The 142,909-nt window shown below is 40.9% G+C and overlaps 5 protein-coding genes across 9 annotated transcripts; all 5 read right to left on the bottom strand.

Moving 5' to 3' along the window:
• Positions 1–28,553: 28,553 nt before the first annotated feature.
• On the bottom strand, positions 28,554–34,726 carry LOC106561017 (troponin I, fast skeletal muscle). The gene is made up of 7 exons (XM_014124565.3): positions 34,623–34,726; positions 33,197–33,229; positions 33,007–33,043; positions 30,284–30,409; positions 29,973–30,062; positions 29,713–29,886; positions 28,554–29,415 (listed from the first exon to the last, which is right to left on the bottom strand). Exons 2-7 carry the CDS (start codon positions 33,202–33,204, stop codon positions 29,332–29,334), a joined length of 519 nt encoding a protein of 172 aa, XP_013980040.1. The 5' UTR covers positions 33,205–33,229; positions 34,623–34,726; the 3' UTR covers positions 28,554–29,331.
• Positions 33,197–53,986, bottom strand: LOC100136569 (fast myotomal muscle troponin-I). 2 transcript variants are annotated; one of them, NM_001123659.1, is given in 9 exon segments: positions 36,078–36,275; positions 36,277–36,344; positions 36,511–36,684; positions 36,774–36,863; positions 41,177–41,302; positions 42,596–42,632; positions 43,141–43,173; positions 49,609–49,729; positions 53,978–53,986. In NM_001123659.1, coding segments are annotated over 7 exon segments (519 nt in total). In that variant the 5' UTR covers positions 43,149–43,173; positions 49,609–49,729; positions 53,978–53,986; the 3' UTR covers positions 36,078–36,259.
• Positions 53,987–56,736: 2,750 nt separating this feature from the next.
• On the bottom strand, positions 56,737–74,801 carry LOC106561014 (troponin I, fast skeletal muscle). 2 transcript variants are annotated; one of them, XM_045688117.2, is made up of 7 exons: positions 74,786–74,801; positions 62,620–62,656; positions 60,691–60,727; positions 60,400–60,528; positions 58,548–58,637; positions 58,259–58,432; positions 56,737–57,078 (listed from the first exon to the last, which is right to left on the bottom strand). In XM_045688117.2, exons 2-7 carry the CDS (start codon positions 62,625–62,627, stop codon positions 56,992–56,994), a joined length of 525 nt encoding a protein of 174 aa, XP_045544073.1. In that variant the 5' UTR covers positions 62,628–62,656; positions 74,786–74,801; the 3' UTR covers positions 56,737–56,991. The 2 variants fall into 2 exon arrangements, with proteins under 2 accessions (XP_045544073.1, XP_013980037.1); XM_014124562.3 differs by lacking the exon at positions 74,786–74,801 and adding an exon at positions 73,878–74,091.
• A 745-nt stretch (positions 74,802–75,546) lies between these two features.
• On the bottom strand, positions 75,547–89,641 carry tnni2a.2 (troponin I type 2a (skeletal, fast), tandem duplicate 2). 3 transcript variants are annotated; one of them, XM_082957189.1, is made up of 8 exons: positions 89,534–89,616; positions 86,864–86,992; positions 82,667–82,699; positions 82,162–82,204; positions 81,845–81,973; positions 81,583–81,672; positions 76,022–76,198; positions 75,547–75,888 (listed from the first exon to the last, which is right to left on the bottom strand). In XM_082957189.1, the coding sequence occupies exons 3-8, from the start codon at positions 82,672–82,674 to the stop codon at positions 75,793–75,795; spliced, it is 543 nt and encodes a 180-aa protein (XP_082813315.1). In that variant the 5' UTR covers positions 82,675–82,699; positions 86,864–86,992; positions 89,534–89,616; the 3' UTR covers positions 75,547–75,792. The 3 variants fall into 3 exon arrangements, with proteins under 3 accessions (XP_082813315.1, XP_045544074.1, XP_013980038.1); XM_045688118.2 differs by having other exon boundaries at positions 86,864–86,920; positions 89,534–89,599; XM_014124563.3 differs by lacking the exon at positions 86,864–86,992 and having other exon boundaries at positions 89,534–89,641.
• A 12,118-nt stretch (positions 89,642–101,759) lies between these two features.
• On the bottom strand, positions 101,760–117,458 carry LOC106561016 (troponin I, fast skeletal muscle). Its single transcript, XM_014124564.2, has 7 exons — positions 117,354–117,458; positions 105,323–105,355; positions 105,177–105,213; positions 103,987–104,115; positions 103,464–103,553; positions 103,184–103,360; positions 101,760–102,445 (listed from the first exon to the last, which is right to left on the bottom strand). The coding sequence occupies exons 2-7, from the start codon at positions 105,328–105,330 to the stop codon at positions 102,350–102,352; spliced, it is 537 nt and encodes a 178-aa protein (XP_013980039.1). The 5' UTR covers positions 105,331–105,355; positions 117,354–117,458; the 3' UTR covers positions 101,760–102,349.
• Between the last annotated feature and the right edge of the window lie 25,451 nt (positions 117,459–142,909).

The following is a 142,909-nucleotide window of genomic DNA, read 5'->3' as shown; positions in this document are numbered from 1 at the left end:
CAGTTCCCGCTCAGCCCAGTCAAAACTGTTCGCTGCTCTGGCACCCCAATGGTGGAACAAGCTCCCTCACGACGCCAGGACAGCGGAGTCAATCACCACCTTCCGGAGACACCTGAAACCCCACCTCTTCAAGGAATACCTGGGATAGGATAAAGTAATCCTTCTAACCCCCCCCCTTAAAAGATTTAGATGCACTATTGTAAAGTGGTTGTTCCACTGGATATTATAAGGTGAATGCACCAATTTGTAAGTCGCTCTGGATAAGAGCGTCTGCTAAATGACTAAAATGTAAATGTATGTTACCTATCAAACACTGCACCACAGATAGTCTAATTATCAATCTCATTGCTCCGGTCAGTCTGGGGGGTTCTTGTTGATAAAGTCAATTGCAGCGGTCGGGTAGCTGAACTTGTAAAGAGCTCTGCTTGGTAGTGTGATCCTAAGCTCGGCTGGGAAGAAGAGTCCAAGCTTGAAAGGTGTGCAGAAGCTGCTTTGCGCTACCCAACGCCACTCAGTGAAGTCTGGGAAAATGGACAGTATCTTGCCTCTGTACAGTAAGGATGATGCTTCTCCAGCTCTGCGCAGGATCTGGTCCCAGATGTGGTAGTAATGCGCTCTAGTGACAAAGGGCCATGGAAGGGTCACCCTCTCTGGGTCTAGCTCACAGTGACCTATGGGCACAGTCTAATAGGGGTTTTTCTTCAAGGTTAAGAATTTCCTGCAATAGTCGGAGGAAAAAGTATGTTGGGCGGAGCCCTTCCAGACCTTCAGCAATGCCCACCAGGCGTATGTTGTGGCGTCTATGACGTCCTTTAAGGTCCTCACATTTTTCTTTAAGCGATTTAACAACAGATGACAGCGAATTCACTGTGGCCTGAAAGGAGGTTAAGTCATCCCTGTAAGAAACAGAGCGCGCTAGTTCAAATAGGGTAGTGCCCTGTTTAGTCACTGTTGCCTGTAGTGCAGCTACAGATGATTTCAGTTGTTCTTTAATTAAGGACATTTCTGAGTGGAGAGTTGTGGAGAGAGTGTCAATTTTCATGTGAAGTTTATCATATATGTCTCCTTTGAGCCCATCCAATGCTTCTGTGAACTTACTCAAACTAAGGGCAGCGTCCTGGCCATCACTGTCCTCCTCCCACCCTGGCAAGTTGACTGGCGGGGTTGCTCGCCCAGGCAAGACTGGGGCTTTAGTGGGGCCTCCTATTTTTATTTTTATTAAACCTTTATTTAACAATTTAATGGGGCCTCCTTTGGGAGCGTCTCTTTTAAAGCGAGTGTCTCTTTTATCGGCAATTTCCGGGAAGAGACAGATTATGTTTCGGAAATTAAGCTCAGCAATAGAAGATAAGTTGTAGACTAGAGAAGAAGTTTAAAATTACATTAATATGGCCGTTTGCTCCATTGGCGGCTGTGCTAGCTTGCTGACGAAAATTTGGTAACTGAATGCGGGCGTCTTATGTCAAGTCATGTTTACATTGACTATATCCCTTTTTTCACTGTTAAGAAGAGAAAAGAGATGAAAAACCTTGCTTCAGGCAATTCTACCGACCAAGGAAACCGAAACTGTGTCAGGAGCAGACAAATATGCCCGCCTCTCCACTTGGTAAATCGTTCAGGAAAATCCAAGGCTTTGCTGTGGCCTACTTTAGCAATCATCCATTCAGCAATTCACTGATGTTATTACCGTTCGGAAGAGCAACGAGATATGAAACTATGTCAACAATGCTTACTAAGGCGAAATGAAATAAACAATAAATGAAACTGTGCTCTAAATTAAACAAAGTTTGTCACAACTTGGCGGAGCTCCAGGAAACGTGAGTTACGTCATTTGTGCCCCCAGAAAAAAATAAAATAAAATTGTTTAACATAATTTTTCATGACTACCTTGTCTCTGTACCCCACACATACAATTATTTGTAATGTCCCTCAGTCGAGCAGTGAATTTCAAGCACAGATTCAACGACAAAGACCAGTGAAGTTTTCCAATTTATACTGTAAAAAAAGCAGACATTGAATACCCCTTTGAGCATAGTGAAGTTATTACTTACACTTTGGATGGTGTATCAATACACTCAGTCACTACAAAGATACAGGCGTCCTTCCTAACTCAGTTGCCAGAGAGGAAGCTGACCAAATTATGCAAGATTTTACTTCTGAGTTAACTTAGAATAGACTGCTGTAAGAAGTGATGGCAATCCACACTTTGGTTTTGGTAGAAAAATCACTGCCAAGAAATGCTTAGCATTTTTGGACAAAAATGGCGCAGCATGAGTAGCGTTCCACATCTTTATTAAATAAAGTGAAACTTGCAAACTACAAAACAAACAAAAGAATGAATAAACGGACCGTGACTACAGAGATGCTACGTCCACTAACTCAAAACAATATCCCATAAACACAGGTGGGAAAAACAGCTACTTAAATATGATCCCCAGTTAGAGACAACGATTACCAGCTGCCTCTAATTGGGAATCATACAAATCACCAACATAGAAAATCAAACCTAGAACCCCATATAGAAAAAAATCAACTAGATCAACCCCCCAGTCACGCCCTGACCTACTCTACCCTAGAAAATAAGAGCTCTCTATGGTCAGGACGTGACATACTCAAAATAAAGTGTCTGAAGTTACACATCACACTATTACAACCGTGTGACTGTTTTGGAATAAAATGTTCAATATATTTTCTTAAACATCCCTCTGTATTGTGTACTTATTGATACGTTGTAGGGGGAATTTTGAGACCATAAGGAGCACCAGGTACATTTGGAATGTCTACCAATGGCATGTCCATTTTTTTATTTGAAATTACAATGGTCACCCAAAACATTTCTAAAGTATTTCTAAAGCATAAATAGCCCACACAAAAATACTTACTGATGAATAGTAAATGGTTTAAAAGGACCGATATTAAACATATTATGATCTTATGAATCATTATTAAATACTTAATTTGCTTATAAATATGTGAATAATTAAGTTATTAACATTTACAAATGTGTAAGTAATGATTAATACACGATGAATAAACTATTTACTAATCCATTATAAATGCTTTATTATGTGGAGTTATTACCATTTTTGTTTGAGACATTTGACAACCACATCCCTAACTGTACTTACTCAAACAGTGGTAGAGTAGAGGGCCAGGGGACAGGACAGTTTTGAAACACAGATAACTTACATCTCTGCTAGCTGAGCTACGTTCAAGACCCAAAACGTTAAACGTGACACAATTAACTCTCTGGCCATGGAAGCACGATTACAATATATTAGATGCAAGATGGAATTGAACGAGAAACACATTTTAGAACAATCCAGTTCTAACGTGTGTACGTGTGCGTGTGCGTGTGCATGTGCAGTGACACTGATATTCAAGCTGCAATTATCCTGCCAAGTCAAGGGGAAAGCAGAAACTACATCTCAGCTTACAATAGGTTACAATCTGCACAAAATGAAAACATATGGGGACTTAGACTCAACACGAATAGAGAGAAAAACATAATGAGATTTTGATCAGTCACTAAATCCAACAGCACTCTCTTAACTTTTACAATGACCTTAGCGGGGTGGACACATAATGACCTTAAATCACTTTACAACTGGGTCACTTATTAGGCCCTGCATTTGCTACCTTTATGAGACCAATGGGGAGCAATATTTCATGGCATTGTGACATTAGACGAACCAGGGTAAGGATGGTGTGGTTGATTATACTATTGACCATAATATTAAGACAATAGGGAAATACCATAAAACACCCGCAGTAAAAATATTGATGAAGAATTACATTTTCCCCTAGTAACTGTGAAGAACTCTTGATAAACATCTTTCAAACGATGGATTGCTCTTTGATCTGTGATACATGTTGCACCTTGTGTATTTATATAAGTCATTTGGATGAACGTACCTCTCTGAATTAAACCCTATGGTCAAGAGGCTCGATCAGCTGTTTAATAACAGTTCAATCAGATTCACCATGAGGTAGCACAGCTTCAGTCATTTGTGCCAGCTAATGTAGTAGTCAGCTACCCAAACAAGCTGACATTAAACAGAGCAAACATGCCCCCTACAGACCTTTCCCAGGACTGGTTAAGTGAGGTGAATAACTGTAGTAAAACTATGGGAAACACTGGGACACTATGGCGTGGTCGGGGGGAAATTAACCACAGCAAACAAAATGTAAATCACATATCTCTTGTTTTTAAGTTAACATGAATAATGATTGTCTGTGACTGAAACGCTGCATTTGTGGTGAAGTTAGTTAGTACAAGTACATACAGTACCAGTCAAAGTTTTGGACACACCTACACATTGAAGGGTTTTTCTTTATTTTTACTATTATCTACATTGTAGAATAATAGTGAAGACATTACAACTATGAAATAACACATGCGGAATCATGTAGTAACCATAAAGGTGTTAAACAAATCAACATATATTTATTATTTCTGATTATTCAAAGTATCCACCCTTTGCCTTGACAGCTTTGCACACTCTTGGCATTCTCTCAACCAGCTTCAGCTGGAATGCTTTTCCAACAGTCTTGAAGGAATTCCAATATATGCTGATTACTGGTTCGCTGCTTTTCTTACACTCTGCGGCCCAACTCATCCCAAACCATCTCAATTGGGTTGAGGTCGGGTGATTGTGGAGGCCAGGTCATCTGATGCAGCACTCCATCACTCTCCTTCTTGGGCAAATAGCCTTTATAGCCCAAATAGCCTGGAGGTGTGTTGGATCATTGTCCTGTAGAAAAAAAATTATAGTCCCACTAAGCGTAAACCAGATGGGATGGTTTATCGCTGCAGAATGCTGTAGTAGACATGCTGGTTAAGTGTGCCTTGAATTCTAAATAAATCACCGGCAGTGTCACCAGCAAAGCACCCCCACACATCACACCTCCTCCTCCGTACTTCACGGTGGGAACCACATATGCGGAGATCATCCATTCACCTACTCTGTGTCTCACAAAGTCACTAAGGTTGGAAGCAAAAATCTCGAATTTTGACTCATCAGACCAAAGGACAGATTTCCACCGGTCTAATGTCCATTTCTTGTGTTTCTTGGCCCAAGCATGTCTCTTCTTATTATTGGTGTCCTTTAGTAGGGTGGTGTCTTTGCAGCAATTAGACCATGAAGGCCTGATTCACAGTCTCCTGTGAATAGTTGATGTTGAGATGTGTCTGTTACTTGAACTTTGTGAAGCTTTTATTTGAGCTGCAATTTCTGTGGCTGGTAACTCTAATGAACTTATCCTCTGCAGCAGAGGTTACTCTGGGTCTTCCTTTATTTATTTGATTTATTTCACCTTTATTTAAAGGTTAGGTAAGTCAGTTAAGAACAAATTCGTATTTACAACGACGGCCTACCAAAAGGCAAAAGGCCTCCTGCGGGGATGGGTGCTGGGATTAAAAATAAATTAAATAAAAATATAGGACAAACAGACATCACGACAAGAGAGACAACACAAAACTACATAACATGACAACAACATGGTAGAACACAACATGGCAGCAGCACAACATGGTAGTGCACAAAACAGGGTACAAACATTATTGGGCACAGACAACAGCACAAAGGGCAAGAAGGTAGAGACAACAATACATCACGCAAAGCTGTCACAACTGTCAGTAAGAGTGTCCATGATTGAGTCTTTGAATGAAGAGATTGAGATAAAACTGTCCAGTTTGAGTGTTTGTTGCAGCTCGCTCCAGTCGCTAGATGTAACAAACTGAAAAGACGAGCGACCCAGGGATGTGTGTGCTTTGGGGACCTTTAACAGAATGTGACTGGCAGAATGGGTGTTGTATGTGGAGGATGAGGGCTGCAGTAGATATCTCAGATAGGGTGGAGTTAGGCCTAAGAGGGTTTTATGAATAAGCAACGGATATACAGAGATGACCAGTTTACAGAGGAGTATAGAGTGCAGTGATGTGTCCTATAAGGAGCATTGGTGGCAAATCTGATGGCCGAATAGTAAAGAACATCTGCTCAAGAGCACCCTTACCTGCTGATCTATAAATTACGTCTCCATAATCTAGCATGGGTAGGATGGTCATCTGAATCAGGGTTAGTTTGGCAGCTGGGGTGAAAGAGGAGTGATTACGATAGAGGAAACCAAGTCTAGATTTATCTTTATCCTGCAGCTTTGATATGTGATTTAATATGTGCTGAGAGCAGTACAGTGTTTCCTGTCGCAGTCCTCATGAGAGACAGTTTCATGATAGCGCTTGATGGTTTTTGCGACTGCACTTGAAGAAACTTTAAAAGTTCTTGAAAATTTCCGCATTGACTTACCTTCATGTCTTAAAGTAATGATGGACTGTTGTTTCTCTTTGCTTATTTGAGCTGTTCTTACCATAATATGGACTTGGTATTTTTGTATTTCTGTATACCACCCCTACCTTGTCACAACACAACTGATTGGCTCAAACGCATTAAGAAGGAAAGAAATTCAGCAAATTGGTTTTTAACAAGGCAAACCTGTGAATTGAAATTGAAATGAATTCCAGGTGACTACCTCATGAAGCTCCTTTGAAGAATCTGAAATATACAATTGAACACTTTTTTGGTGACTACATTTTTCCATATGTGTTTTTTAATAGATTGATGTCTTCACTATTATTCTACAATGTAGAAAATAGTAAAAACAAAGAAAAACCCTGCAATGAGTTGGTGTGTCCAAACTTTTGACTGGTACTTTATGTCCTACCGTCTCTAATTGTGCTGCTACATGTATGGCCATTGCTAATCAGGGAATATTATTATCAAAAAGATATTCACAAAATGCAAGAGGCATTTAGACTACATTCCAATTGTAATTCCTAATAATGGCATCACCGATCAACATCAGGGTCAGTATGTGTCACAATCAACCCTCCATGGGGGGCGCATTCTTCCTAGTCCAACGAAGACCTTGTCAGCTCAGGGATTTGATCCAGCAACCTTTCGGTTACTGGCCCAACACTCTAACCACTAGGCTACCTGCCACCCCTGTTTGATAACTGATGATCAATGGGCCCCATCCCGGTCAGTAATTCGACCATGCTTAGATAGTTGGCTGATATGTCCATTTGCCATAGATGATCATAGGAAGTCTGCTTCTGAACCCAAAAGTCAGTAAACCATGTCCAAATGGCATAAGAAATATCCAAATGGTATTTTTACTGACCAAATGATATATATCGCTATGTTAAGCCCTGAATCAACCTCAAAGGTCTATTTGTCATGTTTGATCATAGGAAGTCATAGGAAGTAAGAATTTGGTGCAATGAGAGAGAGGTGGGACATCCAAAATGACCAGGGGTGCCCCTTATTGGATGGGCACAGGTGGGGGGTGCTCCCTACCCAGCCATGGACCACTTGCACCCCCCTAAAGGCATTAAAAACCATTGCATGGGTGTCCATTTGCAATGTCTTACAATGGGCATTTACCATCACGAATTGGGCATGGTCTAATATAATGCATGGGGTGGCAGGTAGCCTAGTGGTAAGAGCGTTAGACCAGTAACCGAAAGGTTGCAAGGTCGAATCCTTGAACTGACTAGGTAAAAATCTATCATTCTGCTCCTGAACAAGGCAGTGTTCCTAGGCTGTCATTGAAAATAGGAAATTGTTCTTAACTGACTTGCCTAGTTAACCTCTCTAGGGTAGGGGGCAGTATTTTCACATCCGGATAAAAATATGTACCCGATTTAATCTGGTTATTACTACTGCCCAGAAACTAGAATATGCATCTAATTGTTTGATTTGGATAGAAAACACCCTAAAGTTTCTAAAACTGTTTGAATGTTGTCTGTGAGTATAACAGAACTCATATGGCAGGCAAAAACCTGAGAAGATTCTCTACAGGAAGTGCCCTCTCTGACCATTTCTTGGCCTTCTACACTCTCTTTATTGAAAACTGAGGATCTCTGCTGTAACGTGACACTTCCTACGGCTCCCATAGGCTCTCAGAGGGCGCCAGAACGTTGAATGATGACTTTGCAGCCCATGGCTGAAAAACAGTAGCGCATTTGGTAAGTGGTCGATCTGAGAACAATGAGAGGGGCGCACGCGTGCACGTGAAGGGGCCATTTTCAACTTTGAGTCTTTGAACGAAAACAGGGTTTCCCGGTCGGAATATTATCGCTTTTTTATGAGAAAAATCGCATAGAAATTGATTTTAAACAGCGTTTGACATGCTTCGAAGTACGGTAATGGAATATTTAGACATTTTTTGTCATGATAGGCGTACGCGCGTCACCCTTCGTCACCCTTCGGATAGTGTCTTGAACGCAAGAACAAAACAGAGGATATTTGAACATAACTATGGATTATTTTTAACCAAAACAACATTTGTGGATGAAGCAGAAGTCCTGGGAGTGCATTCTGACGAAGAACAGCAAAGGTAATCCAATTTTTCTTATAGTAAATCTGAGTTTGGTGAGATTGGTGGGTGTCAAAATAGCTAGCCCGTGATGGCGAGCTATCTACTTAGAATATTGCAAAATGTGCTTTTGCCGAAAAGCTATTTTAAAATCGGACACCGCGATTGCATAAAGGAGTTCTGTATCTATAATTCTTAAAATAATTGTTATGTTTTTTGTGAACGTTTATCATGAGTAATTTAGTAAATTCACCGGAAGTTTGCGGTGGGTATGCTAGTTCTGAACGTCACATGCTAATGTAAAAAGCTGGTTTTTGATATAAATATGAACTTGATTGAACAAAACATGCATGTATTGTATAACATAATGTCCTAGGATTGTCATCTGATGAAGATCATCAAAGGTTAGTGCTGCATTTAGCTGTGGTTTTGTTTTTTGTGACATTATATGCTAGCTTGAAAAATGGGTGTCTGATTATTTCTGGCTGGGTACTCTGCTGACATAATCTAATGTTTTGCTTTCGTTGTAAAGCCTTTTTGAAATCGGACAGTGTGGTTAGATTAACGAGAGTCTTGTCTTTAAAATGGTGTAAAATAGTCATATGTTTGAGAAATTGAAGTAATAGCATTTCTAAGGTATTTGAATATCGCGCCACGGGATTCCACTGGTTGTTGAGTAGGTGGGACGATTTCGTCCCACATACCCTAGAGAGGTTAAATAAAGGTAAAATCAACAACAAAAAATTCTGAAGATTTTTTGAAAAACATCCAAAATGACCAGGGGTGCCCTCTATTGGATGGGCACGGGTGGGGGGGTGCTCCCTACCCGGCCATGGACCCCTTGCACCCCCCTAAAGGCATGAAAAACAATTTCACAAAAATGCTACTGGTAACCAGTTCAGATTACCAGGTGCATGGCTGTCCATTTGCAACGTCTTACAATGGGCATTTACCATCACAAATTTGACATGCTCTAACATCCTGCAGAAATGACCAATTGACTGGCCAGTTGAACTCGGGATGGCCGGGCAGTGATAGTGGTTCCTCTCCATCGCTCGTTGGGGTTGATTTCAGCATATCCATTTGGTGATGATAAATCCCCCATTAAAAACATTGCAAATGTACTGTCCATTTGCAATGTCTTAAAATGGGCAGTTACCGTCACGAATTTGACATGCTCTAATATACCGCAGAAATGCCCAATTGACTGGTCCATTGAACTCGGGATGGCTGGGCAGTGATAGTGGTTCCTCTCCATCGCTCGTTGGGGTTGATTTCAGCATGTCAGTTTGGTGATGGTTCATCACTGTTTAAACTTATTGCAAACGGACAAAAGTCAGCCATCAAGTCAGCGTCCATCAGTCAATAAGATATCAATCTGACACCAACTGATACATACTGACACCAAACCCACTTTGTCCAACACGTTTAGAAGCCAACTATCACATATTTCAGAGCAGGCACAAAATTCCCAGCGCCTTCTGTTTAAACCATAATAAAAACTTAAAACACGTAGTTACATTCTAGCTATGGGTCCAGTTCTGACATTATATATAGGCCTAGCTGAGGCAACCCTGAATCCCGAGTTTCGGCTTGATAGGTCATTTGGAGCCCAAACAGCAACCTTAATTAGTGCTGAAAATGCACTTTTTCCGGGAGTTGCTATGGGATCCCTGAATGAGCTATCGGACAGAAACTTTAGGGTCCATCTCTATGGGCCGAGGAGGTTTCAATGCACCTAGTCTTGTGATTCTGGGACTTTTCTAAATGTCATCATTTTTGCAATGATCAAAATAAATTGAAGTCATTGCAAATGGACGAGGTTGTTTCTCGTCCTGAGAAACTTCTCGTGCCACTTAATCACTGTGCACTATCGACTTAAGCTCTAGAACATGTTTATAAAGTTTCAGAGCTCTAGGTCTGACGGTTCTGTGATAGTTCGAACGCAGGAATCTATTGCAGGCTTTGGGTCTATAAGCTCTATAAGCGTGTCACTTCCCATTGACTGTGTGTGTGAGTTCAGAAAATCACAGAAATCACATAGAGCTACGAAACCCGTCTTAACCTCTCTAGGGTAGGGGGCAGTATTTTCACATCCGGATAAAAAACGTACCCTATTTAATCTGGTTATTACTACTGCCCAGAAACTAGAATATGCATATAATTGTTTGATTTGGATAGAAAACACCCTAAAGTTTCTAAAACTGTTTGAATGGTGTCTGTGAGTATAACAGAACTCATATGGCAGGCCAAAACCTGAGAAGATTCCATACAGGAAGTGCCCTGTCTGACAATTTGTTGTCCTTCTGTTGCATCTCTATCAAAAATACAGCATCTGTGCTGTAATGTGACATTTTCTAAGGCTTCCATTGGCTCTCTAAAGCCGCCAGAAAGTGGAATGGGGTGTCTGCTGTCTCTGGGCAAAGAACAGCAGCAGAATTTGTAAGTGATCAGCCTGGGGACAGTGAGACTGGAGATGCGCGGTCACGAGACTACTCCATTTTTTTCTTTCAGCCTTTGAATGAATACAACATTGCCCGGTTGGAATATTATCGCTATTTTACGAGAAAAAATCGCATAAAAATGTATTTTAAACAGCGTTTGACATGCTTCTAAGTACGGTAATGGAATATTTTGAATTTTTTTGTCACGAAATGCACTTGCGCGTCACCCTTTGGATAGTGACCGGAACGCACGAACAAAACGGCGGTATTTGGATATAACTATGGAATATTTGGAACCAAAACAACATTTGTTGTTGAAGTAGAAGTCCTGGGAGTGCATTCTGATGAAGAACAGCAAAGGTAATCCAATTTTTCTAATAGTAATTCTGAGTTTAGTGAGCCCCAAACTTGGTGGGTGTCGAATTAGCTAGCCTGTGATGGCCGAGCTATCTACTCAGAATATTGCAAAATGTGCTTTCGCCGAAAAGCTATTTTAAAATCGGACATAGCGATTGCATAAAGGAGTTCTGTATCTATAATTCTTAAAATAATTGTTATGTATTTTGTCAACGTTTATCATGAGTAATTTAGTAAATTCACCGGAAGTTTTCGGTGGGTATGCTAGTTCTGAACATCACATGTGTCATGACTGTCCTGATCAGGTTAGGGTACAGGAGACCACCATCCTACAGATTATCTCCCAAACCCCCAACAGAGGAGGAGAGATCTAGAGGTCTGAAGATGTGGGGGTTTTATGACCCCTCACGCCCATAATAAACCTTAGGCCACAGAGAAATTCCTTTGTCCTCACAATGGAGAACTGGCCTCAGAACATTAAACATGCAATAAAGGGACTTTGGAACAATGGTTTCCGTCAGCCACAATGGTGGTCATGACGAGAGGTGGAATATGAAAATGTATGTAACTTTTGTATTGTTATTAAAGTTTAAGAGATTACGTTATTATGAAAACATTGTACCTTTAAGAGTTTTCCCAGTATATGCCTGATGTTTATACATTGTACGTTGTGTGGAAAATATCCAAATCAAAGAGAATGTTTTGGTAAGGATGAAATGTGAAGTTAGTGTCTAAAATTGGATTTTAGTCAAATCTAGGCTTTGTCCCTTAACTTGGTACGCCCAGAGAATTGCCCTAAAGGCGGTTACGCCCACTTCTGACCCGAGGGTATAAGACAGGAGAGTGAAGAATTAACATATCAGACTAAGTGACCCCAAGCTGCAGCGAAGGTCTAACAAAGTCAACGAACCCCAAAACGAAACACAAGGTTGAAGACAAAGAAATATTTTTCTACACGAGCTACGGACGAGTAGCTGTGTCTAAGCGGGTGAATTCAAGCCGAACCACCCAGCCTCCACTCTCCATTGAATCGTGGTATCTACACCATTCGAGTCCTAAGCTGTGAGCTCTGAGCTACAGAGCTGTCTGTCCTCAGAAGACCCCTTTCAGATCAAGGGCGAGGGATCAGACCACTAAGCCAAGAAGGACACTGACATCGTGAGGACAACCAGAGAGTTGCGCCGGAGAAGTGCGTCATTGAGAAGCCTAAACGACCCACGCGGAGCTTCCCACCTGAGACCTCCAACACGTAATTACATCATTATATTCTGACCCATAAGAGCGGCAGTTCGGGGCAAGGCTAGGTTTAAATAAGCATAGCTGACAAATGAACCCAAATGTATATTTCTCTCGTGTACTTTCTTTGTTTCTCTCTCTTTTAAATCCCCATTTTGGGTAACACGTGCCATAGTGTGTTGGCCCGTTATACTAAGTCCTAATCAATAGCCTAGACTGTGTTTTGTGTATGTGTATTTTTATCATCATTTTAGCTTGCTAGTAAATAAATAATCAACTAAGATTGGTGTGGTAAACTCATTGGTGTAGCCCGGGTTCATGCAGATTCCCGGATTATGCGACGTTCAGAAATGAGACAAGAGGTTGATTAATTTAGCGACTGTTGTAAGATCGATATTCTGATATTCTTTGAGTTAATTTGGGAAATAGAAACTCAATCAAACTAATTTTCCCATGATGCCCCAGGTTGATGAGTTAATAATTGCTTGATTCATTGCTTAATTCATTTAATCACGCAATTATAAACCGTTAATCATTCGATGAGCAACAGTCGTCACATTAACTAATACAACGTCACAACATATGGCGCCCCCTGTGAGGAGTCTAAGATAGGACTAGGCCACACTGTTGGGTGAGTCCATATCAATTGTGTAGCAAGATATATACATTCCATTAATAGCTATAGGCAGGACTAGTGCGGGAGAGAAGTGTGTGTGTCGTTCCATTTCACCCAGATACTGGTCGGAAGAGAACGACCCCTGTTGTATATCTGACCAAAGCCAGTGTGAAGGGGGGTCTACTGAATGTTACGAGCTAGGGCATATGTACCAGCCGATGTAGGCATTCTGAGAAATAATACTAGTTGGGCCTAACGTAGTGTTATTCCTGTCGATCGCTTTCAGAAGTGATCTGACTTGGTCATAAGTAATTCCTAGAGCAGAGGACATATGAGCCAGCCATTACGGAAATTAGAGTAGATCTATTCGTTTGACCGAAGTGAAGTTATTATCTCTCTACCTCTCGCGTTTGGTAACGGGAAGAGGTTAATGGTTGAACGTGAGATGTCACCAAGTAAACCTGTTCCCTTGTTGGAGGGAACTTCCCTTGTGCGGCGAGGGGGAAACCCCGCGCAAGGAAGGCTAAGCATTGCGCCAGATGCTAAGCTAACAAAGGGGAGCAGCCATTTTTGTTTTCCTCTTTGTTCATAGTGAATTCCCGCGTTAGGCGGGAATCCTGTGAGATCTCAGCTTGGGCTATCCGTAACCTCTGGCGAAGAATCGCCAGTCATTTTTCGTGAAATAAGTCAGGTTACGCTGTAGGATATCAAACCAGTCTTAACTGATATCATTGTCTTGTTCAATTTTATACATACATTAAATTGATACACTACCTTTCCAGGTTGGTTATGGGAATAATACACACACGAATGTGCCATAACCAATGAGACATGGTTAAACTGTTCCACGTTAACTTAGATATAGCAACTATTTCAGGTTAATTAAAGCTAATTCCTTTAGCCTATACGGGGTTGACTAATCATTCAAATTGATTAATAGATTAAAGCTGTTTTACCAGCTTAAGGGTGTTTAGGTAGACTTTTTAACAGTATTGTAAAATTCTATTTTCACTGGTACCCTGTCGATTTTAGCTTGTGTTAACAGTGACCTCCGGTGGTGAAGAATCACCAGTAATTATTTTTAAATAATTCAGGTTATGCTGTACGATATCTAACCAGTCTCAACTGATTGGATATCATTGTCTCGTTCAATTTAATATACATTAAATTGCTACACTACCTGTCCAGGTTGGTTATTGGAATAATACGCAAACTAATGTGTTCTAACCAATGAGACATAGTTAAACTTCTCAACGTTAACTTAGAGATAGCAACTCTTTCAGGTGAATTAAAATTAAAATTCCCAAATAGCCTATACAGGTTAGATTTATCATTAAAATCGATTTAATCAATTAAACCTGTTTTGGCAAGTTCAGTAATAACCAACTCACATTACTGACCCAGTCTTGATGATTCATTGACGTTTACAAACTGAGTTAAATCGTGTTTGCAGCCTCCAACTAAAAAACCCAAACATTACGTAAATTGAAATAACTGACAATCATAATAATGAGCAATCCATCAGATGGGTTTCCACCCATTTCCCCTCTAATCAGTGGACCTTCACCCACGGAAAGATTGATCGCGGACCTCAGCAACGATGCAAATCCTAACTATGCCGAGGGGCTGAAAATGTTAGATTTCAATGCCATAAGCGAGAAAAATGCAGACATTGCGACAGACGCTCTTCAAAATAGACCATCAGGCGGAGGCCTTGTGAAGGTTCTCTCCAGTTTAGCCCTCAACTATGCCCACCAGCAGAGATGGACAGTGCACCAGTACCTCAGTGCCCAGCAGAGGCACGAGCAGGAAGCTGGGGAGTTCAAGGTACAGGTGGAGAGAACCAGGGAGCTGGCATCGAAAGCCGAAAAAGATAAGCTACTGCTAGCCGAGGAACTGTGTGTGAGAACAGATAAATTGGAAGATCTGTCTAACACTTATAACAAAGAACGCGAACAAACTCTTGACCAAGTCCGTATTCTAAAAGAACAACTCGGTTTAGCCAAAACTAAATACGATGAAGTCCACGCGAAACTAGATGAATCGGACGAGCTAGCTAGAAAACGGGGCGAGCAAATTGATGCCCTGCAAACGGTTGTGAATGAAACCACTCAAAGCAATAATGCTCTATTCCAAAAGCTGCAGACCAAAGACGATCAGTTAATGAACACAATGACCAAGTTGGAGGACAAAACAGCAGAACTCATTGAAGTCGCTGATTTAATGAAGGATGAGAAAGACCAGGTGAGAAAGTTGGAAAATGTGACCTCTAAACAAAAGGAGGACATCGCATCACTGGATCTCTCACTCCACACTCGCGACCTCTCCCTGCAAACCATGACAGATAAGTATGAGGCCGAGCGAAGAAAGGGCGACACCTACGTGTCGAAAATAAACACCCTCAACTCCCAGGTGGACTCTGCGATGCAGCATAACACCACCCTTAGGTATCATCTGGAGGAACTCCAGAACAGTCACGCGCTATCGCGGGACAACCAAACCAAGCAACCTAGCTCACATCCGGAGCTAAGAGATCGAGGGAATGTAGATGACAGGAGATTTCAGCCTCTTTCTCTTGGCCATTCGGCCCACAGTGAATTGGGGCCTCCTCGCCAACACAACCACAGCTTGACTTTTCCTCTTGGCCTCTCGGCCCACAATTCTCCACGGGAGAGTGCAGATGCTCCCCGCACACTTGGCGGGGATCGCCTTGACAAAATCGTCAAAAACTTCCGCCTCTTCGACCCCGTTCCGGGAAAGCCAAACGACACTGAGACATTCTTAGCAGACATAGAGGACGCCTTGGATGGCTACCCAAACGCTACGAATGCAGACTATCTTTTGAAGCGAACGTCCAACAGACACGTAACAAGTTTCATCCGTCTACAAGAGCAACACGTGCAAAACGACTATGCTAAACTTGCCACGGTTTTGAAAATAGAATTCAGTGGTTATGCGACTCGCAAACACGATAGTTCGTTGGCTAACAATATCAGACAAGCTCGAAATGAACACCCACAAGCCTACTATCACCGGCTTCGTTCAGCTTACTTTGGCATGCTCACTGAAAAAGGAATGGAAGACCTATTACCGTTCAAACAACTTTTTCTGCCAAACATGTCTCCCAACTTCATTAACTACTTGGGCCCTACTGCCCACGTCGGGTTGCCAATCTCGACGCTCCGAGAGCTGGCAAGCACCGCTTTTGAAGCATCAAAAGCAAGCCGGGCTAAGAGCCCGGACACCTCGACTTTCGAGCTTAGGCGGGAACCATCACTCGAATTAGAAGGGGCTGCATCAGCGACATATGCAGTAAAAGATGACGATCAAAGGGGGTGGCTACCAAGTAACCACCACCCCGACAACCACCGCCGTAACAATAGCTACGATGAACGTCCCCAATCTAACAGGTCCAGTAGAGATCAACCTAGCCGACATGCCCCTCCGCCTAACTCTCACAAAGGGTCAGGACACAAGGGTAACAAGCGTAACAAGGGCAACAAAGTGTTCAACAATGATTTAAACGCTAACCGAAATGATATAGAAGCTCTGATAAAAGATGTACTGCATCATAAGAAATTTGAGAAAGAGGACAAGGATAAGTCCTCATGACTAGGCGTAAAATCGTTGGAAACCAAGTCCGCCGAAATTCATGCAATTCAAGAGGACGCAAACATTTCCATTACCCCCGCCCCCACTCAAATCCCTGTCCAGGTACCGCCCATTCTAGACACAAGCCCGCAGGTTTTGTCTACAGACTTGGACACGGAGGTGGAGCTGCACGAGATAAGCAGCTTTGCAACAGATGATTCCTCTCCCATTCCGATAGAGGACCCACTGGGTCACGTAGGTGACTTATCTGTCTTGGAAATCGACGCAGATTACAAACCGCTCCGTTCTCCCAACCCACTCCATTTTGTTGGTGATATGACGAGAAAAACCAACTCGAACAGGCCATACCTTAGAACAGTCCTGGAGGACTGTGTGACCTGTCACGCTCTGATAGATTCGGGTTCGACAATTTCCCTCATATCCGAAACCTTGCTGGATGAACTAAAAAGGGCAGTGGACCCAACAAAACGTTGGTTGAAAACGGAACATTGCGATACGAATCTTCGAGGTTTCACTCAAGCTACCTTGCCCCTAACCAAACGTCTCCTACTTAAACTCAACTTCGAAAGCGTGTCACTGATACACCCCGTGTATGTGACTAGCATCGAAATCGAACAGATGCTGATTGGTAGTGATTTAAAGGTACAATGTTTTCATAATAACGTCATCTCTTAAACTTTAACCTGTCTGGGCCAGTGGGACGCTTGCGTCCCACCCTAATCAACAGCCAGTGGAATCGCGTTGCGCTAAATGCAAAACCTCATAAATGCTATAACTTCAATTTCTCAAACATATTACTATTTTACACCGTTTTATAGATACACCTCTCCTGAATCGAACCACGTTGTCCGATTTCAAAAAGGCTTTACAGCAAAAGCAAAACATTAGATTATGTCAGCAGAGTACCCAGCCAGAAATAATCACACAGCCATTTTCAAAGCAACTAGCAACTAGCATGCATCACAAATACCCAAAACACAGCTAAATGCAGCACTAACCTTTGACAACCTTCATCAGATGACACTCCTAGGACATCATGTTACACAACACATGCATTTTTTGTTCGATAAAGTTCATATTTATGTATAAAAACAGCATTTTACATCGGCGCATGACGTTCAGAAAATCTTTTCCCTCAAATGCTTCCGATGATCAGCGCTAAAATTTACAAAATTACTATTCGAAAACATTGTTAAAATGTAATATTGTCATTCAAAGACTTATAGATTAACATGTCTTGAATGCCATCTCTTTGCCAGATTTAAAAAGAACTTTACTGGGAAATCACACTTTCCAGTAAACGACGTGGTATGCCCAGAAAAGAAGTCTATGTTGGAGCCATCTTGGTACGATCAACCATCAAAAATACTATTGTAAATAATCCCTTACCTTTGATTATCTTTATCAGAAGGCACTTCTAGGGATCCCAGGTCCATAACAAATGTAGTTTTGTTCAAAAAAGTTAATAATTTATGTCCCAATAGTGTTAGCGCGCTCCGAAGGCTAGTAAAAATGTACCGTGTGCGTCTGACTTGTCGTCAGGAATGAGCAAAAAAAATATATTTAAGTTCGTTCAAACATGTCAAACGTTGTATAACATAAATCTTTAGGGGCTTTTTCAACCAGGGCTTCAATAATATTCTATTGGGACGGTTGCATTGTCTTTCAAAACGTTTCGAAAAGGGAGAGTACCCATGGGCGCCGACGTCACAATGGTAATGGCCCATCCCCTGTGACCAAGGTAAACATCCTCTCTTTCAGTCAATTTTGATGGTAGGAGGCTCAAACCACTTTGTAAAGACTGGGGACATCTAGTGGAAGCCATAGGAAGTGCTAAATGAATTGCAAGCCCCTGTGTGTTTCAATGGCAAATGTTTGAAGTGATATCCACACATCAGATTTCAGTTTCCTGTCAGGATTTGTCTCAGGGTTTTGAGTGCCATATGAGTTCTGTTATACTCACAGACACCATTCAAACAGTTTTAGAAACTTTAGGGTGTTTTCTATCCAAATCAAACAATTATATGCATATTCTAGTTACTGGGCAGGAGTAGTAAACAGATTAAATCAGGTACGTTTTTTTATCCGGCTGTGCAAATACTGCCCCCTAGCCCTAACAGGTTAACCTCTTACATCTAGACGTTCCGCTAGCGGAACACCTGCTCCAATATCCAATGATAGGCGTGGCGCGAATGACAAATTCCTCAAAAATACAAAAACTTCAATTTTTCAAACATATGACTATTTCACAGCATTTTAAAGATAAGACTCTCCTTTATCTAACCACACTGTCCGATTTCAAAAAGGCTTTACAACGAAAGCAAAACATTAGATTATGTCAGCAGAGTACCAAGCCAGAAATAATCAGACACCCATTTTTCAAGCTAGCATATAATGTCACAAAAACCCAGAAGACAGCTAAATGCAGCACTAACCTTTGATGATCTTCATCAGATGACAACCCTAGGACATTATGTTATACAATACATGCATGTTTTGTTCAATCAAGTTCATATTTATATCAAAAACCAGCTTTTTACATTAGCATGTGACGTTCAGAACTAGCATACCCCCCGCAAACTTCCGGCGAATTCACTAAGAATTTACTAAATTACTCACGATAAACATTCACAAAAAGCATAACAATTATTTTAAGAATTATAGATACAGAACTCCTCTATGCACTCGATATGTCCGATTTTAAAATAGCTTTTTGGTGAAAGCATATTTTGCAATATTCTAAGCCCAGGCATCACGGGCTAGCTATTTAGACACCCGGCAAGTTTAGCACTCACCAATATCAGGTTTACTATTATAAAAGTTTGATTACCTTTTGTTGTCTTCGTCAGAATGCACTCCCAGGACTGCTACTTCAATAACAAATGTTGGTTTGGTCTAAAATAATCCATCGTTATATCCGAATAGCGGCGTTTTGTTCGTGCGTCCCAGACACTATCTGAAATGGTAAATCAGGGTCGGGCGCATGGCGCAATTCGTGATTAAAAAAATCTAAATATTCCATTACCGTACTTCGAAGCATGTCAACCGCTGTTTAAAATCCATTTTTATGCCATTTTTCTCGTAAAAAAGCGTTAATATTCCGACCGGGAATCTCCTTTTAGCTAAACAGAGGAAAGTAAACAAAGCTTTCGGTCGACGCGGGCACGAGCCTGAGTCTCACAGTACTGTAACCAGCCACTACCCAAACGCGCTACTTTTTTTCAGCCAGAGCCTGCAAAGCCACGATTCAGCTTTTTACCGCCTTCTGAGACCCTATGGCAGCCGTAGGAAGTGTCACGGGACAGCTAAGATCCTCACTCTGCAATAAACAGAGACAAGAAGAACGACACCTTGTCAGACAGGCCACTTCCTGCCTGAAACCTTGTCAGGTTTTTGCCTGCCAAATGAGTTCTGTTATACTCACAGACACCATTCAAACAGTTTTAGAAACTTTAGGGTGTTTTCTATCCATATGTAATAAGTATATGCATATTCTAGTTACTGGGTAGGAGTGGTAACCAGATTAAATCGGGTACGTTTTTTATCCAGCCGTGAAAATACTGCCCCCTAGCCATAACAGGTTAAATAAGCATAGCTGACAAATGAACCCAAATGTATATTTCTCTCGTGTACTTTCTTTGTTTCTCTCTCTTTTGGGTAACACGTGCCATAGTGTGTTGGCCCGTTATACTAAGTCCTAATCAATAGCCTAGACTGTGTTTTGTGTATGTGTATTTTTATCATCATTTCAGCTTGCTAGTAAATAAATAATCAACTAAGATTGGTGTGGTAAACTCATTGGTGTAGCCCGGGTTCGTGCAGATTCCCGGATTATGCGACGTTCAGACATGAGACAAGAGGTTGATTAATTTAGCGACTGTTGTAAGATCGATATTCTGATATTCTTTGAGTTAATTTGGGAAATAGAAACTCAATCAAACTAATTTTCCCATGGTGCCCCAGGTTGATGAGTTAATAATTGCTTGATTCATTGCTTAATTCATTTAATCACGCAATTATAAACCGTTAATCATTCGATGAGCAACAGTCGTCACATTAACTAATACAACGTCACGACACATGCTAATGTCAAAAGCTGTTTTTTGATATAAATATGAACTTGATTGAACAAAACATGCATGTATTGTATAACATAATGTCCTATGAGTGTCATCTGATGAAGATCATCAAAGGTTAGTGCTGCATTTAGCTGTGGTTTGGGTTTATGTGACATATATGCTTGCTTTGAAAATGGCTGTGTTATTATTTGTGTCTATGTACTCTCCTAACATAATCTAATGTTTTGCTTTCGCTGTAAAGCTTTTTTGAAATCGGACAATGTGGTTGGATTAACGAGAGTCTTATCTTTAAAATGGTGTAAAATAGTTGATTGTTTGAGAAAATTGAATTGTGGTATTTTAGTTGGTTTTGTATTTCGCGCCGTGCGATGCCATTGGCTGTTGGCTAGGGGTTCCGCTAGTGGAACGTCTGTCCTCAACAGGATAAGCAGCCAGTCGCCATCTGGTGGAATTTTTCTGGTAGAGCAGAAAAATGACAGAAAATTTAACATTTTATAAAACGAAAACCAAATGTCCGAGACTTCATTTGATGACTTCCCGGAATAGCGGGCCCTGGCGCACGACCCGAGGCCGTCAACCTATTTTAATAACACTCGCAGATGTCTAGTATGGGACTGTACATTTGCCACATGGAGATCCTCATCCAATATATGGGAAATGCCAAATTGTTCCCTTCATGTATGTGAGGAAACTAATAAATTAAAGAGAAATTGCAGAAAGGCATTGCGGAAGTGGAGAAAGTGAAAGTTGCTATTCTGAGAGAGCAACTTGGCATATACAGTTCCTAGGAAAGTATTCAGATCCCTTGACTTTTTCCACATTTTGCTAAATTACAGCCTTATTTTAAAATGGATTAAAAGATTTTGAAACAAGATTCTATGGTCTGATGAAACCAAGATTGAACTCTTTGGCCTGAATGCCATGCGTCACATCTGGGGGAAACCTGGCACCATCCCTACGGTGAAGCATGGAGGGGGCAGCATCAAGCTGCGTGGGTGTTTTTCAGCGGCAGGGACTGGGAGACTAGTCAGGATCAAGGCAAAGATGAACAGAGCAAAGTACAGAGAGATCCTTGATGAAAACCTTCTTCAGAGCGCTCAGGACCTCAGACTGGGGCAAACATTCACCTTCTAACAGGGCAACAACCCTAAGCACACAAAGACTATGCAGGAGTGGCTTCGGGACAAGTCTCTGAATGTCCATTAGTGGCCCAGCCAGAGACTTGAACCCGATCGAACATCTCTGGAGAGACCTGGAAATAGCTGTGCAGCAACGCTCCCCATCCAACCTGACAGAGCTTTAGATGATCTGCAGAGAAGAATGGGAGAAACTACCCAAATAAAGGTGTGCCAAGCCTATAGCGTCATACCCAAGAAGACTCGAGGCTGTAATTGCTGCCAAATGTGCTTCAACAAAGTACTGAGTAAAGGGTCTGAATACTTATGTAAATGTGATATTTCCGTTTATTTTTTTATAAATTTGCACAAATGTCTACAAACCTGTTGTTGATTTGTCATTATGGGGTATTGTGTGTAGATTGATGAGAAAAAAATGGTTTAATCAATTCCAGAATAAGGCTATAACCTAACAAAATGTGAAAAAAGTCAAGGGGTCTGAATACTTTCAGAAGGCACTGTATAACAAGGCAATTAGAAATGCCAGACGAGCTCATTTTTCTAACTTGATTACTAACAATCAGAATAATTTGAGAGTTCTCTTCTCAACCATTGATGGCCTGATCAATCCTACCCCTTCAAAACTATGTGAACTTCCCTCCACATTTAAATGTGGTGAGTTTGCGGCATATTTCAAAGATAAGATAACAAACATTAGTCTGGGTAACAGTCAAGCAAGACCTAATGAGAAGTTTGATGATACGTGCCCTAGCCTACCACGCAAAGGCACTGTGGATTTATTTTCCATGGTTGACACAGACATGCTCAGGAAAGGGATATCTCAATTTAAGCCTTCTACCTGCCTTCTCGATCCTATCCCCACCAACTTCTTCAAAACAGTTTTTAATTGCATATCTTAAGAAGTGCAAGCTATTGTTAATCACTCCATATTCACAGGAACCTTCAACACTGCACTAAAAACTTCTATGGTGAAACCCCTTCTGAAGAAAAATAATCTAGATTCTTCAGCTCTTAGCAATTTTCAGCCATTCTCCAATCTTCCATTCTTAAGCAAAATTCTGGAGAAATAGGTTTTGAAGCAGCTACTGGAAATGTTTTTATTTTTATTTTACCTCCAACTTTGATCTTGTCTCATCGCTGCAACTGCCCAACAGGCTCCGGAGGCAAAGGTCAAGTCATGCTATCCTCCAAAACAACATTTTAGAGAAATATGCTTCTTGTGCATATGGAACATTTCTGGGATCTTTTATTTCACCTCATGAAACATGGGACCAACACTTTACATGTTGCGTTTATATATATATTTTTTAATGTACTTTCTATCCTTCATTTACTCAAGTGTTTCCTTTATTTTGGCAGGTACATGTAGAATGGATTGAGAGGTACTGTATCACCCAAGTTGCAACAAAATGGAATATAAAGTACAGAACAACACAATTACATGTGTACAACATCTAAAGACCTGCATCACAGTACTGAGAGCTTTGCTGTTTCTAAAAGGACTTATTTGGGTGTTATTGGAGCCTTTGTTCATGTTTTTTCAGGGCCCCCATACTAGACAAGGAGGATGAGGAAGTGATTTTCTATTTGGGGTAAGTTTCTAAAAAATGGAAATCACAAAAAAAGGTGTCTAGACCCTTCTATAACATCCCATTTACATAACAAATTGAGATTGGCTGTAAAAAAAAGGAAACTTCTCCTTTTAAGTTTAAGGTCAGAATACACTTAGAGAGAAAAGTGCATAAAAAGCCAATTACATTCCATTTACATGCGTTTAACTCTTGTCAGAATTCCCCCCCAAGTAATTCCCAGGAGAACACTGACAGTAAATCTCCACCAAGGAGTCTCCTGAATATCGTGTCTTTTATAAATGATGTGCCTTGGTGGAGTCAGATGCTCCAGATACAGTACTATGGCATCATCTTGCATTCTGAACCCGGGTCAGGGGATATACTTAGCCAGTCCTCCAGTCTCGGGACTGCATTTGAGCTTCTTGGAGGTAACCTAAGATCCCCAGCCCAGGTTTAACTGATGGCCCAGGGAGCTGAGGAGGGCCATTAAATACAGGCCATCGTGACCATAGAAGGACTGCTAAGGTATCGGTATGCCATTGGGAGGAGCTGGCTGCCTGGAGGTTTGATATCGAAACTGAATAGGCTAAGCATTCAAATATTGAGCGTGAATGGGTGGTTAGGTGCTCAGATGGGCACATCTGAGTAAATCTGTGTGTTCAACTGATAATATTTGTGGGTAAATATTATACTGCAAATGTTTATCTAGCAATGTCTGCACAATACATGTGCATGTACAGTCACCTGCCAAATTATTGGCACCCTTGAAATAGATGAGTAAAAAAGACTGTATAAAATAAATAAATACAGAGCTCCATTGAATGCTCCAAAGAATGTGAAAATTATTTTATAATAATGCAATTGCTCAGAGAAAAATATTTTGTTTGATTGGCACCCCTAAAGATTATTAGAAATAAAATCAAACAAAATTAAATCTGCATTAACATTATACACTTTTAAGGTAATTTCAGCTTAAGCCTTCCATGGCTTCCTGTTTCATTGGGGCATACAAATGAGATAACAAGCATGTAAAATCCCTTTGTGATCCATCACCATGGTAAAAGGCAAAGAGCTCACAAATGAAAAGAGACAAAGGGATATTGACTTTCACAAATTAGGCAATTGGTACAAAAGAGGAATAAAACCCCAAATATACTACTTACCACTGCTAGGGAAAAAATTAAGACATTTACAACCACTGGAACAGTGGTAAACTTGTCTAATAGAGGACCTACGTGTATCTTGTCTCCACGCACAGTGAGGAAGATGGGCCACAGTTGGAGAATTACAGAACTTGGTCGCATCTTGGGGTCACCAAGTGTCCAAATCTACAATTATATACCATCTCCATCCCAATTGGCTATTTGGAAGGGTTGCCATAAAAACAAACGTATGAGAGCAACCAACAAATGTAAACGCCTGGAGTTTGCTAAACGGCATTGGCACTTGGATTGGAACCGGGTGCTATGGTCAGATGAGACGACAATAGAGGTATTTGGCCACGCACACCAGTGGTGGGTTTGGCGTTGAAAGACAGATGCATATGCAGAATATGGTGCTGGATTTTTTTTATGTTATGGGGTTGTTTTGCTTCCATTGGTCCTGGGGCCATGGTTAAGGTCAGTGGTATCATGAACTCTACCAAGTACCAGGACATTTTTGCCAAAAATCTTGTTGCCTCTGCCAGGAGGCTGAAACTTGGCCGCATGTGGATCTTCCAGCAATGACCCAAAAGGACACATCAAAATCCACAATTGACCACAAAATCAACATTTTGCTAAGTCTCAGTTAAATTTATTGGATTGGATCTCTACACTGCACAGGTCCAATTTCCAGATCTAAATATACACTACATGACCAAAAGTATGTGAACACCTGCTCGTCGAACATCTCATTCCAAAATCATGGACATTAATCTGGAGTTGCTGCCCTCTTTGCTTCTATAAAAGCCTCCACTCTTCTGGGAAGTCTTTCCACTAAATGTTGGAACATTGCTGAGGGGACTTGCTTCCATTCAGCCACAAGCATTAGTAAGATCAGCACTGATGTTGGGCGATTAGGCCTGGCTCGCAGTCGGCATTTCAATTCATCCAAAAGGTGTTCAATGGAGTTGTCAGGGCTCTGCGCAAGCCAAGATCTTTCACATCGATCATCGTCAAAACATTTCTGTATGGACCTCGCTTTGTGCATAGGGGCATTGTCATGCTGAAACGGGAACTAAGGGGCCTAGCCCAAACAATGAAAAACAGCCCCAGAACATTATTCCTCCTCCACCAAACTGTACAGTTGGCACTATGCATTGAAGCAGGTAGTGTTCTCCTGGCATTCGCCAAACCCAGATTCATCCGTCGGACTGCCAGATGGTTAAGTGTGTTTCATCACTCCAGAGAACGCATTTCAACTGCTCCAGAGTCCAATGGCGGCAAGCTTTACACCACTCCAACCGACGCTTGGCATTGCGCATGGTGATCTTAGGCTTGTGTGCGGCTGTTTGACCATGGAAACCCATTTCATGAAGCTCCCAACGAACAGTTATTGAGCTGATGTTGCTTCCAGAGGCAGTTTGGAACTCAGTAGCGAGTATTGCAACAGAAGACTGACGATTTTTACATGCTACTCGCTTCAGCACTCGGCGGTCTCGTTCCGTGAGCTTGTGTGGCCTAGCACTTCGCGGCTGAGTCATTGTTGCTGCTAGACGTTTCCACTTCACAGTAACAACACTTACTGGGGCAGCTGATTAGTTGGAAAGGTGGCATTCTATGACGGTACCACGTTGAAAATCACTGAGTTCTTCAGTAAGGCCAATGATTTTTGATATTTTATGAAAACATGACAAAAACATTTACAAGCTGTATTAAACATACACATACACATACACACACACACACACACACACACACACCACACACACACACACACACACACACACACACACACACACACACACACACACACACACACACACACACACACACACACACACAAACACACAAACACACATTTTTACAGTACCAGTCAAAAGTTTGGACACACCTACTCATTCCAGGGTTTTTCTTTATTTTTTACTATTTTCTACATTGCAGAACACTTTTTTGGTTACTACATGATCCCATATGTGTTATTTCATTGTTTGATGTCTTCACTATTATTCTACAAAGTACAAAATAGTAAAAATAAAGAAAAACCCTTGAATGAGTCGGTGTGTCCAAACTTTTGACTTGTACTGTATATTATATATATATATATATATATATATATATATATATATATATATATATATATATATATATATATATATACAGTTTATATACAGTGCCGTGAAAAAGTATTTGCCCTCTTTCTGATTTTCTCAGATGTTTGTCAAAGGGACGTGTACACAATTCCTTGAAGCTGAAAATGTACTAGTTCTTCCATGGCCTGCAAACTCAGTTGTGGGACAACATTCCATAGGCCACAATCAACAGCCTGATCAACTCTATGTGAAGGAGATGCATGCCCCTACCTTTTTTTTAAGGTATCTGTGACCAAACACTTTCCATTAGCTAAAACCATTGCCATATACAGTGACTTCGGAAAGTATTCAGACCCCTTGACTTTTTCCAGTTTGTTAGGTTACAGATTTTTTTCCCTCATCAATCTACAAACAATACCCCATAATGGCAAAGCAAAAACAGGTTTTTAGAAAATGTTGCTAATTTATTAAATATAAAAAATGAAATACAACATTTACATAAAGTAGTCAGACCCTTTACTCAGTACTTTGTTGAAGCACCTTTAGCAGCGATTACAGCCTCAAGTCTTCCTGGGTATGACGCTACAAGCTTGGCACACCTGTATTTGGGGAGGTTTTCCCATTCTTCTCTGCAGATCCTCTAAAGCTCTGTCAGGTTGGACGGGGAGCGCTGCTTCATGGTATTTTCAGATGTCTCCAGAGATGTTCGATCGGGTTTAAGTACGGGTTCTGACTAGGCCACTCAAGGACATTCAGAGACTATGTTATCTTGGCTGTGTGCTTAAGGTTGTTGCCCTGTTGGAAGGTGAACCTTCGCCGCAGTTTGAGGTCCTGAGTGCTCTGGAACAGGTTTTCATCAAGGATCTCTCTGTCCTTTGCTCCGTTCATCTTTGCTGCGATCCTGACTAGTCTTCCAGTCCCTGCCCGCTGAAAAACATCCCCACAGCATGATGCTGCTACCACCATGCTTCACCGTAAGAATGCTGCCAGGTTTCCTCCAGATGTGATGTTTGGCATTCAGGCCAAAGAGTTCAATCTTGGTTTCATCAGGCCAGAGAATATTGCTTCTCATGGTCTGAGAGTCTTTAGGTGTCTTTTGGCTAACTCCAAGCGGGCAGTCATGTGCCTTTTACTGAGGAGTGACTTCCGTCTGGCCACTCTACTGTAATGGCCTAATTGGTGGAGTGCTGCACAGATGGTTGTCCTTCTGGAAGGTTCTCCCATCTCCACCTAGGAACTCTGGAGCTCTGTCAGAGTGACCATCGGGTTCTTGGTCACTTCCCTGACCATGGCCCTTCTCTCCCGATTGCTCAGTTTGGCCGGGTGGCCAGCTCTAGGAAGAGTCTGGGTGGTTCCAATCTTCTTCCATTTAAGAATGATGGAGGTCGCTGTGTTCTTGGTGACCTTCAATGCTACAGACATGTTTTGGTACCCTTCCTCAGATCTGTGACTCAACACAATCCTATCTCAGCTCTCAACAGGCAATTCCTTTGACCTCATGGCTTGGTTTTTGCTCTGACATGCACTGTCAACTGTGGGACCCTATATAGACAGGTGTGTGCCTTTCTAAATCATGTCCAATCAATTGAATTTGCCACAGGCAGACTCCAATCCGCTAGAGAAACATCTCAAGGATGATCAATGGAAACAGGATTCACCTGAGCTCAATTTCGAGTTTAATAGCAAAGGGTCTGCATACTTATGTAAATATGGATTTCTGTTTTTTCTGTCTAATAAACGTGAATATTTTTCTAAAACCTATTTACGCCTTATTTATTTCATCAATTTTAGAATAAGGCTGTCATGTAACAAAATGTGGAGAAAGTCAAGAGGTCTGAATACTTTCCGAAGGCACTGTACATAGAGAGGTAGGCCAGGTTTTAGAACGTCCGTGTTAGCACCGATATAGAATTTTATTCTTGAAAAGTTGGTGTATCCAAGTCTTTACTGTGTCAACAAATTGCATATCTGCTTTCACTGGACATCTTCACAGGTTTTGAAAACGATCAAAAATAAACAGCACAACACAGAAGCGTTAATTGTCCCTTAGCAACCTCTATGGATGATAAAGTTGTGCTTTCTGAACATTTAACCAGTTTGACCTAACTCTCTATGTACTGTATATGGCTCTGGCTAAAACTAGTAGCACAACAGATGTTAAGAACAGTATTATTACGGACTTCAGATTACATCAACAACAATTTCCTAATCTGGATGAAAAATGAGGTTGGCTATTTACTGAATAATAATTGGTTGTTCAATCCAGGGTTGTGTGTTTGTTGTTGTATCAAAAACAAAAAAAACAAAAAACATAAAAACTATCAATCAAACAATATATATTTTGTATATAATACTTTGCTAAATCCCAATGATATTTATTGTATTGGATCTAGCCACTGTACAGGTCTAATTTCCAGATCTAAATTTAAGCAAACGGATGACAAAACTTTCACAAGCTTTTTTTTTTTTTTTTTATTGTTTTGTTTGGCGGAGAGAGCGAGACAGAGAGAGAAAGAGATCCAAAACCATAGTGTTGAATAGTTCAACAGCTACAGTATAAAAAAATAACAGCATTTCGGATCAAAGATCCTCTTCCTGCAGGGATGCCTAACAACAAGGTCATAGAAATCCATCTCTGTACCACAATACGACAAAACACAAAAGACAGCTGTTTAACCCTGAAACTTTTTCATTCTGCCGTCCATGCCAGCCTGTTCATCAACGTTCTTGCGCCAGTCACCAACTGCATCCGCTGCCTGCATGACAGAAAGTTTGTGATAGACATGTCAAAGACATATTGAGGATATAATATCAACTGATCCTTTCATATAAAAAAAATATTTAGTAATTTAGCAGATGTTTTTATCCAGAGTGACTTACAGTAATGAGTGCATACATTTCTATTTGTACTGGTCCCCCACGGGAATCAAACCCACAACCCTGGTGTTGCAAGTGCCATGCTCTACCAACTGAGCCACATTGGACAATCGAAGCTCAGTACAGATTCGGTACACAGTACTTTCTGCTTTGCAGGTTTCCACACAAATACCCACCTCCTCTTTGACCTCCTTCTTCACTTCTTTCAAGTTGGCTCTGAAATCCATGGAAGCCTTGTGCTTGGTGCCCAGCAGAGCCTGGAGCATAGCATCAGCAGACATACGCACTTTCTTCAGGGCTGGCTTCTTCATGCCCTGGATCTCAATCACTTTCATCTTCAAGTCCTCAATCTGGGAAGTGAGAAAGTCAGGAGAAAGATTAGATTTGCAGAATATGTTTCAATATGAGGAAAGATACAAGATACAATACAATCTACCTCTTTGTCAGCCTTATTCACTTTTGCTTCTGCGTCATATCTTTCCTCATCTACCTTGTCGATGGTATGGGCCAACTTTTTGAGCATTTCCTGTTGGTACACAAACACATCAGTCATAGAATTTGTAACACAAACTATCTTCTCCTGAAGGAATCATTCTCTCCAGGCAACAGTTATTTAGAGTAAAGGAATTGGAGTCTGTGTACTTAGTATGCAAATACACATTGCTTACTACAAGAACCACCAATGGCCTAGAACATTGGACTAGATGTGCGAAGCTTGTGTAAACGAATGAATGACTAGTATTGTACCATCAGCGCCGCTTGATCTCCAGACAAATCCAGGGCAGGGATCTCAGCCATGAAATTCTTTTTCACCTGCTCCGCCTCCTTTTTCTCCACTTCAATCAGCTCAAATGCTATCTGGAGCACCAAGCTCTGGAGAACAAAAAACAAAGTAAGGCCAAACCCAGTCTACAACATAGTATTGGTGAACAAAATGTGACTTAAGGTGGAAATCTTTGATTGCTACATAAATGTTTGGACTTTTAAATTAATAATATATACCCATATATTACAACGAATTTTGCCCACTAGATTATCTCCAGTGTGTCTCTTGTTAAACCATCAATGTGCACTGAATTCACACATGCAGCTGATTTCAACTGCAACAACATTGGCAACTGATTTGCCACTCCCTAACTCAGATGTTAGGATAATGTTTTTAGAAGAGATGATCCATTATATTGACCAGATACGTTCTAGTGTCTGCTCTAACAATGAAAAGAAATGTCTTCATGGAAGGGAGTTGGGAGGAGGCACGATCAGGTGGGAACATTCTAGCCAATGAGTGGCAGATATGTGTGTGAACAACAGGCACAACGGTTTCCACTAATTACAACAGCCACAGAGTCGAAATTGGCTACATTGTAAAGATTCATGAAAACAAACATTTGCTTTTTGGTCTTCATTTAAGGTTAGGGTTAGGCACAAGGTTAGCAGTGTGGTCAAAGTTGAAAATGACCTTTTATGAAGATACATTTTAGAAATGAGCAGAGTTTAGGAATTTGTGGCTGTGGTAACTATTGGTGACCAAGCACATCTCCAATATAAAGTGGTTTTTTTATCTCAAAGTTGCTGGGATGTCACTTGTCCTACGTATATCAATACACTCCTAACAATCTTATCATTGTGAAACTTCTATTCGATCAAATAAGCCACACGTAGCAAATAAGCCATTACAGGTTTGTTAACCAAATTCAACACTTTCTCATTGACCGCCGTATAAAAACTCATCACTTGGTGAGCGAAAAAAAATCGGAATAAAATGCCACCTGCTAGAGAAGACAGGTTATCCCTCTCGCTTCGCCTTTTCCTCTGGGCTTTTCAAGAAAATGTTGCCCTCTGGTGTGTATTATCATTGGAACAATTTGTTCTGGCAATTTTACCTAAAGCCGGTTTATCTATATAGCAATTTCGTATTACTAAACTAAAGTATTTCATTTTTTCATTTACCATGGCAAATCTACTATGGCAATATATCATACCCCACACATTGCATGAATGGAAAAATCTTGCTGTATGAATATTTTTTTCTTTTCTAATGTATGTATGTAATCCATTAATGATTTTACTTGTCTGAATCTAATATGGACATTTCTTATCAAAAGTTGGAAATGAAATATTCCTGATCTGTAGGCTACACATTTGACATTTGAAACTAAATTGTGTTGTATTTTGAATTAAATTGCATTCTAATAAAATTATTTAAAGTTGCACAAATTACTGTATATTCCATTTTTTTTTATTTAGATGGTGGTTAGGCTGGTATAAGAGTAGCCTAACATTTCCTATGTTTTATGGCAGGCAAAGATTATTTCTTTATAGGTGAACCTTTATATTTTCTTACAGGACAAGAAGACCAGTAGGCCTACTGTGGTATAAATGCCTCATGAACTTAGCTCAACTGTCATGCCCCATCAGAAGCCAAAATATATGCTTGTTTACGCCATTGTTTGTAAATAGTGTTAACTGTAAACAAACATTGTATAGCCCCCAAAAAATAGCCCGATTTTGATATCATGAATGGTCCTTGTATCCATGGCTCTGTCTATGAATTTGAGAGTGGTTACATTTGTCCAGGCCCAAACCATTTTTTATTTATTTATGAAAAAACCACACGTTTTAGCAATTTAGTAGATGCTCTTACCTAGAGCGACTTACAGTAAGTGCATAAATTGTTGTACTTTTCTTTTTTGTACCGGTCCCCCGTGGGATTCAAACCCACAACCCTGGCGTTGCAAGTGCCATGCTCTACCAACTAAGTAAGCCATGCGGGACTATCCCTTAGCTTTTTACCAAAACAGTGGTGAGGTGTTCACTGTGTTATTGTTTGAAGTGCAGATTTCCTCTTTAAAGTATTAAAGAGGGGCCTCCCGAGAGGGGAAGTGGTCTAAGGCACTGCATTGCAGTGCTAGCTGTGCCACTAGAGATCCTGGTTCGAAACCAGGCTCTGTTGCATTTGGCCGCGACCGGGAGACCCATGGGGTGGGGCACAATTGTCCCAGCGTCGTCCGGGTTAGGGGAAGGTTTGGCCGGCAGGGATGTTTTTGTCCCATCGCGCACTAACGACTCCTGTGGCGGGCGGGGCACAATGCACGCTGACATGGTCGCCACATGTACGGTGTTTCCTCCGACACATTGGTGCGGCTAGCTTCCCGGGTTAAGCGGGCATTGTGTCGAGAAGCAGTGCAGCTTGGCTGGGTTGTGTTTCGGAGGACGCACGGCTCTCGACCTTCATTTCTCCCAAGTCCGTACGGGAGCTGCAGCGATGGGACAAGACTGTAACTACCAATTGGATACCACGAAATCGGGGAGAAACAGGGGTAAAAAAAAGATATACAAAGTATTAAAGAGGTTAAAAGTTTTTAAACTAGTCGTGTGAAAGCCAAAACTAATCTACTCAAGTACTGGGTATTGGTGTGCCTGTAATGATTCTTTCAGACAATGGACCACAATTCATTGTATTCATTTACCTTCAGATGATGCCTGCGACTCGATGTCATCTTTTTTCTATGAAGAAAGGTGGATTTTACATGTTGTTAGGGATATAAGCGCTATTTGCATTACTGAGAGAACTTATGGCTGGATCAGACATGTTTTGTGTCAGGCTGAAAGTCTGGAATGCAACTTTTAGTGAATAAAAAAAAATATGCCAAGACTTACTCCGACATCTTGGCTGTTCTTGTGCTTCACACGCTGAATAGAAGACAGGAAGAGAGAGAACTTGTTTTGATATTTATGATATAAACCTTTTATAATATCATTAGGGTGCAATACGTTCAAAAGCAAGAGACATGTCATGTCTAAAGATCATGCTGTGATATTTAGCTGAAGATTGATAGGGTTTCACACGCTAACAACCATCAACCATAAAAAAAAGTCAGAGATGACACCTGACTCTATCGGTCCAGATTTAGCTCGCTCATAATTGCTCCAGACTCTAGCTCTGAAAAGGGATAATGTTTCCCCTAAGAACCTAGTTTGGCCAAGTGTTCCCCAACAGACTTTAACTGCTGCTGCCTTCAAAGACACACGTCTCGATTTATGAACCTGCCGCATGGGAATGTATCAGAAAAGCCTTCCTAATCACATAAATCAACAGCATCTTCTTCATTCTGCAGACAGATGTGTTGGTGTTGAATAAAGATAGTCACACTTAATCAACTAATATAATGCTTTGCTATTTTCCCTCCCCAAGATTACAGTAAGTCTCAGTTAAAAGTTAATTCAAACATTTTCAAACCTCAAAAAAATTTTGATGTGGAGATGAGCCCTCATCCAATTCCATCTGTTGTCTGGATCCAGCTACGTGACTGAGTTTTAAGTTAATTAGAAAGATAGGCCGTGTCTAAAGGGATTTAACTAATTAATTAGACCACTTTTGTGAACTGAGAACATCTGACACTTTACTTTCCCATTCATTCATAATCTAATCAAATCAATTATTTACATTTCCAATCATCGAATTAAGTCAAGTATACAATTTAGCAAGCCAAGACTGATGAAAGATCATTCATGAAATACAACTGGTTTACCTTTCTCTTCTTGTTTAACATTACACATACATAGCAATTAACATGGCACAGCATGCTGTCTATTATTCCGTTTCCCAAAGCTGTTACACCATCCAACTCCTCAAATAAACACATACAAACTTTCTGGATTTAGGTTAAATGTATTTACCAGCTTTGACTGCAAGAGTAACACCCCTAACCAGAAACCTAGCCAAAGTTTCACAATCTTCTATCTACCTCTATACACCTGAATACAAACACAGAGGCCATGGCTCACATCATTCTGTCAAGACAACTTCATTTTTCTATCAGTATCCACTGGCTGTCAGAGGGAAAACCGGACATGTATACACCTGTATTGCCAGGTGAATACATCTGTTCCATATGTTCAATTTGTAATGATCCATAAGGTGATGTACAGTAATACAGCAATGTGCAATGAGTGTGTTTGATAGTTAAGATTGACATCTGTTGGGAGGCTTTTTAGTCTCTTTCTATTTCTTTGTGCTTTTAATCCCAGTGGTGCTACACACTCAAAGAGTGTGATAGAAAGACAGGAAAAGAGAGATTCTCACCTATGAAAGGAAGAGGTAGAGGGCAGGACACACCTGGAGGAAGAAGGGAAGACTAGCACACTGGCAAGCAACAGGCAGTGAAACAGGAAACACGGTATATATGGTGTCGGATGATACATCAGCAGAAGCACTGGGTCCTCTTTATGGAAGTGGTTTCCGTGTCAGACCAATGGAACATCGAGCTCCTGAAATACATTCTGCCCAACCCTGTTCACCTCATATTATTTCCTTCAAGATGTCTTCCAATGTGTGCTCTGGGCAGTGAGTATAGAATTACAGTACAGTATGGGAGTGATAGGGGAAGTAATTATAGATATGAGTGAAGTTATTCTATGTCTATGATATTCACGGGCAACATGGATAACAAATGTAAGTATTGGAAAAAATTGACTTTCAGTTCCTTTTAGATGTCTAAATATGTAATATAAAAATGTTATTTCTAAAATCTCTATGACTTGAAGTTGGAATCTAATTAAACAAGTGAATCATAGTGATGTAATTAAACAAGTGAATCATAGTAATCTAATTAAACAAGTGAATCATAGTAATGTAATTAAACAAGTGAATCATAGTAATGTAATTAAACAAGTGAATCATAGTAATGTAATTAAACAAGTGAATCATACTATCAATTCCAGAAAACGAAGTACTTTACAATCTTAATACATTTTCAAAAGTTGTACTTTTGTCCTAACAATGAAGTACTCAGAAATTGTATTGACATCTGAAATTAATTTATTGTCTTAAAGACGAAACACAATCTAATAAGTTGAGTGCTTAAGCAGGCCCACATATAACAAATATAGATGAACAAAATAATTAATAACACATAACTGAAGTGCTACTCTACTCATGATTCTGCTTGGTTACACATTACACTTGGTTACAAGTGCAGATTGCCTTTGTTTGTTCAAAACTCATTAACTTCCTCCCTTTTTCCATTGCCATACTTTCAATTTGAAAGGTTATGGGGGGGATGTTTGATGAATGTTTGTCAAAGATGACATGCTTGTTTGTTGGTCAAAGAGGAATCAGAGTCAGAGAAAGAGGAGAGAGTGGGGTAGAGTGAATGAAAGAAAGAGGAAGGGTCATCAGAAAGAAAAATTATGTTCTATTATACTGACATCTTGTGGTTTATAATTCAGATTTGTTTATACAGTATTTTGATAGCCTTGACCCAAGCTGATCTAGGCTGATCTAGGCTTCTCCAGAATAGGGTTGCAAAACTTTCCCAAAATGTCTAGGTTTTCCAGAAATCCTGATTGGAAGATTCCCGAAATTAGAAGGGAAGCAAGTCAACTTTTTTGCAACCATACTTTAGAACATCTTACATCCAAAAGCATTGAGGGACCAAATCTGAAAGGGGTAACAAAATTGAACACAATACAGGACCACGAAATGTATATCATTTCACCATGTTGCTGACATTTATTTAATTACTGCAGTTTGGCAGTTGAATATATTTCCGATAAGCCTATACATTTGGAAAATATGTTACAATTCAATGATAGTTTACAGTTAGTATAAGTGCTTATCAGATGCTATACTCTAACTCTCTAACAGTACCACAAAATAATGAAAAAGATAAATGAATCACTCAGTAGCCTCCATAGTTTTGAACACCAAAACTAATTCAATCATTTATGTGGACTCAAACTTCTTCTTCCTGCCATCCATGCCAGCCTGTTCATCAACGTTTTTACGCCAGTCACCAACTTCCTCCTGCATGACACAAAGTTTATGATGTGACATTTTCAGTGTTTGAGGATATAATATGAAACACATGTAACTGATCTTTTCATCAAAGCTCTGAAAACGTAGGACAAATGTTGCCATCTCCTACAGTGCTGTGATTCTCTGCTCTGTAAGATTCCACACAAATACCCACCTCCTCTTTGACCTCCTTCTTCACTTCTTTCAAGTTGGCTCTAAAGTCCATGGAAGCCTTGTGCTTGGTGCCCAGCAGAGCTGCAAGCATAGCATCAGCAGACATACGCACTTTCTTCAGAGCTGGCTTCTTGATGCCCTGAACCTCAATCACTTTCATCTTCAAGTCCTCAATCTGGGAAGTGAGAAAGTCAGGAGAAATATTAGATTTCCAGAGGTATATGTTTTCAGGATGAGGACAATATGGAATGCAATGTACTGTACCTCTTTTTCTGTCTTCTTCACTTTTGCTTCTGCGTCATATCTTTCCTCATCAACCTTGTCGATGGTCTGGGACAACTTTTTGAGCATTTCCTGTTGGCACACAAACACATTACATATGATTTGTAAAAGGCACCAGAGCACCAGCGTGGCACCAGCATCTAAAGTCTGTGGAATGAACAACTTTCTGCAGGCAACAGCTATCTAGAGAGAGAGCTGATAAAGGCTTTGCCTTACACTGAGTGTACAAAATAGTAGGAACCTTCCTAATATTGAGTTGCACCCTCTTTTTTGCATTCAGAACAGCCTCAATTCGTTGGGGCATGGACTCCATAAGGTGTAGAAAGCGTTCCAGATGGATGATGGCCCATGTTGACTCCAATGCTTCCCACAGTTGTGTCAAGTGGGCGCCGGAGGGGATGGCTGCCGTTTTACGGGCTCCTAACCAACTGTGCTATTTTGTTTGTTTTTTTCGCATCGTTTGGAACTCATTTTGTACATAATTTTGCTGCCACCGTCTCTTATGACTGAAAAGAGATTCTGGATAGTAGAACAGCAATTAGTCACCTCGAACTGGATGAGGATTTTGTCTTTAATGAGACCGACACAAAGGATATACTGCTTTGTCAAAACAAGGCCCAAATCCCCCAAATCCCTGTCATCAAAAGGGTGAGGAGGACAGGGTGCCTTGTAAGAATTTGCAGACAAGTAGGTAAACCACCACTACCCTCTGTATTATTGGCCAACGTGCAATCATTGGAAAACAAAGGGGACAATCTACGTTTAAGACTAATCCTACCAACAGGACAATAAAAACGGTAATATCTTATGTTTCACCGAGACTTGGCTGAACGACGACACGGATAATATAGCTGACTTCTCTGTGTTTCGGCAGGACAGAGCAGCTACGTCTGGTAAGATGAGGGGTGGGGGTGTGTGTCTATTTGTCAGTAACTGCTGGTGCTCGATGACTAATGTTAAAGAAGACCCGAGGTATTGCTTGCCTGAGGTAGAATACCTCATGATAAGCTGTAGACCCCACTATCTACCAAGAGAGTTCTCATCTATATTATTTGTAGCTGTCTATTTACCACCACAAACCGATGCCGGCACTAAGACCGCACTCAACGAGCTGTATAAGGCCATAAGCAAACAATAAAATGCTCATCCAGAAGCGGTGCACCTAGGGACTTTAACGCTGGCAAACTTAAATCCGTTTTACCTTATTTCTAACAGCATGTCACATGTGCAACCAGAAGAAAAACTCTAGGCCACCTTTACTCCACATACAGAGATGCATACAAAGCTTCCCTCGCCCTCCATTTTGGCAAATTGACCATAATTATATCCTCCTGATTCCTACTTACAAGCAAAAACCAGTGACTCGCTCAATACAGATGTGGTCAGATGATGCGGATGCTACAATACTTTTTTGCTAGCACAGACTGGAATATGTTACGGGATTCCTCCAATGGCATTGAGGAGTATACCACCTCTTTCACAGGATTCATCAATAAGTGCATCGACGACGTCATCCCCACAGTGACCGTACGTACATTTCCCAACCAAAAGCCATGGATTACAGGCAACATCCACACCGAGCTAACAGGCTAGAGCTGCCACTTTCAAGGAGTGGGACACTAATCCCGACACTTATAAGAAATCCCACTATGCCCTCAGATGAACCATCAAACAGGCAAAGCATCAATACAGGACTAAGATTGAATCCTACTACACCGGCTCTGATGCTCGTCGGATGTGGCAGGGCTTGAAAACTATTACGGACTACAAAGGGAAACCCAGCAGCGAACTGCCCAGTGACGCGAGCCTACCAGACGAGGTAAATGCCCTTTAAGCTCGCTTCAAGGCAAGCAACACTGAGGCATGCATGATAGCACCAGCTGTTCCGGACGACTGTGTGATCACGCTCTCCATAGCCGATGTGAGCAAGACCTTTAAACAGGTCAACATTCACAAACCCGCGGGGCCAGATGAATAACCAGGACATGTACTCAAAGCATGTGTGGATCAACTCATAAGTGCCTTTGCTGACATTTTCAACCTCTCCCTGGTCGAGTCTGTAATGCCTACTTTTTTCAAACAGAACACCATATTCCCTGTAGAAAAAAAACGAGGAGGAAAGGAAGCGCTGCTAAGGTACACAATAGTAGATTTTGGTAGACAGAAGGTGCTCTTCGGTAAAAGGGGTAAATTGGTTATCAAAAAGAAAGGAGGACCAAGGCACTCTTCATATAATTAATTAAAATGCCTTCATTTGTATGGCATGTTCAATAGAAACAAAGTTTAAAAAATCTGACGCGTTTTGGCTGCATAGCCTTCGTCAGGGAATACAAAGAAATGATAATACAATGTCCTCTTTTGAACAGCTTTTTCCAATCAGCCCTAATTAGAAGAGGGAATGGTTACAAAATTGATTTGACAACACCTAGTAAGCAATAATATACACATTAAAAATGAAATACTGTAGATATGTTATCAACATGTTTTACTCCAAGCTAGAAGCATCAGAATGCCTAGAAAGGTAGTTCTAACCTTAAATATGACTGGGCAAAGTCCCGAGAAAATAGTCCCTGTGCCAAAGAAAGCTAAGGTAACCTGCCTTAATGATTACCGCCCCGGTAGCCATGAAGTGTTTGAGAGGCTGTTCATGGCTCACATCAACAGCATCATTCCAGAAACCCTAGACCCACTTCAATTCGCATACAGCCCCAACAGATCCACAGATGACGCAATCTCAATCAAACTCCACACTGCCCTTTCCCACATGGACAAAAGAAACACATATGTGAGAATGCTGGTCATTGAGTACAGCACCATGTTCAACACCATAGTGCCCACAAAGCTCATCACTAAGCTAAGGACCATGGGACTAAACACCTCCCTCTGCAACTGGATTCTGAACTTCCTGCCGGGCCACACCCAGGTGGTAAGGGTAGGCAACAAAACATCTGCCATGCTGATCCTCAACACTGGGGCCCCTCAGGGGTGCGTGCTTAGTCTCCTCCTGTACTCCCTGTTCACCCACGACTGCATGGCCAAGTACAACTCCAACACCATCATTAAGACGACACCACAGTGGTAGACGAGGAGGTCAGAGATCTGGCAGTGTGGTGCGAGGACAACAACCTCTCTGTCAATGTGAGCAAGACAAAGGAGCTAATCGTGGACTACAGGAAAAGGACGGCCAAACAGGCCCCCATTAACATCGACAGGACTGAAGTGGAGCAGGTCGAGAGTTTCAAGTTCCTTGGTGTCCACATCACCAACAAACTGTCATGGGCCAAAGATACCAAGATAGATGTGAAGAGGAAACGACAACACCTTTTCCCCCTCAGGAGACTGAAAAGATTTGGCCTCAAAAAGTTCTACAGCTGCACCATCGAGAGCATCCTGGCCAGTTGCATCACCACCTGGTATGGTAACTGCTCGGCATCTAACCGTAAGGCGCTACAGAGGGTAGTGGGTACATCTCAGTACATCACTGGGGCAAAGCTTCCTGCCATCCAGGACCTATATACTAGGCAGTGTCAGAGGGAGGCTTAAAAAATGGTCAATGACTCCAGTCACCCAAGTTATAGACTGTTCTGTCTTCTATCGCATGACAACGGTAATGGAGCGCCAAGTCTTGAACCAAAAGGCTCCTTAATAGCTTCTACCCCCAAGCCATAAGACTGCAGAACAAATGGCTACCCGGACTATTTACACTGACCCCCCACCCCCCCACCCAACTGCTGCTACTCGCTGTTTATTATCTATGCATAGTATTGCCTCGTTATTGTTATGTACATTTCTTGTGTTTCTTTTTTCATTTTCATTTTTTACTTTAGTTTATTTAGTAATTATTTTATGAACTATTTCTTGAACTGCATTGTTGGTTAAGGGCTTGTAAGCATTTCACGGTAAATTGGTTGTATTCGGGGATGTAACAAATAACATTTGATTTGTTTTGATGTCCTTTGTGTGGAGAACCCTACTTGATACACACAGGAAACTTTTAACCATGAAAAATCCAGCAGTGTTGCAGTTCTTAAAACACTCAAACCAGTGCGCCTGGCACCTACTACCATACCCCATTCAAAGGCACTTAAATATCTTGTCTTGCCTATTCACCCTCTAAACAGGCACACATACACAACCCGTCTCAATTGTCTCAAGGCTTAAAAATCCTTCTTTAACCTGTCTCCTCTCCTTCATCTACGCTGATAGAAGTGGATTTAACAATTGAAATCAATAAGGGATCATCGCTTTCACCTGGACTCACCTGTTCAGTCATGGAAAGAGCAGGTGTTCCTAATGTTTTTTACACTCAGTGTACATTGTGATATATTGAATAGATTAAAGTAGCTTTGTGGAACTTGTAAAGGATTGAATGACTAGTATCATACCATCAGCATTGCTTGATCTCCAGACAAATCCAGGGCGGGGATGTTAGCCATGAAATTCACTTTCTCCTGCTTCATCTCCTTTTTCTCCTCTTCAATCAAATTGGCTGCAATCTGGAGCATCAAGCTCTGGATGACAAAGACATATAGTGAGGCCAAACCCAGTCTAGTACTTGGTTTGGTGTACATTTATGACACACTAGCTTGTTTCAGATGCTTAAAGATTATGAAGAACAAAGAGATGCGTATGTACATTGTCATACCTAGAGACAAATACTGCTTTTAAGCAAACCCATCAACAAAATTCAATTTTTGCACCAAACTCGCTGAGCACACCATAAAAATACTTAGAGTGCCTTCAGAAAGTATTTATACCCCTTGACTTATTCCACTTTTTTTAATGTTACAGCCTGAATTCAACATTTCCCTGATATATCTATACACAATACCCCACAATGACAAATTAAAAACATGTTTTTATAAATGTTTTCAAATGGATTGAAAATGAAATACAGAAATATCTCATTTACATAAGTATTCACACCCCTGAGTCAGTACTTTGCACATTTGGCAGCTATTACAGCTGTCAGTCTTTCTGGGTACATCTCTAAGAGATTTCCACATCTGGATTGTGCAACATTTACATATTATTATTTTAAAAATTCTTCAAGCTCTGTCCAATTGGTTGTTGATAATTGCTAGACAACCATTTTCAGGTCTTGCCATAGATTTTCAAGCAGATTTAAGCCAAAACTGTAACTCGGCCACAGGAACATTCACTGTCTTCTTGGTAACCAACACCAGTTTAGATTTGGCCTTGTGTTTTAGGTTATTGTTCTGCTGAAAGGTGAATCCCCCAGTGTCTGGTGGAAAGCAGACTAAACCAGGTTCTCTAGAAATGTGCCTGTGCTTAGCTCCATTCCGTTTATTTTTTATCATGAAAAACACCCCAGTATTTAAACAATGAAACCTCTCTGATCTTTGTGGTTGAATCTGTGTTTGAAATTCACTTCTCGACTGAGGGACCTTGCAGATAATTGTATAGCTGGGGTACAGCGATGAGGTAGTCATTAAAAAATAACGTTAAACACTAATATTGCACACAAAGTCCATGAAACTTATTAGGCGACTTGTTAAGCAAATCTTTACTCATGAACTTATTTAAGCTTTTCATAACAAAGGGGTTGAATACTTATTGGCTCAAGACATTTCAGCTTTTCATGTTTAATTAATTTGTAAAAATGTCAAAAAACATAATTCCACTTTGACATTATGGTATTGTGTGTAGGCCAGTGACAAAAACTATTAATTGAATCCATTTTAAATTCAGACTGTAACACAACATAATGTGGATAAAGTCAAGTGGTGTGAATACTTTGAAGGCACTGTAGAAAGTTGTCACAATGAAATGTGTTGGTTTACCTTCAGATGATGCTTACGGCTCGAAGTCATTCTTTTCCTGTGAAGAAAGGGGAGTTTGACATATAATATTGTTATATACATGACTAGTTAATATGCTGAGGGGACATAACTGGTCAATACGCTGACCAAGGGTTGTATCAATGATATTCTATGGCATGCTGCATAGAATAGAAAGGTCATAAATATCTCATTTACCTTTTCTTTTTTCAACAACAACATGAGAAAAGTAAGAGGCAAACCCAATAGTTTCTAGAGAGTTTAGGAGCAATGTGGTATCATTAGTGGAGTTATGTATTCTACTCAATTGCTATGCAATTAAAACATTTAGCCCTAAGTAAATATTAACTTTCACATACTATACATGTGTATATTTGCCCATATTAGGGTATGGTTTAGACATAGTAGCAATTGGTCGATTTGAGGGTTAGGGTTTGCTGTTTGTTTTCTGTCTGCCTGTCTACCTGTCTGCCTGTTTGTTTTGGTATAAAAGCTCCATTACTTTCTAACACCAAACTGTGGCAAACAACAAGGTAATGGATACTTACTCAGACATGATGGCGGAATGTGTGCTTCAGACCCTGTAACAAAAAGACACAACAGGCAAGATAAATGTTTTTAGCAATAGTGTGCAATGCAGGGTGCTATCTGCCTAAAGTTAGCAAAGGCTCTTGTATCCAGCTCAAGATTGATTAATGAACACTGACTGCTAATGGAACAATCTGGACTCTTCAAGGAAGGGAGGGAAACCTGATCCTTTTTACTGATAAGACATTTTGGAGCAATTATGATCAGGCTACATTTGGACAGCTGGAGACTGGAGTCACCCATGACATTCATGGGCTGTTATTTCATTGATGCCATTAATAGACAAAACCTCAGCAGGCGTCATGGTCCTGCTCTACCCTGAGAACATCTTGGGTATCACTCATGCCAATGCAACTTGCGTCCTCAGCAAACCCTATCAGTATCTCTTTGAAAAGTCCTTTCAATCAAATACAGTGTGGTCATCAGAATGACTCAAATGTTGTAAGACACTGTTATTTAACCACACTTCAGCAATGAATATCAATGTTAAGAATAGGATATACTTTTCTTTGTCTTAATGAATTAAGAACCTCTCTGTTTTCTGTAGTTACTAATCAATGACACATTCAGTTCAAATAGGTTCACATTCAGCCATATCAATTGATGAAATAAATGGTACTATTATACTTCAGCAAACAGAGAAATAGTGAATAAAAACTCTTGCAAGCACATCCTTTTCCAATCTGTCAACTAGGATCATACACGGCGAGCAAAAGTTGCTTTAAGCTGTTACTTTCTAACGCAAGATAGACATGTCATAACTATAGAGATTCCATACTTCAAGAGAATTATACTTTAATATAATAATAATATAGTCCATTTAGCAGGTGCTTTTATCCAAAACAACTTACAGTCATGCATGCATACACTTTTGGTATAGGTGGCCCCAGTGGCAATCAACCCCACGACCCTTGGCGTTGTGACCTACCAAATGTTTTTAGCCCACACCCAGTTCTTAGCTGTAACCCAAGAGGAACTGGCCACGAACCAATGGCCCCAAAGCCCCATTCAGTAAACACTGTCTGCTGTAACCTGGTTATCGCACACTAGTTATAATCTAAGTTTTAGATCTCCATCACAAATCCCATATTGTTACCCATAACAGTTATTCACATTGAATATTGGAGCAACATAAATCACTCAAAAAAGAGAAGTGTTAAATACCACCTAAAGAAAACAGAAACTCAACTCTTTGGTATGTGGATAGCTAAGTCAACGTCTTCAACCACCTTCCACGCTAGAGTAAAGCCTGTGAGCAGGAGCCTTCACCCCCATGGGCCACATCATTCTGTCTAGACAAGCTAATTTGTCTCTCATAGTATCCACTGGCTGTCAGGAGGAAAGCATGATATATTTACCTCAATGTATTCACCTGTACTGACAGGTAAAATGTAGTGATCTTGTGACAGACGTCACTTAGTGTGATAATTTCCAGATGCCATCTGTAAATGTAGCCATGAAATCACTTTATCATCAGTCTACATGTGCACCCACTGTGTAAGTCTTCAAATTAACAGGTAAAACTACGACCCACTGTGTGACTGTATTTCGTTATTTATCAATAAGACACATCCAGACTTTATTTTCTGTAATAAAGATCAGTGAGGAGGAAAAGAGATGTTCTCACCTATGAGAAGAGGAGGACAGGACACACTCTGGTGAAGAAGGGGAGACACTGGCAAGTCACAGGCCAATAACAAATCAAACAGGGTTTATATGTAGACTAGTGATGAATCAGCAGAAATCTAGGACCTTCTTATGGTGGTGGACACTACTTAGGCCAATGGAACTGCGAGCTCCTGAAATACCACCAACCCTTTCCTCCAACTCATATCATAAATTTCCCTTCATTCAAGATGTCTCCCAAAACCTGAGCTGCCACTTGGCTTCCATTCCTACAGTGTTGGAAGGGATAGACAAAGCCATCCCAGCTAAGCACGGACAACATGGATAGAGAAACCTGGTTAAGCAAGGGACAACATTGATATATTCTTGGAACTATTTTGGTTGAATGATGAAAAAAATCAGAAAGCAATTGTTGAAGGGGCAATCTGCAGTTCAAACGATAACAAAGTGAACACCCTGCCACTGTTTTGCAGGGCTAGAGTTCCTCATTGCAGTGCACTAACTTAATAATATTAATTGCAATGCCTGCAAATTAAATATCTACAAATAATGACAAATTCCTGAGAAAAAAGTGGGCAAGCAAATAGCCCTCTGTTGCTCAAAGGTGAGATGGGATCGGAGGTGGGGAGAAAGAGCGAGAGATTAAGAGAGAGAGAGCGGAGAAGGGAGGGAGAAAAGAAGAGGCAAGGAGAACAGAAGCTCTATGACATTTTGTGGTTTATGGTTTATATATTTATACTATTATAAATTGTTTAATAATTAAATGACTAAGTGTTTAATTAAATCGAAATAATATTTTAAAATATTAATTAACATCTAAAATGTTTAACTAAATAATGCAATCGTGATTGAGTTAAAGAACCTAGATGCAGCTGTCAGGTATCAAATTAGCTTGACACATGAGATCACATGATCTGCTGGTTTTTTATTGTGGGTTTTCGGTTGCAAGCAAGTTTGTTTTAATGCGTAGGTGCATGTAATCTGCTGTTAATAGCATTTTAATTGATAGATAATTACTTTATTACTAAGGTAAATTTGATGACATCATAATGATGACAAAGTTGTCTCCTACTAATGATTTGCCTGCTTTTTAGCAATGGCATCGAATTTCCAGGCCACTATACTGTAAAACAATCATTGGCCCCTATTATGAATGACTTTGCACCACTCCTTTTCTGGAGTCACTATGGCTGAGAGTGTCTTGAAAACATTCTTAACAATGGCGTGACACAACCGAGTGACGTAGGTGCAACACTATCAATCCTGAGACGCCAGCAAAAATGTCCATTTCATTTAGTAGCCTTTTATATGCATGTCTAGCCCTTATGTTTAGCCTCACAATGAAGGGTTTTACCATTTTCTTTTCAGGAAAACCAGGGCTACAATTAAAACACAAAACAATTTGACATAGACAGTTGACAAATGTCAATAAAAAAAATGTCAGCCCAAGAAAAAAAAACGGATAAAAATGATTTTATATGAATGCTTAAGTATATAAATGGTTTGCTCAGTGGGAAATTAATATTGAACTAGTCAGTGACACTCGTGTGGAGTTTGGAGTTTGTGATAGCAACTATTCGAGCTTATTACAGTATTATAGACACTATGTCCTGGGATTTCCTACACTCTTCTATGTAGAAGAACCCTTTACCTTCTGACTCTTGTGTCGCTTGTTTGCATCACAGAGCAAAACTTATATTTTCGTCAGTTGTCTCACCAATTTATTTCAATTGACTGATTTCTTTATATGAACTGTAACTCAATAAAATCTTAGAAATTGTCAAGACCGGCGGTATTTGTTTCCAGGGTGAGGACAATATGGAATACAATCTACTGTACCTCTTTGTGTGCCTTATTCACTTTTGCCTCTGTGTCATATCTGTCTTAAAATGTATCAATTGAAAATGTGGGTTCACAGCTACAATCCAGATGTGTTGGTCATTACTGAGACGTGGTTAAGAAAGAGAGTTTTGTGCACTGATATTAACCTTTTTGGTTATAACCTTTTTCGACAGATCTTCCAAAGGTGGTGAAGTGGCAATCTTTACCAAGGAGCACCTTGAGTGCTCTGTCACCAAGTATGTCACCCAAACAATTTGATATGCTGGTTTTAAGCATTATGAATTAAGCATTCAAATAGCTCTTGGTTGACTGTTGCTGGATGTTATCGTCCACCATCAGCACCGGCCTGTACCCTACCTGCCCTAAGCTCTCTCTTGGCCTCTTACACTAAGTCTGAGATTGTCCTGCTAGGTGACCTAAACTGGGACATGACTAAACCACCTGACCAAGTCCTAAAGCTTTGGGACTCCCTAAATCTTTCTGAGTATTACCAATTCCACAAGTTATAACACCAAACACCCAGAAAAGGCTACTCTTCTTGATGTTATCCTCACAAATAATCCTGATATTAGTTTGGTGTTTTCTGCAATGACCTTAGTGTTCACTGTTTTACAGACTGTGTTCGTAATGGCTTCTCAGTTAAACAACCTGTCCTGATTTGTCATTGCTAAAAAACTTTAATGAGCAAGCCTTCCTTCATGACCTGGCCTCTGTAAATTTGTATACAATCAGCTTGATCCCCCTCTGTCGAAGACACTTGGACCTTATTTTTTTCTATTTGTTAAACCTCTTAGGGCTAGGGGGCAGTGTTCGGAAGTTCAGATGAATGATGTGCCCAAAGTAAACTGCCTGTTACTCAGGCCCAGAAGCTAGGACACGCCCCATAAAGAAAATTAGAATTAAAAAAAGCTTCAGCCCCTGGTTCGACCGTGATCTGGCAGAGTTCCTCCACCTCAAGAACACCATTTGACAAAGGCTCGGCACACAAATAGTCAGGCTGACTGGCTGTCGTTCAGGCAAATGATAAATAATTGCACTCAGGCTATCCGGTAGGCCAAAGTTAGTTGCTTTAAGGAGCAGTTCTCTCCCTGTGGGTCTAATCCCAAGAAGTTCTGGAAAACGGTGAAAGACCTGGAAAATACACCCTCCTCCTCACAGCTACCCGTGTCCCTTAATGTTGATGATGTGGTTGTTACTGTCAAGGAGCGCATGCCTGAGCTCTTTAATCACCACTTCATTAAGTCAGGATTCCTATTTGACTCAGCCATGCCTCCTTGCCTGTCCAACATTTCCTCATCTCTCAGCCCTTCTAATGCGACTAGCCCCAATGCTCCTCCCTCTTTTTCCCCTGCCCGGGTACACAGTTTCTCCCTGCAGTCGGTCACTGAGTCCGAGGTGCTAAAGGCTCTCCTTAAACTTGACCCCAAGAAAACATCTGGTGTTAGGAAGCTCTCCTTTACATTTATATGCAGATGATACAGTCTTACACTCAGCTGGCCCATACCCGGATTTTGTGTTAAACGTTCTACAACAAAGCTTTCTTAGTGTCCAACAAGATTTCTCATCCTTAACATTGTTTTTGAACACCTACAAAACAAAGGTCATGTGGTTCAGTAAGAAGAATTCCCCTCTCCCCACCGTTGTGATTACTCACTCTGAGGGTTTAGATCTTGAGGTAGTCACCTCATACAAGTACTTGGGAGTGTGGCTAGACAGTACACTGTCCTGCTCTCAACAAATATCCAATCTGCCGGCTAAGGTTCAATCTAGACTTGGTTTCCTCTATCGTAATCACTCCTCTTTCAACCCAGCTGCCAAATGAACCCTGATTCAGATGACCATCCTACCCATGCTAGATTACGAAGATGCAATTTATAGATCGGCAGGTAAGGGTGCTTTCGAGCAGCTAGATGTTCTTTACCATTCACCATCAGATTTGCCACCAATGCTCCTTATAGGACACATCACAGCACTCTACAGTATACTCCTCTGTAAACTGGTCATCTCTGTATAACCAACGCAAGACCCACTGGTTGATGCTTATTTATAAAACCCTCTTAGTTCTCACTCCCCCCTATCTGATATACCTAATGCAGCCCTCATCCTGCACATAGAACACCCTTTCTGCCTGTTAAAGGTCCCCAAAGCACACACATCCCTGGGTCACTCCTTTTTTCAGTTCGCTGCAGCTAGCGACTGGAGTGACCTGCAAAAAAACACTCAAACTGGATAGTCTTACTGACACTTGTGCCTGCTTCGCGTAATGTATTGTTGTCTCTACCTTTTTGCCCTTTGTGCTGTTGTCTGCCCAATAATGTTTGTACCATGTTTGTTCTGCTACCATGTTGCACTGCTGTCATGTTGTGTTGCTACCGTGTTGCTGTCATGTTGTGTTGCTACCATTCTGTGTTGTCATGCGTTGCTGCCATGCTGTGTTGTTGTATTAGGTCTCCTTTTATGTAGTGTTGTGGTGTCTCTCTTGTCATGATGTATGTTTTGTCCTACATTTTTATTTTTAATCCGAGCCCCTGTCCTTGCAGGAGGCCTTTTGCCTCATGGCAGGCCGTCATTGTAAATAAAAATGTGTTCTTAACTGACTTGCCTGGTTAAATACATTTTAAATATATATATTGTCCTCATCAAACTCGTTGATGGTCTGGGCCAACTTTTTAAGCAATGTGGCACCAGTGTCTACACAGTGTGTCTCTCAATGGTCGGGTTCAGCTTTTTGCACAGATTCTAAGGAGGAAGTTTAAGATAGATACATTTCATTCAATTCATTTCATTTCTATGCAAATCAAATCCATCCAAAAGAAGTTTTAACACATACTGCAAAATCAATATGTAGCACGGAAGATAATTAAGTTAGGATTTTGTGGTACCCATTGTATGAATGGTTTTATATGTCAGTTATTCAAAGCAGATCAAATGAGAATAAACTGGTCAGAGTGGTACGATACCTGCAGCTCAGGAAGACCCCCAGGCATATCTGGGAGCAGAGCAGTTATCTTCTATATACACTGCATTTTCCTTTACTGCTTCTTCCTCCAGCAGGTCATGGGCAATCGAAAGCATCAAGCTCTAGAGAACAGGGGGAGAATGGGTGTTAGAGCAGCTTTACACAGACCAAGACAAAGAGTTGCAAAGAAAAAGAGTTGCAAAGAAAAAGCCATATCGCAGACTGGCAAATAAAAAGAAAAGATTAAAATGGGCAAAAGAACACAGCCACTGGACAGAGGAACTCTGCCAAGAAGGCCAGCATCCCGGAGTCGCCTCTTCACTGTTGACGTTGAGACTGGTGTTGTGTGGGTACTAAACTCAGCAAAAAAAAGAAACGTCCCGTTTTCAGGACCCTGTCTTTCAAAGATAATTAGTAAACATCCAAATAACTTCACAGATCTTCATTGTAAAGGGTTTAAACACTGTTTCCCATGCTTGTTCAATGAACCATATACAATTAATGAACATGCACCTGTGGAACGGTCGTTAAGACACTAACAGCTTACAGATGGTAGGCAATTAAGGTCACAGTTATGAAAACTTAGGACACTTTAAGAGGCCTTTTTACTGACTCTCAAATACACCAAACGAAAGATGCCCAGAGTCACTGCTCATCTGCGTGAACGTGCCTTAGGCATGCTGCAAGGAGGCATGAGGACTGCAGATGTGGCCAGGGGAAAAAATTGCAATGTCCGTACTGTGAGACGCCTAAGACAGCGCTACAGGGAGACAGGGCGGACAGCTGATTGTCCTCGCAGTGGCAGACCACGTGTAACAACACCTGCACAGGATCGGTACATCCGAACATCACACCTGCAGGATAGGTACAGGATGGCAACAACAACTGCCCGAGTTACACCAGGAATGCACAATCCCTCCATCAGTGCTCAGACCGTCCGCAATAGGCTTAGAGAGGCTGGACTGAGGGCTTGTAGGCCTGTTGTAAGGCAGGTCCTCACCAGACATCACCGGCAACAACGTCGCCTATGGGCACAAACCCACCATTGCTGGACCAGACTGGACTGGCAAAAAGTGCTCTTCACTGACAAGTCACAGTTTTGTCTCACCAAGGGTGATGGTTGGATTCGCGTTTATCGTCAAAGGAATGAGCGTTACACTGAGGCCTGTACTCTGGAGCGGGATCGATTTGGAGGTGGAGGGTCCATCATGGTCTGGGGCGTTGTGTCACAGCATCATCGGACTGAGCTTGTTGTCATTGCAGGCAATCTCACCGCTGTGCGTTACAGGGAAGACATCCTCCTCCCTCGTGTGGTACTCTTCCTGCAGGCTAATCCTGTCATGACCCTCCAGCATGACAATGCCACCAGCCATACTGCTCATTTTGTGCGTGATTTCCTGCAAGAGGGGGATGTCAGTGTTCTGCCATGGCCAGCGAAAAGTCCGGATCTCAATCCCATTGAGCACATCTGGGACCTGTTGGACCGGAGGGTGAGGGCTAGGGCCATTCCCCCCAGAAATGTCCGGGAACTTGCAGGTGCCTTGGTGGAAGAGTGGGGTAACATCTCACAGCCGAAACTGGCAAATCTGGTGCAGTCCATGAGGAGGAGATGCACTGCAGCACTTAATGCAGCTGGTGGCCACACTAGATACTGACTGTTACTTTTGATTTTGACTCCCCTTTGTTCAGGAACACATTATTCAATTTCTGTTAGTCACATGTCTATGGAACTTGTTCAGTTTGTGTCTGTTGTTGAATCTTTTTATGTTCATACAAATATTTACACGTTATTAAGTTTGCTGACAATAAACGCAGATGACAGTGAGAGGGCATTCCTTTTCTTGCTGAGTTTATAAATATACATACACTATCGGTCAGAAGTTTTAGAACACCTATGTTTACTATTTTCTACATTGTAGAATAAAAGTGAAGACATGAAACTTTGAAATATCACATATGGAATCACGTAGTAACCAAAAACGTGTTCAAAATATATTTTAAACATATCAAAATATATTTTATATTTGAGATTCTTCAAATAGCCACCCTTTGGCTTGATTACAGCTTTGCACAATCTTGGCATTCTCTCAACCAGCTTCATGTGGTAGTCACCTGGAATGCATTTTAGTTAACAGGTGTGCCCTTTTAAAAGTTAATTTGTGGAATTTATTTCCTTCTTATTGTGTTTGAGCCCTATTTGGTAAAAGACCAAGTCCATATTATGGCAAGAACAGTTCAAATCAGCAAAGAGAAATGACATTTCATAATTACTTTAAAAAATAAAGGTCAGTCAATACGGACGATTTCAAGAACTTTCTTCAAGTGCAGTCGCAACAACCATCAAGCGCTATGATGAAACTGGCTCTCATGAGGACCGACAGAGGAATGGATGACCCAAAGTTATCTCTGCTGCAGAGGAGATGTTCATTAGAGTTACCAGACTCAGAAATTGCAGCCCAAATAAATGCTTAACATAGTTCAAGTAACAGACACATCTCATCATCAACTGTTCAGAGGAGACTGTGTGAATCAGGCCTTCATGGTCAAATTGCTGCAAAGAACCCACTACTAAAAAATAAGTCTTTGTGAGACGTGGTGTGGGTGAATGGATGATCTCCACATGTGTATTTACCACCGTGAAGCACGGAGGAGGAGGTGTTATGGTGTGGGGGTGCTTTGCTGGTGACACAGTCTGTGATTCAAGGCACACTTAACCAGCATGGCTACCACAACATTCTGAAGCGATACACCCCATCTAGTTTTGGCTTAGTGGGACTATCATTTGTTTTTCAACAGAACAATGACCCAACACACCTCCATGTTGTGTAAGGACTATTTTTACCAAGGAGAGTGATGGAGTGCTGTATTTAAAAAAATATATATATTATTTTTTAAATCTTTTATTTAACTAGGCAAGTCAGTTAAGAACAAATTCTTATTTTCAGCCTAGAAACAATGAGTTAACTGCCTTGTTCAGGGGCAGAACGACAGATTTTTACCTTGTCAGCTCGGGGATTCGATCTTGCAACCTTTCGGTTACTAGTCCAACACTCTAACCACTAGGCTACCTGCCGCCCCATATAAGATGACCTGGCCTCCACAATCCCCCGACCTCAACCAAGTTGAGATGGTTTGGGATGAGTTCGACTGCAGAGTGAAGGAAAAGCAGCCAACAAGTGCTCAGCATATGTGGGCACTCCTTCAAGACTGTTGGAAAAGCATTCCAGGTGAAGCTGGTTAAGATAATGCCAAGATTGTGCAAAGCTGTCATTAACGCAAAGGGTGACTATTTGAAGAATCTCAAATATAAAATATATTTTGATTTGTTTAGCACTTTTTTTGGTTACTACATGATTCCATGTCTTCCCTGTAGAAAATAGTAAAATAAAGAAAAACCCTTGAATGAGTAGGTGTTCCAAAACTTTTTACTTAAAGTGTATATATATATTTTTTTGCTTTTCTTTCAACTTCCCTAAATTGTTGTTTTTTCCTCCTAACTGTTTCGAAAATACAATTTACGTACAGTTTGGAGAAATGACAACACTCCAAAGAAGTCGAAAACAAGCGAATAGTTCCAAAAAGTTAAATATCAGTTATTTTTTTAAAGAATGCTACAATCTTACTCAAACAAAATGCAACTTGTTTTATTAATTCATGAAACAACAAGGTTTCATATTCTGACAATTGTTTATATTTAATTTCTATGCATTCCCGACATCTAGAAGACGATCTATTCAGGAAAATACATTTTTGCATAAGATTACACAGACATAGCGGAAGCAAAACATCCAGGTAACAAGGTTCCCTTGAGCATCTTCATGCATGCAATCTGCCTACGAAGTAAACTATTCTTAGTGACCAAGATGGCTCAAACTATTGAGCTAGCTATACTTCCTGAATAGCTAGATTCACATTTGGTGACGCAAAACAATCCAGCAATGAAATAAAAGCAATTAAGCATTTCAATTCCTTAACATCTGTCAATCATGTGCACATAATGAATCATTGCAAATAACATATTTTACATACAAAACTAACTAAGGTGTGCATACAGACCTATATTTACTTCCACAATTATACTGTATGCCATTTAACAGACGCTTTTAACCAAAAGCAACTTAGCTGTCATGCATGCATAGATTTTTTGCGTGGCTGGCCCTGGGAATTTAACCCACAAGCCTATCATTGCAAGCACTGTGCTCTACCAACTGAGCCATAAAGCACCACACTTCAACTGAGATCTTAATACCTCACAATATGCAGAAACCAACAGTTAATACACAACTGCAATACTAGACACAGTTCAAAACAGAGAGACAGGAGCACATTATGGATGCTGGAGCACTATCAGATCCCACTATAATCCTCACCTATGAGAGAAACAATGATGAGAAATGAAGAGCAGCTGTGAGAGGATGGCAAGACACTGGCAGATGAACGAGGCAGTACACAGTATTAAATGCTAATAGTGGATGCCAGTTGTTTATCCCTCCCTCTACATGGTAATTTTTCCTACGGTCTTTATGGTAATAGAAAATGATGCTGCCGGCCCCCTGCAGCCTGATATACTGCCCTGTCATGCCCTGTAATATCATCATACCCTGCCATCCGCAAGCAAAGATGGGCTCTTGCATTATTCTACATCATGAGAGGTAACACGTGTCATGAGGGTCAGTCTGGGCCCCAAGCTTAAAATAGGCTCCACACTGACCAACCAGATAACTACATTATCAATAATATTTTCACGTCTTGCTCTGTAACATAAACAATAAAAAACAACATGCAACTGCTTGTCACAATTTCATCCCTCTCTCTATATGTATATCCCTCTATAGCTTTCTTGTTGTGATTGAGTTTTAATCAATTAATGTTAAATAATGTGGTCATAGTAGACCTACACTACAGAGCCAGATGTTATACGTGTTGGAAATAGTGGATCTTACTATTTAGAGTCGCTGACACCCTTCGCTGTACTTATGTATTGCGGCGGTGCCTCAGGATCTTATGGTAGGATAGGTAGGGGGTCTGATCCATACTTTGACCACATCTATACTGTTTATTTACTGTAGGTAATTTGGTGCTCGAATTACCTTGCTAACCGTGTAGGCCTAGTCCCATATTCCCCAGCCATGTAACTAAAGGCACAACGTCTGGCAAAACGATCTGCCAAAATGTAATGGTCCCTCCTAGCCAAATGTATTAGAATATGTGGTGGCAAATATTTCTGCGGCTCTTTATAAGATATTGTAGGCATCCTCTAATTTGGGGAGAAGGGCTCCTCTATATTAGTGACATGCAAACTTGGAATGCAACGTTTGCTTAATGTGAAACTGTAAGGGAATCTGTCCATTAAAGACACAGTCGGTTAAATTTGATATCCAGTGAAAAGTGCCACCTTGAAAGTAAGAGGGACGATTTTGCAAATGGGCCTTACAGCAACCAAGAAGTAGAGGCAGAGACTAAGACAGACACCAAGACGTAGAGACAGGGGAATCATGCACCCTATGGTTTATCAGTTAATATATAGAAGATATTGTCACGCATTGTTTACACAGAGTTATGATCCTGTAGAGTTCAACAATGCAATCACACAACCATTTCCTTTTCACCTCATAAAGCACCATGATCTAAACAGTACTTACATCACTCACCCAATATCCTTTTTCCATTAGATGTCTCAATTGTTCATGTAACCAGACTGAATTCTACACTGTAATTGACAATAAAACCAAGGCACTTGTCAATAAATCACATCAAAGCTATTGTAAGTAAAAGGTAAAGATAGGTGTACCACACTGATGGTCGCTGTATTGATTCGTTTTTACATCGTCCAGCAAACAGGTTTCTTATTTCTTCCTTACCTGCAGTTGTGTGAGCTATGGTGGGGCAGTAGAGGGCATCATACCCATGCTAGTCCTCCACTGTCTTGCTCTCACTGCATCGGAGATGTCACAAGATACAGCACCAACCTATGGTGTCACAAGACACAACAAACCATAACTTTTTCATCATGAATACTCAACTACCCTTGTCAACACATGCATGCTGATTTTTGTGTGAGAAATACTAACAATCATATATTCTGTAACTCTTTAAGCTTTATAGCATGTATTTAAATGTACTTTGTTTACAAACATTGGAGTAAAGCAAGCTTATATTTTGGGTTCTGATGGGGCACGACACTTGAACTAAGTTCATGAGGCATTTATAAGAATTATTCTTCAAGAGTCAATGGGTATATATAATTCATTTAGGATTCCAAAAATGTATGTACTGTAGCAACTGCAGATTGCCCCTTTAAAATAACTCTCACGAATAAGCCATTACAAATGCTTACAAAAGCTTTATAGGCCTAAAGTATCATACATGTTATAAATGCTTATGAATTGTAATGCTGTTTCTGCTTATAAAAGTCTATAAATGTTTACAAATAAGAGATTATAAATAGTTAATTAAGACATTCATAAAATGTGTTATAACATGTTAGTCTATATTCATTCTTCATTACTTATATCAAATGAGTGTTGTAATTTAGTGTTAGTACTGATAAAACATCAACAATTGATTAAATCCTAGCTTAAATATGTTTCCATCAGTTTTCATGCACAAAATGCTCACACAATACAAATATGCCATACCAGTTATAGGAGTCATAATTACCTCAAGTGCACTAGGTCAGCAGATTGACACAGAGAGAGAGACAGGGGGAGAGGGAGAGCGAGAGAGAGATGGGAGAGAGGAGGCAAGGAGAACAGGTGCTCCACTGACATCTTGTGGTTTTGGTTAATATATATATAAATAGTTTATTGTTCTATTATTTAAAAAGTTATGCAATGATTAATTCATGAAATTATTATTCATTATAAGAGAGCAAAAGAGTACATGCACAGAGAATATGCCTTTTGGTGTGTGTGATATGTTCCAATAAATAAAGTCCTAGGTTTAAAGTCCTTTAGTTATTCCGTTTTTTTTTTTACACCTAGCTTTTCATGCCCATTACCTTCTATTGAGTAATATTGAATAGTATAATAATCCTACCCAAATCAAGTAGTCTTCTGCATAAGTAGTTTTCGTTTTTTAATCTCACACATTATGAAGACATGCAAGAAAAATAAAACTGCTATTCCAGTTGTAAATGTTGAAATATTTATTTCATATACAGTAAGTGCTTTTCAAAATGTGTTCAAGTTGCTGTAAGGTAATTACCTGGGTCTGGCGTATATGGACAAAAAGGAATCAGTGAAATCGATAACAAGATCATACAAATCCACCTCTGACTTAACCACAATACCACCTTATATATCCAACACAAAAGACGGCCATGGCTGACAACTGATTTATTAAGACACAGAGAAAAGCAGGTGAAATGGTCTTGCCATAGCGTTTATGCGGCCTCAAACATCTTCTTCCTGCCGTCCATGCCGGCCTTGTCGTCAATGTTCTTACGCCAGTCTCCAACTGTATCTTTTTCCTTTAATGGAGAGTGGGTGTTACAGCAGAGATATCAGGTCAAGAGTGACTATAAGCTATTTGTTTAGGTCAAGGAAATGCTTTATTTTGAGCTTTAAGGGGTTTATAAAAGGAAAATAAATACATAGGATGATATTAGTCAATATTAAGTGATATTTGTGCCAAAATAATTGAATATAAGTAAAATGGTTGACTACAAATGTGATGTATATTGGCACTGATACATAGCCTTGGGATGTAAGGGTGCTGGAGGTTCTGCAGCACCCTCTGATAAATGAAATACAGTTAACCAAAATTATAGAACTACTCCTGTCTGTACAGAAATAAAATAAAATAATTCAAATTACTACACCAGACAGCATAATTTAGCCAGAGAGGATCAATAGCTTCTTTAGCTGTGGATTGTGTGTAATCACAAGCGCATACTGTCAGGAATCCTGTTACAATTTGGACAGCACAAATATCAAGCAGCTGATTTTTGAATGAACAGCAGCTAAAATATCCTTGCCTCTCGCAATATTTTGAAATACAATCACGGGAAAAACAGTTTGGAAATCAAATGGCTACTGCTGAAAAGAGAAGTTAGGCTACAAAAGTATTATGTTATGTTATCAACTTTGCAATATTGAGTGCACAGCATTGTTTTACAAAGTATCTATGAGAGATAGGCTATTGGCACGACCGCATCTGCCATCGCTGGTGAGGCGTGAATTCAGTATCTTCATCACTGGTAGTCAAAGCTTTTGAGGACTATAAATTCCTCCTCATATTGTACAGTCTGTGTGTCTCCACTCTTTTCGTTGGCCTAGGCTATTGGTTGATTTCAAGGCTAGGTCGTTTCAATTGATCTTAGTTTGTCAGTGTCAGAACCCTGTCTATTTGATCATTTGTGTGGTATTAAAAAATACTCTGGTAAAGTCTCCACACACGTAAAATTATGTAGAATTGCATGAAATGCGTTTTTAAAATGCCACATTTTCCCTGGATTCCTTTTTCCCCATGTGTGAAAATCCTAGAAACACCTCTGCTCTACTCTATGCCACAATACGCAAATAAGATGATAGACGTACCCCCCCCCCCCAACTCAAAACATCTTCCCGCGGCTATGCACTGATATCAATCCATAGTATATATATATATATATATATTTTTGAACATTATTATGCCGCCATGTTACTCACATCCTCTTTGACTTCCTTCTTCACTTGTTTCAGGTTGGATCTCAGATCCATGGTCACCTTGTGCTTGGAGCCCAGCAGAGCCTGGAGCATAGCATCAGCAGACATACGCACTTTCTTCAGAGCTGGCTTCTTAATGCCCTGGAGCTCAACCACTTTAATCCTCAAATCATCAATCTGTAAAGAGAGAAGATCAGGAAAAACACAAGATATGCACTTTTATCTTCAGGTCTTCAATCTAAGCAAGAGAGAAAATCAACAAATGTAATCAACCTCAACTGGATGACAATACCTCTTTGTCACACTTGCCCACTTTGCCTGCCAGGTCGTATCTCTCCTCATCCACTTTATCAAGCTGGTGATGGATTGTCTTGCACATTTCCTGCAGTTGGTTATCAACAAAAGGAACCTTCAACAACTGTACTGTGGGGTTACAGTGAATTTCCTGACAGTGTAGATTGAAAATTCAGTTTAAAGGCCCAGTGCAGTCAAAAACATGATTTACCTGTGTTTTAAAAACACAGAGTGTATAAAACATTAGGAACACTTGCTCTTTCCATGACATAGACTGACCAGGTGAATGCTAGGATCCCTTATTGATGTCACTTATTAAATCCACTTCAATCAGTGTAGATGAAGAAGAGGAGACAGGTTAAAGAAGAACTTTTAAGCCTTGAGACAATTGAGACATGGATTGTGTATATGTGCCATTCAGAGCGTGAATGGGCATGACAAAAGATTTAAGTGCTTTGAACCGGGTATGGTTGTAGGTGACAGGCGCACCGGTTTGAGTGTGTCAAGAACTGCAATGTTGCTGGGTTTTTGACGCTCAACAGTTTCCCTGTGTATATCAAGAATGGTCCACCACCCAAAGGACATCCAGCCAACTTGACACAACTGTGGGAAGCCTGGAGTCAACATGGGCAAGCATCCATGTGGAGTGCTTTCGACACCTTCGACACAGTTCATGCCCTGACAAATTGAGGCTGTTCTGAGGGCAGAAGGGAGTGCAACTCAATATTAGGAAGGTGTTCCTAATGTTTTGTACACTCAGTGTATATTTCCACACTATGAGGTTGGAATAATACTATGAAATTGTGAAAATTATGATAATTCCCTTTAAAACTTCTTTGGGATCAGTGTCCCCTCCTCGGGACGGTTGAGCTAATGTAGGCTAATGCGATTAGCATGAGGTTGTAAGTAACAAGCACATTTCCCAGGGCATAGACATATCTGATATTGGCAGAAAGCTTAAATTCTTGTTAATCTAACTGCACTGTCCAATTCACAGTAGCTATTACAGTGAAATAATACCATGCTATTGTTTGAGGAGAGTGCACAATTTTGAAAATGAGAAGTTATTAATAAACAAATTATGCACATTTGGGCAGTCTTGATACAACATTTTGAACAGAAATTCAATGGTTCATTGGATCAGTCTAAAACTTTGCATATACACTGATGCCATCTAGAGGCCAAAATCTAAATTGCACCTGGGCTGGAATAGTACATTATGGGCTTTCTATTGCATTTCAAAGATGATTGTACAAAAAAATACAAAAGAACAGTTGGTTTTTTCTTTGTATTATCTTTTACCAGGTCTATTGTGTTATATTGTACTAGATTCCTTTCACATTTCCATAAACTTCAAAGTGTTTCCTTTCAAATGGTACCAATAATATGTATATCCTTGCTTCAGGGCCTGAGCTAGGCAGTTAGATTTGGGTATGTCATTTTAGGCTAAAACATTTTTTAAAAAGGGGCTAATCCTCAAGTGTAAGACCGCATGAAATTTCATCCTGTTTTGGTGGGATGGAGTTTTGGCCTGATATACTACATTAATTAACAGACCGATAAGAGAGTTCCAAACCTCTCTGCTAATGAAAGCTAGTCTTCAGTTTTCCACACCACCCCTCAGACCACTCCAAGACAGTTCTCGCAAAATTCTTGCTTGAGAAATTGCTCTTTGCTAAGAAGCTATTTTTGTTTCCTTTTGACCATTGTATTTGAAAACAATCACAGTAAGGTACTTAAACATTACCCATAAATTATGCCTACATTGGACCGTTATGAATGGCTGTTTAAGCACTGCTTTGTGAAGCTTTGGTAAACACTGGTGATTTCAACTATTGGTGATACTGTACCTGCAGTTCCCCCAATGACCCAGGCAGGTCCAATGCGGGGCAGTTCTCATTCATGTACCTTTTTTTCTCTTCCACTACCTCTATGGCCTCTGCCTCTAGCAAGTCCTTAGCAATCTGGAGCATCACGCTCTGGAGGAGAGAGAAGCATGAATAGTGACACAACTGGATTATGGTTACCAGGGGAATACATAACACACAGAGACTTTTATAATAATAATAATATAATATATCTTGCTCAAGATTAAGTTTCATTACAAAAATAACAATTCAATGTTACGAGTGACCATTTACCTTCAGATGATGCTTGCGACTCGATGACATTTTTTTCCTAAAATAATTCATGAAAAGATGTGTGAATTTCCAGAAAGGTACACATTTCTGACACATATCATGGTTTGACATGGGGCACTGGGGAGGTAAAGATGAGTTTCTAACCATTAATTTAAAAAAGGCCATTTCTTGATTTCCATGGATGCCCAAGATCCTGAAGATGATATCATAATTAGAGTGAATACTATATTTCCTTTTCCACATTGAGCATCTCTCCTCTAATAGGAGGATATTACATAGATGAACACCAATATAAAATATAATATAAATATAATTCAAACAGGGCATAAAATATACAGTTGAAGTCGAACGTTTACATACACTCAGGTTGAAGTCATTAAAACTTGTTTGTCAACCACACCACACATTTCTTGTTAACAAACTATAGTTTTGGCAAGTTGGTTAGGACATCTACTTTGTACATGACACAAGTCATTTTTCCAACAATTGTTTACAGAAAGATTATTTCATTTATAACTCACTGTATCACAATTCCAGTGGGTCAGAAGTTCACATACACTAAGTTGACTGTGCCTTTAAACAGCTTGGAAAATTCCAGAAAATGATGTCATGGCTTTAGAAGCTTCTGATAGGCTAAATGCATAATTTGAATCAATTGGAGTTGTACCTGTGGATGTATTTCAAGGCCTACCTTCAAACTCTGTGCTTCTTTGCTTGACATAATTGGAAAATCAAAAGAAATCAGCCAAGATCTAAGAAAAAAAATTGTAGACCTCCACAAGTCTTGTTCATCCTTGGGAGGAATTTCCAAACACCTGAAGGTACCACGTTCATCTGTACAAAAATAGTATACAAGTATAAACACCATGGGACCATGCAGCCTTCATACCGCTCAGGAAGGAGACACGTTCTGGCTCCTAGAGATGAACGTACTTTGGTGCAAAAAGTGCAAATCAATCCCAGATTAACAGCAAAGGACCTTGTGAAGATGCTGGAGGAAACAGGTTCAAAAGTATCTATATCCACAGCAAAACAAGTCCTATATTAACATAACCTGAAAGGCCACGCAGCAAGGAAGAAGCCACTGTTCCAAAACTGCCATAAAAAAGCCAGACTACGGTTTGCAACTGCACATGGGGACAAAGATCGCACTTTTTGTAGTAATGTCCTCTGTTCTGATGAAACAAAAATAAAATTGTTTGGTCAAAATGACCATCATGGAGGAAAAAGGGGGAGGCTTGTAAGCCGAAGAACACCATTCCAACCGTGAAGCACGGGGGTGGCAGCATCATGTTGTGGGGGTGTTTTGCTGCAGGAGGGACTGTTCCACTTCATATGATAGATGGCATCATGAGGCAGGAAAATTATGTGGATATTTTGAAGCAACATCTCAAGACATCAGTCGGGAAGTTAAAGCTTGGTCACAAATGGGTCTTCCAAATGGACAATGACCCTATGCATACTTCCAAAGTTGTGGCAAAATGGCTTAAGGACAAAGGCAAGGTATTGGAGTGGCCATCACAAAGCCCTGACCTCAGTCCTATAGAAAATGTGTGGGCAAAACTGAAAAAGCATGTGCGAGCAACTTATTGTGGGAAACTTGTGGAAGGATCCCCAAAACGTTTGACCCAAGTTAAACAATTTAAAGGCAATGCTACCAAATACAAATTGAGTGTATTACATTTCTGACCCACTGGGAATGTGATGAAAGAAATAAAAATTGAAATAAATCATTCCTTCTATTATTATTCTGACATTTCACATTCTTACAATAAAGTGGTGATCCTAGCTGACCTAAAACAGGGAATTGTTACTAGAATTAAATGTCAGGAATTGTGAAAAACTGAGTTTAAATGTATTTGGCCAAGGTGTATGTAAACCTCCGACTACAACTGTATACTGACATCATAAAAACATATTGGAACTTACTCAGACATCTTAGACTCTTGTTTCTTTCCAAAGGGGTCTGAAGCAAACAATACAACAATGTAAAAAACTCACAAAATATGCAGTTCACTTGCAAATGATTTTGTGCTGTTGACAACCTTTTCTTTATTCGAATAACATTTGAATACCAATAGCAATCTTTGACCAAAAATAATTGACTTCAATGACTGAGATGTTTATCAAAAGTGTTGGAGAAACTTGTCAATAATCAACTGACTGGCTTTCTTGATGTTTATAGTATTCTCTCTGGTATGCAATCTGGTTTCCCCTCAGGTTATGGATGTGTCACTCCAACCTTAAAGGTCCTCAATGATGTCACAATTGCTCTTTATTCTAAGAAAAGTTGTGCTGCTATTTTTATTGATTTGGCCAAAACGTTTGATACGGTAGACCATTCCATTCTTGTGGGCCGGCTAAGGAGTATTGGTGTCTTTGACCTGGTTTGCTAACTACCTCTCTCAAAGAGTGCAGTGTATAATGTCTGCAGAAAATCTGCTGTCTCAGCCACTGCCTGTCACCAAGGGAGTACACCAAGGCTCAATCCTAGGCCACACGCTCTTCTCAATTTACATCAACAACATAGCTCAGGCAGTAGGAAGCTCTCCCATCCATTTATATGCAGATGATACAGTCTTATATTCAGCTGGCCCCTCCCCGGATTTTGTGTTCAATGCTCTACAACAAAGCTTTCTTAGTGTCCAATAAACTTTCTCTACCCTTAACCTCGTTCTGAACAAGAAAGAAGAATGCCCCTCTCCCCACCGGGGTGATTACTACCTCTGAGAGTTTAGAGCTTGAGGTAGTAACCTCATACAAGTACTTGGGAGTATGGCTATATGGTACACTGTCCTTCTCTCAGCACATACCAAAGCTGCAAGCTAAAGTTAAATCTAGACTAGTTGCTCCTCTTTCACCCCAGCTGCCAAACTAACCCTGATTCAGATGACCATTCTACCCATGCAAGATTACAGAGACATAATTTATAGATCGGCAGGTAAGGGTGCTCTCGAGCAGTTAGATGTTCTTTACCATTCGGCCATCAGATTTGCCACCAATGCTCCTTATAGGACACATCACTACACTCTATACTCTTCAGTAAACTGGTCATCTCTGTATATCCGTCACAAGACCCACTGGTTGATGCTTATTTATAAAACCCTCTTAGGCCTCACTCCCCCCATCTGAGATATCTACTGTGCTGACAACAAAATCACACAAAAATAATCAATGGATATCCAATTTATCAACCCATGGAGGTCTGGATTTGGAGTTACACTCAAAATTAAAGTGGAAAACCACACTACAGGCTGATCCAACTTTGATGTAATGTCCTTAAAACAAGTCAAAATGAGGCTCAGTAGTGTGTGTGGCCTCCACGTGCCTGTATGACCTCCCTACAATGCCTGGGCATGCTCCTGATGAGGTGGCGGATGGTCTCCTGAGGGATCTCCTACCAGACCTGGACTAAAGCATCCGCCAACTCCTGGACAGTCTGTGGTGCAATGTGGCGTTGGTGGATGGAGCGAGACATGATGTCCCATATGTGCTCAATTGGATTCAGGTCTGGGGAACGGGCGGGCCAGTCCATAGCATCAATGCCTTCCTCTTGCAGGAACTGCTGACACACTCCAGCCACATGAGGTCTAGCATTGTCTTGCATTAGGAGGAACCCAGGGCCAACCGCACCAGCATATGGTCTCACAAGGGGTCTGAGGATCTCATCTCGGTACCTAATGGCAGTCAGGCTACCTCTGGCGAGCACATGGAGGGCTGTGCGGCCCCCCAAAGAAATGCCACCCCACACCATGACTGACCCACCGCCAAACCGGTCATGCTGGAGGATGTTGCAGGCAGCAGAACGTTCTCCACGGCGTCTCCAAACTCTGTCACATCTGTCACATGTGCTCAGTGTAAACCTGCTTTCATCTGTGAAGAGCACAGAGTGCCAGTGGCGAATTTGCCAATCTTGGTGTTCTCTGGCAAATGCCAAACGTCCTGCACGGTGTTGGGCTGTAAGCACAACCCCCACCTGTGGACGTCGGGCCCTCATATCACCCTCATGGAGTCTGTTTCTGACCGTTTGAGCAGACACATGCACATTTGTGGCCTGCTGGAGGTCATTTTGCAGGGCTCTGGCAGTGCTCCTCCTGCTCCTCCTAGCACAAAGGTGGAGGTAGCGGTCCTGCTGCTGGGTTGTTGCCCTCCTACGGCCTCCTCCACGTCTCCTGATGTACTGGCCTGTCTCCTGGTAGCGCCTCCATGCTCTGGACACTACGCTGACAGACACAGCAAACCTTCTTGCCACAGCTTGCATTGATGTGCCATCCTGGATGAGCTGCACTAACTGAGCCACTTGTGTGGGTTGTAGACTCCGTCTCATGCTACCACTAGTGGGAAAGCACCGCCAGCATTCAAAAGTGACCAAAACATCAGCCAGGGAGCATAGGAACTGAGAAGTGGTCTGTGGTCACCACCTGCAGAACCACTCCTTTATTGGGGGTGTCTTGCTAATTGCCTATAATTTCCACCTGTTGTCTATTCCATTTGCACAACAGCATGTGAAATTTATTGTCAATCAGTGTTGCTTCCTAAGTGGACAGTTTGATTTCACAGAAGTGTGATTGACTTGGAGTTACATTGTGTTGTTTAAGTGTTCCCTTAATTTTTTTGAGCAGTATATATATTTGTGTTTCTATAACAATTATAAAGATAAACAGAAAGAGTATCACATGCACATAATATTTTCCATATAAAACAAATTCAAAGAGCAGCAGACATAATTTTCACCAGCCGATACAATTTTAAAGTACAGTTAGGGCTCGATTCAATAGGATCTTCTTTAGCCAACATCCGCATAGTGGTTGTTTTGGAGGTGTCGGAGGTGAAACTTCATTAGAGCTGTCATATCCACAAGTAGCTACCGGAATTACACCTATGAGTGGGGCGGGTATGGCTTCGGGACAATGATCACAAGGGCAAAAAAAATTGGCTCCAACACTGTTCCACCTCTGACACTGCAAAAACATCCGCTATACGAGTGTCTGCTATCGCCGGTTAATGCAGGATCTGATTTGAATCTAGGCCTTAGTATTACAACTTAGCAGTAGATAGCAGCAGATATAATTTCATAATACTGTTAGTGTTGTTAATACAGATATATTTTCAGAGTTAATCAAAACAAGTACTATAAATGTAGATACAATTTGAAATAGGGGTACTTGCTGGGTCTCAGGATGCTGGACACTTTTTAAGAGCTTTGTTCTATTAATAAGCTACGCCTCTTGAAAATAGCCTAAAGATTACGTTAAAAAAACAGCTGCTAGGTTAACCAGCATGAAAGTAAAAAATACCCAACCAATGGTTAAATTAACCCGTGTTTGGGTAATTTCAATAACCCAACATGTTGGGTGATTCACACAACTCAATTGGCTGGGTCAAAATAACCGTTCTGTCCATTATTTCTGTCCAATATTTACCCAGCGCTGGTTTACCAAATTTTAACGCAGCATTTTTTTATAGTGTATGTTCCCTGCAATGGTCCTTAAAACCTCTTAAGGTTCCGCCCCCTTTTTTCAATTTCCGCCTAAAATGACATACCCAAATCTAACTGCCTGTAGCTCAGGCCCTGAAGCAAAGATATGCATATTCTTGGTACCATTTGAAAGGAAACACTTTGAAATTTATGGATCCGTGGAAGGGACAACGATCCCGAAGAAGTTAAGGGCATGGCTTTCCGATAGATCTTATTGACCACCCGTGAGAGTAAACGTCATTCCTGTTCATCATGTTAAGTTCACATACTGCACATGTTTTCACAAATTCTTCTATAATATTACAGTTATTTATTACATATTATAATAAAGTATACCACCTAATTGCATAAGGTATACCATGTTATTGCATCCCAATAATTTACATAGGCTTTTAGGGAACTCATACACTTCTGTAAGCCTCATTGAAGCTACACTAATGGCAATGTTCAGTTGGTGGGATGTAATTCTTCCAACACACAAGAATACGCTTCTTTGCAAAGTATAAATAGTTATCAGCAACCTTATCTTGTCTGAATCAAGCATGTAATTAACAAGGTAAAGGCTTGGGGATTGTACCATTCCGTATTTAAATAATCTGTCTGAGTAGCTGTATGAATATGTGCCAGAAATCCATTGGTTTATTGCACTGCCAAAAAAGTTCCTTTCTCGGCGTTACATTTCAGGCAATTTGGTGAAGTGTCTGGGAACATACGGTTAAATTAAACAGGAGTAAAATACAACTTTAAGATGAATTTGTAGTTAGTTTCTTTAATATTGGGACTAGTAAGTGGGTAGTGGATCTTTTTACAGATCTCAAGCCATACCTCTAATCAAATTCCATGCCGAGGTTGTTTTCCCACACCCTTTGAAGATGGACATAGGAGGATTCACATTGTTTGGATAATGTACAATACAGCTTAGCAAATATTCCTTTGATAGATATTTATGCGGCTATTCATTCTTCAACTTCTGACAAGTGAAATCTCAACCTTTCCTTCTTTTAAAAACATAAAGACAAGCGCTCTAATTTGAAGATACATTTAAAAAATCTGTACCAGGGATGTTATATTCAGTACGGATTTCGTTAAAATTCTTCATTGTATTAGATCCACTATGGAACAAGGCTGCAAACCTCCTAACATACAGTGCCTTGCAAAAGTATTCATCCCCCTTGGCGTTTTTCCTAATTTGTTGCATTACAACCTTTTATTTGGATTTCATGTAATGGGCATACACAAAATATTCCAAATTGGTGAAATGAAATGAAAAAAATAACTTGTTTCAAAATATTCAAAAAAAGGAAAAAAGAAAAAGTGATGCTTGAATATGTATTCACCCCCTTTGCTGTGAAGCCCCTAAATAAGATCTGGTTCAACCAATTACCTTCAGAAGTCACATAATTAGTTAAATAAAGTCCACCTGTGTACAATCTAAATGTCACATGATCTGTCACACAATCTCAGTATATATACACTTGTTCTAAAAGGCCCCAGAGTCTGCAACACCACTATGCAAGGGGCACCACCAAGCAAGCAGCACCATGACGACCAAGGAGCTCTCCAAACAGGTCAGGGACAAATTTGTGGAGAAGTACAGGGTTGGGTTATAAAAAAATATCAGAAACTTTGAACATCCCATGGAGCACCATTAAATACGTTATTATAAAATGGAAAGAATATGGCACCACAACAAACCTGCCAAGAGAGGGCCACCCACCAAAACTCACAGACCAGGCAAGAAGGGCATTAATCAGAGAGGCAACAAAGAGACCAAAGATTACCCTGAAGGAGCTGCAAAGCTCCACAGCAGAAATTGGAGTATCTGTTCTTAGGACTACTTTATGCCGTACACTCCACAGAGCTGGGCTTTACGGAAGAGTGGCCAGAAAAAAAAGCCATAGCTTAAAGAAAAAAATAAGCAAACAGGTTTGGTGTTCGCCAAAATGCATGTGGGAGACTCCCCTGGTCAGATGAGACTAAAATTGAGCTTTTTGGCCATCAAGGAAAACACTATGCCTGGCGCAAACCCAACACCTCTCATCACCCGAGAACACCATCCCCACAGTAAAGCATGGTGGTGGCAGCATCATGCTGTGGGGATGTTTTTCATCGGCAGGGACTGGGAAACTGGTCAGAACTGAAGGAATGATGGATGGCACTAAATACAGGGAAATTCTTGAGGGAAACCTGTTTCAGTCTTCCTGGGATTTGAAACTGGTACGGAGGTTCACCTTCCAGCAGGACAATGACCCTAAGCATACTGCTAAAGCAACACTTGAGTGGTTTAAGGGGAAACATTTAAATTACTTGGAATGGCCTAGTCAAAGCCCAGACCTCAGTCCAATTGAGAATCTGTGGTATGACTTATAGATTGCTGTACACCAGCGGAACCCATCCAACTTGAAGGAGCTGGAGCAGTTTTGCCTTGAAGAATGGGCAAAAATCCCAGTGGCTAGATGTGCCAAGCTTATAGAGACATATTCCAATAGCCTGGCAGCTGTAGGTGCTGCAAAAGGTGGCTCTACAAAGTATTGACTTTGGGGAGGGGGTGAATAGTTATGCACGCTCAACTTTTCTGTTATTTTGTCTAATTTCTTGTTTGTTTTACACAAAAAAATATGTTGTACCTTCAAAGTGGTTGACATGTTATGTAAATCAAATGATACAAACCTCCAAAAAAATCCAATTTAGTTCCAGATTGTAAGGCAACAAAATAGTAAAAATGCCAAGGGGGGTGAATACTTTTGCAAGCCACTGTAGAAGGTTGGTGGCACCTTAATTGGGAAGGACAGGCTCGTGGAAATGGTATCAAATACATCAAAAATATGGTTTCCATGGGTTTGATGCCATTCCATTCACTCCGTTAGAGACATTATTATGAGCCGTCCTCCCATCAGTAGCATCCAATGCCTCATAAGACCCCACAAGCATCAATTATGAATGCCAACCTTTTAGAGACACATTGGTCAACTCAGGGTTAGAAGAAATAGGAGCAGGTGTTTGAAATACCCAAGTGTTTTCTGCAGTCTGCCCATGCCATTCATGTGTTGTACATAGTGAAGGTCTTACTGACATCACAAATATCTTCAGAGGTAAAGGATGGCTAGATTGAGATTCAATCTGAACCCATAGGGAGTCCAGTCTGCCCAAAGTCCAGGACAGCAAATTGCAAGTTTGGGCTGACCAATAGTAAAGTTGCAATTGGGAAAACCCAGAACCCCTATAGACTCAGGTTTGACCAGAGTAGAGTACTTAATTCTGCGTTTTTTGTTGCACCATATAAACATCCTGATTATGTTTATCCATCCAATCATTGTTACTGGGAGTGGAGAAACTGATCAGGTCTTCTTTAATTTTGCTAACAAAGGGAGTGTTATATTCTTTAAACAGATTCTTTATGTCTGTGGTAACATTTATTCCCAGATATTTCAATCCATTTGGTTTCCAAGAGAAAGGGCAGACTAAACTCAACTCATCTGATATCTGGCTATTTAAAAAAACAAGCATTAGATTTGCTTTGTTGCCATAGAATTTACGAAATTGGGCAAGAATATCAAAGATATGTGGAATAGAGTTAATTGGGTTAACAACATACAATATCATATTATTAGTGTATAAAGATACTGTAGCTTAAGTTCCTGATGATCAATAGTGGGAACTCGGATACTCTCATTGGAACGTATGGACTCTGCCATCGAAGGAGGAGGGGAGACAGAGGACAGCCTTGCCCCCACTCAGTGGGAGTTGATGTGACCTTAAACGATTAGTGGAGACCATAGCTCTGGGACTGGTATAAATCGCTTTGACCCATTTCAAGAAATTAGCTAATGTATAACATTTTTGCAAAATAGAAAAGAGGAAATTCCTTAAACTGCCTTAATTTTGCTGGACACCAGGAGGAGTAGCTGCTGCCAAAGCAGCAGCTAATGGGGATCCATAATAAATACAAATACATTCAACTCTGTCAAACACCTTCTCAGCATCCGATGACAACAGTATAGGAGTCTTATACTCATTTAAGTGGTCAATAACATCAAACAGTCCTGACTTTATCCGATAAATAGCCTTTTTTTATAAATCCCATTTGGTCGGGTTTATTAAGCGAGTGTAATAGGGACGCTAGTCGTCTGGCTATCAATTTATAATCAAAATTCAACAAACTTCAAATGAAGAGCATTCTAATGGGTCTTTCCACTTTTTAGCAAGACAGTGATACAAGCTCTTTTCATAAAATCAGGCAAAATTCCCTTAGTACAAAAGTTGTCTACCATAGCCATAAATATAGGACATAGTTCTGGCAAGGACTGCTTGTAAAATTCACCTGGGAAGCCATCTGGGCCTGGGGATTTATTAGCAGGCATGGACTTAATAGCTACTAACACTTCCTCATGTGTAAAACGAGAATTGAGAAGCAGCTGATCTGGTTCTGATAGTTTGGGGAGGAAAATGCCGTCCAAATATGATAGTAGTTCACTCAGGAACATTCAATGTCATCTTGGTACAGTTAGCAACTCCAGTGTATATTTGGCCTTGTGTTTTAGGTTATTGTCCTGCTGAAAGGTGAATTTGTCTCCCAGTGTCAGTTGGAAAGCACAGTGAACAAGGTTTTCCTCTTGGGTTTTTCCTGTGCTTAGCTCTATTCTGATGAAAAGCATACCCATAACATGATGCAGCCACCACCAGTCTTGAAAATATGTATAGTGGTACTCAGTGATGTCTTGCATTTGGCCCAAACATAATGTTTTGTATTTAGATTGTATAGTTCATTTCTTTGCCACAATTTTTTTTCTTTGTACTTCAAATCAAATCAAATGTTATTAGTCACATGCGTTGAATACAACAGGTATAGACCTTACAGTAAAATGCTTATTTACGAGCCCCTAACCGACAGTGCAGTTCCAAAAAATACAGATAAGAATAAGAGATAAAAGTAACATGTAAATAAAGAGGAGTAGTAAAAAATAAAAATATATATAGGTTAGTATTGTGGAGTAACTACAATGTTGTTGAGCCATCCTCAGTTTTCTCCAATCACAGCCATTAAACTCCTTAACTGTTTTAAAGTCACTATTGGCCTCATGGTGAAATCCCTGACAGCTTTCCTTCCCCTCCGGCAACTGAGTTAGGAAGGACGGCTGTATCTTTGTAGTGACTGGGTGTATTGATACACCATCAGTGTAATTATAAACTTAACCATGCTCAAGAGGATATTCAATGTCTGTTTTTTTTTTACCCATCTACCAATAGATGCTCTTCTGTGCGAGGCTTTGGAACATTTCCCAGGACTTTGTGGTTAAATCTGTGTTGGAAATTCACTACGTGACTGAAGGACCTTACAGATAAGTATATATGTGGGGGTACAGAGATGAGGTAGTCAATCAAAAATAATGTTAAACACTATTGTTTCACACAGAGTGAGTCCATGCAACTTATTATGTGACTTGATAAGCACATTTTTACTCATGAACATATATAGGCTTGCCACAACAAAGTGGTTGAATCCTTACTGACTCAAGACATTTCAGCTTTTTATTTTCAATTAATAAAAAAATGAAAATGAAAAACATAATTCCACTTTCACATTATGGGTGTGTTAAGCCAGTGACACAAATACTTCATTTAATCAATTTTAAATTCAGGCAGTAACCTAACAAAATGTGGAAAAAGTCAAGGGGCATGAGTACTTTCTGAAGGCACTGTAGCTTTCTAAACAAATTGCTTGTGTAGGAGTCTGGTTTCTGAATGTCACATCAACAGTTCATATATCAAATAGCTGGCAATGTCCCCAAGAATTAGCTACACTTCATCAGACAGCGATGTTCTCCAGAATTGGAATCTGATTCGGTCACGTCAGTCACAAAATTGGAAAGAATATGATACATGTAACACTATATTCCAGAGTATACGGAACTGAAACAAACCTATTAAATGAGATCACCATGTTCTACCCAGCAGTTATTTTTCGCTGTATGATTTCATTTTTCTAAATGAATTCCAGCTGTACATAATATACACTCCCCTACGCATTTGTTAGGCGAGTGAAGGTGACACGTTTAATTTGGCTCTATACTCTGGCATTTTGGTTTTTGATAATATGTTTTATGAGGTGAAAGTACGGAATATGAACTTTTATTTTCATAGAAATGAATATGTCTAGTCCCCCCATTTGAAGGTGTCATAAGTATTTGGAGAAATTCACTTATGGTGTATTACATTTTGTCAAAGTGTAGTATTTTGTCATATTCCTAGCACACAATGTCTACATCAAGCCTGTGACTCTACAAACTTTTTGGATGCATTTGAAGTTTGGTTGGTTGAGTTTTGGATTTCGTTGTGCCCAATATAAATGCATTTTGGAGTCACTTTTATTGTCACTTTTAACAATATAAGTTGTTTCTGAACACTTCTACATTAGTGTGGATGCTACCATGATTACAGATTTTCATAAATGAATCATGAATAATGATGATTGAGAAAGTTAAAAACATGCTAACTTTCTTGGTTATTGGTAACGGTTACAGGTTAGTATTTTTGGGTGGGTATAATCTTTATTCCCTTTAACTTTCTCACTCATCATTATTCACTACTTATTCATGATTATCCATAATCATGGTAGCATCAACATTAATGTCGAAGTGTTCAGAAACATCTTCTATTCTAATTTACAATAATCCTATTGGGCAAAACATAATCCGAAACATAACCAAAACAAACTGCAAATATATCCAAAAAGTTTGTAGAGATACAAGCTTTATGTAGTCATTGCATGCTCGGAATATGGGACCAAATACTAGAACTTTTAACTACTTTAATACACTGTAAGTGAATTTGTTCAAATACTTATGAAAAAAACCTACGTATTCAGTTGGGGGGGGGGACTAGATACATAAAGTGCTTTCATTTCTAAATGATCAAATATATATTTATGAAAATACCCTCAAATGAAACATTGTACCTCAAATCCAAAATGCTGGAGAGTAGAGCCACATTTTTTTTTAAATGTGCTTACACATTTTAATTATGTATGGAGTGTATAATGCTGCCTATGTTAGGAAGACCAATTTGCTTGTTAGGGTCAATACTTCTTAATGCCCTCTACACATGGTAAATGTGGAACACTAATAGGACATGCTCAATATAAAATACATAGCTATTGCAGTCATGCCACCTTTCAATGAAAAAACATAGCACATGCAGCTCTGCAATAATAATATTAAACAGTCTAATATGCAAATTAAATCACATACAGTAGGTTAGTTCAAATCAACTCACACAATCATAATGGCAATAATAAAGTGTCTCTTTCTCTATTATCGCAATAACTGAATATGTATTCAGGTACAGTAGGTTTACACCAACAGGTATGAGGCAAACATGGATGGCTTCACAATTTTATGACTAAAAGACAAGTGAGCAAAGTCATTCATGCTCTATAATATGTGTGTTGTGACAGGACTATGTCCTAGGGTTATCACTAGTTACTTTATCATCCAAGCTTTATATATACCAATTTGAACAAGTCATTTTGCACATAGAGAGACAAATGGTCTGATCTCACGTATGCAGCTGATTGCAGAGTTTCCAAATAGAAAAAGTAGTGCTAATCCAGAACGGGAGAGCCGGTGGAGTTGCTGAAATCCTGTCATGCTTAACCAAGCCGAGAACAGAGAGCAGATAGAGTGAGGATAGACAGGTGAAAGGTTCTCACCTATTAAAGAAAGCTGGCGATCAAGCAGGACACACGCTTGGGACTGGGACAGGCAACTGAAATGCTCTGAGGGTTTTAATGGGTTTCTATGATGGGTCAGCAAAACTCTGCATTTCTCTTTATGAAATTGGAACGGAGTCCCACTCCAGACCAATGGTTCAGCAAGCTGCTGAAACTCTAGCCACAACCTAACCTCCATGCATATAAATAACCAACCCTTCAAGATTGTTATTCTAGTTTTATTGCTTATTTATTTAAGCTTTGATGAGTTACAAAACTACAGTGCAGATCGGATAGTTCAACTCTACATCTTTGTACAATCTTGATAAAGAAATAAGCATTGGCCTAATATTCAACAACTCTTTCTGTGAATATAATATGCATGTGAACTGACATAACTGACAGGGTGGCAGGCAGCCTAACGGTTAAGCGCATTGAGCCAGCAAGGTTGTTGGGCCAGCAAGGTTGTTGGGTCGAATCCTTGAGCTGACTAGGTGAGATAAAAAAATAAAATAGATTTTCCCTTGAGCACTTAACGCTAATTGCTCCTGTAAATGTAAAACATATTTATGTGATTTTTAAAAATGTATTTAACTAGGCAAGTCAATTATAAGGTGAATGCACCAATTTGTAAGTCGCTCTGGATAAGAGCGTCTGCTAAATGACGTAAATGTAAAATTAAGAACACATTCTTATTTACAATGATGGCCTAGGAACAGTGGGTTAACTGCCTTGTTCAGGGGCAGAACAACAGATTTATACCGTGTCAGCTCAGGGATTCAATCTAGCAACCTTTCAGTTACTGGCTCAAAGTTCTAACAACTAGGCTACCTGCCGCCCCAAATGATGATGGTGGGAGATGTGATGGCTGGAGAATAAATAAATATCCTCAATATATAGACACTTACCACTGAAGACTCCATCTGATGTTCAAGTGACTGTTTCTGTTGAGAGTAGGAAAGTAATAAATTACAGTAAATGGCAATGTAAATGGGAAAGAATTTGAAACAATTTAACTCTGATTTTGAAAACATAAAATTGCTTAGTCAATGTGTTACTTTTAAAACAATTCAACAATGAAGTAATAATATACTTGATAACTTTGTGATGCAAAAAAAGAAAGAAAAACAAATAAAGAAACTCACCTTATTTTCAATTGCCCTAGTGGTAAAAAAAAAGAACAGAATTAGGAATTAGAATATGCAGAATAGCAGGATCTCTATGGGGAAAAGACCTCAAAAAGTAGAAACTGGTACAGAATGCAACAGAAAAAAGCTGTGCCCAATTTTTCAAGCTCTTAAAATACATACACAATCTCTAAAACAGACCTCGTGATTTTACTTAACATGTCTTGGAAAGTGATCTTTATCCAACAGTAAATGAATAACAATCCAAATACAGTTGTATAACATGATAGAAAGCATTGATTTCAAAACCTCTAGAAACTAGTTACATGTTGCTCCATTTAGACTCAATTGAGATGAGTATCAACTATAGCAGTGATTTGCATGTTTGAAAGAGATATGGGCAGCTCAGCACTCTAGTGTAGAACATTACCAAGGGTCCACCCTGGACGGTAACAGTACAGGATAGTGGTTCTGAGATATAGCATTTTAGTTCTCTTGGTGTATCAGCATGACAAAATATAAATAACACAAACTAAGAAAGATTTCCTTTAATGGCAATTTATTAGAAAAGTTGTTCACTTTTACCTCTACTACAGTAAATCAACTGTCAAACAATTACACACATCTTGTTTCTGTTTCCTTCTGTTTCTTTCCATCTTCAAAAGAAACAAAGATTTTACACAGATTACATAGTCATGATATTAGTTGTAATGAATATCAGTATGTGTTTGACAGCTAGACATTGCAGGACAGTAGCCAGCCACGTCACACAAACACATCCCAATGACCTAAGAATCTCCCTGAAACATCTTCTTCCTGCCGTCCATGCCAGCCTTGTCGTCAATGTTCTTACGCCAGTCACCAACGTCACGCAAATCCTTATCCTGTGATGATTGAAAGGGTGAGAAGACATTGAAGGGTGGAATATTAAGGCCCAAAATTCCTTCAACATTGACAATGTCTCGCGATGCGATATCTCTGTAATATATTGTGTTAGCCTAATGGACAGATACTCACCTCTTTCTTCTCGTCTTTCTTCACTTGTTTTAGGTTGGATCTCAGATCCATGGTCACCTTGTGCTTGGAGCCCAGCAGAGCCTGGAGCATAGCATCAGCAGACATACGCACTTTCTTCAGAGCTGGCTTCTTGAACTTGCCCCTCATGTCAATGATTTTTATGTTTAGGTCTATAACCTGGTGGGTGGAATTGTTATACAGGAAAATCAGTGATTTAGGAGGGCTCAATGGAGGAAACATATACAAAGTTTGGACGCACCTACTCATTCCAGGGTTTTTCTTTATTTTCACTATTTTCTACATTGTAGAATAATAGTTCAGACATCAAAACAATGAAATAACACATATGGAATCATGTAGTAACCAATATATTTTATATTTCAGATTCTTCAAAGTAGCCACCCTTTGTCTTGATGACTACTTTCTGCAGTGATACGCCATCCCATCTGGTTTGAGCTTAGTGCAACTATCATTTGTTTTTCAACAGGACAGTGACCCAACACACCTCCAGGCTGTGTAAGGGCTATTTGACCAAGAAGGAAAGTGATGAAGTTCTGCATCAGATGACCTGGCCTCCACAATCACCTGACCTCAACCCAATTAAGATGGTTTGGGATGAGTTGGCCCACAGGGTGAAGGAAAAGCAGCCAACAAGTGCTCAGCATATGTGAGAACTTCTTCAAATCTGTTGGGAAAGCATTCCAGGTGAAGCTGGTTGAGAGAATGCCAAGAGTGTGCAAAGTTGTCATCAAGGCTGGTGGTTAGAGTGTTGGACTAGTAACTGATAGGTTAAAAGATCAAATCCCAGAGCTGACAAGGTAAAAAATCTGTTGTTCTGCTCCTTAACAAGGCCATCATTGAAAATAAGAATTAGTTCTTAACTGACTTGCCTAGGCTAAGGGTGGCTACTTAGAAGAATCTAAAATATAATTAGATTTGTTTAACACTTTTTTGATTACTACATGATTCCATGTGTTATTTCATGGTTTTGATGTCTTCAATATTATTATACAATGTAGAAAATAGTCAAAATAAAGAAAAAACCCTGAATGAGTAGGCGTGTCCAAAATTTTGACTGTTACTGTATATACAGTATATACAGTAAATTCAATCAGTGTAGATGAAGGGGAGGAGACAGGACAAAGAAGGATTTTTAAGTGCCTTTGAACGGGCTATGGTAGTCGATGCCAGGCGCTCCGGTTTGAGTGTGTAAAGAACTGCATCGCTGCCGGGTATTTCATGCTTAACAGTTTCTCATGTGTATCAAGAATGGTTCAACACCCAAAGGACATCCAGCCAACTTGACACAACCGTGGGAAGCATTGGAGACAACATCAGCCAGCATCCCTGTGGAACGCTTTCGACAGCTTGTAGAGTCCATGCCCAGACGAATTGAGACTGTTCTGAGGGCAAAAGGGGGTGCAAAATTAGGAAGGTGTTCCTAATGTTTTGTAGACTCATATATATATATATATATATATATATATATATATATATATATATATATACATACATACACACACACACACAGTTGAAGTTGGAAGTTTACCTACACTTGGGTTGGAGTCATTAAAACTCGTTTTTCAACCACTCCACAAATTTCTTGCTAACAGACTATAGTTTTGGCAAGTCGGTTAGGACATCTACTTTGTGCATGACACAAGTAATTTTTCCAACAATTGTTTACAGACAAATTATTTCCCTTATAATTCCAGTGGGTCAGAAGTTTACATACACTAAGTTGACTGTGCCTTTACACAGCTTGGAAAAATCCAGAATGAAGTCATGGCTTTAAAAGCTTCTGAAAGTCTAATTGACATCATTTAAGTCAATTGGAGTTGTACCTGTGGATGTATTCCAAGGCCTACCTTCAAACTCTGTGCCTCTTTGCTTGACATCATGGGAAAATCTAAAGAAATCAGCCAAGTCTGGTTCATCCTTGGGAGCAATTTCCAAATGCCTGAAGGTACCACGTTCATCTGTACAAACAATAGTACGCAAGTATAAACACCATAGGGCCACGCAGCCGTCATACCGCTCAGGAAGGAGACGCGTTCTGTCTACTAGAAATGAAAGTACTTTGTTGCAAAAAGTGCAAATCAATCTCAGAACAACAGCAAAGGACCTTGTGAAGATGCTGGGGGAAACAGGTACAAAAGTATCTATATCCACAGTAAAACGAGTCCTATATCGACATAACCTGAAAGGCCGCTCAGCAAGGAAGAAGCCACTGCTCCGAAACTGCCATAAAAAAGCCAGAATACGGTTTGCAACTGCACATGGGGGACAAAGATTGTACTTTTTGGAGAAATGTCCTCTGGTCTGATGAAACAAAATATAACTGTTTGGCCATAATGAACATCGTTATGTTTGGAGGAAAAAGGGGGAGACTTGCAAGCTGAAGAACACCATCCCAACCGTGAAGCACGGGGGTGGCAGCATCATGTTGTGGGGGTGCTTTGCTGCAGAAGGGACTGGTGAACTTCACAAAATAGATGGCATCACGAGGAAGGAAAATTATGTAGATATATTGAAGCAACATCACAAGACATCAGTCAGGAAGTTAAGGCTTGGTCGCAAATGGGTCTTCCAAATGGACAGTGACCCCAAGCATACTTCCAAAGTTGTGGCAAAATGGCTTAAGGACAACAAAGTCAAGGTATTGGAGTGGCCATCACAAAGCCCTGATCTCATTCTATAGAAAATGTGTGGGCAGAACTGAAAAAGCATGTGTAAACTTCTGACCCACTGGGAATGTGATGAAAGAAATAAAAGCTGAAAGAAATCATTCTCTCTACTATTATTCTGACTTTTTACATTCTTAAAATGAAATGGTGATCTTAACTGACCTAAGACAGGGAATTTTTACTAGGATTAAATGTCAGGAATTGTGAAAATCTGAGTTTAAATGTATTTGGCTAAAATGTATTTAAACTTCCGACTTCAACTGTACATATATATACACAACATTAACAATGTCTACACTGTATTTCTGATCAATTTCATCTTATTTTAATGGACCATTTTTTTTAATTTTCTTTCAAAAACAAGGACATTTCTATGTGACTCCAAACTTTTGAATGGTAGTGTATATATATTATACTAATACAATTGAAAAAAAGAAAGAGAATTTGTTTAACAAGTCAGAAAACAAGATAGGGAGTAAAAATTATTGGCACCCCTGTTTTCAATACCTTTCTATACCTCACCCTGCGAGGATTACGACACAGACATTTTCTCAAATGTTTTATGAGACTGGAGAAATATATATATATATATAAAATACAGTACCAGTCAAAAAAGTTTGTACACCTACTCATTCATAGTTTTGATGTCTTCACTATTATTATAAAATGTAGAAAATAGTAAAAATAAAGAAAAACCCTGGAATGAGTAGGTGTGTCCAAACTTTTGACTGGTACTGTATATACACAAATACTTTATTGTAAATAAGAATAGAATATGTATCTCAACATTTCTAGATTAATGTGGATGCTACCATGATTACAGATAATCCTGAATGAATTGTGAAAAATGATGAGTGAGAAAGGTGGGTCAAAGATCATACTCCCAAGACATGCTAACCTCTCCCCATTATCAGTAACAATTCATCCAGTAATTTCCTTAACCATGGAAGCATCCACATTAACGTAGCAGTGTTTAGAAACATATATTCTTATTTACAATAAAAGTGACTCCAAAATGACAGAATACATTATTTAACATTAATTTCTATTTGGCACAAAATAATCTGAAACAATGAAAACTAACTGAAAATGCATCCAACAAGATTGTACGCTCCCAAACTTTATGTAGTCATTGCGTGCTAGGAATATGGGACCAAATGCTGAACTTTTGAGTACTTAATTTATAAGAATTTTTAGGGTAGTCAATAATTTTGTCCCCTAACTTTTTGAGAAAAATGATATTACTTGTTAAACAATATCGCTTTCTCTGAGCAATTGTATTCCTATAAAACAATATAATTTCCTTTTTTTTGCATAAAATATAGCTCAAAATGTTTATTATATATTTTATATAGTCATTATTGCTCATCTTTATCAAGGGTGTCAATAATTTTGAACCCCACTGTATGGTAGATAGAACAGAAAGTATTCACACCGATTGACTTTTTCCACATTTGTTGTGTTACAGCCTGAATTGTAAATTGATATAATTTAGATTTTTTGTCACTGACCCACAAACAATACCCCATCATTTCAAGGTGGAATTATGTTATTTCTAAATGTGTACAAATTAATAAAAAATGGAAAACTGAAATGTCTTACAATAAGTCAATAAGTATTCAATCCCTTTGTTATGGCAAGCCTAAGTAAGTTCAGGAGTAAAAATATGTTTAACAAGTCATATAAGTTGTATAGGCAGCACTCAGTGCGCAGTAATATAGTTTGAAATGATTTGTTTGAATGACTACATCATTTCTGTACCCCACATATACAGATAATTGTAAGGTCCCTCAGTCGAGCAGTGAATTTCAAACACAGATTCAACCACAAAGACCAGGGAGGTTTTCCAATGCCTCACAAAAAAAGGGTAGATGGGTAAAAAAAAAAAAAAAAACAGACACTGAATATCCCTTTGAGCATGGTGAAGTTTTTAATTACACTTTGGATGGTGTATCAATACACCCAGTCACTACAAAGACACAGGCGTACTTCCAAACTCAGTTGGTGGAGAGGAAGGAAAGCGCTCAGGGATTTCACCATGAGGCCAATGGTGACTTTAAAACAGTTACCAATTGTAATGGCTGTGATGAGAAAACTGAGGATGGATCAACAACATTGTAGTTACTCCACAATGCTAACCTAAATGTCAGAGTGAAAAGAAAGAAATCTGTACAGAATACAAATATTCCAAAACATGCATCCTGTTTGCAATAAGGCACTAAAGTAAAACTGCAAAATATGTGGCATATAAATGAACTTCATGCTCTTAATACAAAGTGTTACGTTTGGAGAAAATCCAACACAACGTCTCATTGAGTACCACTCTTCATATTTTCAAGCATGGAAAAGAGCTAACCGGAAAATCCTAGAGGAAAACCTAATAAAGCCAAATAAACACTGGAGTTGCTTACTAAGACAACATTGAATGTTCCTGAATGGCTTAATAAGAGTTTTGACTTAAAATGGCAAGACTTAAAAATTGTTGTCTAGCAATGATGAACAACCAACTTGATACAACTTGAAGAATTTAAAAAAATAATTATGTGCTAATACTGTACAATACAGGTTTGCAAAGCTCTCAGAGACTTACCCAAAAAGACTCACAGCTGTAATTGCTGCCAAAGGTGATTCTAACGTGTGTATACTTATGTTAATTATATAATAGTGTATTTTATTTTTATTTGTCATTTTTTTGTTGTTAGAATTTTTCTTCCACTTTGACATTAGTGTATTTTGTGTAGATCATAGACCAAAAAAATGACAATTAAATCCATTTTATTCTGTTAAAATGTTTGTTGGGGTGTGAATACTTTCTGAAGGCACTGTATAAATATTTATATTGAAACATAAATCAATTAAAAGAGGGTTGCTTACCTCATTGCAAACCATGACTGCTTTGTATTCTAAGTTGTATCTCTCCTCATCAATCACATTAATTTTGTCGTATATCTTTGTGCAAAGGTCCTAATGAAATAATACAACAAAGAAAAATGTTACCACCAGCATATAATACCTATTTTTATGCCTTAACTTCCTTGGTACAGCTGAACCTGATAGAAGCACAACTCATACAGCACACTGTATCAAGCAGGTATGATATGTTTTCATAATATCTGTGAATATCTGAATATCATACCACCAAATCATCCTTGGAGTGGGGAATCTCCAGAAGAGGGCAGTTCTCGTCCATGTATCTCTCCCTTTCTTTAACTTTCTCTAATGCTTCAGCTTCGAGCAAATCCTTAGCGACTGCCAGCATACAACTCTGGAGACACATTTATGACAACGTATATTTTGACAGTTGATAAGACGATTGACCAATATCTCCCTTTGTTTTACTACTTTATAAAAAAGTATGTATTATTAAGATTTTTATACATTATTTACATTTATTTATGTTTTTATTACATAAAAAACAAAACATTAAAGGAAGGGCTGAGTGGGATTCCTTACCTTCAGAGTATGCTTACGGCTTGAGGACACATTGCCTTTCTTGCTATTGGACAAAGGAGAGAAAGTCAGGTTTAGTAACACTCCAAACCAACTCATATTACTCATAATCCAATTCTGAATGATGTCTCTGCACATTTTTTTTTTAAAGTGTTCCACTGTCCATACTTGCATATTTTTGTTGTTGCTATAAAAAGCATCATTCAAACATGGATTTATGGCACAGGGGACAAATGTTTTTTTTATTTAGTGCAGAGACTATTCAGAATGGGATTCTGATTTAATATGAGTTGGTTTGGAGTGTTTTGGAGCGTTTTCCAACATGCTTTAGACACATTTTCATAATGCATTGTAGTCAATGGCAAGTTTTCTCTGTAAGGAAACAAGATATAAAACAACGGTTTGGGGGATCAACTACAAATCCAGATAGAGTGAAAATAAGGCCATGTAAAAATGAGTGAACGACCCCTTTGAAACAAAACATGCAAACGAATTGGCATATACTTACTCAGCCATCTTGGGTGTTTGGAGTCTTCTATTCCTAGAAATGCAAAACAATAATAATCATGAAATGTGTACTTATAACAGCAAACATTTTACCAACAATACTGGTATATCCTCCATCAAGTATACAAATACGGAAACTATACCAATATGATTACTGATACTATTATATACAGTCCCAGTCAAAAGTTTGGACACTTATTCCAGGGTTTTTATTTATTTTTACTATTTTCTACATTGTAGAATACTAGTGAAGACATCGAAACTATGAAATAACACATATGGAATCATGTAGTAACCAAAAAATGTTAAACATATCAAAATATATTTTATATACTTCAAAGTAGCCACCCTTTGCCTTGATGACAGCTTTGCACACTCTTAGCATTCTCTCAACCAGCTTCATGAGGTAGGTACCTGGAAACATTTCAATTACCAGGTGTGCCTTCTTAAAAGTTATTTTGTGGATTTTCTTAATGCGTTTGAACCAATCAGTTGTATTGTGACCATTTATTTAATTTTACCTTTATTTAACTAGGCAAGTCAGTTATTTTCAATGACAGCCTAGGAACAGTGGGTTAACTGCCTTGTTCAGGGGCAGAATGACAGATCTTTACCTTGTCAGCTCAGGGATTCGATCTTGCATCCTTTCGGTTACTAGTCCAACACTCTAACCACTAGGCTACCTGCTGTCACTACAATTTAGAGGTGGTATACAGAAGATAGCCCTATTTGGTAAAATACAAAGTCCATATTATCCATCTTTGAATGATTCTGTTTACAGCAACAACAAAAATATGCAACAGCGTCTCTTCAACCTCAGGAGGCTGAAGAAATGTAGCTTGTCACCAAAAACTCACAAACTTTTACAGATGCACAATCGAGAGCATCCTGTCGGGCTGCATCACTGCCTGGTACGGCAACTGCTCCACCCACAACCGTAAGGTTCTCCAGAGGGTAGTGAGGTCTGCACAACGCATCACCGGTGCAAACTACCTGCCCTCCAGGACACCTACACCACCCGATGTCACAGGAAGGCCAAAAAGATCATCAAGGACAGCAACCACCCGAGCCACTGCATGTTCACCCCACTGTCATCCAGATGGCGAGGTTAGTACAGGTGCATCAAAGCTGGGACCGAGAGACTGAAAAACATCTTCTATCTCAAGGCCATCAGACTGTTAAACAGCTGCCAACATACTGACTCAAATCTCTAGCCACTTAATAATTAAAAATTGGATGTAACAAATGCATCCCTAGTCACTTTAAACAATGCCACTTTATATGTTTACATACCCTACATTACTCATCTCATATGTATTTACTGTACTCTATACCATCTACTGCATCTTGCCTATGCCGTTCGGCCATCACTCATACATATATTTATATGAACATATTCTTATTCATTCCTTTACACTTGTGTGTATAAGGTAGTTGTTGTGAAATTGTTAGATTGCTTGTTAGATATTACTGCATGGTCAAAACTAGAAGCACAAGCATTTTGCTACACTCACATTAACATCTGCTAACCATGTGTATGTGACCAATAAAATTTGATTTGATTATGTCAAGAATGGATGACGCAAACTCAATTGCACTCCACACTGCTCTATCCCACCTGGACAAAATGAACATCTATGTGAGAATGCTGATCATTGACTACAGCTCAGCGTTCAACACCATAGTGCCCACAAAGCTCATCACTAAGCTAAGGACCATGAGACTAAACACCTCCCTCTCCAACTAGATCCTGGACTCCCTGATGGGCCGCCCTCAGGTGGTAAGGGTAGGCAACAACATGTCTGCCACACTGATCCTCAACACTGGGGCCTCTCAGGGGTGTGTACTTTGTTCCCTCCTGTACACCCTGTTCACCCATGACTGTGTGGCCAAACACGACTCCAACACCATCATTAAGTTTGCTGATGACACAACACTGGTACGCCTGATCACCAACAACGATGAGACAGCCTATAGGGAGGAGGTCAGAGGACTGGCAGTGTGGTGCCAGGACAACAACTTCTCCCTCAATGTGAGCAAGACGAAGGAGCTGATCGTGGACTACAGGAAAAGTCAGGCTAAACAGGCCCCCATTAACATCAACAGAGCTGTAGTGGAGCAGGTCGAGAGTTTCAAGTTCCTTGGTGACCACATCACCAACGATCTATCACGGTCCAAACACACCAAGACAGTCGTGAAGAGGGCATGACAAAACCTTTTCCCCCTCAGGAGACTGAAAATATTTGGCATGGGTCCCCAGATCCTCAATAAGTTCTACAGATGCACCATCGAGAGCATCCTGACCGGTTGCATCACCGCCTGGTATGGTAACTGCTCGGCATAAGGCGCTGCAGAGGGTAGTGCGTATGGGCCACTACATCACTGGGGTCAAGCTTCCTGCCATCCAGGACCTATATAATAGGTGGTGTCAGAGGAAAGCCCATCAAATTGTCAGAGACTCCAGTCACCCAAGTCATAGACTGTTTTCTCTGCTACAGCATGGCAAGCGGTACCGGAGCGCCAAGTCTAGGACCAAAATGCTCCTTAACAGCTTCTACCCCCAAGCCATAAGACTGCTGAACAATTAATCAAATGGTCACTGGACAATTACATTGACCCGCCCCACCCCCCCTCCAATTGTTTTGTACATTGCTGCTACTCGCTGTTATTATCTATGCATAGTCACTTCACCCCTTCCTAAATGTAAAAATTACCTCTAACCTGTACCTCCTCACACTGACCCGGTACCGGCACCCCCTGTATAAAGCCTCATTATTGTTATATTATTGTGTTACTTTTTATATTTTTTTACTTTAGTTTATTTGGTAAATATTTTATTAACTCTTCTTGGACTGCGTTGTTGGTTAAGGGCCTGTAAGTAAGCATTTCACGGTAAGGTCTACACTTGTATTCGGCGCATGTGACAAATAAAGTTTGATTTGATTTGAAATGAGCAAAGAGAAATGACAGTCCATCATTACTTTAAGACATGAAGGTCAGTCAATCCGGAACATTTCAATAACTTTAAAAGTTTCTTCAAGTGCAGTCGCAAAAAACATTAAGCGCTATGATGAAACTGGCTCTCATGAGGACCGCCACAGGAAAGGAAGACCCAGAGTTACCTCTGCTGCAGAGGATAAGTTCATTAGAGTTAATTGCACATCAGATTGCAGCCCAAATAAATGCTTCATGGAGTTCAAGTAACAGGCACATCTCAACATCAACTGTTCAGAGATGACAGTGCGAATCAGGCCTTCATGGTCGAATTGCTGGAAAGAAACCACGACTAAAGGACACCATCCAATAAGAAGACGAGACTTGCTTGGGCCAAGAAACACAAGCAATAGAGATTAGACCGGTGGAAATCTGTCCTTTGGTGTAAATTTCAGATTTGATATTTTTGGTTCCAACCGCCGTGTCTTTGTGAGACGCAGCAGAGTCGGTGAATGGACGATCTCCGCATATGTGGTTCCCACCATGTCACTTTGGTGGTGTCACTGTCAGTAATTTATTTAGAATTGAAGGCACATTTAACCAGCATGTCTACCGCAACATTCTACAGTGATACGCCATCACATCTGGTTTACACTTAGTGGGACTATCATTTATTTTTCAACAGGACAATGACCCAAAACACCCCTTCAGGCTGTGTAAGGGCTATTTGACCAAGAAGGAGAGTGATCGAGTGCTGCATCAGATGACGTGGCCTCCACAATCATCCGATCTCAACCCAATTGAGATGGTTTGGGATGAGTTGGACCACAGAGTGAAGGAGATGCAGCAAACATGTGTTCAGCATATGTGGGAACTCCTTCAAGACTGCTGGAAAAGCATTCCTCATGAAGCTGGTTGAGAGAATGCCAAGAGTGTGCAAAGCTGTCATCAAGGCAAAGGGTGGCTACGTTTCTCTTTGCTTATTTGAGCTGTTCTTCCCATAATATGAACTTGGTCTTTTACCAAATAGGGCTGTCTTCTGTATACCACCCCTACCTTGTCACAAACAACTGATTGGCTCAAACGCATTAAGAAGGAAAGACATTGCAAGGCACACCTGTTAATTGAAATGAATTCCAGGTGACTATCTCATGAAGCTGGTTGAGAGATTACCAAGAGTGTGCAAAGATGTCATCAAGGAAAAAGAGTGGCTACTTTGAAGAATCTAAAATATCAAATATATTTTAATTTGCTAAACACTTACGGTTACTTTCTGTTTCCATATGTGTTCTTTCATAGTTTTGATGTCTTCACTATTATTCTACAATGTAGAAAATAGTAAAAAGGAAGAAAAACCCTGGAATGAGTAGGTGTGTCCAAAGTTTGACTGGTACTGCAGGTTTAGATAAATTGAGAATGTTAGACAGGTCAATACAAAACAGTTTCCCTTTTTTCAAGCACATCGAATAACAGCACTCTAGATTGTTTCTAATTTGTGTTATTGAGTATGTCCCTTCTTATAATTGCCCCCACTCTCCCATACTTCCAACAGGGGCCATGCAGCCAGAATTTACAATGGACTTCTTTGCTTGGGTTTGTAATGGAGACAAGTAATTAGAATACATTCTGAATCTCTTAAGCTCAGCCGACTCAATCTTTGGTCTGGGCTCGGGGTGTCCCCGGAGATGGGAACGTTATCTTGAGTTGAGTGGAGGAGATCTAAATTGGTCCTAGATCTTGTCTTAAGTGGCTCTACTTTATGTCAGACTTGTCTCCGAGAGGTCACAGTAAGCCAACACGACAGCTGGTGGTGCCTTCTAGAACATCCCTTAGATGACCAAGACGTTAGGCCATGATAGGCCAAAAATAACTGCTTCTGCTCTATCAGGTCTGTTCAGTGCACTAACTCAACTGTCTCCACTCTTCATGATTACATACACTGAATAGATGTATTGTCAAAATAAATTTATAAGCATCTCTTTTTCTTTCGAGGGTAACTATTGTTCAGATTCAAATTCAGATTAGTTTATTGTGTAATAAACCAAAGCCATGAATGTCTCATAATGCTATTTAAAGGAGTAGAGTTCTCAAAAACTTCAGTCCAAGACAGTACATTTCAGACCTGCAGAAGAGCGGGTACTTCACAGAGCGGCACAGTACTTTTAAAACTGGAATAGTATCACTCCAGCTTTAATAAGATCAACTACACAGGCATAGAGGTATTTACAATACAGCAACTCTTGTGTGCTGACATGTCAGCTGTTCAACTTGCCGTGGTATGGGGTCATCTATTAACAAAGACGTATCCTCACTATGCCCATGAACTCAAGTACAGTAACTCAAGCGCTTTAGTCATATCGAAAATCAAAACGCAGGACGTTTTTGCGGCTCCGAAAATGGAGTGGAGCAAATGTTGTGAATTAGGTTATACACTGGGTGTACTAAACATTAGGAACACCTGCCCTTTCCATGACATAGACTGACCAGGTGAATCCAGGTGAAAGTTATGATCCCTTATTGATGTCACTTGTTAAAGCCACTTCAATCAGTGTAGCTGAAGGAGTGGAGACAGGTTAAAGAAAGATTTTTGAGACATGGATTGTGTATGTGTGCCATTCAGAGGGTGAATGGGCAAGCCAAACTATTTAAGTGCCCTTGAAAGGGGTGTGGTAGGTGACAGGTGCACCGGTTTGAGTGTGTCAGGAACTGCAACACTGCTGGGTTTTTCACACTCAACAATTTCCTGTGTATATCAAAAATGGTCCACCACCCAAAGGACATCCAGCCAACTTGATACAACTGTGGGAATCATTGGAGTCAACATGGTCCAACATCCCTGTGGAACGCTTTTGACACCTTGTAAAGTCTATCCCCCAACAAGTTGAGGCTGTTCTGAAGGCAAAAGTGGGCGCAACTCAATATTAGGAAAGTGTTCCTAATGTTTTGTACACTCAGTGTATGTTCAGATGGCGAATTAGGTGATGTATCAGAGATGTCTACGATGTTGTAACAGGCTGTTTGGTTATGTCCAATATATGTTGACAGGAAGGAAAACATTTGTAGATCACTTTCAGATTTATGTCTTGTGGTGGTGTACCCTTTCAGCATGTCAAATCATCAGTCCATATATCAATCATTTACCACCCCATGGATAATTATACAGTTGATGTCTGCTCACTAAAACATATTTAATACCCTACTGGTACCTGAGAAACGTTTCTTTATGCAAATACTACTATTGAAATGTTACACATTAAGATACATCGACAACATAAATCAAGAAATACTGTACAAAACAACTGAAATATCAAATGTATTGAAATAAACCACGTAATTAAGTAATTTATGTATGCTTTTTAAACACTGATAATTTATATTTGAGTCATTTAAACATGTATCATTTTATTGCAATTCAGCCGACTATGAAAATATGTATTAGTGAGAGACATTACATTTGTTTAAATAGGAATAAAATGTAATAGACAGAGAGCATTATCATGTGAAGCAACAATCCAAAAACCTTAATTTATGATTACAGGAAATAAATCAATATTTCCAAAACATTCTAACACTCTTGGACTATAGCCAATGTTAATAGCCAATTAAAAAATGAGTAATCACATTCAAATACAATTACAATGCACAATACAATTCTCATACATTTCACAAATTAAAATGCATTTCACATGCTAAAATCTTTATACAAACAATCTTATTTTTCTCAACCAACAGCTAAGAAATTACATTCAATCTGTAATAGGCATATCACTATAATACTACAAGTACTCATGAATAAGTTGTCGCAAAGACGTCATGCTACTATATAGTAATTAAGTTTCTCCGAAAATCAAAATCTCTAAATGATTCTTCTTTCCTCTGGATAGTGTCTAACTAGATAGAAGTACAGAACAGAGACAGACTGGATGGTTCTCACCTTGGAACTGAGGAAAGCAGCACAGGCTTGTTAAGGGATGTCCAACTGACTGACTGACTGCAGGCAACTCAAGTGTTAAGAAGGTATAAATTGCATTCTCTGATCACTCTCTATAATCCTACATTCTCTTTATGGAATCGGATTACAGACCAAACCAATGGGATGACAAGGTCATGAAATACAGTACAGTGTTTCCCTGTTCGCTCCCCTCCCAAGCGTCTCCATTATAAATAACCCGTCCTTCAAGATTGTTGTTCTTATTACATTATCTTTTATTTAGCATATGCCATCACCCATAAGAAGCAGAGAGGGGTAGAACTTTAAAGGCCACTCACATCAACAGTAATAGAGAATGCTGTAATTCACACACATGCAGTATGTTCAGAACACCAGACATGCAACTGTCTGGCATCCATGTTGTATATTGTAAAAGGATGACAAACTATTAAACTGGTCATACCTCGGAGGCGTCATGTGTCTGGGATTGATGTCCGTGCCTCCTGAGGCGCCCAAAGGACCTGATGACAGTTCTCTCACTTTCGGATCTCTTACTGAAAGAAAAGTAAGATAGACAAGGATTTCAAGGATGATTTATGGATATTTATTTTACTACAAACTCAAGTTTTCATTATGGATGAAATAATTAACCTTGGAAACATATTGAGTGCTACTTGGAAACATTAATCAGCAATACCTAAATACTAACATTTGTAATCAGTTCTCGCTCTATTTTAACAAACCTAATGCAATGGTAAATCTACGCGATCACAGTAGCACTATAGGTCTGGGTGTATGTAAAATATTTTGGCTATTTTCACAGCCATTACCATGAGTGCAATAGCTGGAGGTGGTTCAAAAAGGCTGGGTTTTGATCAATAAACAAGTTGGAAGTGTGACACGGGTTTGTCCACTCACGGCATTCCATGGCTTAATACTTCATGCATTTGTCTCAAGTTTTGTAAGTTATTGACACCAGTGTGTCTTGAACAACATTTGCATGAGCAACAATAATGGAATTCAAAATAAAAGCCCCCCCCCCCCCCCCCATTACAACTGTAATTGTGAAAAAAAATGCCACAATTGGACTAAATAATATTACACAAGGTTGGAGTGTTATTATATACATTAAACAAAATACAATTGTTAGTTGAATTCGCACTGGGGGAATTGCATTGGGGGCATACTTACAGTGGCAAGAAAAAGTATTTGAACCCCTTGGAATTACCTGGATTTCTGCATAAATTGGTCATCAAAATTGATCTGATCTTCATCTTAGTCACAACAATAGATAAACACAGTGTGCTTAAACTAATGACACACAAAGTATTGTATTTTTCTTGTCTATATTGAAAACATAATTTAAACATTCACACTGTAGGTTGGAAAAAGTATGTGAACCCCTAGGCTAATGACTTCTCCAAAATCTAATTGGAGTCAGAAGTCAGCTAACCTGGAATACAATCAATGAGACGAGATTGGAGATGTTGGTTAGAGCTGCCCTGCCCTGTAAAAACATTCACAAAATTTGAGTTTGCTATTCATAAGAAGTATTGCCTGATGTGAACCGTGCCTCAAACAAAGAGATCTCAGAAGACCTAAGATTAAGAATTGTTGATATGAATACAGCTGGAAAGTGTTGCAAAAGTATCTCTAAAAGCCTTGATGTTCATCAGTCCGCGGTAAGACAAATTGTGTATAAATGGAGAAACTTTAGCACTGTTGTTACTAGGAGTGACCGTCCTGCAAAGATTACTGCAAGAGCACAGTGCAGAATTCTCTATGAGGTTAAGAAGAATCCTAGAGTGTCAGCTATAGACTTACATAAATCTCTGGAACATGCTAACATCTCTGTTGACGAGTCTACGATGTGTAAAACACTAAACAAGAATGGTGTTCATGGGAGGACACCGTGGAAGAATCCACTGCTGTCCAAAAAAACATTGCTGCACATCTGAAGTTTGCAAAAGAGCACGTAGATGTTCCACAGCGCTTCTGGCAAAATATTCTGTGGACAGATTAAACTGAAGTTGAGTTGTTTGGAAGGAACACACAACACTATGTGTGGAGGAAAAAAGGCACAGCACACCAAAACCTCATCCCAGCTGTAAATTATGGTGGAGGGAGCATCATGGTTTGGGGCTGCTTTGCTGCCTCAGGGCCTGGACAGCTTGCTATCATCGACAGAAAAATTAAGTTTATCAAGACATTTCGCAGGAGAATGTAAGGCTATCTGTCCGCCAATTGAAGCTCAACAGATGTTGGGTGATGCAACAGGACAACGACCCAAAACAGAAGTAAATCAACAACAGAATGGCTTCAGAAGAAAATATGCCTTCCGGAGTGGCCCAGTCAGAGTCCTGACCGCAACCCGATATAAAATGCTGTGGCATGACCTAGAGAGCGGTTCACACCAGACATCCTAAGAATATTGATGAACTGAAACAGTTTTATAAAGATGAATGGTCCAAAATTCCTCCTGACCATTGTGGAGGTCTGATCCGCAACTACAGAAAATGTTTGGTTGAGTTTATTGCTGCCAAAGGAGGGTCAACAAGTTATTAAATCCAAGGGTTCACATACTTTTCCCACCCTACACTGTGAAAGTTTACACGGTGTGCTCAAGAAAGACATGAAAGCATATTATTGTTTGTGTTATTAGTTTATATAAGGGCACCGGGCGAGACGCAGATGCAGACACGGGAAGCAGATGGTTTGAGTCTCTGATATTTATTAGTATCCATGGGGAAGGCAAGAGAATGGTCGTGGACAGGCAAAAAGTTCATGACAAGGTCAGATGTACAGAGTGGCAGGCAGGCTCGAGGTCAGGGCAGGCGGAATAGTCAGGCAGGCGGGTACAGAGTCAGAGCAGGCAAGGGTCAAAACCGTGAGGACTAGAAAAAGAGACAATAGAAAAAGCAGGAGCACGGGAAAAACACGCTGGTTGACTTGACAAGACTAACTGGCACAGAGAGACAGGAAACACAGGGATAAATACACTGGGGAAAATAAGCGACACCTGTAGAGTGTGGAGACAATCTCAACGACAGGTGAAACAGATCAGGCCGTGACAGTTTAAGTAGACTGTGTTTGTCTATTGTTGTGACTTAGATGAAGATCAGATAAAATTTTATGACCAATTTATGCAGAAGCCCAGGTAATTCCAAAGGGTTCACATCATTTTCTTGACACTGTATATGCACTGTACAACCTAACCTATGGATTGTGCACCCATGAAAGGGGCATATCATCCTACTCAGTGACACCCACAGAACACAACTATGTAGAGTTTACACAAATATTAGCATCTAGCTGTTATTGCAGGACTTTGACTGTGGGAAATCACCTCACTGTTCAGCCTATTGTGCATATTGACATTAACATTGCACACCCAAGAAATGGTGTATCAGCCTACTCAGTGACACTCACAGAACACAGCCGTGAAGAGTTTACTCAAATATTGGCATCGTCGCTCTTATTGCGGTAATCTGAAACCGCTGTGAAATAAGCAACATTAAGCTCACCAGTCAAATCAAATCAATTTTATTGGTCACATACACATGGTAAGCAGATGTTAATGCGAGTGCAGCGAAATGCTTGTGCTTCTACTTCCGACCGTGCAGTAAAATCTAACAAGTAATCTAACAATTTCACAACAACCTTATACACACAAGTGTAAAGGAATGAATAAGAATATGTACATATAAATATATGGATGAGCGATGGCAGAACGGCATAGGCAAGATGCAGTAGATGGTATAGAGTAAAGTATATACATATGAGATGAGTAATGTAAGGTATGTAAACATTATATAAAGTGGCATTGTTTAAAGTGACTAGTGATACATTTATTAGATCCAATTTTTAATAATTAAAGTGGCTAGAGATTTGAGTCAGTATGTTGGCAGCAGCCACTCAATGTTAGTGATGACTGTTTACCAGTCTGATGGCCTTGAAACAGAAGCTGTTGTTCAGTCTCTCGGTCCCAGCTTTGATGCACCTGTACTGACCTCGCTTTCTGGATGATAGTGGGGTGAACAGGCAGTGGCCCCCGGTGATGCGTTGAGCAGACCTCACTACCCTCTGAAGAGCCTTACGGTTGTGGGCGGAGCAGTTGCCATGCCAGGCGGTGATACAGCCCGACAGGATGCTCTCGATTGTGCATCTGTAAAAGTTTGTGAGTTTTTGGTGACAAGCTACATTTCTTGAGGTTGAAGAGGCCTTCTTCACCACGCTGTCTGTGTGGGTGGACCATTTCAGTTTGTCCGTGATGTGTATGCCAAGGAACTTAAACCTTTTCACCTTCTCTACTACTGTCCCGTCGATGTGGATAGGGGGGTGCTCCCTCTGCTGTTTCCTGAAGTCCACGATCATCTCCTTTGTTTTGTTGACTTTGAGTGTGAGGTTATTTTCCTGACACCACACTACGAGGGCCCTCACCTCCTCCCTGTAGGCCGTCTCATCGTTGTTGGTAATCAAGCCTACCACTGTAGTGTCGTCTGAAAACTTGATGATTGAGTTGGAGGCATGCATGGCCATGCAGTCATGGTTGAACAGGGAGTACAGGAGAGGGCTGAGAATGCACCCTTGTGGGGCCCCAGTTTTGAGGATCAGCGGGGTGGAGATGTTTTTTCCTACCCTCACCACCTGGGGGCGGCCCGTCAGAAAGTCCAAGACCAAGTTGCACAGAGCGGGGTCGAGACCCAGGGTCTCGAGCTTAATGACGAGTTTGGAGGGTACTATGGTGTTAAATGCTGAGCTGTAATCGATGAACAGTATTTTTACATAAGTATTCCTCTTGTCCAGATGGGTTAGGGCAGTGTGCAGTGTGATTGCGATTGCGTCGTCTGTGGACCTATTGGGGCGGTAAGCAAATTGGAGTGGGCCTAGGGTGTCAGGTCGGGTGGAGGTGATATGATCCTTGACTAGTCTCTCAAAGCACTTCATGATGACGGAAGTGTGTGATACGGGGCAATAGTCATTTAGTTCAGTTAACTTAGCTTTCTTGGGGACAGGAACAATGGTGGCTCTCTTGAAGCATGTGGGAACAGCATGTGGGAACAGCAGACTGGGATAGGAATGTATTTAATATGTCCGTAAACACATCAGCCAGCTGGTTTTACTCACGTTGGCTGTGGTGAAGGAGAGCCCACAGGTTTTGGTAGCGGGCCATGTCAGTGGCACTGTATTGTCCTCAAAGCGAGCAAAGAAATTGTTTAGTTTGTCTGAGAGCAAGACATTGGTGTCCGTGACGGGGCTGGTTTTCTTTTTGTAATCCGTGACTGACTGTAGACCCTGCCACATACGTCGCGTGTGTGAGCCATTGAATTGCGACTCTACTTTGTCTCTACACTGACGCTTAGCTCGTTTGATTGCCTTGCGGAGGGAATAGCTACACTGTTTGTATTCAGTCATGTTTCCGGTCACCTTGCCCTGATTAAAAGCAGTGGTTCGCGCGTTCAGTTTTGCGTGAATGCTGCCATCAATCCACGGTTTCTGGTTGGGGAAGGTTTTAATATTCACCGTGGGTACACCATCACCGATGCACTTGCTAATAAATTCGCTCACCGAATCAGTGTATACATCAATGTTGTTGTCCGATGCTATCCGGAACATATCCTAGTCCACGTGATCGAAGCAATCTTGAAGCGTGGAATCAGATTGGTCGGACCAGCATTGAACACACCGGAGCACGGGCGTTTCCTGTTTTAGTTTCTGTCTATAGGCTGGGAGCAACAAAATGGAGTCATGGTCAGATTTTCCGAAAGGAGGGCGAGGGAGGGCTTTGTATGTGTTGCGGAAGTTAGAGTAGCAATGACCCAGAATTTTGCCAGCTCAGGTCGCGCATTTGATATGCTGATAACATTTAGGAAGCCTTGTTTTCAGATTAGACTTGCTAAAATCCCCAGCTACAATAAATGCAGCCTCAGGATATGTGGCTTCCAGTTTACATAGAGTCCAATGAAGTTCTTTCAGGGCCGTCGAGGTGTCTGCTTGGGGGGGATATACACGGCTGTGATTATAATCGAAGACAATTCTCTTGGTAGATAATGCGGTCGGCATTTGATAGTTTGGAATTCTAGGTCAGGTGAACAAAAGGACTTGAGTTCCTGTATGGTGTTATGATCACACCACGACTTATTAATCATAAGGCATACACCCCCGCCCTTCTTCTTACCAGAAAGATATTTGTTTCTGTCAGCGCGATGCGTGAAGGAACCGGGTGGCTGTACCAACTCTGATAACGTATCCTGAGTGAGCCATGTTTCCATGAAACAGAGAATGTTACAATCTCTGATGTCTCTCTGGAAGGCAACCCTTGCTCAAATTTCGCTTACCTTGTCAAGAGACTGGACATTGGCGAGTAGTATACTTGGGAGCGGTGAGCGATGTGCCCGTCTATGGAGCCTGACCAGAAGACCGCTCCGTCTGCCCCTTCTGCGGCGCCGTTGTTTTGGGTCGCCTACTGGGATCCGATCCATTGTCCTGGGTGGTGGTCCAAACAGAGGATCCGCTTCGGGAAAGTCGTATTCCTGGTCGTAATGTTGGTAAGTTGACGTTGCTCTTATATCCAATTGTTCCTCACGGCTGTATGTAACAAGACTTAAGATTTCCTGGGGTAACAGTGTAAGAAATAATACATTAAAAAACAAAATACTGCATAGTTTCGCCATCAAGTACATTCATATTCCAATGTACAGCCTAATCTATGGATTGTATGCCCCCAATACAATTCTGAATTCAAAAACATCCACAATGCAATAACAAGATTTGGTCAAATTAACAAAAAATCTTCTTTTGTTTAATTTATATAACAACATTCCAACCTTGTTTAGCATTATCTAGTACAATTGTGTCGTTTTCACAATTTTTATATGTTTGCATCAGATTCAATGTGGGGACTTTTATTTTGAAAGCAACCTGCAGATTACACTATTGTTGCTAAGGCTAATGTTGTTCATGATGATACACACGTGTTATTGACAGTCTTTGCGTTGTCATCAACTCCAATTCGCCTGGGGGCACGAAATATTCTCGACCTACTCCATTGTGGATTGATTGGCTAATACAGTTTATTAACTACAGTGACAAGTGATAGCAACAGAAAAAAAACAACCAGTGTTTGCTCAATATGTTTGGAGCACCGGAGGTTGGTGGCACCTTAATTGGGGAGGACAGGCTCGTGGTAATGGCTGGAGTGGAATCAGTGGATACCAGCCATTATTACGAGCCGCCCTCTCCTCAGCAGCCTTCACTGGTTTGGAGTGTTGACAGTCAACATTGTTGTAATTGGTTTCAACGAATATAGGCCTTTAAGCATCGCACTTCTCGTCACATAAAAAAATAGGCTCCCATAAATTGAATTGTATGTGTGAGGCACGTTCTCAATAAGCAAGCTATAGCCTCGGCCTACCGTTGTATGGCGTTATACACTCTAAAAAGAAAAGGTTCCTGGAGTATCCTTTAGGGGTTCTTCACATTGAAATTGTGGGGGATCCCCAACAAGTTCTTCGATGAACCCTTGAAAAGGGTTCTTCAAAGAATCCCTTTTACTGGGTCCTTGAAGAACCTTTTGAAGAACATTTTGGGATTAATCTTTTAAACTACCCACCTCCCGTTGTTATTATTATTAATCATAATAATAAGCATAACAATAACACAATATTTTAGTACTCAATGTTTATTATGATTTTAGTGGTCACATGTGTATATCTTTTGGCGTGTAGATGTTAATGTGTTGATGTTCTCTGTATCCATAGCCAGAATGATTTTGCAGTGAATGTTGATCGAACATGTTTCCTGTTATATTCATCAGAGGTGTAGGGAGGGTAAACTCTGCAAATCCCCAAAATAGTAATTATACTGCTGATTAACAAAACATGCACACGGCAGTATTCATACCTTGGTTTTCGTGGTAGATGTGAATGAAAAAAACTGTTTTGATAATGGTTTTCATACACATTCCTTGTCCATAATGTAGAGGCCTATGGGATATTCATTGAAGCGGTAAGGGAGAAGGATGCTAAATGTGATCTGCATAACATACCCGACCAATTGACATACCTTTGTATGCCTCCTCGTCTGTATACCTGCAGACAGACACAAAAGTGAGCAGTTCAGTCATCTGCACCCAATACAGCTATACATCAACATATTGTTATAGCCTACATATTCTTACCTCTTTGTTGATTGATATCCATTGAATTGTGTCCATTTTCTGCTTTAGAAAGATTTGTACAAATATGAAAAGATAGATGCTATCATCATAAATCAATATCAATTTAGATCATACAATCAACAAACCTTATCTTAAATTGAGGAGCTCTTTACATTTTTCAGTTAAGTGACTACACCTGCTGTCCTTTCAAATTCAAATCCAAATGTTTCTCTTGGGCAGTTAGGTTCCTGCAGAGGGACGGAAGCAATACTTTTACACGGGCACCATCTTTTAGAGCTTTGGACTAATAACCGAAAGGTTGCAAGATCGAATCCCCGAGCTGACAAGGTAAAAATCTGTTGTTCTGCCCCTGAACAAGGCAGTTAACCCACTGTTCCTAGGCTGTCACTGAAAATAAGAATTTGTTCTTAACTGACTTGCCTAGTAAAATAAAAATAAAAAAAATCAGGAGAATCTCCTCATTGTAATTATGTAAGTCTGGGCAGCGAGCCCCTTTGTCATTGATCGCTAGACCAGAAATAAATTTACATTTACATTTTTTTTTTTTTTTTACATTTTAGTCATTTAGCAGACGCTCTTATCCAGAGCGACTTACAGTAGTGAATGCATACATTTCATACAATTTCATACATTTTTTTCTGTGATGGCCCCCCGTGGGAAACGAACCCACAACCCTGGTGTTGCAAACACCATGCTCTACCAACTGAGCTACAGGGAAGGCTAAATCAGAAGTTTTTATTTTTTCCCTACTTTTTTATTAAGCAGACATAAGCACAGTTGACCCCATGGAGGTGCGGATGTTTACTTTCTACACAAGTTGTTTTTTTCCCCAGTTTTGTCCGACGAACAGATTGTAGTGGTAAAATAAAAAGGGATACATTTTTTTAATGAAATTCTAAGCATCACTCCAGTCAAAACAGGCTCTGCGAACGTTCCATTCCATTAATTTGCTATGGGCTCGCGCTAATGTTCCAGTTTAGCCAACCTTAAGCCGGTTTGATTTGTTCTATTGTCCAGCCTATAGATAGCCAGAGCGAATTTACGAAAGCACCCGAATGTCCATTGAGAAAGCACAGTTATACCATTTAGCTAAGCTAAGAATGATGAGATTAATCAAGTCAATAAACGTTGGGTAGTTAGATAGCCTATAGTTAACTACTAACGTTAGGTAGCTAGCTAACATACCAGTACATACTGCTGTAATGATATGCCCTGTGGTTCGTAAGGACAGCGTAGCTAACAAATTGTCAGCCAACATAACGTGTAAGGTAAGTTATTTGAAAAGTCATTACTTTATTACATTGAGTAGCAAGCTATCCCATGGTCGTTAGGGCAAATCTGGTCTGTGGTAGGAGGGGGGTTTCACACCTAGCTTGGTTATTATACTATTCTTTAGTGAAAGTTGAATAGTCTATTGTTCAGCTATTAGCCCTCCTCCCCAGCTTGCAACAAATTTCTGTTCCCATCTAATACCATTCCCTCTTCCACACGTCATCATTCTGTCCTGAGTGGCTCCCTTGTGGGCGTGCTGGCAGGATATGGCAGCATCTTCAGTTGTACGTCAAGAATTCTGCATACAGTTGCACGTTTGTATGAAGGTGTGGTTATAGCAAATTGTTATATGCTATTGAGGTACATTTGTGTTTTTGTCGAGAGCAAAACCTTTTATTTTCAATCAAAAATAATTGATCTGAAAGCAACTTTTTTTCCGACACAAAGGAAGTCAAAGCGGACACCTACGAAGATGGCATCTCAGGTAAGCAGCACTGGGCTGTATTGACGTATCCTAAAAATGACATTTGCTGCTTTAGATTGAATGGTCATATTGTTTTCTTTGCTTTCAGAGAGCGAGCTGACCAAGGGGTTGAAAAAATAGATATTGCCAGATGTTCACTGTCCGAGGAACAGGCTGTGGAAGCTTTATTGCTGGCAAAAGTGTCCATAACTAGAGGTAATTAAACTGGTCTGTGTTCTTTTTCTCCATCTCTGCCTGTCTCTACACAATAAGCAAGTAAATAGTTAGCTAGCTATGTTACTTCAGCTGCATTGCAAGGTAAGCTTACACAATTGTACATTCAATTTGCAAGAAATACTTTAGCTAGCTAGATTCTTTACATCCACTGATTCACAAGACGACAGCCTGGTTTTCTGGTCTTCTCGGGAGTCCCTTAACACATTAAACAACACGAATTACAAATTCATTCTCCTAACACTAGCTAGCTGGCTAATGTTAGCTAGACAGATAACTTGCTAAATAGCAATTTTCGTAAATTAACTTTATGACAAAAAATATGCACAAACGTTTGTCTCTACATTAACTAACATATTCCTCTCAATTGTACTTTTTTGCTTGACTCGTTATGACTTTATAACAACTTACATCTGGATCCACCGTAATGTTTTGTCAGCCATTTTTGTTGAAGAACGCCACAAGGCAAGGGTAGCTTGCGTCAAAATTCGTCATTGGAACCACTCAATATGATTGGACATATAAAAACATTGGGACCCAAATGCATAATGAGTGCTCTAACTCCCCCTTGTGGTGGTCTGGAGCAATGAAGCCGTGACGCTCGGTACCTCTAAGTCCCATAGTGCAAGCTCGCAACTTTTAAATGAGGAACCACTGTAAGGACTGATGACAACAGAGCCTAAATAAAAAGGGAAGTGATGAAGTCCAGATATGTCTAATGATGAGGCGCAGGTGTGCGTAATGAAGGTTGCCAGGTGTGTGTAATGATGGGTTGCCAGGATCGGTGTTTAGTAGACCGCCGATGTCAAGCGCCAGAGAGGGGGAGCGGCGGTAGACGTGACCGAAGATAGCCTAATATTAGTTTTTTTTATAGTTTGCCAAGTGTTTCCTGCTCAGAGATTTTGAGATCCTCTGTCCAACTTTCATCACTCAAACTCTCCTATCGAATTTATCTGTAGCTATGCAAATTCTCAAAAGGGATTTATTCATGATTATAAACTGGGTTCGAGCCCTGAATGCTGATTAGCTGAAAGCCGTGCTATATCGTTTTGCTTAATCATAGCAGTCAAATTAGTTAAATCGACATCCATTGATGGAAAATTATCTGGTGAGTTGAACAAGGGCAAATTATATTTTCTCTTGCAACATATTCAAAATGGTGTATTACTTCATGTCATAGTTTGCAATAATTATTATTTTGATGAAAACCAAATTTAGCTTCTAACATCATTAGAAGTTACATCGATATTCCTTCTTAATTGGTTCACTAAAGTTATGGAAAAGGGTTTACTGTATAAATGTGGCAACTACTCTCTTTCCATGAAAAGGGATGTGGCTGGCTTGGGATGTGGCTGGCTGGCAGGCAAAGCAGCAGGGACTCTCGAAGCAACAGGATCACCATCCTTTCTTCTCTGCCTGTGGGATGGTTACATGTCAGGAACCTTATGGTCGGAGAGAATGTTGTACTAACTAGCTAAAATTTTTTTATCCTGATAGTTTGATCCTGATCTTATGTCAAATGCTCACTCAAACGTTTTCCCATTCAGTGAAACAAATAACTTTGGCTTATTACAAACGCGGTATTGTAATCACATTGTGTCCAGTGTGCGTGCCTGTTTGCAGCGTTTTAATATTATAGAAGGATGTGTCAAATGCACACAAATAAAAATGTTATGTGCAGTATGTAAATTTAACATGATGAACAGGAATTACATGTACTCTCACGGGTGGCCAATAAGGTCTGAAAGCCATGCCTCTACTAAACCACAGATCCTGAAAATAATCTGAGGATTAATATAAAAAGACCCAGCTGCTAGGTCAACCTGGCATGACAGTAAATAATACCCAACTGATGGTTAAATGAACCCGTGTTTGGGAAATCCTAACAACCCAACATGTTGGGTTATTCACACAACCCAACTGGCTGGATCAAAATAACCCAACATGTGTTGTGTTCTATATTCACCCAGCACTGGGTTACCAAATAATCCAAATTGGGTTGTTTTTAACCCAGCATGTTTTAGAGAGTAGACAGAGACAAGTCATAAACAAAACAGACTTGATCACACAGGGACAAGAAATTGTGGCCAACTGAAAAGCATTTATTAATAAGTTTCTGTTCCACTGCTAGCATTAGCCATTAAAGATGGTCACACAAACGTTTTCCCATTCGGTCGAACAAATAACTTTGTCTTATTACAAACGCGGTATTGTAATCACATCGTGTCTGGTGTGTGTGCCTGTTTGCCGAGTTTTTTTTTATAGCTTTGACAGTGCTACTGACCATAGTGGTGGCGCTTGACTTCAATGGATTGCGCATGCAAATTCAGCGCACACAACATTCTATAATAGACTTGTGTTTTTTGAAGTGTCAAATTAAAATATTTTTGGACGTGTCAAATAGTGTTATTTGACGTGTATCTTTTGTGTATAATTTATTAATACTTTTCTGTTCCACTAATAAAATGTCGTTGTACTTTTGTTTTACAGAAACATACACTGGTGCAAATTATACCATGGTGGTAAATATGACAAACTCTGAGCTATGTGTTGCTTATCAGCCATTGCTACCATCAGCCATTAAAGATGCTCACACAAATGTTTTCCCCATTCGGTCGAACAAATAACTTTGGCTTATCGGGATCTATACAGGGAAAATATGTGGACTAATTTAACTCTCGGACTCAAACATCTTCTTCCTGCCATCCATGCCAGACTTGTCTTCAATGTTCTGACGCCAGTCTCCAACATTACGCAGTTCCTTATCCTGCAATAGCAACATAGTCAAAGGTTCAGGGTTTAGAATTCACTAAATGGTGTCCATGAAACCTTCAGATAATAGAGTGGGGAAGGAAAGTAAGGCGGCTTGTTTGTAATGTCACATGATCGTTCCAGCAGAAGTTGTTGGCAGCAGTTCTATGGCCAATTTTAAGGCTTGCAGTAGAAGTTGTCCCTAACCACAGATCTACTGTAGATTACCCTAGACCCTTCTCCCAATCCTACTTACAGTAGGGGGATAAAAATATATCTTACCCTGTATTAGTGGTTTGGGGCAACTCTATATAAAATCAATCAGCCTTATTAACATAGGTACCCTCTGCTGAGCTTATCTATGAACTCATTTCAGTAAGACCAACCTCTTACAATAGAACATAATAACAAGGCCTCAGGTTTGACAATAACAATGTCTCCCAATGGGTCACCTTGGACACCCAGAACTAAAATCTTGTGTAATTGCGTCAGATGCTCGATTGAGTTCTGGGGGGAGACGTGTTAGAAAATGTGCTAATGAGACAAGTTAAGTCTCCACCCCTCTAAATGGAAACTCTCATACAATTTTCGGCAAGTCTATGGTCCAAATGTCCCCTCCCCTTCTGAAATTCGAAAGACTTCCGAAATTGTGATTTGTCTAAATGATCAGTGACTCAGAATAAGTGCACCAGAATAAAGTTAGTCGATGAGACAACTCTACAATATACTGTTATGTTATTGAACAGTTACACACCTCTTCTTTCACCTCCTTCTTTACTTGTTTCAGGTTGGCTCTCAGATCCATGGACACCTTGTGCTTGGAGCCCAGCAGAGCCTGGAGCATAGCATCAGCAGACATACGCACTTTCCTCAAAGTTGGCTTCTTGAACTTGCCCTTCAAGTCAATAACTTTAATGTTCAAATCTTCAATCTGGTCAATGGAAGAAGGGAACAACAACTGTCACCACATTGTTGTTACTGATGGAATGGATTTCAAGTTTTAGGAGGTGTGAGGGAAAGTGAATTTGATATACCTCCTTAGTGGATTTGTTCACTTTGTTCTCCAGATCATATCTCTCCTCATCTATCACGTCAATCTTATGGTGTAACTCTTTCAAGAACTCCTGAGGTGATATCAACAAATATCAGACATTAATAATAATAATCAGCATCATCATCACACTGATAATACTAGTCCAACTACTAATATTATTATTTTTTGTATTATAAAATAGTGAAAACGTTATTCAACACGTTTGAATACAGCAACAAATGATGTAATCATTTTTATACAAAGGCACATCCATCCACCCCCTCCTCCAAATTGATTTAGGGTTAGACCAAACTTTGATTGTGGAGTGAAATACCACATTAAAGATGCACTCCAGATATTTTTGAATCTTTCCTGTTGAAAACAATATCCCAAGTATATTTTTTTTACACAACTGCAAATTTCAATGAGTAGGGCATTCAAGGAGTTTGTCTGATGTGATGGCATCGGCCACCCCCCTTGCTTGAGGACAATAATGTAATTATTTGATTAGTTGTTTGGTTTACCATTAGCTGTTGAGTACCCCCTGGTAGGGAAAGGGGAGGGCAGTTCTCCTCCATCCATCTTATTCTCTCCAGCTCATTCTCCTTTGCCTCTTCTTCCAGTAAGCCTTTAGCAATGGAGAGCATCAAGCTCTGGAGACAATGAAAAGCATGCAGGTTACACTTATGAAAAGCCTAGCCCGACCAGAATCAAGTAGACTTTTTTGTAAACGGCTTTCATGTAAAACTTAACCGCAAGATATGATATACTTGTGTTCTCCAGTATAACCCTTGTATTTATGGTTGCTGACATAGCCGAAGGAAGTAGGGGTGCTGGAGGTGCTGCAGCACCCCCTGATTAATTGAAATAAATTGGGTAAAATTGTATAAACATTTTTTTTTTAAATTACATTTATATTACTCCTGTCTGTACAGACATAAATAAAATTCTACACCAGAGAGCATAATTTAGCCACAGAGGATCAAAAGCTTCTAAAAATAGCTGTGGATTAAGTTTTATCACAAGCATTTACAGTCGGGAAGGTCACAATTTGGGCAGCATGCACACATAATTTGGAACAGATTGTTGCGTTTTGGCCATAGACATATAATCCATAGAAGGGTTTTGGAACCTCTAACCCTGGAAATTTGACGATTAAACTCATGGGTGAGCTAGCAATGGCTGCCAGTCCTGACTTGAATGGGAACTGCCATCTACGGATTATATTTCTATGGTTGGTTGCCACTGTTAGGCTATAGGCATGAGCGCATCAAACATCACCGGTGAGTAGCCTAGGCTTCATCTTCACCATTGGGTGAGTCAGTGCCACGAAAGTTTGTTTACTAGCCTAGTGTCTCTTCATTGGCCGGAGCCATTGTTTGAATTTAAGACCAGGTCGTTTTTATTGCTCTCAGTTTGTCACGGTCAGAGTATTAAAAAAATAAAAAATATATAAAAAAAGATTCTGGTAATGTCTTCTATCATGTAAATGACATAGAATTGCATGGAATTAGTTTAGGAAAGGCCTTTTTTTCAAACCCGAAAAATGCCTCAACTGTATACCACTATACGCAAATTCAATTTATTGATAAAGGAGTTTTTTCACTCTCCCCCCACCAGCACCCCAACTCAAAGAATGTTCCCATGGTTGCTACTGCAGTAAAGAAAATAATAAGAAAACAACGATTAACATCAGATTTTTGAAAATGTTTACCTTCAGGTAATGCCTCCGACTCGATGACATCTTTTTCCTGTGGAGGTATAATATATTGTTTGATAAAAAAAGGGAAAACTTGGACTGGGTCATTTACGTCATAATAAATGTTTGATCATAATCAATGTTCGTTCTAAGTTACTCACTCCGACATCTTGGCGTTTCTTTAATTTTACACCCTGTGAAAAAAGAGAGGTCAATTATTTATAGTGATGGGGACTGATATGGAAAATCTATATTGATATACAGTGCCTTTGGAAAGTATTCAGACCCCTTGATTTTCCACATTTTGTTAGGTTACAGCCTTATTTTAAAATTGATTAAATCGTTTTTTCCCCCTCATCAATCTACACACAATACCACATAATGACAAAGCAAAAACAGGTTTTAAGAATATTATGCAAATTCATAAGAAATTTAAACTGAAATATCACATTTACATAAGTATTCAGACCCTTTACTCAGTACTTTGTTCAAGCACCTTTGGCAGCGATTACAGCCTTTAAGTCTTCTTGGGTATGATTCTACAAGCTTGGCACACCTGTATTTGGGGACTTCCTCCCATTCATCTCTGCAGATTCTCTCAAGCTCTGTCAGGTTGGCTGGGGAGCGTCACTGCACAGCTATTTTTAGGTCTCTCCAGAGATGTTTAAACGGGTTCAAGTCCGGACTCAGTTGGGCCACTCCCTAAGCCACTCCTGCGTAGTCTTGGCTGTGTGCTTAGGGTTGTTGTCCTGTTGGAAGGTGAACCTTCGCCCCAGTCTGAGGTCCTGAGCACTATGGAGCAAGTTTTCATCAAGGATCTCTCTGTACTTTGCTCCGTTCATCTTTCCCTCAATCCTGACTAGTCTCCCAGTCCCTGCTGCTGAAAAACATCCCCACAGCATGATGCTGTCACCACCATGCTTCACCGTAGGGATGTGTCAGGTTTCCTCCAGACATGACGCTTGGCATTCAGGCCAAAGTGTTCAATCTTGGTTTCATCAGACCAGATCATCTTGTTTATCCTGGTCTGAGAGTCCTTTAGGTGCCTTTTGGCAAACTCCAAGCGGGCTGTCATGTACCTTTTGCTGAGGAGTGACTTCCGTCTGGCCACTCTACCATAAAGGCCTGATTAGTGGAGTGCTGCAAAGATGGTTGTCCTTCTGGACTGTTCTCCCATCTCCACAGAGGGACTCTGGAGCTCTTTCAAAGTGACCATTAGGTTCTTGGTCACCTCCCTGACCAAGGCCCTTCTTCCACGATTGCTTAGTTTGGCTGGGCGGTCAGCTCAGTCTTGGTGGTTCCAAACTTCTTCAATTTAAGAATGATGGAGGCAACTGTGTTCTTGGAGACCTTCAATGCTGCAGACATTTTTTGGTACCCTTCCCCAGATCTGTGCCTCCACACAATCCTGTCTCGGAGCTCTACGGACAATTCCTTCGACCTCATGGTTTGGTTTTTGCTCTGACGTGGACTGTCAACTGTGGGACCTTATATAGACAGGTGTGTACCTTATCAAATCATGTCCAATCAATTGACTTTACCACAGGTGGACTCCAATCAAGTTGTAGAAAAAATCTCAAGGATGATCAATGGAAACAGGATGCACCTGAGCTCAATTTTGTGTCTCATAGCAAAGGGTCTGAATACTTATGTAAATAAGGTATTTCAGGGTTTTTTTTCTTCTAAAAACCTATTTTCGCTTTGTCATTATTGGGTATTGTGTGCAGATTGATTATTGTGTGTAAATTATTTAATCCATTTTAGTCAAGCGGTCTGAATACTTTCCGAATGCACTGTAAGTTGCAGTTTTGAAATTATATCAGATTTATAAATAACATTGCAACAGTGACATGCATTCAAGGTAGGCGGGGCGTACCCGTGTCATAATCAAATAAAAAAAGCTGTTATGAAAAAATGTTTTTGCTATCTAATGTTTTTTCTCAATGATTCTGGTGATTTTATGCTCAAAATCTCAAAATTGTCTTAAACTTCATCAAAACCTTTCTATCCATCCATTCAAATCCATTAGAATCCTTGATGCGAGAGACCTTATCTGACTCCAGTCACTTTAATAGACAGGGTCAGCATAGGCATCACTGCTTTGCCTTGCTTGAAGTAGCTTAAATCGAGAAGATTACATATTTTGAGATGCATATTGCATCAACATGTTGTCTGGGTTTTGCCCTGGGTAAGCTGTCCAGAGGTAACCACCATGACACCATCTCCTTCACTGCTAGCTGTTGGCAGGTGAACAGAGTGAGCACTGGACTGTCCATTTGTCTGAAATGTCATTACCAATTAAAACTTGTTACCCAGACTTTTACACATCTTGGACATTTACTTTTACTTTGTGGACGTAAGGAATGGAAATGACATTGTGTTAGTGTCAAGAGTGACCCTCGTATTCGCTTTCACAAAGTGGAGATAGTGTACTTGCTAGCTAGCTAAGGGATTCAAAACCGGATGGCTGAAAAGGTAAGAGATAGCTATATTTTGCAAAATAATATGTTATATATATATATATGTTGTGATATGATATATGATATGTTGTGTTTGCTATGTTGTTTTAAATATGTATGCGAGTGTCATAGCTACTATGGATTACTTGTTTTGATTGTTGTTTTCAAACTATACTAGCAGCCAGGTAGCTAGTGTAGCTAGCTTGTATTAAAAAAATGATGACAAAGTGAAAACATTCTTTTAGAAATGTTCGCAAATGTATTGAAAATGAAATACAGAAATATCGAATTTACATACAGTACCAGTCAAAAGTATGGACACACCTACTCATTCAAGGGTTTTTCTATATTTTTACTATGTTCTACGTTGTAGAATACTAGTTCAGACATCAAAACTATGAAATAACACATATGGAATCATGTAGTAACCAAAAGAGTGTAAATAAATCAAAATATATTTTCTATTTGAGAATCTTCAAAGTAGCCACCGTTTGCCTTTGCACACTCCTGCCATTCTCTCAACCAGCTTCATGAGGTAGTCATTTTTGTATTTTTTTTATTTAACCTTTATTTAAGTCACCTGGAATTCATTTCAATTAAGAGGTGTACATGGCTGAAAGTTAATTTGTGGAATTTCTTTCCTTCTTAATGCTTTTGAGCCAAACAGTTGTGTTGTGACAAGGTTGGGGTGGTATACAGAAGATAGCCCTATTTGGTAAAAGACCAAGTCCATATTATGGAAAAAACTGCTCAAATAAGCAAAGAGAAACAACAGTCCATCATTACTTTAAGGCATGAAGGTCAGATAATATGGAACATTTCAAGAACTTCGAAAGTTTCTTCAAGTGCAGTTGCAAAAACCATTAAGCGCTATGATGCAACTGGCTCTCATGAGGACCACCACAGGAAAGGAAGACCCAGAGTTACCTCTGCTGCAGAGGATAAGTTCATTACAATTACCAGCCTCAGAAATTGCAGCCCAAAAGAGTTCAAGTAAAAAGACACATCTCAACATCAACTGTTCAAAGGAGACTGTGTGAATCAGGCCTTCATGGTCGAATTGCTGTAAAGAAACCAATACTAAAAGGACACCTATAATAAGATGAGACGCTTGGGCCAAGAAACACGAGCAATGGAAATTAGACTGGTAGAAATCTGTCCTTTGGTTTGATGTGTCCAAATTTGAGACTTTTGGTTCCAACCGCTATGTCTTTGTGAGACGCAGAGTAGATGAATGGATGATCTCCGCATGTGTGGTTCCCACCGTGAAGCATGGAGGAGGAGGTGTGATGGTATGGGGGTGCTTTGCTGGTGACACTGTCAGTGATTTATTTTGAATTCAAGGCACATTTAACCAGCATGGCTACCACAGAATTCTGCAGCGATACGCCATCACATATGGTTTGCGCTTAGTGGGACTATTATTTGTTTTTCAACAGACAATTACACAAAACACACCTCCAGGCTGTGTAAGGGCTATTTGACCAAGAACGAGAGTGATGGTGCTGCATCAGATGACCTGGCCTCCACAATCACCCGACCTCAACCCAATTGAGATGGTTTGGGATTAGTTGAACAGAGAGTGAAGGAAAAGCAGCCAACAAGTGCTCAACATATGTGGGAACTCCTTCAAGACTGGTGTAAAAGCATTCCTCATAAAGCTGGATAAGAGAATGCCAAGAGTACGCAAAGCTGTCATCAAGGCAAATGGTGGCTACTTTGAAGAATCTCAAATGTAACATATATTTTGATTTGTTTAGCACTTTTTTGGTTACTACATGATTCCATATGTGTTATTTCATATTGTTGATGTCTTCGCTATTCTTCTACAATGTAGAAAATAGTTTTAATTTTTTTTTTGAAAATCCCTTGAATGAGTAGGTACTGTAAGTGTTCACACCCCTGAGTCAATACTTTGTAGAAGCACCTTTAGCAGTGATTACAGCTTTGAGTCTTTTTGGGTAAGTCTGTAACTGCTTTTCACACCTGGATTGTGCAACATTTGCCTATTATTCTTTTCAAAATGTTTCAAGCTCTGTCAAATTGGTTGTTGATCATTGCTAGAGAACCATTTTCAGGTCTTGCCATAGATTTTCAAGGAGATTTACGTCAAGACTGTAATTTGTCCTGCTGAAAGGTGAATTCATCTCCCAGTGTCTGGTGGAAAACACACTGAACAAAGTTTTCCTATAGGATTTTTCCTGTGCTTAGCTCCATTCCGTTTTTTTTTTAATCCTGAAAAACCCCACAGTCCTTAATGATTAGAAGCACACCCATAACATGATACAGCCACCACTATGCTTGAAAATATGGAGAGTGGTACTCAGTAAAGTGTTGTATTGGATTTGCCCCAAACATAACACTCTGTAAATCAGTATTACTTTAAAGTGCCTTGTTGCAAACAGGATGCATGTTTTAGAATATTTTTATTATGTACAGGCTTCCTGCTTTTCACTACAATGTTGTTGATCCATCCTCATGGCCTCATGGTGAAATCCCTAAGCGGTTTCCTTCCTTTCTGACAACTAAACGCCTGTATCTTTGTAGTGACTGGGTATATGGACACATCATCCAATGTGTAATTAATAACTTCACCTTGCTCAAAAGGATATTCAATGTCTGATTTTTTTATATTTACTCATCTACCAATAGGTGCCCTTCTTTGCGAGTCATTGGAAAACCTCCTGGTCTTTGTGGTTGAATCTGTGGTTGAAATTCACTGCTCGATTGAGCGACCTTACAGATAATTGTATGTGTGGGGTACAGAGATGAGGTAGTCATTCAAAAACCATGTAAACCGCTATTGCACACAGAGTGAGTCCATGCACCACTTATTATGTGACTTGTTAAGAAGATTTTTACTCCTGAACTTATTTAGGCTTGCCATAACAAAGGGGTTGAATACGTATTGACTCAAGACACTTCATAATTCCAGTTTGATATTGTGTGTAGGCCAGTAAACAAAAATCTCAATTTGTTACATTTTACATTTTGGCTGTAATACAACAAAGTGTGGAAAAAGTCAAAGGGTGTGAATAGTTTCTGAAGGCACTGTATATGTATCCTTGATGTTGTGTTATGTTTTTGATGTCTGTGATCTTAGAGCCATGTATCTGATTAGCTAGCTAGCCAGCTAGTCTACTTCAAACTAGAGGCACGGAATAGCCATGGTCATTGGAAGAAATGTAGATCCATGGTAAAAGGCTTTGGAGTTTGCATTGAATTATTTAGATGAAATATGTTCATATGTTGGTATTTCAGTGCTAGCTATCAGTTGTAACTGGATGCTACATCGGTCTATGGCTGAACTGTAATGAGAAGTGTGTCATTTTGTCGGATGAAATTTAAACATTCCGACATCGGAGGCTATCCTTTGTGTATCTTGGGTACATTGATATTTATAGTACATTTGGTGGAAATTGTTTGTCAATTTCGGTTAATAGCCTATGTCACTGGTTGTTGGAGCTATCTGTTTTTTGGTGAACTTAGACTTCATCAAGGTTTATTTGTGAGTAAATCTGTCTTTGATAATAGCCAGTGCTTACCCGGCCACCGACCTCACTGCTTCGCCTACGGTGTTCATTTTCTGTTCACTTCAAAGGCTTTGTGAAGTCCAGACAGCTACTTGTTGATTGCGCATTGTGCCAGGTGGGAATGTTTTGGAGGCCTTAACCTACCTAACCAGTTTGAATACAATGAGAAGTTCATCAGCAAGCAAGTTGATAGCCTGTGAGAAGCTCTGTGAAAGAGTTTTGTGCCTACAGGAACAGTCATGTACGTATATTGTACTGTAGGTTAACAGCATGGATAAATCGATGTGTTATATAATGCCGCCGGAGGAGATGGCTGCCATTATATGGGCTCCTAACCAATTGTGCTATTGTGTGTATTTTTTTGCGTTATTTGTACCTTATTTTGTGCATAATGTTTCTGCCACTGTCTCATATGACTGAAAAGAGCTTCCGGATATCAGAACAGCGAATACTCACCTGGGCAAAGATTTTTTTTTTAATGAGTCGGACGCAAAGGATATACTTCAGACACTGGACAAGAACCAAATCCCCATAATTTGCAAGAAGAAGAGACGGAGATATAGGGCTCATAGGTCGGGGTGCCTTGTAAGAATCTGACGGCGAGTGGGTAACACACCTCTACCATCAGTCCTATTAGCCAACGTGCAATCATTTGATAATAGACTGGATGAGCTCCGATCAAGACTATCCTACCAACGGGACATTAAAAACTATAATATCTTCGGTTTTACCGAGTCGTGGCTGAAAGACGACATGAACAACATACAGCTGGCTGGGTTTTCCGTACATCAGCAAGATAGAACAGCTGCCTCCGGTAAGACATGGGGTGGCAGTCTGTGTCTATTTGTCAATAACCGCTGGTGCACGAAATCTAATATTAATGAAGTCTCAAGGTTTTGCTCGTCTGAGGTAGAGTATCTCATGATAAGCTGTAGACCACACTATTTACCAAGAGAGTATTCATCTGTATTTTCATTGCTGTCTATTTACCACCACAAACCGATGCTGGCACTGAGACCACACTCAACAAAATGTATAAGGCCACAAGCAAATAAGAAAATGATCATCCATAGGTGGCGCTCCTAGTGGCCGGGGACGTTTAATGCAGGGAAACTTAAATCCGTACAACCACAGGAGAAAAAAAAACTCTAGACCACCTTTACTCCACACATAGAGGTGCGTACAAAGCTCTCCCTCGCCCTCCATTTGGCAAATCGGAACAAAACTCTATCCTCCTGATTCCGGCTTACAAGCAAACACTAAAGCTGGAAGTACCAGTGACTCGCCAGTACCCCAACCAGAAGCGATAGATTACAGGCAACATCTGCACTGAGCTAAAGGTTAGAGCTGCCACTTTCAAGGAATGGAACACTAATCCGGATGCTTATAAGAAATCCAGGTATGCCCTCCGACGAACTATCAAACAAGCAAAGCGTCAATACAGGACTAAGATTGAATCCTACTACACTGGCTCTGATGCTCGTCGGATGTGGCAGGGCTTGCAAACTATTACGGACAACAAATGGAAGCACAGCTGCAAGCTGCCCAATGACACGAGAGTACCAGACAAGCTAAATTACTTCTATGTTCACTTTGAGGCAAGAAACACTGAAGCATGCATGAGAACACCAGCTGTTTCAGACAACTGTGTGATCACGCTCTCCGTAGCCAATGTGAGTAAGACCTTTAAACAGGTCAACATTCACAAGGCCGCAGGGCAAGGCGGATTACCAGGATGTGCACTCGTAGCATGCGCAGACCAACTGACAAGTGTCTTCACTGACATTTTCAACCTGTCCCTGACCAAGACTGTAATACCAACATGTTTCAGACAGACCACAATAGTCCCTGTGCCCAAGAACACAAAGGTAACCTGCCTAAATGACTACCGACCCTTAGTACTCACATCTGTAGCCATGAAGTACTTTGAAAGGCTGGTCATGGCTCACATTAACACCATTATCCCAGAAACCCTAGACCCACTCCAATTTGCATACCGCCCCAACAGATCCACAGATGATGCAATCTCTATTGCACTCTACACTGCCCTTTCCCACCTGGACAAAAGGAACACCTACACGAGAATGCTTTTTTTTCATTGACTACAGCTCAGCATTCAACACCATAGTGCCCTCAAAGCTCATCACTAAGCTAAGGACCTTGGGACTAAACACCTCCCTCTGCAACTGGACTTCCAGACGGGCCGCCCCAAATGGTAAGGGTAGGTAACAACACGTTTGCCACGCTGATCCTCAACACGAGGGCCCCTCAGGGGTGCGTGCTCAGTCTCTTCCTGTATTCCCTGTTCACCCATGACTGCATGGCCAAGCACAACTCCAACACCATCATTAAGTTTTCCGACAACACAACAGTGGTAGGCCTGATAACCGACAACGACGAGACAGCGTAAAGGGAGGAGGTCAGAGACCTGGCAGTGTGGTGCCAGGATAACAACCTCTCCCTCAACATGATCAAGAAAAAGGAGCTGATTGTGGACTACAGGAAAAGGGGGCCAAGCACGCCCCCATTCTCATCGACGGGGCTGTAGTGGAGCAGGTTGAGAGCTTCAAGTTCCTTGTTGTCCACATCACAAACAAACTGTCATGGTCCAAACACACCAAGACAGTCATGAAGAGGAACGACAATGCCTTTTCACCCTCAGGAGACTGAAAAGATTTGGCATGGTTTCATCACCGCCTAGTATGGCAACTGCTTGTCCTCTGATTGCAAGGCACTACAGAGGGTAGTGCGTACGGCCAAGCTTCCTGCCATCCAGGACCTCTATACCAGGCGGTGTCAGAGGAAGGCCCTAAAAATTGTCAAAGACTCCAGCCACCCTAGTCATAGACTGTTCTCTTTGCTACCGCATGGCAAGCGGTACCAGAGCGCCAAGTCTAGGACCAAAAGGCTTCTTAACAGCTTCTATCCCCAAGCCATAAGACTCCTGAACAGCTAACCAAATGGCAACCCAGACTATTTGAATTGCCCCCCCACCCCTCCCCATTTTTATGCTCCTGCTACTGTTTATTATCTATGCATAGTCACTTTAACTCCACTGTACCTACATGTACAGTACATATTACCTCAATTACCTTGACTAACCTGTGCCCCCACACATTGACTCTGTTCTGGTACCCCCTGTATATAGCCTCGCTATTGTTGCTTTATTGTTGCTCTTTAATCATTGTTTTTCTTATTTTTTTTCTTTTTTATTTGTATTTATTTGTTTACTTCAGTTTGTTTAGTAAATACTTTTTCAACACTTATTTTTCTTAACTGCGTTGTTGGTTAAGGGCTTGTAAGTAAGCATTTCACTGTAAGGTCTACACCTGTTTTATTCAGCCTATGTGACAAATAACATTTTATTTTATTACAATATGCCTATCTCATATCGATACCAATATTATATTGAATTATTGATATTGGTGCCCACCACAAATTATTTCATATACATTTCCAACTCATTTAGTACAATTACTTGCCAATGAGAAATTACCTGTTTTTTTCCCCCGTTGCTGCAGAAATGTTTCAAGTTGTTGTATTTCAAAGTGGGACACTTCAAATCTTGTTTGTATCATGAATTAGTTTTAGATTTACTTGGCAACTTTTTGTTATAAACTACCTGGTTTTGTTGTACAGTGTAAAAAAATAAGAATACAACTCACCATTATGTCAACTTATGTGACATAACTACAATGGTTAAAGGTCTTAAATTTTCACATATTCTAATGAGAGTATGAGTATCGTACTATCAATTTGTTTGTGTTTTCCATTCCTGTTCAGATTAACGTTGATGGAACGTGGGAGGATACCAAAAATAATTACACATGACTGTGTTCACCTAACCTAAACAGATGTACCAATTAAGCTCTCCCCGAATCTCTTAAGGAGGATCGTGCAGAAGTCATGCCAAGTTGAGTCACCTAGGAATGTCCCTATACAGTGGATTCTGCCATAAGTGTTCCACTAAGGGGAAACACTATAGCCTACCAATGAAAGTGAGGTCCATTTGGCCCTGGAAAAAAGCAGCAGGGTCTAAATTAGGCTAAATCCATGAGAAGTGCCATAATGGAAGGCTGGGAGATTATCAACAACTTGATACCACCTCTGTTGATGTCCACCTTACCCTCTAGAACATCCCTGGGATGGCAGAGACGTTACACACCATCTGAAATAAAGGCTCCCCTGCCTGCAACAGACCAATGAGACCACTCCAGTGCTTCAAGACTTAACATAACTACTTTGAGTTGGCGTTTAAGCACCTATGGTCAGAACTGATGTCAAATACCACAATAAAAGCCCCTGGATAAATCTGCTAAACCTAAATCTCCTATAAACATGTATTGTGAATTTGATAATCCCAGTGTTTTCGTAAAGGATTAGATGTGGCTTTGACTCTTCTTCTTTGGCAGATGGTGCCATGGACAGTGACTATCCTCAGTAAAAATCAAAGAGGCTTATCAACTGGGGATGTTTTAAAGGAAACAACTTTCAAAGATGGTCATCATCAGTGACATTGATATCAGTGAAAAACATATCTAATTCCTCAAAATAGACAAAAAGTAGATCTGTGTTCTCCTTGTAATGAACACGAGGGGAGACAGAGCTGGTTTCAAGCACAGGGCACAGCAGGTGTTTTTTGCAAAGGACCACAAGAGGCGGCAGGTAGCTGGGTCCAGGGGCAGGTAGAAGGTCATAGACAGGGGGTCCAAAAGAGCAACAGTACAGGCAGGGAAAAGGCGAGTAACATAGTCCGGGAGATCAGGAAATAGGTAGAGAACAGGATATCCGGCTAAAGTACTGGCAGGGAATAGGCGTCATTAATGAGGCATGCAAAAACTATCATACACAGGTGTGCCTCACAGGAAAACCAGCACACTGAAAGACATGTGTCACAAAACAAACAATACCTCACAGTGATGGGGTGCAAAGAACTGAACTAAATAGTGTGTGATAATGACATACAGGTGTGTGAACAGGTGATTAGAATTCAGGTGATTGGGATCTGGAGAGTGAGCTGCGTTCAGGGGATCCAGGTATTTGAGAGTGTGAGCTGGAAAGTGTGCAGGAAAGTGAGCTGCGTTCAGGGGATCTACGTGTTTGAGGGTGGGATTTGGAAGCAGACGTTACACTCACTGTCCAAAAGGGAACACTTCTTGTTGTACTTTGGATATGTACACATCTTTAGAAAGACATTATTTGAGGGTGTTGCATACTAAAACGTATCAACGCATGTGATAAAAAATATTTCTGTGACATGAGTGTTGGTATCATTACAGATACATAAAACCATGGAATATCAACATGCAGCCTTCAATGCTTGAAGTTAACTTCACACTTGATTAAACACTGACATACAAATGCAGTGACTTCATTTAGCACACAAAGACATGTTTAGAAAGCTGACAATCACTGTATCACATTACAATGGCAGGACAAAAGTCTTAACTGATATCACCTCTGTGATAACGTAGTATAATCCTCTATGATCTCTTTTATTATGCAAACCCAATTCATCAACCTGAGGTAGCTGCTTAACCACGGTACACGCCTTCCCATCCCCACCATCAACATAACCATCCTCCAGTTTGAGATACTCCAGCCGAGCCTTCATCTTTAAAGTATTAGTTACAACAAAATAGCTTGTGTTGACACCAAGATAAACACTGGGGGTATTACACCGCAATCCAGCAGTTAAAGGTTCCACGTTTCAACACGTTGTCGGACCACATATCAAGGCAGGTGACTGTATGAACATAGCCCACCTATATCTCCGCAATATTGGTTGGATTACCTCTTGTTTACCTGTTTACCTCAGAAATGGACATGGTGTTGATATTAGCAATGTCTAACGGCCCCCATAAACAACATCTAAGAACAACTGAGACACAACTTACTGTAATATAGAAAGTGCTGGATATCTCTTTCACAAATGTTTGCAAGGTACTTCAATAAAAACATGCTGTAATCTTAAACATTTGGGCAATAAATCTGCTTGAAACAACCATGCCGACAGAATTCAAGAAAGCAACACCACAAAAACCTCCAGGTCCAAACAGATGCATTAAGTCCAAAACCCCAAATATAAAACTAACATAAACCAGCACCAACGGATTTAAAACTAGGAAACAGAAAACGACTAAATGAATAGATCCAACCAATTCACCAGCAGAGCAGGCTGAAAGAATAGCAGTTCTTACCTAAGAGCTAAGTAGGAAGAGGAGAGCGACAGATTTCGGCAGAGGGATGGGTGAGACTGGCTAGTGGCTACAGCAGCAGATGGAATTATAAGATGGTATATATTGCATTCCCCAATGGCCAAGGAAATCCAATCTTTCTGTTTATGGAAGTAAATTCATCCACGGGCCAATAGGCTGGCAAGCAAGAACCCCCTCCTTCACACTTAACTTAAGACAACAACCTTATTTAGTACTTCCTTTTTGATTGGTTGTGGGTATCTTGGTTAACTACTGCCAGTTAGATAGGCACCTTCGCTTAGAAAGTGTGAAGTATTGAGAGACCGGTTTAGAGTTGCTAGTGTGTTTGATAGGGAGATTTAGAAAAACATGTCAACAAAGAAGTGGCGGTGTGATATGGAAGTGTACCACCAGTTTAAGCAGGGAGAAGAAAAGAGGGAAAGGAGGGAACAATCAGTGATGAAAGTAAGGAGACGGCAGGTGTAAGTGTGACGTGATAAAAGTTCTCAGGGAATTTGTTTTGTCTGCACAGTGAAGGAGACTGTTCAGGAAGCTGTTAATCAAGTGACCATAGACTTATAATTATCAAGAACTGACAACAGTGTGGCCTACAGTGCAAGCTACTGTAGAGAAACAGTGAGCAGTTAATGGTTATGCAATATATACTGAACAAAAATATGAACCCAACATGTAAAGGGTCGGTCCCATGTTTCATGAGCTGAAATAAAAGATCCCAGAAATGTTCCATATGCGCAAAAAGCTTATTTCTCTAATGTTATGCAGAATTTTGTTAACATCCCTGTTAGTGAGCATTTCTCCTTCGCCAAGATAATCCAGCCACCTGACAGGTGTGGCATATCAAGAATCTGATTAAAAGCATGATCACTACACAGGTGCACCTTGTGCTGAAGACAATAAAAGGCAACTCTAAAATGTGCAGTTTTGTCACACAACACAATGCTACAGATGTCTCATGTTTTGAGGGAGCGTGCAATTGGCATGTTGAATGCAGGAATGTCCTCCAGAGCTATCGGCAGAAAATGTTATGTTAGTTTCTCAACCATAAGCCGCCTCCGTCATTTTATAGAATTTGTCAGTACGTTCAACCGGCCTCACAACCGCAGAACAACTGTAACCACGCCAGCCCAGACCTCCCACAGGCTTCTTCACCTGTGGGATCGTCTGAGGGAGGTGGGGGGAAGGTGGGGGGGAGGGGTGTTGAGGAATATTTCTGTCTGTAATAAAGCCCTTTTGTGGAGGAAAAAAATCATTCTGATAAGCTGGGCCTGGCTCCCCAGTGGGTGGGCCTGTCCCCCAACTGGGTGGGCCTACAGTATGCCCTCCCAGGTCCACCCATGGCTGTGCCCCTTTCCAGGCCTAATTAATTAATTTTAATTGACTGATTTTCTTCTATGAGCTGTAACTCAGTAAAATCTTATGAAATTGTTGCATGTTGCATTTATATTTTTGTTCAGTATAGAACAGCATCATGCTTGGGCTTTTCTTCCAGAACTTACCAGGTTGAGGTGGCGCTGAGCAGTGTTCATCCTAAACAGAGAACAGCACTGAGACAAAGTGTTCATCCGAACAGAAGAAAGTAGTGTTGTAGTGCCTTATACAGTATTGTATGATTTGATAAAGTGTATGATGTTAGCTAAGGAGCTGTTTCTTTCAGACCGCCAGACTACATTGAATCCAACACTGTGTTGCAATGGGCAATAATTTGTTTTATTACACTCATATAGCAGTCAATACAAACTGAATACAATGTGCATACAAAATAATAATGGGTAAAAAAATAAAAAATAAGAATAAAAACATTTAAATCAATTATGTCCTGCAGTCTTAAAGTGACTCATGAATCAATGAGTAGAAATATGGGATTGGTGACCTCATGTACTGTTCAGTTCTAGACTTTGGTATAACTTAATTTATTTCTTTGGACTTTGGGTTGTAATGATATCAAATGCCCGATTGTATGTAAAAAGGGCTTTTTACAGATGTCACATCACTAATGGGTTGGACAGACGAGTTAGTGAAGACAGCAGCCTCAGCATGCAATCAGGGAATGGGGAGATAGAAGGGAAGGAGGAGAAGAGAGGAAAACCGTAAGGGAAATGTTGCACGACTGAGCGCCAGAAGGGGAGGACCCCGTGGCCGTGGATTGATGAAAGGGAGAGCTGAAGTCATGCCGGTTATAGAAGTCATGGAGGCTGGTGACAGACAGGCCACAGCAGAGGTTGTGTTATCCCTGAGTGTTTGGGATGAGGCTAATAATACTGTGATGGGGTCAGGGTTAGGAAACCCCCACCCCCCCTACAGGAATGTGTGATGTCATCAAGATGCAATTTCAAGTCAAGTCAAATGTATTTGTCACATGCGCCGAATGTGTAGACCTTACCATGAAATGCTTACTTACAAGCCCTTAACCAACAAAGAAGTTTTAAGAAAATAGAGTAAAGAAAAAGGATTTACTATATGAACTAAAGAAGAAAAAAAAGTAACATAATAAAATAACAATAATGAGGCTACATTGTGCGGGGCTACAGGTTAGTCGAGGTAATTTGTACATGTAGGTAGGGGTAAAGTGACTATGCATAGATAATAAACAGCGAGTCGCTGCAGTGTAAAAACAAAGGGGTGGGAGTGTCAATGCAAATAGTCCGGGAGGCCATTTGATTAAGCAGTCAAATGGCTTGGGGCTAGAAGCTGTTAAGGTGCCTTTTGGACCTAAACTTGGCACTCTGGTTCCTATTGCAGTGCGGTAGCAGAGAGAAAAGTCTATGACTTGGGTGACTGAAGTCGTTGACAATATTTTGGGCCTTCCTCTGACACTACCTAGTATATAGGTCCTGGAAAGCAGGAAGCTTGGTCCCAGTGATGTACTGGGCTGTACGCACTATCCTCTGTAGCGCCTTACAGTCGGATGCCGAGCATTTGCAATACCAGGAGATGATGCAACTGGTCAGGATGCTCTCGATGGTGCAGCTACAGAACTTTTGGAGGATCTGGGGCCCCATGACAAATATTTTAAGTCTCCTGAGGGTTACAAGGCATTGCCGTGCCCTTTTCATTACTGTCTTGGTGTGTTTGGACTATGATCGTTTGTTGGTGATGTGGACATCAAGGAACTTGGAACTCTCAACCCGCTCCACTACAGCCCTGTGAATGGGGGGCGTGTATAGCCCTTCTTTTCCTGTAGTCCATGATCATCTCCTTTGTCTTCCCCACATTGAGGGAGAGGTTTTTCTCTTGCCACAACAATGCCAGATCTCTGACCTCCTCCCTATAGTCTCATCGTTGTCAGTAATCAGGCCTACCAGTGTTGTGTCATCAGCAAACTTAATGATGGTTTTGGAGTCGTGCTTGGCCATACAGTCGTGGGTGAACAGAGAGTACGTTAGGGGACTACGCACACACCCCTGAGGGGCCCCCGTGTTGAGGATCAGTGTGCCAGATGTGTTGTTACCTACCCTTACCATCTGGGGGCGGCCCGTCAGGAATTTCAGGATCCAGTTGCAGAGGGAGGTGTTTAACCTGTTGGGGCTAGGGGGCAGTATTTTCACGGCTGGATAAAAAACGTACCCGATTTAATCTGGTTACTAATCCTACCCAGTAACTAGAATATGCATATACTTATTATATATGGATAGAAAACACCCTAAAGTTTCTAAAACTGTTTGAATGGTGTCTGTGAGTATAACAGAACTCAAATGGCAGGTCAAAACCTGAGACATTCCTTTACAGGAAGTGGCCTGTCTGACCATTTCTGGAACTTCTTTGCCATCTCTATCTTTTACAAAGGATCTCTGTTCTAACGTGACACTTCCTACGTCGTCCATGGGCGCTCAGAGCCCGGGAAAAAACAGAATGTCGTCATCCCAGCCCCAGGCTGAAACACATTATCGCCTTTCTCAAGTGGCCGATCAAGGGACTGTGGGCTTAGGCGCGTGACCTGGCCGCCCCCGTCTTTGTGATTTTTTCCTCTGTTTGCCGAAAAGGAGATTCCCGGTCGGAATATTATCGCTTTTCTACGAGAAAAATGTCGTAAAAATTGATTTTAAACAGCGGTTGACATGCTTCGAAGTACGGTAAAGGAATATTTAGAATTTTTTTGTCACGAAATGCGCCATTTGCGCGACCGTTATTTACCATTTCGGATAGTTTCTGGAACGCACGGACAAAACGACGCTATTCGGATATAACGATGGATTATTTGGGACCAAACCAACATTTGTTATTGAAGTAGAAGTCCTGGGAGTGCATTCTGACGAAGAACAGGAAAGGTAAGACCATTTTTCTTATAGTAAATCTGATTATGGTGAATGCTAAACTTGCTGGGTGTCTAAATAGCTAGCCCTGTGATGCCGGGCTATGTACTTAGGATATTGCAAAATGTGCTTCATCCGAAAAGCTATTTTAAAATCGGACATATCGAGTGCATAGAGGAGTTCTGTATCTATAATTCTTAAAATAATTGTTATGCTTTTTGTGAACGTTTATCGTGAGTAATTTAGTAAATTGTTAGCGAATTCCCCGGAAGTTTGTGATCTTATAACAGTTACATGTAGTGGAGTTACTTTTAGTCATTTCCATATTAATTCAACATTTACCAATATTTTTTTTGGCAACATCCATATAACATCCGTATGCTAGTTCTGAACGTCACATGCTAATGTAAAAAGCTGTTTTTTTGATATAAATATGAACTTGATTGAACAAAACATGCATGTATTGTATAACATAATGTCCTAGGGTTGTCATCTGATGAACATCATCAAAGGTTAGTGCTGCATTTAGCTGTCTTCTGGGTTTTTGTGACATTATATGCTAGCTTGAAAAATGGGTGTCTGATTATTTCTGGCTGGGTAGTCTGCTGACATAATCTAATGTTTTGCTTTCGTTGTAAAGCCTTTTTGAAATCGGACAGTGTGGTTAGATTAACGAGAGTCTTGTCTTTAAATAGCTGTAAAATAGTCATATGTTTGAGAAATTGAAGTAATAGCATTTCAAACGTTTTGAAAATCGCGCCACAGGATTCAACTGGCTGTTACGTAGGTGGGACGAATTCGTCCCACCTAGCCCAGAGAGGTTAATCCCAGGGTCCTTAGCTTAGTGATGAGGTTTGAGGGCACTACGGTGTTGAACGGTGAGCTTTATTCAATGAACAGCATTCTCGTGTCGGTGTTCCTTTTGTCCAGATGGGAACGGATAGTGTGGAGTACGATTGAGATTGCATCACCTGTGGATCTGTTGGGGCGGTATGTAAATTGGAGTGGGTCTAGGGTTTCCGGGATGATATTGTTGATGTGAGCCATGACCAGCCTTTCAAAGCACTATATGACGTGTGTGCTACGGGGCGGTAGTCATTAGGCAGGTTACCTTCGCTTCCTTGGGCACAGGGACTATGGTGGTCTGCTTGAAACATGTTGGTATTACAGACTCGGTCAGGGAGAGGTTAAAAATGTCAGTGAAGACACTTGTCAGTTGGTCTGAGCATGCTCTGAATGCACGTCCTGGTAATCCGTCTGGCCCTGCGTCCTTGTGAATGTTGACCTGTTTAAAGGTCTTGCTCACATCGGCTATGGAGAGCGTTATCACATAGTTGTCCGGAACAGCTGGTGCTCTCATGCATGCTTCAGTGTTGCTCACCTCAAAGTGAGCAAAAAAAGCATTTAGCCCACCTGCTAGGCTCGCATCACTGGGCAGCTCACGGACGGGTTTTCCTTTGTAGTCCTTATCAGTTGTCAAGCCCTGCCACATCAAACGAGCATCAGAGCCAGTGTAGTAGGATTCAATCTTAGTCCTGTATTGAAGCTTTGCCTGTTTGATGGTTCGTCTGAGGGCATAGCTGGATTTCTTATAAGCGTCCGGATTAGTGTTCCGCTCTTGTAAGCGGCAGCTCTAGCCTTTAGCTCGGTGCGGATGTTGCCTGTAATCCATGGCTTCTGGTTGGGATATGTACGTACGGTCACTGTGGGGACGACGTCGTCGATGCACTTATTAATGAAGCCGGAGACTGAGGTGGTATACTCCTCAATGCCATTAGATGAATCCCGGAACATATTCCAGTCTGTGCTAGCAAAATAGTCCTGTAGCGTGGCATCTGCGTCATCTGACCACCTCCGTATTGAGTGAGTCACTTGTACTTCCTGCTTTAGTTTTTGCTTGTAAGTAGGAATCAAGAGGATAGAATTATGGTCACATTTACCAAATGGAGGAAGAGGGAAAGCCTTGTAAGCATCTTTATGTGTGGAGTAAAGGTGGTCTAGAGTTTTTTTTCCCTCTGGTTGCACGTGACAAGCTCGTAGAAATTAGGTAAAACAGATTTAAGTTTGCCTGCACTAAAGTCCTCGGCCACTAGGAGCGCCGCTTCTGGATGAGCATTTTCTTGTTTGCTTATGGCCTTATACAGCTCGTTGAGTGCAGTCTTAGTGCCAGCGTCGGTTTGTAGTGGTAAATAGACAAAAAATATAGATTCTCTTGATAGATAGTGAGGTCTACAATGTATCATGAGGTACTTTACCTCAGGCGAGCAGTAACTCGAGACTACCTTAATATTAGACATCTCGCACGAGCTCTTATTGACAAAGAGACACACAACCCCACCCCTCTTCATACCAGACGTAGCTGTCCTGCCGATGCACGGAAAACCCAGTCAAGATGCCCAGAAAACCCAGTTATATTGTCTGTCGTTCATTAGTCACGACTCAGTGAAACATAAGATATTACAGTTTTTAATGTCCCGTTGGTAGAATAGTCTTGAACGGAGCTCATCCAGTTTATTCTCCAGTGATTGCAAGTTGGCCAATAGAACGTATAGTAGAGGCAGGTTACCCACTCGCCGACTAATTCTCACAAGGCACCCTGATCTGCGCCCCTGTATTTCTTATTTTCTTCATGCGAATGACAGGGATTTGGGCCTTGTCTGGAAGCAGCATTATATCCTTTGCGTCAAACTCATTAAAGAAAAAATCTTTGTCCAGTTCGAGTTGAGTAATTGCTGTTCTGATACACAGAAGCTCTTTTTGGTCATAAGAGACGATAGCATCAACATTATATACAAAATAAGTTACAAACAATGCAAAAAAACCACACAAAATAGCACAATTGGTTCGGAGCCCGTAAAACCGCAGCCATCCCCTCCGGCGCCATTCTTTCAATTTCTTAATGAATGTGCAATTTTATAGTTGTGCCTGGCTCCTTTTTAAGCATAGAGTGTTGTGTGTGATTTTCTCGTCTTCAGAGAGCAGAATAAGAGTTTCCTTATATTGAACCTCAGACCTTGAAGCCCCTATTCTCCTAGTTCCCTAGGATTCCTTTTCCCTTAGTGTGCATTTCTTTACATCACGACTGATATTGATGGGGGAATCCAAGATGAAACGAGCCTTGTGTAAATACTGGGTTGTATTCACTAGACACCCAACAAAAGAAAATGGACCGAAATGGGGAGGGACTACCTTAACCGATAAGAAACTCTCCTTTTTGTTGCATAAACGTTTTGCTATGGAATGCACTAATGAAAACATTCCTGGGAACACTATCAAGAAAAAACTCATTCAGGTTTTTGTTTAAGCCTATACAGAATAATCCAGTCAAACAATATACATAATGGCAACAATGTATCAGGTATTTATTTTATATTTAGACCTACCAATACATTTGACTCTTAAAACCATGACACAGGAAATGCATTTCTTCACATGTTCTGGTTTTATATTCAGTTCAGTCAGAACATTCTGGGTCATGATTATACAGTTCAGCTAAGAACAAGTTGTAAAACCAAACAAGTTGAGAGACGACCCAAACACTCACCACAAGGGTCAAATTAACCTTCAATAACAGTTTATTTTTAAATAAATCATTTTCCCCATGAAAATATTAAAACTTCTGTCTAGATATATCATGGCCTAAATTACATGTCTAGGTATATCATGGCCTAAATTATATGGTGCAGAAGTGCACAAAATGTTCAATGACCACATCTAGGTTTGCAAAATTCTGGTAACTTAAAAAATATGTTAAGGGTCCAAAACAGTTACAGAAATAACCAGTTCACATAACTGTATTATTTCGTAAAATCATTACATCATGTATTCCAATCAAAACACTGATAGCATCAATTAATAGACAACATTTTACAGCATAAAAAACTTTTATTGATGCCCAACAACTGCATACAAAGTGTGCAAGTGTCACCGTACAGTACTCTGATAGCTACCATTCCACCCATACTGGTCACAAAGGAACAAAAATGTGTTACCACCACTGCCGACGAAAATAAGTAATTCTAATATTACATCTCTGTCAGAGAAAATAGCAGTTGATGATCATTATAATATTTCAAAAACATTAGATCAGAAGCATTTCACAAATAAGATCAATTACTGTAGCAAGCCATCCGTTTTGAGTTTTTAAAACAGTAATGTAACCATTTTTGAAATCATATGAGCCTCTGCACAATTTCCTCTGAGAAAGTGCTGCTCCCCAATGTGATATTACTTTGAGTTGATTTTGCAATTCAGACAGTGCTAAACTGGGCAACATTCAACCCTTGGGTTTTGTGGTAGAGGATGGTAACATTTAGCCTGTGGTGGCTGAAGCAAGGTAATGAAACCCTAATCATAGACACAGTCACTACTGGCATATAACTTCTTCCAAGATAAGTAAAATTATGGAAATATTACAATTGAACAAACTGCCCCTTTAAGGGAGAAATATTGGGACCAAATTAACTGAATCGAACACTAGATCCAGAAAAGTATAATCCGCAGCCACTCTGAAGCCTCTGTGCATGTGGATTCTCTTCTCTACTCGTAGAAAACAAGCTACTCTGGCGATTGGTGCTCGTTTAATAAAGTTAGATCAAAGCTGAATCAATTTCTGCAAGATCACATAATGATAGTATTGTACAGTACATAACAGAACCAACTAATAGCATAGTATAACATTCATTACTGTAAAACATTTCTTGCATATTCCCATGTAACTGATTGAGATAAAAATTGTTGACATGCAGATGGTCAGATGGTGCATGGACATTTCAGCAGTAAAACTTGAAGAATTATCATTCATGATTGACAGTGACAAATGTGAAGGTAGGGTGACCCCAAAAACGTGTACGTAAAGTAGAGGTAACAAAATGAATGCGCAGAACGTGATTCGGATCTTTCTGGGGGGGTTAAATTATTGTGTAAGCTTACTAATACCATCAAACTGTGCATTTTTGGAGAACCTTGCAGGTAGTGCAATAGAATTTCTCGCAGTAAATCAAATTTATTTGTCACATACACATGATTAGCAGGTGTTAAAGCGAGTGTAGCGAAATGCTTGTGCTTCTAGTTCCGACCATGCAGTAATAACTAAGAAGTAATATAACCTAACAATTCCACAACAACTACCTTATACACACAAGTGTAAAGGAATGAATACGAATATGTACATAAAAATATATAAATGAGTGATGGCCGAATAGCATAGGCAAGATGCAGTAGATGGTAAGAGTACAGTATATACATATGAGATGAATAATGTAGGGTATGAAACATATAAAGCGGCATTGTTTAAAGTGGCTAGTGATACATTACATCAAGATGGCAAGATGCAGTAGATGTTATAGAGTACAGTATATACATATGAGATGAGTAATGTAGGGTATGAGAACATTATATAAAGTGGCATTGTTTAAACTGGCTAGTGATACATTTAATTACATCAAGATGGCAAGATGCAGTAGATGGTATAGAGTATAGTATATACATATGAGATGAGTAAAGTAGGGTATGAGAACATTATATAAAGTGGCATTGTTTAAACTGGCTAGTGATACATTTAATTACATCAAGCTGGCAAGATGCAGTAGATGGTATAGCGTACAGTATATATATATATGGGATAAGTAATGTAGGGTATGTAAACATTATATAAATTGGCAAGTGATAAATTGATTACATCCATTTTTCCATTATTAAAGTGGCTGGAGTTGAGTCAGTATGTTGGCAGCAGCCACTCAATGTTAGTGATGGCTGTTTAACAGTCTGATGGCCTTGAGATAAAAGCTGTTTTTCAGTCTCTCGGTCCCAGCTTTGATGCACCAGTACTAATCTCGCCTTCTCGATGATAGCGGGGTGAACAGGCAATGGCTCAGGTGGTTGTTGTCCTTAATGATCTTTTTGGCCTTCCTGTGACATCGCGTGGTGTAGGTGTCCTGGAGGGCAGGTAGTTTGCACCCGGTGATGCGTTGTGCAGACCTCAATACCCTCTGGAGATCCTTCCTGTTGTGGGCGGAGCAGCTGCCGCACCAGGCGGTGATACAGCCCAACAGGATGCTCTCGATTGAGCATCTGTAAAATTTTGTGAATGTTTTTGGTGACAAGCCAAATTTCTTCAGCCTCCTGAGGTTGAAGAGGCGCTGCCGCGCCTTCTTCACCACACTGTCTGTGTGGGTGGACCATTTCAGTTTGTCCGTGATGTGTACGCCGAGGAACTTAAAACTCTCCACCCTCTCCACTACTGTCCCGTCAATGTAGATAGGGGGGTGCTCCCTCTGCTGTTTCCTGAAGTCCACGATCATCTCCTTTGTTTTGTTGACATTGAGTTTGAGGTTATTTTCCTGACACCACACTCCGAGGGCCCTCACCTCCTCCCTGTAGGCCGTCTCGTCGTTGTTGGTAATCAAGCCTACCACTGTAGTGTCGTCTGCAAACTTGATGATTGAGTTGCAGGCGTGCATGGCCACGCAGTCATGGGTGAATAGGGAGTACAGGAGAGGGCTGAGAACGCACCCTTGTGGGGACCCAGTATTGAGGATCAGCGGGGTGGAGATGTTGTTACCTACCCTCACCACCTGGGGGCAGCCCGTCAGGTAGTCCAGGACCCAGTTGCACAGGGCGGGGTCGAGACCCAGGGTCTATGGTGTTAAAATGCTGAGCTGTAATCGATGAACAGCATTCTTACATAGGTATTCCTCTTGTCTAGATGGGTAAGGGCAGTGTGCAGTGTGATGGCGATTGCGTCGTCTGTGGACCTATTGGGGCGGTAAGCAAATTTGAGTGGGTCTAGGGTGTCAGGTAGGGTGGAGGTGATATGGTCCTTGACTAGTTTCTCAAAGCACTTCGTGATGACGGAAGTGAGTGCTACAGGGTGGAAGTCATTTAGCTCAGTTACCTTAGCTTTCTTGGGAACAGGAACAATGGTGGCCCTCTTGAAGCATGTGGGGACAGCAGACTGGGATAAGGATTGATTATGTCTGTAAACACACCAGCCAGCTGGTCTGCGCATGCTCTGAGGACACAGCCGGGGATGCCGTCTGGGCCTGCAGCCTTGCGAGGGTTAACACGTTTAAATGTTTTACTCACGTTGGCTGCAGTGAAAGAGAGCCCACAGGTTTTGGTACCGGGCTGTGTCAGTGGCACTGTATTGTCCTCAAAGTGAGCAAAGAAGTTGTTTAGTTTGTCTGGGAGCAAGACATCGCGGTTCGCGATGGGGCTGGTTTTCCTTTTGTAGTCCGTGATTGACTGTAGATCCTGCCACATACCTCTCGTGTTTGAGCTGTTGAATTGCGACTCTACTTTGTCTCTATACTGATGCTTAGCTTGTTTGATTGCCTTGCGGAGGGAATAGCTACACTTGTCTGTATTCGGTCATGTTTCCGCTCACCTTACCCTGATTAAAAGCAGTGGTTCGCGCGTTCAGTTTTGCACGAATGCTGCTATCAATCCACGGTTTCTGGTTGGAGAATGTTTTAATAGACGCTGTGGGTACAACATCACCGATGCACTTGTTAATAAACTCACACACCGAATCAGCGTTTTCGTCAATGTTGTTGTTCGCCGCAATGCGGAACATATCCCAGTCCACGTGATCGAAGCAATCTTGAAGCGTGGAATCCGATTGTTCGGACCAGCGTTGAACAGACCTGAGCGCGGGTGCTTACTGTTTTAGTCTCTGTCTATAGGCTGGGAGTAACAAAATTGAGTCGTGGTCAGCTTTCCGAAGGGAGGGCGGGGGAGGGCCTTATATGCGTCGCAGAAGTTAGAATAACAGTGGTCCAGGGTTTTACCAGCCCTGGTAGCACAATCGATATGCTGATAGAATTTGGGGAGCCTTGTTTTCAGATTAACCTTGTTAAAATCCCCGGCTACAATAAATGCAGCCTCAGGATATGTGGTTTCCAGTTTACATAGAGTCCAATGAAGTTCTTTCAGGGCCGTCGATGTTTCTGCTTGGGGGGGGAATATACACAACTGTGATTATGATCGAAGAGAATTCTCTTGGTAGATAATGCGGTCGGCATTTGATTGTGAGGAATTCTAAGTCAGGTGAACAAAAGGACTTGAGTTCCTGTATGTTGTTATGATCACACCATGTCTCGTTAATCATAAGGCATACACCCCCGCCCTTCTTTTTACCAGAGAGATGCTTGTTTCTGTCGGCGCAATGCATGAAAAAAACAGGTGGCTGTTACGACTCAGATAGCGTGTCTCGAGTGAGCCATGTTTCCGTGAAACAAAGAAGGTTATAGTCTCAGATGTCTCTCTGGAATGCTACCCTTGCTCTGATTTCGTCTACCTTGTTGTCAAGAGACTGGACATTGGCGAGTAGTGTGCTCGGGAGCGGTGCGCAATGTGCCCGTCTACGGGGCCTGACCAGAAGACCGCTCCGTCTGCCCCTTCTACGGCGCCGTTGTACAACACTGAATCACCATTCAGTCAGATTCATAGTATACTGACATTCCAGAGAGAAAGATACTGACCGTCAAGTTTCACTGCATACACAAAAGCTGAAATCACAAACTTACAGTTTCCAAGAAGTACCACAGCAAGTTATTGCAATTCTGTGTAAAAGGGATAAGGTAAGTCATTTACGATTAAGACAGTTAGTTTTCCTCATAGGATTCATCATCCCGCCTGGGCAGGAGGATCAGGAGGATCACAGACCAATGGAGGTGTGAGGGAGGAATTTACAACAACAACATTCGGTATCCATGTGCAAAGTCCCATGTACACTACCGTTCAAAAGTTTGGGGTCACTTAGAAATGTCCTTGTTTTTGAAAATAAATATATTCTTTTTGTCCATTAACCTGTTAGGGCTAGGGGGCAGTATTGACACGGCCGGATAAAAAACGTACCCGATTTAATCTGGTTACTACTCCTGCCCAGTAACTAGAATATGCATATAATTATTGGCTTTGGATAGAAAACACTCTAAAGTTTCTAAAACTGTTTGAATGGTGTCTGTGAGTATAACAGAACTCAAATGGCAGGCCAAAACCTGAGAAGATTCCATGCAGGAAGTGGCCTGTCTGACAAGTTGTGTTTCATCTTGGCTCTTTTTATTGAAGACTGAGGATCTTTGCTCTATTGTGACACTTCCTACGGCTCCCATAGGCTCTCAGAGCCCGGGAAAAAGCTGAACGATATCGAGGCAGCCTCTGGCTGAAACACATTATCGCTTTTGGCAAGTGGCCGATCAGAGTACTATGGGCTTAGGCGTGTGCACGAGTCGACCGAATGCTTTATTTTCTTTCGTCTGTTTACCTAAACGCAGATTCCCGGTCGGAATATTATCGCTTTTTTATGAGAAAAATGGCATAAAAACTGATTTTAAACAGCGGTTGACATGCTTCGAAGTACGGTAATGTAATATTTTGAATTTTTTGGTCACGAATTGCGCCATGCTCGTCACCCTTATTTACCCTTTCGGATAGTGTCTTGAACGCACAAACAAAACGCCGCTGTTTGGATATAACTATGGATTATTTTGAACCAAACCAACATTTGTTATTGAAGTAGAAGTCCTGGGAGTGCATTCTGACGAAGACAGCAAAGGTAATAACATTTTTCTTATAGTAAATCTGACTTTGGTGAGTGCTAAACTTGCTGGGTGTCTAAATAGCTAGCCCTGTGATGCCGGGCTATCTACTGAGAATATTGCAAAATGTGCTTTCACCGAAAAGCTATTTTAAAATCGGACATATCGAGTGCATAGAGGAGTTCTGTATCTATAAATCTTAAAATAATTGTTATGCTTTTTGTGAACGTTTATCGTGAGTAATTTAGTAAATTCACCGGCAGTGTTCGGTGAGAATGCTAGTCACATGCTAGTCACATGCTAATGTAAAAAGCTGTTTTTTGATATAAATATGAACTTGATTGAACAAAACATGCATGTATTGTATAACATAATGTCCTAGGGTTGTCATCTGATGAAGATCATCAAAGGTTAGTGCTGCATTTAGCTGTGGTTTGGGTTTATGTGACATTATATGCTAGCTTGAAAAATGGGTGTCTGATTATTTCTGGCTGGGTACTCTGCTGACATAATCTAATTTTTTGCTTTCGTTGTAAAGCCTTTTTGAAATTGGACAGTGTGGTTAGATTAACGAGAGTCTTGTCTTTAAAATGGTGTAAAATAGTCATATGTTTGAAAAATTGAATTTTTTGCATTTTTGAGGTTTTTGAATAACGCGCCATGGGATTACACTGGCTGTTACGTAGGTGGGACGATTTGGTGCCACCTACCCTAGAGAGGTTAAAATAACATCAAATTTATCAGAAATACAGTGTCGACATTGTTAATGATTTAGATGACTATTGCAGCTGGAAACGGCAGATTTTTTATGAAATATCTACATAGGTGTACACTGGGATTCTCTGCCTCTAACCCTTTTACAGAGGCTGAGTCACTGGCCTACTGGTGTTCTTCCATGCCGTCCATGGGAGGGGTGCGTCACTTGAGTGGGTTGAGTCACTGACGTGGTCTTCCTGTCTGGGTTGGCGCCCCCCCCCTTGGGTTGTGCCATGGCGGAGATCGTTGTGGGCTATACTCGGCCTTGTCTTAGGACGGTAAGTTGGTGGTTGGAGACATCCCTCTAGTGGTGTGGGGGCTGTGCTTTGGCAAAGTGGGTGGGGTTATATCCTGCCTGTTTGGCCCTGTCCGGGGGTATCATCGGATGGGGCCACAGTGTCTTCTGATCCCTCCTGTCTCAGCCTCCAGTATTTATGCTGCAGTAGTTTATGTGTCGGGGGGCTAGGGTCAGTCTGTTACATCTGGAGTATTTCTCTTGTCTTATCCGGTGTCCTGTGTGTATTTAAATATGCTCTCTCTAATTCTCTCTTTCTCTCTTTCTGTCTTTCTCTCGGAGGACCTGAGCCCTAGGACCATGCCTCAGGACTACCTGGTATGATGACTCCTTGCTGTCCCCAGTCCACCTGGCCGTGCTGCTGCTCCAGTTTCAACTGTTCTGCCTGCGGCTATGGAACCCTGACCTGTTCACCGGACGTGCTTGTTGCACCCTCGACAACTACTATGATTATTATTATTTGACCATGCTGGTCATTTATGAACATTTTAACATTTTAACATTTTGACCATGTTCTGTTATAATATCCACCCTGCACAGCCAGAAGAGGACTGGCCACCCCTCATAGCCTGGTTCCTCTCTAGGTTTCTTCCTAGGTTTTTGGCCTTTCTAGGGAGTTTTTCCTAGGGAGTTTTTCCTAGCCACCGTGCTTCTTTCACATGCTTTGCTTGCTGTTTGGGGTTTTAGGCTGGGTTTCTGTACAGCACTTTGAGAATATCAGCTGATGTACGAAGGGCTATATAAAAATAAATTTGATTTGATTTGATTTGATACAGAGGCCCATTATCAGCAACCATTACTCCTGTGTTCTAATGGCACGTTGTGTTAGCTAATTCAAGTTTACCATTTTAAAGGGCTAATTGATCATAAGAAAACACCTTTGCAATTATGTTAGCGCAGCTGGAAACTGTTGTTCTGATTAAAGAAGCTATAAAACTGGCCTTCTTTAGACTAGTTGATTACCTGGAGCATCAGCATTTGTGTGTTCGATCACAGGCTCAAAATGGGCTGAAACAACGACTTTCTTCTGAAACTCGTCAGTGTCATGTCCTGACCAGTAAAGGGGTTATTTGTTATATTAGTTTGGTCAGGACGTGGCAGGGGGTATTTGTTTAGAGTGTTTCGGGGTTTGTTAGGCTATGTGTTTTGTAGAGGGGTGTTTGATTAGAGTGTTCCGGGGTTTTGGTTTATGTTCTATGTTAGTATATTTCTATGTTCTAGTGTAGTCTTTCTAGTTCTGTTTATTGATTTGGCCTTCAATTGGATGCAGCTGTTCCTCGTTGCCCCTGATTGAAGGTCCTATCTATAGGGGTGTTTTGGTAATGGGAATTGTGGGTAGTTGTCTCCTGTTTAGTGTCTATGCACCTGATAGGACTGTTAGTGTCGTTCGTTGTGTTTTGTATATGTGTTTTGTTTGTTTTTCCTTCTTTTCACAATTAAAGAAGATGAGTATACATTTTCCCGATGCACCTTGGTCCACTCATTACGACATGCGTTACAGAACTACCCACCACAAACGGACCAAGCAGCGGAGGAAAGAGCAGCAAGAGGACTGGACATGGGAGGACATCCTGGACGGCAAGGGATCCTACAGTTGGGAAGAGATCCTGGCCGGAAGGGATCGCCTCCCATGGGAACAGGTGGAGGCAGCCAGGAGAGCGGAGATAAGAGAGGCTAAAGAAGACCGGAAACGCTACAGGGGAACACGGCTGGCAAGGAAGCCGGAGAGGCAGCCCCAAGAAATGTTTTGGGGGGGGCACACGGGTAGTTTGGCTAGGGCAGGCAGTAGACCTGAGCCAAATCCCCATGCTTAGTATGGGGAGCATATGGATTGGAGAGCGCCGGAGTATGCGGAAGTGCGCACGACCTCGCCCATGCGCACGCACAGTCCGGTGCGAGCAATCCCAGCTCCTCGCCGTGCTAGAGTGGGCATCCAGCCTGGAAGGAGGATGCCTGCGCAGTGCATCTGGCCACCAGTGCGCCTCCTAGGTCCAGGCTACCCTACGCCTGCTCTACGCACGGCAACCATCAGGCCTCTGCACAGCCCAGTTTGCCCTTAGCCAGCACTCCGCTCGTGCAGGGCCACTATTACCATCCAGCCAGGACGGGTTGTGCAGGAGGTGCGCTCCAGACCTCCAGTGTTTACCCATGGCCTGGTGTACCCTGTTCCCGCTCCTCGCACTAGCCCTGAGGTGCGTGTCTCCAGTCTGGTACCTCCACTACCAGCCCCACGCACCAGGCCTCCAGTGCATCAGCCCAGTCCAGCTCGTCCTGCTCCTGCTCCTCGCACTAGCCCTATGGTGTGTGTCCCTAGTCTGGCACGTCCTAAGCCAGCCCCACGCATCAGGCCTTCAGTGCGCAGTCCCCGTCCAGAGCTCCCGACGACAGTGCCTCATCCAGAGCTTCCGGCAACAGTGCCTTGTCCAGAGCTTCCAGCAACAGTGCCTCGTCCAGAGCTTCCGGCAACAGTGCCTCGTCCAGAGCTTCTGGCAACAGTGCTTCGTCCAGAGCTTCTGGCAACAGTGCCTCGTCCAGAGTGTTCGGCGACAGTGCCCCGTCCAGAGTGTCCGGCGACAGTGCCCCGTCCAGAGCTTCCGGCGACAGTGCCCCGTAGAGAGACGGCCCACAGTCAGGAACCGAGAGAGACGGCCCACAGTCAGGAACCGAGAGAGACGGCCCACAGTCAGGAACCGAGAGAGACGGCCCACAGTCCGGAATCGACGCAGCGAGAGTCGCTCTACAGTCCGGAATCGGCGCAGCGAGAGTCGCCCTACAGTCCGGAATCGACGCAGCGAGAGTCGCTCTACAGTCCGGAATCGGCGCAGCAAGAGTCGCTCTACAGTCCGGAATCGACGCAGCGAGAGTCGCCCTACAGTCCGGAATCAGCGCAGCGAGAGTCGCCCTATAGTCCGGAATCGGCGCAGCCAGAGTCGCCCTACAGTCCAGAATCGGCGCAGCCAGAGTTGCCCTTCAGCCCGAGGTCTCCAGCGGCGCGCATCAGCCTGAGGTCTCCAGCAACGCACATCAGCCCGAGGTCTTCAGCGATGCGCCATAGCCCAGAGACTTCGGGAAGGGTAACAATTAATAAATATTTAGCGGGGGTGGACAGGTTAGGTTGGGGAGTAAGGCCGGAGCCTGAGCCACCTCCATAGTAGGTGGGTTGGGGAGGGGGGGGGTGTAGCACAAGAACCGTCGGTGACGGTGGCCACCTATTTTTGTGTTTTTTGTGTGAGGTGCATCCAGGGTCTGCACCTTTAGGGGGGGGGGGTACTATCAAATCAAAATCAAATCAAATGTATTTATATAGCCCTTCGTACATCAGCTGATATCTCAAAGTGCTGTACAGAAACCCAGCCTAAAACCCCAAACAGCAAGCAATGCATGTGAAAGAAGCACAGTGGCTAGGAAAAACTCCCTAGGAAAAACTCCCTAGAAAGGCCAAAAACCTAGGAAGAAACCTAGGAAACCTAGGTTTATCACGTCCTGACCAGTAAAGGGGTTATTTGTTATATTAGTTTGGTCAGGACGTGGCAGGGGGTATTTGTTTAGAGTGTTTCGGGGTTTGTTGGGCTATGTGTTTTGTAGAGGGGTGTTTGATTAGAGTGTTCCGGGGTTTTGGTTTATGTTCTATGTTAGTATATTTGTATGTTCTAGTCTAGTCTTTCTAGTTCTATGTTTAGTTTATTGATTTGGCCTTCAATTGGAGGCAGCTGTTCCTCTTTGCCCCTGATTGAAGGTCCTATGTATAGGGGTGTTTTGGTAATGGGAATTGTGGGTAGTTGTCTCCTGTTTAGTGTCTATGCACCTGATAGGACTGTTAGTGTCGGTCGTTGTGTTTTGTTTGTTTTTCCTTCTTTTCACAATTAAAGAAGATGAGTATACATTTTCCCGCTGCACCTTGGTCCACTCATTATGACCCGTTACAGTCAGTCTATTCTTGTTCTAAGAAATGAAGGCTATTCCATGTGAGAAATGGAATAGCCTTCTGAGAAACATCACCAAGTCATACATTCAAAGGGTTATAAGTGGACATATAAACTCAACAACAAAAATAAACTGTCAACTGTGTTTATTTTCAGCAAACTTAACATGTGTAAATATTTGTATGAACAAAACAAGATCCAACAACTGAGACATAAACTGAACAAGTTCCATAGACATGTGACTAACAGAAATTGAATAATGTTTCCCTGAACAAAGGGGGGATCAAAATCAAAAGTAGCCAGTCAGTCTCTGGTGTGGCCACCAGCTGCATTAAGTATTGCAGTGCATCTCCTCTTCATGGACTGCACCAGATTTGCCAGTTCTTGCTGTTAGATGTTACCCCATTCTTCCACCAAAGCACCTGCAAGTTCCCAGACATTTATGGGGGGAATGGCACTAGCCCTCACCCATCCGATCCAACAGGTCCCAGACGTGCTCAATGGGATTGAGATCCAGGCTCTTTGCTGGTCATGGCAGAACACTGACATTCCTGTCTTGCAGGAAATCATGCACAGAACGAGCAGTATGGCTAGTGGCATTGTCATGCTAGAGGGTCATGTCAGGATGACCCTGCAGGAAGGGTACCACATGAGGGAGGAGGATGTCTTCCCTGTAACGCAGTGTTGAGATTGCTTGCAATGACAACAAGCTCAGTCGATGATGCTGTGACACACCACCCCAGACCATGATGGACCCTCCACCTCCAAATTGATCCCGCTCCAGAGTACAGGCCTCGCTCATTCCTTTGACGATAAATGTGAATCCAACCCTCACCCCTGGTGAGACAAAACCGCGACTCGTCAGTGAAGAGCACTTTTTGCCAGTCCTGTCTGGTCCAGCGACGGTGGGTTTGTGCCCATAGCCGACGTTGTTGACAGTGATGTCTGGTAAGAACCTGCCTTACAACAGGCCTACAAGCCCTCAGTCCAGCCTCTCTCAGCCTATTGCGGACAGTCTGAGCACTGATGGAGGGATTGTGCGTTCCTGGTGTAACTCGGGCAGTTGTTGTTGCCATCCTATACCTGTCCCGCAGGTGTGAGGTTCGGATGTACCGATCCTGTGCCGGTGTTGCTACACGTGGTCTGCCACTGCGAGGACGGTCAGCTGTCCATCCTGTCTCCCTGTAGCACTGTCTTATGCGTCTCACAGTACGGACATTGCAATTTATTGCCCTGGCCACATCTGCAATCCTCATGCGTCCTTGCAGCATGCCTAAGGCACGTTCACGCAGATGAGCAGGGACTCTGGGTATCTTTCTTTTGGTGTTTTTCAGAGTCAGTAAAAAGGTCTCTTTAGTATCCTAAGTTTTCATAACTGTGACCTTAATTGCCTACCGTCTGTGAGCTGTTAGTGTCTTAACAACCGTTCCACAGGTGCATGTTCATTAATTGTTTATGGTTCATTGAACAAGCATGGGAAAGAGTGTTTAAACCCTTTACACTGAAGATCTGTGAAGTTATTTAGATTTTTACGAATCATCTTTGAAAGACAGGGTCCTGAAAAAGGGACGTTTCTTTTTTTACTGAGTTTTCATCAACTTGCATGTTCCGCAAGTAGGTGCAACATCAATATATGCAGTTGACTATGACAGAAAGAAATGCTGCCTTTAAAAAAATATCCATAAAAAATGATCCATTGAATGCCACGATTAGATTTGAAAAATAAAGAGGGCCGAACTGCAGGGAGAGGGGAGTGGAGAGGAGGGGGAGGGAGTCCGGTCAAGTCCAAGCCACTTTCCTTGAGATGACCTGCTTGAAGCACTCTGGGTCCACGTTTCCTCCAGGCCATAGAGCTCTCTCCAGGGTCACCAGCACATTCTGGTTGACATTCTGTTTGACATTCTGGTTGACAGGATACTTAGCCCTCAGCAGCTCATAGGCTGCGATCAGATGCATATTCTGTTTCACCATGAGGTACTGGATGATACAGGTTGGTGCCAGGGAGTGCCCGTCACAACAGTGGACCAGCACACGTTTCCTTTTTTCATTGGACGCCTCGATGCATTTGTTGATGTCCTCGAAGCAGCGCTGCTTTAGGGCGGGGCTGCCCTCGCCCAGCGCATCCGGCACGTCCCAGATGTCCACCTTGAGGCGGGACCAGCTGTGGCTGGCGCCCTGGGAGCAGGTGCAAGGGATAAGGCAGAGGCTGGGGCCGGGGTCCCCTGGCAGGCTGCTCATGTTGCTGATACTGTCGATGTTGTTGCGGCACAGCACACGCCCATTGTACGCAGTGTTCAGGTTGCCCACGAAGATGTAGTCTGTCACTTTCGATATGACGGGCACTGAGTACTGGAATTGTTCCGGGACGTTCTGTTTGTGCATGTCTGGGGTGTCTGGTGGACCCACCCTGCCCACTGACCCCACGCCTACCCCGGCCGGACCTGTGGCCGCCCTATAATGCTGTAGTTACTCAGCTTCTTGGAGCCGGAGCGGGAGGGGGGTTGGAGTCGGACTCTGAGCTGCTGTTCCAGGGAGGGAAGAAATAGGGAGAAGCGGCTGGTGATCTTGGTGATGTTCTCCAAGGGGCTGGACAGGCCCGAGCTGGGGGCCGTGGTGGAACCAGAGGCACAAAACAACGAGTCCCTCTCCAGAGAGCCTGTGCTACCGGTTGCTCCTGTACTGTGGGCCTGCTCCATTTGTAGGAAGACGCAAACGATATCAAACACACACACACACACACACACACAGCACACTGATGTAGAGTCCTGCATTGGTTTTATGGAGCTGCACCCACCCACGCTGTCCATATCAATTCTGAGCCCCACCCGAGTCCTATCACTTCCGAGCCCCATCAGGACATATTTTTCTCTGCAACCCGAGCCACCCACATAGAATTGTTCCAAGAGCCGATCCATTACCCGGCAAATAATTCGCAACACAATGCAACACAACAAGCTCCTGGGTTTCTAAAATCAATTATTATCTTGATTTAAAACGTATTTCGACCCACAGTATAATTGCTCTGAACTGCGAGCCAACCCACTGGTTGAGAGAATGTTTTTTCCACCCACCAGCGAATTTCTTTGCAGGTCACTGGAGGGGAACCGTGGGAATCCGACCCAATGCAGGACTCTACATTTAAGTGTGATACGATACCATATGACACGACAATCGTCAGTTTTCAAGGAAATTCATTTTGGGAGGTCAGCAATACATAGAAATACTAGATAAACAAAAACAATAGAATGCAGTTAGAATACATACAGTTACAGCCCTGCTACACTATAGCCAATCGGGTATCCGGCATTGCCATCAGCCATTGAGGAAATGCTTCCTTTGAAATAAATGAAAGCTGCGATACTGCCCGTGTTGCGCTCAGTTGTGTCACGTCCAATGGTGGCGTCCAAGATCAAGAATTGCAGAGGTTACATTTTGGATGGCTGACACACATTCATTATATCTTGTGAATTTAAATAATGGGAATTAAAGTTGATTTTGGTTGCATATGGACTCGCCTATACCACTGGTTATTGTACTAAGATATATGAAGTCAATAAGCTAGTAGCTAGCATAAACTCTTGCTAGCTAAATTGACTATGTTCGCAATGTAAACAAAAGCAACTTCTGTAATTAGAGGATCATTTAGTACAACCACTAGCAACAATTTAATAATTTACATGCTAAATACTGGACCAAAGCAATAATCGATGAATATGGTACATTACAGTAGGGAAAAATAGAATAAAGACGCTCTTCGCCTCAGCTCCTCTCAGTTCTCAAAACAGTGCGCTCTCCCCTGATACGCGTGCATGTACTTCCGTCTTGTGTACGTGCCTTAGATCATGAGCAAACATCTTGATTGCCACACACAGAGACCCACGTTTTGAAGTCAGTTTAATAAAACTTTTAGTGGATATTTTTTTCAAATTTCGACGAGCTGAAGGACCAACCCCACTGACAATCGGCAGAGTAATTTCTATGTAAATGTGCGTGGCTATGCTGTACACAATGGAAAGCATCACCACATTAGGGACTATATATGCTGTAGCTAATATATAGTTCTAAAACAGATTGTTATCAAACTAAAGGCTAAAACCCAACATTTATGATGCAGTGCTCAAATAGGATTCAACATTGAAATATTACCAGGATAAGAAAGGGTAAAAAGGTCAAATGTTTTCTTACCAGTGGCATATTCTGAGCAAGTGATGGACTGTATATGCAAACTATGTTGAAGTCTGAATGTGTTGTGAAGATGCTTAGCAACCATTCCTGTGAATGAAAGAACACTGATCTTTGCAGTTCCATCTATGTTATTTGCCATTCATTCATACACAATGACTAGCTAACCAACATTATGTGTGTACATTACTACAAGTGCAACCCTAGCCCTTGATCATGAGGACTCTCAGTTCCATTACATTACACATAAGAGTCATTGGACAAAGATGTCTTCTGTACGGGGGAGTATTGTTAAGAGCCCCGACGCTACGTCTGAACATTAACATGCATTGCTTGCGGTACGGTTTTGGAAGCATAAGGCCTTTTCTTTCATATCTCCAAGGTTGCATTGATACACACCTTTATAGGGTTGGTGTTCCCTCACGGCCACATCTCCATGTTACAGAGCTTGTTTACGGAAGTCAAGACAGACGAAAGAGATAGCTAACTAGCACAGGTAGCAGCCTATCTAGCATGTTCTGAACACCTAACTGGGAAGTTCATCAAATGGTGGCACACACGGTATGGGTCTGTGCAAAACTGCTACAGTAAGTGTATCTTTTATATTTTAAAGATTTTTTCTGACGTACATGAAAGATAAGGGGCATATCAGCATGTGTGATGATTATTGACGTTTCTAAGCGTTAAAACAGCATAGGAATTGTAGTGTACACGTAGCCAATTGTGGGCGAATGTAACGGCTGAAAATACTACAAATGGAGAAGGGTTTTTGAGACCTAGTGCAATCCATGAAGAATACCTACCTGTCTTTCCATTCTGTTTGGGCAATACTTTTCTATCAAACAACTTAGGTGACATTAGGCCTTTGTTCCATGTTTCCACGGTTTCCATTTTCTGCCTCCTGATGAGAGAGACAGAGATTAACTAAAGAGGATGCTGAGGATCAACATTGGTCTCAACATTTTACAAAGCTATCCAATATCAGTGTTGATAATGGCAGCTGAAACCCTGTGTCTATCAATCAACATTGTCTAGGTAGCTAGCTAAATATATTAATTGTCATTGTAGAGAATTTACCTCCCCGCATAAAGATAAAATGAAAGATGAGCAGCAGCAGCATCAGTTGCCATGATACCCGATGTTGAATTCTACATCTGGCAGAAATTAGCGTTTGAATCAGGGACGTTTCCTCTTAAACAAAAGCTTTGATTTGGGAATTCTAAATTCCAACAGAACAAAGTGTATAAATCAATATCAAATATTTCAATGCCCTTGGACACGGGAATTGGGTAAACCAAAATGTTTTTATATGTAGGTATCAGTATTTTGTCTCCCCCATACCCCAACTTCTTATCTTGCCAAATTTTTAAGGAGTTTTGTTTACACACCTCCTTGACAGTATATATTTGTGTTGAATAAAATAATATTTTAATTTTCTTTACCGATTGTCCACGCGTTTGGTCCTTTTTGCCGGTAGGAACGTGAGACAATATATCCACAGGAAAGTATAATTACATCAACTTTTCAAATCACTGGTAGTGCGTTCAGATTTCAATCACCTGAAGCTTGCATAAAATATGTAAACTCGTTCACGAGCTTGGCAAGTATGCATGAGTCTCATGCATGTGTGTTTATCTTGTGAATTCTGAAAATCTGAACACGTACAACTACCAGTGCTTTGAAAAGTTGATGTAATTCTACATTCCTGTGGATATAATGTCTCATATTCCTACCGCCAAAAGGACCAACCACATGGACAACCAGTCAAGTACGTTAAAATATAATTTTATTCAACATTCTGGTTTGTAGAGCTCGTGAGAGGAAACTTAACCCTTGTGTTGTCTTAAGGGTTACACATGACCCGCCACTATGTTTAACAGCAGAGAAAACCCCCTAAATTATGTTTTTTCAACTTGAAATTTGATGACTTTTCCTAGGGTGACCCAACATTAGAAAAAGTGAAACATCACCTTTGTTCATATTTTCATGAAAGCTGTACACCACCAGGGTACAAAGATTGTCTTAGGGTCATTTTTGACCCGGCAGTTATAAAATCATTTACACACCACAAAGACACACACACACACACACACACACACACACACACAATGAGAAATTGAGATTGAACGTTATTTTGCATGTGCAGCATCTCCCCTCACCAATCCCACATATGACTCAAGTTCACAGACAAAATAAAAACAATTTCAGACAAAATAAACATTTCTTGAAAGAATTGTTTACTAATGGGGAATGCAGTCAGAGGCTATAAAGGTGCTGCAGATGACAGTCCCCCCAGTTCTCTCTTTGCTGAAGCCATGAGTGCACGTTTCAGTGCCCAACAGGTCGTAGATATGATTTTTTCAGATGTCCAGGAGGAACAAGAGAACAATGATTTAGAAGAGGAGGAGGTATCTGAAGAAGAAGATGGGGAAGAATACAACCCAGAGCACGATGCATAATCTTCAGATGAAGAAGAAATCCCCCAAGCTGAAAGCTCAAAGAACAGCAAAATATCATGGTCCTTGTCACCATATGACAACCAGGGCAGGATGGCAGCACAAAATGTCATAAGGATGACCCCAGGGCCCAC

The sequence above is a fragment of the Salmo salar genome, chromosome 10 (genome assembly GCF_965601325.2).
Source record: "Salmo salar chromosome 10, fSalSal1, whole genome shotgun sequence".
NCBI lineage: Eukaryota > Metazoa > Chordata > Actinopteri > Salmoniformes > Salmonidae > Salmo > Salmo salar.
Note: the sequence above shows the minus strand (reverse complement) of the source record. Positions and strands in the feature narration are given on the sequence as shown.

Excerpts from the sequence above, each read along its gene's own strand:
- LOC106561017 (XM_014124565.3), bottom strand. Across the intron at positions 30,063-30,283 it reads GAGATCAAGCGGCGCTGATG|GAAATGCTCAAAAAGTTGGC; the intron begins GTACAATACTAG and ends GTGTACCAACAG. Across the intron at positions 29,887-29,972 it reads TGAATAAGGCTGACAAAGAG|ATTGAGGACTTGAAGATGAA; the intron begins GTAGATTGTATT and ends CTCACTTCCCAG.
- LOC100136569 (XM_014124070.3), bottom strand. Across the intron at positions 41,303-42,595 it reads GCCGTAAGCATCATCTGAAG|AGCTTGATGCTCCAGATTGC; the intron begins GTAAACCAACAC and ends TTTGTCATCCAG. Across the intron at positions 36,345-36,510 it reads AGAAGGAGGTCAAAGAGGAG|GAGGAAGTTGGTGACTGGCG; the intron begins GTGGGTATTTGT and ends TGTGTCATGCAG.
- tnni2a.2 (XM_014124563.3), bottom strand. Across the intron at positions 81,673-81,844 it reads ACTCCAAGGATGATTTGGTG|GACCTTTGCACAAAGATATA; the intron begins GTATGATATTCA and ends TTATTTCATTAG. Across the intron at positions 76,199-81,582 it reads CAGTCATGGTTTGCAATGAG|GTTATAGACCTAAACATAAA; the intron begins GTAAGCAACCCT and ends TCCACCCACCAG.
- LOC106561014 (XM_014124562.3), bottom strand. The coding sequence starts at position 74,076 with ATGGAGGTTAGGTTGTGGCTAGAGTTTCAGCAGCTTGCTGAACCATTG. Across the intron at positions 60,728-62,619 it reads CAAGAGTCTAAGATGTCTGA|GAAAAAAATGTCATCGAGTC; the intron begins GTAAGTTCCAAT and ends GAATTATTTTAG. Across the intron at positions 58,638-60,399 it reads GGTCATTGGGGGAACTGCAG|GAAATGTGCAAGACAATCCA; the intron begins GTACAGTATCAC and ends AACCAACTGCAG.
- LOC106561016 (XM_014124564.2), bottom strand. Across the intron at positions 104,116-105,176 it reads GTCGGAGGCATTACCTGAAG|AGCTTGATGCTCTCCATTGC; the intron begins GTAAACATTTTC and ends CATTGTCTCCAG. Across the intron at positions 103,554-103,986 it reads GGGGTACTCAACAGCTAATG|GAGTTCTTGAAAGAGTTACA; the intron begins GTAAACCAAACA and ends ATATCACCTCAG.